This window comes from Oryctolagus cuniculus, chromosome 1 (assembly GCF_964237555.1).
Source record: "Oryctolagus cuniculus chromosome 1, mOryCun1.1, whole genome shotgun sequence".
NCBI classification, from domain to species: domain Eukaryota; kingdom Metazoa; phylum Chordata; class Mammalia; order Lagomorpha; family Leporidae; genus Oryctolagus; species Oryctolagus cuniculus.
In genome coordinates, this window is record NC_091432.1 from 72028085 (window position 1) to 72172263 (window position 144179).

The following is a 144179-nucleotide window of genomic DNA, read 5'->3' on the forward strand; positions in this document are numbered from 1 at the left end:
TATTTTACTTTTATGCACAGGGCCTGCATTTGGTTTACTTCATTCATCCTAAGTGGCCCCTTATTGGACTGTCTTCACTTCTGTTGGCAGCTTTATTTCATTCCTGTGCAATGTTCGTTTTTTAACTGCCACTCTCACTGTAACCCATAGCCAGTTCCGGTTCTGTTACCTGAATGAAAATATGTGCTTAAAAATAATTCAATGTATATGCAATTGACTGATCTTTAAAACCCTCTTTTGATGTTTAGCATTATATGGCACACATCTTAGTCTTCTGTACATTCCTTTCATTAGAACAGATGTGGATCAGAGAAGATAGAACTTAGAGAATCAATTAATATTAAAGACAAACTGAAAAATTTCAAAACCATCAGTGATAGCTTGTATAGTAACTATTCACACAGCCAGCAATCAGAACTTTACTACTGTTCCCATATTCATCCATTTATGGTGAGTCATTAATTTCTCTTGGCTGTGGGAATTAACCAACTGTACCCTTTGGAGTTGATCAAGTACTTAAAGTAAAACAGAGAAAATCTTTTCATCTCTCTGGCATGGGAAAAGTGGAATAAGTTCTGTCAATAAACCTCTCTAGACTTCACAATTTCCATGTTACTCAATTATTCATGTGTCCTCAAATCTCAAACATGTTCCATGGGATTTGATGGTACACTGTTTCGGCTCAATTGCCAAAAATATCCATGGAGAATTCATTTTGACTCAGGGATTATCATTAATTTTTCTTTGATCTGGTTTGTAGCTTGTGGATGTTTTTGACCACTTCAAACAACTGCTTTGGAAGAGTTCATGTGTGTGTTTATGTATGCCAAATTTTTGATCTTACAGGCTTCAGGGGTTCAAGCAAACAATGTTATGGGCTCTTTTCCTAGGCCCTTTTAATTAACAAGTAAATGAAATTGACTCCCCATGAAAAAATGAGAGTTCTCTAATATAGATAATCCATTCAATCTTCTGGAAGTAAACGCTAATCACATAGAATTCTAAATTTAAATATCAGGGGACATTTGGTTACTTGGGGCATTTCATATGTGATATTCTCTTTTAGGAGAAACCAAAAAATAACATGATTTGGCACACTTTTCTTCCAAAGATCTTGGTGATAAGTAGTGGAAACCTTGAAAAACTTGACATGAAAAAAATAGCACCCAATCTTCAAAAGTTAGCATCTCAGTACTTGGATATGATCTAGGGATAAAAATACCTTGGCTCTGGTTTCAAGATCCTTCAAATCAGGGACTTGTTTCCCTACTATTCTCCCATCTCCAGTGCACACTATGCTTTTCTTCATTTTCTGGACATACTATGCTAGTTCTTGCCTCCAGACTTTGTATTTATGAATTCTTTTGTTGAAACTCTCCTTTGGTCTTACCTTCTCCAATTGGTTGATCGAATTCTGCTTAAACTTATGTTTTCCCCTGGATATATTTTACTAAGACTTCCATAGTTTTCCAATTCTGGGTCAGTTTCCATTCTATATCGTATCATGTCTTGTTTTTAAATAGTCAAAACCCTTTTCACACTGTGTAAATTGCTTCTTTGTCTGTATTTGTCATTAGACTGTATATTTGTTGAAGACAAGGAAAGTACTCTATTTGCCACTGTATGGTCAGCATCTAGGTCAGCAAGCAATATGTAGAAGAAGCTGAATAGACATGTCTTGATTGATTTATGACTGCCATTAGTAGCGTGTATTGATTTCCAGAAGACTGTATCTGATATTTTAGATTTATCTACTCTTTGAATCACGTATGGAATGTCCATAAACTTCCATTTTATATATGAGAAGATAGACGTTTAAATCAGTTAAGTAATTTATCCAGAATCATGATTCTTAAGCAACAAAGCCTGTGAATTCTCTCATTTTATCACATCACTAAGGAGAGAGTGCTTCCATGCATATTTAAGCCTTGATTAAACACACACACAAAAAACTACTTTTTTGTGAGGCACAGAAAGATTCACAACTAGTTTGTTTTGAAATATTTTGAATGAGGTAACATGACAGTTAAAGAGACTAATTGCACACATATTTATTGGCCCTTCCGAAGCATTATTTTTCTTACATTTTCATTCTTGCTCTGAGATATAGTATTTTCTTTGTTAAGACTTATATTCTTGGACGAACTGCCTTGGAAGGGATAGGCAAAAAAGAGTCAGAGATAAGTTCAATAAAAACGCTTTGTGTTAACTCTTCATGAAAGCAAACAGCCACATAAAATACTCCATTATGGAGACTGCTTTTCTTTACACTTTCTTCCATCAGTTGAGTTTTTGTGATACTTGTAATATAAAAATAGAGACAAATGTCCTGTCTGATTGCTATAGTTTTGACTTTTACATATATATATATATATACATACATATATATGTATATATGGTTTCATATATATGGCTTTATTCAGCAAATTTAATTATAAAGAGGAAGATCACTGTGATGGGATTTTTTATAGTGGCAACTTGATATGCAGAGGAAACGGGTGCCATGAAGACAATGGTTAGATCATACTCAGAAGGCTTTCCCTTACAGGGAGCATAATGCACCTGGAGCTCTACTTCTGTGCTTGAGAATCTTCATGTTTATGTTTCAACATCTCCCTTAGGCTATTCCAAGGCAAAGAGAAGCATAGAGGGATAAAGCAGATCTCTATCTGGGAAACATGAATCTTATCTGATGATCTATTTTGGCTCAAGAATTCTCCCAAGGCTTTGTTGAACCTACCCTAGTCTCAGGCACTTGTAGCCAAATTTCACTCCTGCCGTAATTTGTTGAGATTGTCTCTCAGCCTGATTTCTCTATCACCCTTCTACAGATCTTTCAAATTTCCAATCACAGAGTCCTTTCCCCTAATATAGTCCCTGCATGTTTAAGTCTGTTGTGGCATCTGCTTCTTGGAGGACCAACACTAAGACATCTGGTTCATGTCATGGTGACAAGCTAGAGCTCTGGCATTATGGCTTTTGCATCAGTCTGTTGTATTGTGGTGTAGCAAGTGAAGCTGCCACCTATGATAGACAACATCCCAGGCTGCTCCAGTTCTGATCCAACTCCCTGTTAAAGGTTTGGGAAAAGCAATAGAAGATGGAACAAGTGTCTGGCTCTTGCACTCATGTGGGAGACCTGAATGAAGCTCCAGGCTACTGACATCATTCTCTCTCTCTCTCTCTCTCTCTGTCAACTCTGCCTTTCAAATAAATAAATCATTTTAAAGAAGAAATTATTCTTGTTCTTAGTTAATACACACTGAAGAACAGATGTTAAAGCATTATCGAGTAAAATTTAAGTAAATTACTCTCTGTAAAAAATGCTGAATATTCTTTGTACTATTGTTATATTTGCAAATTCTCTATAAATTTGAAATTATTTGTAGGGGCTGGCATAGTGGCTCACTTGGTTAATCCTCCGCCTGCGGCACTGGCATCCCATATGGGCGCCGGGTTCTAGTTCCGGTTGCTCCTCTTCCAGTCCAGCTCTCTGCTGTGGCCCAGAATGGCAGTGGACGATGGCCCAGGAGCTTGGACCCCTGCATCTGCATTGGAGAGCAGAAGGTAGCACCTGGCTCCTGGCTTCGGATCGGTGCAGTGCCGGCTGTAGCAGCCATTTGGGGAGTGAATCAATGGAAGGAAGACCTTTGTCTCTGTCTCTCTGTCTCACTGTCTATAACTCTACCTGTCAAATAAATTTTAAAAAGTTGAAACTATTTCTAAATATAAAATAAAATTATGATTCGACAAAATCTTGGAAATAAAAGAAATTCCAAGAGGTACATATGTGTCTCTTTTACAGCTATGAAGATGTACTTGCCTTCCAGAACTCACTAAGCATCTTCGGTATGCATGGCACCCCAAGAAGTTTTGTCCTGGATTCTCTTCTTCCTGGCTCCCTACCTAGAGATCACATTTAGTGTAGTCGATTGTACCTAATTTGAAAGTCTGAAATCTAGAATGCTCTTAAATCTGAATGCTTTTGTTTGCTCACATGAGGCTGCAAATAGAAAATTCCATACCTGACCTCATATGACAGGTTGCAGTTAAAATATTGCACTAAAATATTGTTAGCACTATTTCCAGTTGATGTATATAATGTGTAGGTGCAAAACAAATGAATTTTTGTTTAGACTTGGGTCTCATGCTGAAGATAACTTATTATTTACATGCAAATATTTCAAAATCTGGAATCTTAAGCAGTTCTAATCCCAAGCATTTTGATTAAGGGATACTCAACATATATACCCTTTAGAATGTCAACAGATTTATCAGTATGGCGAGACTTAGATCTATCTTGGGTATACAGTATTTTTCAGGAAAACTATGAGATCAGATTGCAGTCAAAAAGAGTAACTTTACAATGTTTTTCCTTGGTTCTTTCCTTCCTCTCTCTTTCCCTCATTACTATCCTTTCTCTCTTCTTTCTTTTTCTCTTTTCTCCCTCTTTTTCCTGAATAAAACTATTTCTTTATTTATTTATAAAAGTTCTTATCATTTCCCTATTGTGTGGTAAGATTCCTCCATTCTTGTCTATATGGTATCATGATTAATAATGTAGGCTTCAGAACTAAATTGTCTTCACTCAAATCCTTTATCCTTGGCAAATATAATCTTGCATAGTTTTTAAATATATTTTGCTTCAGTTTCTTTATTTGTAAGTGGTGATAAAAATAATAGCTCCTATAGCAAAGGACTATCTTGAGGGTTAAAAATAGATAGCTACTCTTTACATTTCCAGCAAATAACAATTATTTTCATTGTCAACGTTGTTATTACTAGTTACAGGAGTCAGGGCCTCCTTATCATAACCTCTGTGATCATTGCTAGAATCTGATACAATATATTCAAAATATCCAGCACTTCCTACAATGTATAAGTCCTTCAAAAATAGTATTTATTATGGTTTTAAATGAAGAGATACAGCTGGTTAGATTCTGTTGTCTAACACAATGCTCAAGTTTCTACACCTACAGTCAAAGCTTCAGGACACTATAAAAGCCATCTAACTTTCTTGTGTGAGAAATTTCACTGCAAAAGCAATTTTCAAAATGGTTAATCAGATCAGGTTTACACGTATAGTGTGGGATTCACATGTGGCCAATGTGAATTTAGGTCCAACTCTAAAATCTCCATCTGGTCTGGAAGTGGTTATTTTCTTTAATGATTTTGGTAGAGACAATGATCCCACATAAATGACTGCTCTTTGGTCAGATGAGTCAAACAATGCTCTCTCTATGGAAAGTAATACCCATTTCCTACCACTTTGCCTGTTTTTGTGTCTTTCAAGCTGAAAGCAAAATAGTTGAAATAACTGTCCCTAGACACTATCATGTTTCTTCCTGCTTCTTTGATTATTGTCTAAAAGTAAACTGGGAAAAATATAACTAAGTTCACTTCAATAATTAGTTTATTGGCCAAGGAATAAAAATTGGCTGAGGAAAATCATTAGCAATTCTGTTCTGTCATTAAAGCCTCATTATTTGGGGCTCCAGTTAACACCATTTTATAAATTAGGAGGAAGAACAGCTGGCAGATAAGTTGAAAGATGCCAACTGCATTTGATTTTCTCTACATTCTGCCTTTCTTATAATTTTAAAGATGCAAATTTAATGTTAAAGACAATAATAGCAAAAGTGGAGATGAAGCTGGAATTAGTATGTATATATTAACATCATATAATAAAATAATGATAAATTACTGGATTTCTGATCTGAATCATGTTAGCACTTATGTCATCAATTAACTGACTTTGAAAAGATTACTCAACCTTCCACACTTTCAATTTTTTATCACTTAGGTTAAAATAATATCAAATATATTAATTGTATGTAGTTATTATCATTAAATTGTGTGAATTTTTGTGAAAATATTTTGAGTAGGAAAAAACAATAGATTTTTTTCTTTCTATTTTAACAGATAGCTTTGTAAATCATTTGAATGTAGTATTTTCATTAAAGCTTTTTGGGTTTCTTTGAATACAAAGGGCAATATTATATTACTTTAAACAAATTTTCTTCAGAAATTCTAATAAGCATTTCCTTCTTAATGAGGGATTAAAGTTTAGAAAATAGCATCTATCAAGGAAACATAAAAATTACTCTTAAATAATTGAGTTGAACAAATAGAAATAATGATATTGATGATGGTGGTGACAAGATGATGATAAAGATGAAAACTGTAACAATTATGCAAATTAAGTACAAAATGTTTCTTTTAAAAAATGAGGATATTTTGCAGTAGCTGGATTTTATGAAATGTATGAGAATGAGTAAAAATGGATACATATTGTCTCTTATTTTCATGAAATAACATACAGGTATGGTCATATATGAAATGCTTTGTCCAAAGCCGAGGAGTAATTAAATGTTAAACTCCAGTTCTAATTCATTCATTCACCAGTTTAGGCAAACAATGAATAGTTGTCACATTGCCATCAGTATCTGAGCATTAGTGACTCAAAGTGATTCAAAAATGTGAGTGATTCAAGTGAGCAAGACAGTGGATTAACATGTTCATGATTTAGGAAACAGGAGTGTAAATAATTAAATCAAAAACCAGCACAGAAGTGTGAGGACAATAATAGAAGAATTTATAAGATATTATGGATGGGGTGATATCAGCAAGATGTTGGAATAGAAAGGCCTCACTCCCCCAAAGAAACACACATTTTATAATGTCTAGCCCAAATGTTTTTATGAGAATTCCAGAATCCAAGGAATCGAGTAACCAAGGAAAACAAAAATCTCTGAACTGCATTCAAATGTAAGAAGGATACTAATTCTATTTCATCTTCATCAGCTCCTCCACTAAGTCGGCTTAGCTAAGTACTGAGGTATTAAGCACAGCTCTTAACTTCTCTGAGTGTGTTTTGTGTCTGTGTGTTGGGAGGGGGGAACGGGGGTGGCAATGGAGTACTGTCCAATGTTCCAGTCTCACTCAGAGCATAAATGGAAAGAGAAAAATTTGGATGTCAGGGGACATGCTAAGAACAAAGCAAAGTGAAGGCCAGTTCGCCGGGGTCAGCACAACTTTTTGTGATTAAGAGTAGGTGTCATTTGAGGCTTCTCCCCTTGGGCGGGAGGTAAAGAAATGGAGCTTGGCTTCCATATTTCAGTTTTGAGGGATTCTTCCAAGGGAGTTGTTTCTTTCTCACCTATCATGACACACTGATAGTATGCAACACACTTTAGATGTCAAAGGGCCACTGAGAATGGGAATTGGACCATTATATCTTCCCCTACCTGAATCCCTCTCTTCAGCTTAGCATTGTACAACTGGTAGTGACCCCAGTTTGTATAGATAATAGGTTCTCCTTGGGAAGGGAAAGAAAAGACTGAAATAAACATTGAATGTTCAGAATTATGGGGATCCTTCCTGAGGGATTGATTTATTATAGACACTTGGGTGCCATCAAGACAACAAAAATGACAAAATAAAATATGTGGACATTGTTCAGCTGTACTAGAAGACCCAAGTTACAAATTACAGACAACAGAAGGGCTACGATTATACCTCCCTGAAAAAGAAATAAGCAAATACCTCTGGTTAGGAATTTATGCATACAAGTCCAGGTAGGACATAACCACAGAAACTATTTGAGGTGCTATAACACCTCTGTCTAGATTACTGGTGAAAATCTCTCCCATATAAAGTCATTCCATGAAGCCTAAGATAGATGGCTGATTCTCCAAATGCGCAGACACCAATGTAAATGGTCAAGGTTGACCTAGAAAGAGAAACCTGATCCAAATGAAGGAACACAATCAATTCATGAAATTCAGCTATAAGTAAGAAGGTACATGAAACACCTGGCAGAGAATTCTAAATAATAACCATCATAAAGACCCTCAATCAGCTACAGAAAACAATGCATGAGTAAAATATCAACAAAGAGATGGACAGAAGAAAGCAAACACAGAAATACTAAAAAGCTGAATAAAATAATGGAACTCAAAAAATCACTATGAAGGTTCAATATCAGACTTGATCAAGCAGAAGAAAAAAAAATCAATAAACTTGAATACATGTAATTAAAAATAGAAAATCAGAGAAGCAACAATAATGAATAAAGCTTGAGAGAATTATGGGACATCATCAAGCTGACCAGTGTACACATCATAGAGGTTTCAGAAGGAGAAGTTAAAAAGAAAGATTCAATGCTTACTTAAAAAAAATAATGGCCCATATCTTTCCAATGTGAGGAAATAAACAAGCATCCTGATTCAGGAATCCAAAAAGTTTCAAAGTAGGATAGACTTAAAGAATTCCATACAGAGACACAATTAACAAAGTTTTCAAAAGTTAAGATCAACTAAAAAGTTCTGAAAGCAGTAGAAAAGAAAACATGACTTGTCACATACAAGAATACTTTTCAAAACTGATTGAAGTTTTGAACAGAACCCTTGCAGGACAGAAGACACTGTTCAAATTTAAAGAGAGAGAGAGAGAGAGAGAGAGAGAGGAGTCAAGAAGTCAAGAATATTTTATTGTATTTGGAAAAAACATCCTTCACAAATAAAAGACATAAAAAAGACAATAAAATATTGATTAAATAAAGAAGATACAAATAATCAGAAAGACAACCAGTGTTCATAGACTGGAATATTTAATATTTTGGTAAATTGTCTATGGTTTCCAAAGTATTCAGGTGTAACACCATCCATATCAAAATTTCAATGTCATTTTTTACAGAGATAGTTAAAAACCTTTAATTTATGTAGAACCATAAAAGACTCCTAACAGATAAAACAGTTTTGAGAAAGAAGAATAAAACTGAAGGCATCACACTTATGGATTTCAATATGCATTACAAAGTTGCAGTAGACAACACAGTTTGATACTGGCAAACAAACAGATGGATTTGAATATAAAGCCCAAATACATTCTTGCATATACAACAGCATCAACAGGATGCTTATACTAACAGTGAGAAAAGTATAACATCTTCAAAAAAGTGGCTCTTTTAATAGTGGGCACTAAAATTAAATAGAATAAATAAAAAAGAATTGCCCATGTATTTTAGTTTTGCTGCAAATACAGTGTTGGGTGAAACTTTTATTTTAAATCTTTGTCAAACAAATTGAAAGGAACTATACTACTACTATAGTCTTAAAGATTTTGTGATGGCTTTAAAATTTCTGTAAGTGAAGTTGAAAATTATTTCATTGATTATTGTTATAGCCCTTGTTTATTTTCATGCTGGACTATGGTCTGTTTTCTTTTTATCTGTTGATCTCTTTATTTAGTAGAGCCATTAAGGCTTTGATTATAATATAAAAAATTTCATCTCAAAAACAAAGTAAAAATTTGAACAATCTCACAAAAGAAAACATGAGTGACATCTAAAAAATTAAGTTATCTGTTAAATGATTTTTTCTTCTAATAATTTGAGATTTTATGTTATTGAAGAACTTAAACTAGGAGCATTGGTTATCATTTCTAAACTATTAATGCCTTGCACTCTGCAGTTGGTACAACAATTATGTCTCCTTTTTTTCCCACTGTTCTATCAGTGAACAGGCTGTGAATGTTCTAGGTTTATATTAGTTGTTGTGCTCAAATGCTGTATTTCAGTCTGTTCTACCTTTCTCCATTTTGTATGAAACAAAGGAGTACAGAGGGAAGGAATTCAGAACAGTGAATCCTTCTGAACAATCTAGAATGAGATCATAGTTTCTTTATGATTGGGAGTCATTGTGTGGATTGCTTTCTCAGTGGGGAGGGGGTCCTTATAAAACTTAATTGTGGGCCGGCACCGCGGCTCACTAGGCTAATCCTCCACCTTGCCACGCCGGCACACTGGGTTCTAGTTCCTGTCGGGGTGCCGGATTCTTTCCCGGTTGCCCCTCTTCCAGGCCAGCTCTCTGCTGTGGCCAGGGAGTGCAGTGGAGGACGGCCCAAGTGCTTGGGCCCTGCATCCCATAGGAGACCAAGGTAAGTACCTGGCTCCTGCCATTGGATCAGTGCGGTGCGCCAGCCACAGCGCGCCAGCCGTGGCGGCCATTGGAGGGTGAACCAATGGCAAAGGAAGACCTTTCTCTCTGTCTCTCTCTTTCACTATCCACTCTGCCTGTCAAAAACAAAACAAAACAAAACAAAACAAAACAAAACTTAATTGTGCAAAGGAATGAAATGGACACTTTGGGATATGATTGTTATTTTTAAATAAATAAATAAATCTTTAAAAATAAATAATAAAAAAGAGTAAAGGACTTGAATAGAAATCTATCCAAAGAGTAAATATAAATGGCCTACAGGCATAGGAAAATATATTCACTTGACTAGTTATCAGGGAAAAGCAAATTTAAAACTCAGTGAAACATCATTATACCTGATAGAATGGCTAGTAGAATGAAAGAGTGAGAAGTGTTGACAAAGACATGGACAAAGTGAAACTCTCATGCCCTGTTGGTGGTAATGTAAAATGATGCAGACACTGTGGAAAATACTATGGAAGTTGCTCAGAAACTTAAAAATTAAGTTACTACATGACACAGAGATCCTTATTCTGAGGATTTATCCAAAAGAATTGAAATTATGACTTTGAAGAGATATTTGGATTCCCATGTCTGTTGTAGTGTTATTCACATTAGCTAAGATGTGGAAGAACCTCTGTACTGTCTATCAGTAGAAGTATGGATAAAGAAAATGTGGTATAAACACACTTATACATACAATGGAATGCTAATCAGCCTTAAAAGATAAAATCCTGCAATATGTGTCAACATTGATAAATATGGTGAACATCATTATAGGTGAAGTAATTCAATCACAAAAAGACAAAAATGGCATATTCCTCTCATTTGAAGCATATAAAGTAGACAAATTCACAGATACATGCAATGGAGAGCTTGGAGTTAGAAACGAGAAGTTGATATTCAATGAGTATAAAATTTCACTTATGCAAGATGAAAATTATCTAGAGATCTGCTGTGCAATTTTGTATAACACTTTTTAAAAAAATATATCTATTTATTTGACAGGTAGAGTTACAGGCAGTGAGAGGGAGAGGGAGAAGGACAGGTCTTCCATCCACTGGTTCACTCCATAATGGCTGCAACAGCTGGAACTGGGCAGATCTGAAGCCAGGAGCCAGGAGCTTCCTCCAGGTCTCTCACAAGGGGCCCAAGCACTGGGGTCAGATTCACTGCTTTCCCAGACCATCAGCAGAGAGCTGGATTGGAAGTGGAGCAGCTAGGACTAGAACCGGTGCCCATATGAGATGCAAGCACAATAGGCGTGGATTAATCTACTGTGCCACAGCACTGGCCCCTGTATTATACTTAATACTACTGTACTGTATACTGAAAAGTGTTAAGAGATTAGACTTGAGGCTTAATTTCCTACCACAATAAAAGAAGGAAAAAAATATACTGTTGGTCTGAAAAGAGCAACTTATTTTCCCAACTTTTTTTCAATGTGATTTTCCATAAGTGGTCTGTCAACTAAAGTGCTTCACTCTACTAAATTAGATATATGTGGGCCATAAAATTAATAATTTAATATTGTTCTTAACACTTTTGACTATTTTATATCTTCCATATTATATATATATAGATAAGTCAGCAGAGCTACAAATCTAAAGAACACTTTCAGGTATGTTGGTATTTTCCATATTCTTTCAAAACACAGTGTTCTAATGTTGGAAAAATAGGAATAAACATACTATGAATTAAACATAGTATTAATTTTTCTCTTTGTACTTTCAGTTGATAAACCTTCTCTCATTTCCTTAAGTAATGAGCTGCTTTTTTGGAAAATGTATCACTTAGAAGCATATAAAACCTAAGTCTAAGGGGATCAATGTTGCTGGAAGCAAGCCTTAAAACTAACAATAATGAAAATCACACAAATAAATGTGAACAGAGCATCAGGAATCACTATGTTTATGAGATGATCCAGCACTATATAAAATTAGCAAAAGAATTTTAAACAGAAATTAGAGTATTTTTAGAGGAAAAACCATATAATTCAAGAAAAAATAGAATTTAAGACTCTAATTAATTTACGCTCAGGGATTTAAGAATATTTTACTCATAAAATTGGAACTGGTATGACGTGGAGGGGGAAATGCAAGCAAGAAATCACTCCTAAAGTTTAAAAATGTAATTAAAAATGTGGAAATCAATAGATTATCCAAAATATAAAAGTAATATATAGTGACAGCAAAACAAATAGAAGCAAAATAAAGAAAAAATTATGAGATAGTGGAACATAATAAGAGATAATGTAAAATACTATAGAGCTTCAATCCAAGACATCTAACATGATGTCAATAGGATTCATTAAAAGTAGCAATAGCAAAAAATACAAAAAATGATCAAACAATAAGGGTTGAATAAACAGATAATTGAACCAACAGAATTGGTGAATACCTATTTATGTAAATAATTTTTTTTAAAATCTCCAACTTCATTGTATCCTTGTGCTTTTCAAAACACAGATACTAAATGCTTCCCAAGGGATGAAAGGAAATAACTATAAAAAATAAAGTAATGAAAGTTAAACTTTTATTAGACTTTAATTAGTGGTACTGCATGCTAGAATACAATAAGAGGGTATTGTCTTTAATATTTTTCAGCAAAACGACTACACCTAGTTCTTGAAACATCATTGAATATCAATGCACCCAGATGATAAATCAAAATGTTTATACATGAAAGAATTCAATTATATTTCATAATGCACTTCTTTGAAAGTTTCTTTAAGGCACACTCTTTTATCTATATAGAAATAAGAACAAGTAAGTAAAATGCAGGACCAAATAAAACGATGGATTCGGGGCCCATTGTGGTGTAGTGGGCAAGACTGCAGCAGGGGATGCCAGCATCGCATATGGGTCCCGGTTGGGTTCCCGGCTGCTTCACTTCCAGTCCAGCTCCATTCTAATACTTCTGCGGAAGCAGCAGAAGATGCCCAAGTGCTTGGGCCCCCTGCACCTACTTGGGAGACTCGAAAGCTCTTGGTTCCAGGCTTTGGTCTACTCCAGCCCTTGCTGTTGCAGCCACATGGGGAGTCAACCTGTGAATAGAAGATCACTGTCTCCCTCCTCGCCCCCGACCCTATCCAGTAACTCTGGATTCGGCATAGAATAACAATGAAGGAAAGTCCTGAGACTTCCAAGTGTAAAATAACTTATCAGTAAGTAACTTATCAACGAGTGTAAAAAGTTATCAGTCCTCACTGGAGCAAGAGTGCAAGGAGCTCTAATCATTGTAGCTCAGGGTGAAATAAGGATGGTAAATAGGAGGAGGGGTCACTTAACGAAAAAGCAAGATGAAAATAAAAGTAATGAGGAATTCTGAAAAACAACACTACTGTGATTACTGTGCAAGGCGGCCATGGTCTAAACAGGAAGGTTTATTTAAAAATATTTTAAAAAATAAAAATATTTAAGGAATACAAACTTCATGCATTTCATACATACAAATTTAGTAACATAGTGATTCTCCCCACCCTATCACCCTCCCACCCATACTCCAACCTTTCTTTCTCCCATTCAGGAATGGATTTAAACAACTGATGGGGGGAGGGAAGGAGAGAGAGAGAGAGAGAGAGAGAGAGAGAGAGAGATTGATTCTGAATAAGTTTGCATAGATGTTTTCATTTAGGTGGCACAAGTTACCTTGACATTAGATTCCTACAGAATGAACTTCCCATTTAGTCCAGTGTTGAACCATATGTATTTATTCATTATAATATAAAAGCTCTTGATTTAAGCATTACAATTTTCTCACCTTAAGTGTTCAAACTATGCTCAAAATCACAAAGAACTGATAGTAGTTGTAGGAGATAAATATTAAAAATTTTGATGGTCCAAAAAAAGTGTTAAGATGAATCTTAAAAGCAGAAGACAAAATGGTATTAAGTATTTACATAAAAAGTGATGGAATAGGATGAAGGCTTTAAATGATCATTTTTGGTTATAATAGTAAAAGCTAAGAGGTTGTAATAGTAAAGGTAAGACAATAATGTAAATATCAAGCATTGCTCTTGTCAAGGGAAGCACAACAATCAGGCTTATTGAACTGAATATTTATCTTCAAACTGGGGAGTTAATAGATGTTACCTAAACATGTTTATCTAAAGTTTATGAATTCAGTTAATAAGATAGATTATTTAGTTAGAGAAAGATCACTAGAGGAATTAAAAACAGAAACAATTAAAAAAGTCTGCCTCTTGGTACAGAATGGGTGATAAATCACTTTTTATCATAAACTCTTCTTTACCCTGTGTTATCACAACATATATTCCATTTAGTATTTTCTGAGTATGGTTGACCTTGTGCAACTGAATCTTTAAAAAAAAAGAAAATATTACTCAAGCTGGTTTTTCTCCAGCTTTATTGCAGAGAGCTGGTTTGGAAGTAGAGCAGCTGGGACTTGAACCAGAGCCTATATTAGATGCTGGCACTGCAGACGGTGGCTTTACCCTCTACGCCACAGCACCAGCCCCATGAGAAATACTGTCAATCATATTCCAGACTATGAAACTTAGAGATTGAGCAAATTTTCAGATATCACATAATAATTAAATGGCTTAGTGGGAATATTGCCTGATTTCAAAGCCCATATTTTTATTTTGCTATTCCATTAAAAAATTCTTACATCTGTGTTTTCATTACCCTCTGACCTTCATTAAACATAGCCTTCATCCTAACATTTTTGTGATTCTAGAGTTAGGAAATATTCTTCCAACTCATGCTTACTTTCCTGATACAATGAAGAGAGAATTTCATAATGAGATGAGACATGAGTGTACATTTAGCTTTAACCAGACTTTGGCATAGTTCAAATAAATCGGAATTTTATGTCTACGTGCAATCAAGTAGCAAAGCAGAAGAAATCAGTTCTTATCTAAGTGATCAACTCCCACAGTTTCTATTGTTGTTATGTCCATGTGACATTATTGACTTGGCTGATATTTCTCTTCACACATAAGAAATAATGATTGATTAAAACATAGCAAAGTGGGAATATGACTCAAATTTATACAAAAAAGAACTCATATTTATTAAATATTTTTATGTCCTTAGCACACAGACATATTACACAGGATTATGTCTATTTTACAGATTACAAATAATAAGGCTAGGCAAAGTTAAATATGTTGCCTGTGTCACACAAAGCATAGGCGGTATGACTTAGATAGCAGCTGACAAAGTTTTAGTTTCACTTATAGATTCTTCCACTAGATAGAGACAAGGGACCTACTATGCACAAGGAATTGAATGAAGGTTGAGATTAGGCTAAAGCTGGGAGAGTTAGTTGAAAGAATATGTGTGTGTGTTCTTGTCCTGAAGTGATCTTCAAAATATTAAAGAGATAGACACTTATACCAAGCAGAGTTTCCAATTTTTAATTCTGATTTTGCTCACAACAGCTGCTGTGCTGTTGTTTTGTAGTTTATGTTATTATTCAGTCTATTTTTCAACAATATGAGCATCTTCATCTTCCTTCAGCTGCCTTTCCTTAGCAATCATCAGGTTGAATGTATCACTGTCTCCATGCTTCAGCATTCAACAGGTACTTTTTGCGTTATATATTCAATCCTTAATTATACTTATTTGCCTATATTTCAGCATGTTACTATTGAATCAGCTTGTTCTTGAGGGCATTCTAAAGATCTAGACCTTTACAAAGTGTCACACCCTTGGTGAGTGCTTAATGATAGTTGATGCATACTTGGATCAACTATTTATATTATAATATTTATAATATCAGGCAGATGGCAATTCTGATTAATGTAAGAACCAGTATGATGGATTATGGGAAGAGGAATAAATTCAAAATGAGTTGGTAAAAGGATAATAGATTTTGAGCAAAACTCAAGGATAATGATAGTAGGACAGACAGAGAAATCAAGTTAGAAGTAGAAAAGTTCCATAAAATATTCTTGGTGGAAGATGGTCATGTTACACATTTACTGATATGACAAAAGCACAAGTGGCAGGGGTGCTTTCATCTTGTTCTTTGCTACCTGCCACATTCCCTTTCTTCTCTTCAAAGAACTGTATAATGATGGCTCATTTCATATCTTCTCTTACAAAGAATCCTACTTTGTTTTAGTAGGTATTTGATGTTCCCTCTCACATCACTGGGCCTTTTTAGTAGTCTACTTTTAATTTTCTTGTCTTTATTTTCTCTTTTGCAGTCCTACCTGGGAAGTATAATTTCTGCCTCTCAATCCATCCCCACCTGCTGTCATAGCCCCAAAGTGGACGTTTCCATGCGTCTCCCTCTCTTTCCTGTGTAGTTGCTTATCTACAGCTGTCTCCATTATCTTTTCCTCTGTGTGGCACTTCCAGCCTTAACTGAACAGAATGAAAAATAGTAATTTACTGTTTTCTTTACTTTCATTCTTCTTTCTGTGTCTCTGTCAGTGATAATCTTGTTCATTTCGAGAGCTCACATTTTTAGCATGTTTGATCATGGGTTCAAATATATATCATATAGGTTCTAATTCCACAGGAAATATAAATTGAATTTAGGTAATATTACACAAAATCTATTATCTATTCATTTTTGTAGCCATTATCAAAGGTGAGTATGTACCAAGAGTTCTCTGTTTTGTATACATCGTATTTAACTATAGGTATTATAATAATTAATATTTATTGAGTGTACCTTCTGTCTCTCTCTTTACATATAATCAAGATATACATAATCTCTTTACATAATCAAGATCTTAGTCTTGATTATGAAGTCACTTTTTTAGTAACAAGGAAAATTTAGGTTAAAAGTGCAGTTAACTGTCAAAAAGCCCATATACATCTTCCATAAGAGGAGATAATCTTCCTTAAAAATAAGTGAATATTAAATGTGAAAGAAAATCATAGAGCTGAATTTTTAATATCTGTTTTTTTCATTTTCTATAGCAAACATCTCAAAAGTGCTTCAGTATAATACTACAGAAGAGCATACATCATATTCATAGGATTAAAATGAATGTATTAGTTTTAGAAAACTATCATTAGACAAAAAACATAAACACCTATTTCCAGACATGGAAATACCTGTACAATATAGGAGACAGCCTATATGCAACTGCTAATTATTTCCGTGAAAGGAATAAAGCAGTGTGCACATAATTGTGAACTCATTAAGATCAGCTAGTGTGGGCAATGGCTGATAATTCTCATGAATTTAGTCAGTAGTATAAATTAGATATGAAATTTTAAACAATGACACTTTGCTCTGCTTTCAACATAACAAAACTATTTCACAAACCACAGTTGTATATGTGTGTGGGTATGTTTGTGTGGCAACAAACAAGCCCTGAAATAAACCAAAAATAATGGCACCATCTGATCAATTCTGATGCCTAACACCATAAAACCTTGGAGATTTCCCATAAACCTGCACTACCTATAAAACAGTTTTATCTCTGATTTTTGTGATACTGATCTCTGAATATATGGCTTGACCTTTATGAATATGATAATAATGTGTGAATGTTTCTGAATACCTATATGAATTGATTAGTAGGCATTGAATGAGCTTCATTTTGTGTTATTATCTTTAAGTACTTTAGTATTTTATTTGGCCATCCAGCCAAACTTTCTAAATCCCTTATATGCTTAGCACAGGTCAACTCTTTCATTCCTTTCCTAAATGCTGGGTTCTTATTAATTTTGATATTTTTGATAGATCATACGAACATACATTCTAGGTAGGACAGTGCCCATATTCTAGCTATGCTTTTGAATACATTCAAGCCCCCTTCTCTCTGGTTACAACATTTTAAGAACTCAGCTTTTTTATGAAGTTCTTCCATGTCCTTGCAGCTTAGCTCATATTTAAATATACCATCACTATAATCCCATGATGATTTCTCAATGTGAAAATTTCTCACTATGCCTTGTCATTTTTGGGGTTTTTTTGTTGTTTGTTTTTGGTTGTTTTTTTTTTTTTTTTGGTCTTGTTTGTTGCCATTGGTTGAAACAGTAAGAGCAAATTGTCGCTGGCTCTAGGTCATTAAAGTGTGATTAAACTCAGTGTATGGGGCCCTGTAAAGCACTTTGGAAGGTATGCTAAAAAGTCTTGGCATGTTTTGAAAAGACTACTCCCTTCTTTGACTCCCTGTCTTCTTGCTGAAGAACCTGATGGAATTTTGTCCTGCTTTTTTTCTGTGAGGACCTGGTCAAGTTCCTGAAGGTAAGTTACTTGAGTGCACACCCCCACACACCCTGTGACTAGTTGTCATTGGAGTTTTTTTTTTTTAATATCTATTTATTTATTTTTATGTCAGAGCTACAGAGAGAGAGGAATTCAGACAGACAGATGTTCTATCTGCTCCCTAAATGGCTGCAACAGCTGGTGCTGGACTAGGTTGATGCCAGGAGAGAGGAGCTTCTTCCAGGTCTCCCATGTGCACGTAGAGGCCCAAGTACTTGGGCCATCTTCAGCTGCTTTTTTCAGGCCATTAATAGGAGGCTGGATTGGAAATGGACAAGCCTGGTACCCTCTAAGCCACAATTCAGGCCCCTGTCATTGAAGTTTTTAATTCTTCCCATTTACCCACTCTGAGCATACCATGATTCACCCACTACACTTCAAGCTTCCTGTCCTGCCACTGAGTCCAATAGACATTTCTGACCCTGGGCTTCCACTATGGTAAAAGTTGATTTTCTCTACCTGTCTGCTTCTTCAAGGTGGGGGTAGTGATATGCCCTGTGAACTTAGTTCTCTGATGGACATTAGGAAGTGTTCAGGGTCTGGCACTGTGGTGTAGTAGGTTAAGTTGCTGCCTGCCATGTCAGCATCCCATATGCACATTGGTTTGAGTCCTAGCTGTTCCCCTTCCAATCCAGTTACCTCCTGATGTACCTGGGAAAGCAGCAGGGGAAGATGGTGCTAGTTCTTGGACCACTGCCACACACCTAGGAGATACAGGTGGAGCTCTAGGATCCCAGCTTCAGCCTGGACAAGCTCTGGATTTTGTAGTCATTTGGAGAGTGAACCAGTGGACAGAGAGAATCAATTAGGTGTTTAAATTTTAACTGAAAAGTGATCCCTGTTAGGAATTTGGAAAACATTATGCTGAGTGAAATAAGCCAATCCCAAAGGGACAAATACCACATGTTCTCCCTGATAGGTGACAACTAACTGAGCACCAAAAAGGAAACCTGTTAAAGTGAAATGAACACTATGAGAAACGGTGACTTGATCAGCCCTTGCCCTGACTGTTGATGAGCAGCTTAATATGTTATCCCTCTTAGTATTTTTTTTTGTTTGATCTACTTAATACTTTTGGTTGAATACTGTAATCAATACACAATTCTTCTTAAGTGCTGAAACTTAACTGAAAAGTGATTGCTGTTAAATATGAGTGGGAATAAGAGAGGGAAGAGATGTTGCAATTCGGGACATGCTCAAGCTGACTTACCTCAAACAGTAGAGTTAGAAACATACCAGGGGATTCCAATTCAATCCCATCAAGGTGGCATGTACCAATGCCATATCACTAGTCCCAGTGATCAATTTCTGTTCACAATTGATCATAATGATAGGACTAAGAACCAAAGGGATCACATAAACAAGACTAGTGTCTGCAAATACTAGCTGATAGAATAAAAAAGGGAGAGAATGATCCAACATGGGAAGTGAGATACATAGCAGACCCATAGAATGGCAAATGTCCTAACAGCACTCTGGCCTCAGAATCAGCCCTTAAGGCAGGCACTTGGGGGGTATACCTTCAGAAAAAGGAAGACCATTCTCTCTGTCCCTCTCTCACTAACTGCCTGTCAAAAAAATTAATTATGTTGTTTACTTCAAAATCTCTGCATTCCTGACTGTCTTCAGTTTTGAATCAGTATGTTTTTCATAATCTCTCATGATTTGTTATCTTTCTAGCTCCCCAGCCATGGCAGAAAATCATTTAACTCCTTGTTGTACTGAGTATTATTATTACAACTTCCCATCTCTAGAAAAAAAAAGATTGTCTCTCATGTGTCAAGAAATTTATATTAGCTGAACTATCTTATACCTCTAATTAGATATGAATTATTCCAAAAATAAAGACTCTTCAGGAGTTGGCTACTTCTTTTCCTTCCCTAAAACTTTTATCCTTCCTGAATTATAGAATGAGAATTGTACTAAATTTTATTTGCCTCTTATCTTGTCTTTTTCCCATGAGGAACAAGACCTTATTTCTTATTTATTATTGAATCCTTAGTTTCTAGCATATGTCAGTCACATAAAATGCATAAGATGAATATTTATAATGAGCTACAAGAAAATGCCATATGGGATTACATAAAGCATAGAACTAGGCTTTCTCTTTCTCTCTGTATTCTTAACCCGCCTGCTGAACTTACATGCTTATGCTCTTATTGTAAACTGAAGTTACTAGACTCAGCAGAAGTTGCAAACAGCCAGCCTGCAGGCTGAATATTACCATCAAAAATGTTTGTTTTCATACTTCCAAGCTAGGGAGAAAATGGAGCCAATATTTAGAAAGAAAAAGATTAACACTAAAATTTGCAAATTATTTTAAAGGTCAGGAAGCCTAGAAACACAGATCTCAAACAGATTTTGTTGTCAGTCAAATGAGGTCATACATTTCTCGATCTTTTGACTGTTATTTATAAATTCATTATTATTGAGCAAATTTTTCAACACATCCAATCCTTAATGTACTTACTTATAAAATGGATATAATACTGAGGATTATTGTTACCATCAAGTTAATTAGTAAGATAATACATACAAAGGGTTCCTGTATTATCTGGCAAATGGTAAACATTCAATTAATGAATTAGCAATTCATTATGATTTATTTTTATTGAAATTAGTAACAGGCTTCTGCAGTAAGTATAAATATATGTGTTATTCCCACAAACTGGTTTGCTGGTTCAAGTGGCTATAACTACACTGAATTTGGTTATGTAACAGAGCCTTCTTGTAGGATATTGAAGGCTTCATTCATTCCATTGGCAAAGGCTGTTTCTTCTCCGTACCAGTCTCTATGTGCCATCCAACAAAGCTCTCACATATTTCTCTCCCACTGCTTTGCCAGCTGAAACATAAAAGGGTTCATCTACTCTAAATCTCCATTCACACTGTCCTTCTCTAAGGGAAAGGAGATTCAGAGTTCAGGGCATCAACTATGTGACCTGCACGATAGGTGTAATCAGAAACACTCATGCAGAGTCCCTTTTCTAGTCCTTCCAGTAACTATAGGGTCAACAGCCCCCAGGAAACCTCGACATTAGTGAACACTGTGTATTTTACAGCCCATACAGTTGGATGTGTAAATGAATTAGGAACTTGTGCTTCATGCAACTCAGATATTTTTTAGCTCACCTTTCTTCTTTCTTTTATTTTAAGTAATGTTACTTTACACTATTGTGTGGTGACACCTGTATCCTAAACTACACTAAACCTAAGAATGAAGGGCAAGCATATTCTTCCTTAGTATTCATCACTTTCATTGTTTGGAGCAATGGTTGGGGTACTTGAGCAGATCTTTATTTTGTTATTTATTTATTTGAAAGTCAGAGTTACAGAGAGGTAGAGACAGAGAGAGGTCTTCCATCCACTGGTTCACTTCCCAGATGGATGCAACGGCCAGAGCTGTGCCTATCTGAAGCCAGGAGCCAGGAGCTTCTTCTGGGTCTCCCACACGGGTGCAATGTCCCAAGGTCTTGGGCCATCTTCTACTGCTTTCCAAGGACATAGAAGAGAGCTGGATGAGAAGAGGAGCAGCCAGCACTTGAACTGGCATCCATATGGGATGCCGACACTTCAGACCAGGGCTTTAACCCACTGTGCCACAGCGCCAGCCCTGAACAGATCTTTCTTCACATTTTCTTCACATTACAGTGGCCTTGATATTTAGAATAGTAAAGTAGACAAACCCTAAAATGATGTAGTACTTCTTAATACAATTTCAGTGTCATTCAGAACAAACTCTGAGCATCTAGGTCTCTGTACACAACAAGCTTGAACTGAATTGGTGCTTACGGAAAAGAGGGAAAAAAGATACTTTCCCTTAGATACCTTGGACAAGAGCAGCTGTCCTTGTGTGGGTGAATTGTGGGACCAAGGAGAGAACACACACATCACATCGAATTGTGGGTCACAGAATTTTCAAACACTTGTTCTCAGAAAGAGCTTTATTTTTCTAGCTTGTTCCACTTTCTATCCTGTTTTCTATCCAGAAAGCCTGGGCCCTCAGGCTATGTACATCAGGAAATCGCTAGTGTGATTTAGAACTCTAGGGTTATAAATCTATGCTAAGAAGGAATCTCATAGTCTGAGTGCTCACTTTTGTTTCTTTGCTTTGCTTTCTGGATTTCTCTCACCCAATCTTCCATCTATCTTTGTTCTCAACAAGATGTAAGGGAACTGTCTAAGGCATGTAGAGTCCAGGTTTAACTGAGATGGTGGAGTTTTTGCACTACTGTTGAATTATGGAGGTAGACTATGCTTGGGTAACTAAACAACCATAGGTAAATAGAATGCAAGGATCGGGACGAACATATAACAAAATACTTACTGCTGGACTTCAACATTCAGAGACTTGAGACCATTTGTAAAAACAGTACAGGGATAAGGGGGCAGATAAACCATCTGAGGGAAGTTGATGCCATCAGAGACTATTTTGAATATCATATAAAATATGTCCTTAGAAATTTATAAGGTATTCAATGACATCTTGAAGTTGAACTAAATAATTTTTCTCCCTTAGTCTCTATTTTAATTTTACTGCATATTACTATATTTATATGAAAACAGCAGAGTAATATCATCTTTGGAAAAGTATTTCTGCAATAGATACCTATTCTATTAATTTTTGTTGTTATGGGGCCAGTGCTATTCTATACTTGTGTGACTATTGAATCACACAATGAACACATGAGAAACCAGGCCCTTTATTTACTCAACATTAGCAGTTTCAAAAGACAAATCCTTTCAAGTAAAACAAACATTAACACATGATACATTTGCTGAAGATACGACCCATGCTGCCCAAAATTGTGGGTGCTTCGCGAGGAAAGAAGAGGGCTTATGAAGTGTGGAATTGGGGGCTTCTACTTCCTCAGGAGTGGAGGGGCATTCATTTTATTACTAAATTTTTGTTTCTTTTCTTTTGGAAATTTATTAAGAGAGAGAAGAGCTCATTAGAGCATTTCTCAATATAACATCTGATCAATTGAAATGAACTAAGGCAGAGAATATGGCAGGACGTAAGTTGATGTAGGATTAGGGTTTATGAACTTTTGGGTAATTTTAGTGACTGCAGTTAGTTATTGAGCTGATTCATTTAAGGAAGTTCTGAGATGTTTGGTTGAACCCTCCACCTCACTGTTCAAAGGAAGACACAGAACAACAGTGAGAACATTCAGGAAGTCCTGGGTAGGCAGAGGCCGAAAGTCTCTGTTGTTTCACTCTCTCTAGTGTCTGCATGTGAGGGAAATCACAGCCCAGACTCTTTGAACAGAGGAGTAGCTGATGAAGGGAGCTGGGTGAACAGACTAAATCACATGGGGGCAAGTTGGGAGGAGCATACAAGGAGAAAGGAGTGCATTCAGTCTCTGTGTTCTCCCTCTCTGTTCCTTTAATTTTCAAGGAAGAAAGGACAAGTTGCTAACCTGACACCTACGAGCCCAGTGCATTCATGGAGAGTCATACATAGTTCAAAAGGCTTGCCCACTTTGGGCTTCTCTGTAGCTTTCTCCTTTTTCCTGTGCATGTTAGGTGCCTGAGCTGATGAAATGATGCTAGACCTCTCTTCCCTCATCATGTGTTCCTCAACATGCTGGTTACAGCACTGGGTTCCAGAACCACCTGGAAGATTAAAGACTAGTAGGTCCAGTCATCTTAAGAAGAGATAGAAAGTCTTGGCTGGCGCCATGGCTCACTTGGCTAATCCTCCGCCTGTGGTGCGAGCACCTGGGGTTCTAGTCCCGGTTACAGCAGCGGGTACTAGTCCCGGTTGCTCCTCTTCCAGTCCAGCTCTCTGCTGTGGCCCAGGAGGGCAGTGGAGGATGGCCCAAGTGCTTGAGCCCTGCACCTGCATGGGAGACCTGGAGGAAGTACCCAGCTCTGGGCTTCAGACGGGCGTAGCGCCAGCTGTAGCGGCCATTAAGGGAGTGAACCAACGAAAGGAAGACATTTTTCTGTCTCTCTGTCTCTGCCTCTTTGTCTCTCTCTCTCACTATCTAACTCTACCTGGAAAGAAAAAGAGAGAGAGAGAGAGAGAGAGAGAGAGAGAGAGAGAGAGATTTAAAGTCTCACTTGCTTCTTAGATCTAAGTCAGATGTTCCAACCCGGCCTCAGCAAAGTTGTAAGTAAGGCTTTACGAAGTAACCTAACAAGCTATCACATGAAACTTTGTTTCCCATTTAGCAACTCTTGCATGGATGCCTAGCTAACTCCAAGAACTTTTTTCAGGAAGGCTAACTGGCAGTGTAGCATTACTAAGTTACAGCAAAATGTCCTCGATGGCCCCAAAGTAGCACAAATGGCTGATGTTCCTCGTGTACATATTTGTTATAGATTTAGACTTGGTTTTTCCTATTTTTAGCATAAGGTTTTTCAAACAATTGCTTTAGATATACCTCTTTTGGTAAAGATAAAAACACATATCCTGAGTCTGAACATACAGGCCAAAGCAACCTATTGTTGGAGCAGAGAATTGTCTAAAGCTCATACAACAAACAATGTGACAACAAAAACCATATTACACAATTACAAGATATATCTAATTTGTTTTAATAAGTTAACAGATAAATTACTTACTGATTAGTAAAATTGATTCTGCAATGGAGGCAAGGTATAAGATTTTATAATAAGGCAGTAGGAGTTGAATCCCTATTTCCTATTTACTAGAAGTGTGACCATGGGAAATTGAGTTGAGACCCTTGGAGCCTCACTTCTTCCATGAGGAAAAAAAAATCAACTACCTAATTGATTTAATTTGAGGGCTAAATGATTGTGTGTTATGGTATAATGTGTCAATACAAACTATAAATTTCTAGATGTATTTCCCCTTTTATTGAATTACTTTTTTTACAATATAATACGCCTTTAGCACTCAGCCTATGCTTCCCAGGTGTAGGTTTATTCTCGTTTGAGAAATGTGAGTGTGGTGATGAGCACCGCTTCCCGAAGCAGCATTTTCCTTTGCAGGCCCTTGCTCGTTATGCACAGACACAGTGATTGATTTTGTGTTTGCTTGAAAGAGTGAAGCAGGGAGGCACTTTCCCAAGTTGCCTTACCCTAGAGAAATGAATTCACAGTTGCTTTTGGTTTAACTAATTTCATCTTCCTCTGGGCTGCTCATTTTTGTTTTTCTTTATAAAAATCTCCCATATTTGTCTGTGCCTTGAAGCGATCTCTGCTGTCCAGAACACAATGATGGATTCTAACACAGCAGTGAGAGTTGGAGAGTTTCACATTTTCCTTTGGGAGATCCCATTTGTTGGTAAAACTGAAAATGAAGACATTTTGGGCATTTCCCTAAAGTGTTTCTCTATCAGCCTCATGGCTGGCTTAGTTGCCACACTGCTTGAGTGGAGATCTGTTAATACAGGGACTGGAAAACATCTGAGGGAAGTATTTAAATATAAAGGTTGCGGGAGTGACTTTTATTATTTATAGTGGAACCAGCTCACCATTTGGCACTGTGCCCAATGCCTTCTGAGTGCCGGAAATAGTAATGCCTGATTGCGTATGATAGGCCCTGTCCTCAGGTGTCACTGCCAATTAAAATAATAAATAAACACCACAGCTAAAGAGATTAGATGACAGGATAGTTATCACTCATAGTCAATTAAATGAGGGACCGGCTGAGACAAAGAAGATGAGACCTAGCGACGTATATTTCCCTTCCCTGCAGTGTCATTTTCATTGTTATTTCACCCACAGCTTCAACGGGTACAAAGGAATATTTCGTCACAGCATGGCAGTAACAACCAACTGAGGTATTCTTGTCATCACAGGCCACTGCTTCCTCTCAGTGCTTCCTAGTATGTTGCCCTCATTGCATCTATAGCAAGTTTTGGATGCAAATATTCATTAGCAGAGAGAGAGAACTTCAACTTCTTCCTATAGGAGAAGTCAATAAGTGGTAAATCAATTCAGCACATAAACAAAAGCTATGAGGATATTCCATCTCAGGCTGTGAATAGAAATGGATGTCGTCAAGAACAGGTCTTCAAAGAAGGAGGCACCTTTCTCTGAAGGGAGGAGAGAACCTCCACTTTGACTATGACTTTGTCTAAACAAGATAAGAGTCGGAGAACTCAAGGGGCTTCCATAGCCTTGGAAACTCATGACTGGAGCATAGGGAGATTACTGATGCCATAAACAGGAGTGTCAATTTGTAAAGTCAACAACAGGAGTCACGGTGCACTTACTCCTCATGTAGGATCTCTGTCCTTAATGTGCTGTACATTGAGGCTTAATGCTATAACTAGTACTCAAACAGTATATTTCACTTTGTGTTTCTATGGGGGTGCAAACGGTTGAAATCTTTACTTAATGTATACTAAACTGATCTTCTGTAAAAAAAAAAAAAAGAAATTATCAATTCCCAACTTGACTCTCACTGGGATTAAACATGACAATAGGTCCGATCTGATTTCATCATCATCTAAAAAAAATCATCTATTATTTTTCACTTTATGTTTCTGTGTGGGAGCAAACTGTTGAAATCCTTACTTAATGTATACTAAGCTGATCTTCTGTATATTAAGATAATCGAAAATGAATCTTGATGTGAATGGAAGGGGAGAGGGAGTGGGAAAGGGGAGGATTGTGGGTGGGAGGGACGTTATTGGGGGAAGCCATTGTAATCCATAAGTTGTACTTTGGAAATTTATATTCATTAAATAAAAGATAAAAAAAATGTAAATCACACACACACACAAAAAAGAAATGGATGTCGTCAATCTAAAATACCATCAGGTTCAGCATGTGGTACAGAAGTTAAGAGCCCACTTGGAATGCCCACACCTGATATTGTACTGAGTGGGCTTGAGTCCTGGCTGGATTCCTGATTCCAGATTCATGGTAATGCTCACCTGGAAGGCTAGAGCTGATGGCTGAAGTAAATGAGTCCCTGTCATTCACATGGAAGACTCAGATTGAGTTCCTGGCTCCTGGCTTTGGCATGATGCAGCATTGTCTGTCTGTGGACATTTGGGGATTGAACCAATGGATGAGAAATTTCTTTCTCTGTCGTCTCTCTCTCTACTCCCTCCCAACTACCCTTGCTCTCTCTCAAGTAATGAATCCTAAACATTAAATATATACCAACAGTAATTTTATACTCCATTAAATACCCATTGTGTGACATTTACTATAATAAGGAATAATCGATGGGATCAGCATTTTGTGGAACAGCATGTTAAGCTGCTGATTGCAAGATTGGCATCCTATATCACAGCACTCTTTAAAGACACCACTGCTCTGTTTCTGATCCAGCTCCCTACTAATGCACCTGGAAAGGCAGTGGATGATGGCTCAAGTCCAGGGAAGATTAGGATGGAGTTTTTGGCTTCTTGCTTTGGCCTGGCTCATACTCAGGCACTGTAGCTATTTGGAGAGTGAATCAGATCAGAAGTTAGAAAACCTTTCTCTGTATCTTCTCTCTCTGAGTCACCCATTCAAATAATTTTTAAAAAATCTTTAAAAAAGGAATAACCTGTACAATCTTATTTTCTTAAAATAATTCTCTGTATCAGGTGTTATGCTATTATCTTCATGAGAATTAGTTAATTTAGTTAATTTTCAAAGGTCACAAAATACTCAGTGACCATTCTCCATAAGTAAATTCAAAACAAATTTTATATCAGTTATTCACTTTATGAACCTTAATGTAGCATGCTGTAGTAAGCAGAGACATGATTGTTTATAAATTAAAAATATCAGGAGATTTCTTTGAAAGTATTACCTCTTCATGAATGTGTTTTAACACCATGACTTAAGTAGGAGACCCAGAAGATCATGAATGGAAAGGAAGTGGTTTTACACTGCATTAAATTATTTATTTACAAGCTATCTTCCTAAACACACATGCATGTTATACATGCACATGTACATGTACACATGCAGACTCAAAATTGAGTTGCTCAACCTATATTAATCTCAACATTTAAATTTTTGCCTTAAACTGTGTTCAAATGAGACATATTAAACAAGTATAAAAGAAAAAGGTGGGAAATGAGAAGGATGTATTATTTCTTTGAGGACTTTTACAGTGATAGCAGAATTATAGGTTTCTATATAATCTTATATTCATTGTAATTTTGAAGAAGGTAAAATTACCCCAGTTATAGAAAAAGGAGAACAAATATTCCAAGTAGTTACATCGATGTAAGAGATCACTTAATCATTAGGTGGTAGAACTGGGGCAAGTAACTACTTTTTCAAGGTGCTTAGTCTATGCTTTGTCTACAACATAATGTTGAGCATGTAAATTCTTTGCACCATAGGTCTTACAAATTATGGTTGGCTTACTTCCAACTCTGCTGATATAGTTGCAGATAACTCTTAGGGTTTAATGACTGTGAGTTATCTGCTGAGAAAGAGAATATGGAAAGAGAGCATTCAGGTACAGGGCATTATGATATGTTTGATTTTGCTCTGTTGAGTTCAGGCAACTGTTAGACAAGCAAAGGATTTTCATTTAAAGCTGAAAATATGAATTAAAAATGTAGGAGATAGATTTATACTGGAGGTGGAAGTGTGGAAAATGGAGAACAAAGGTGGTAGTCAAACCTTGGAAGTCAATGAGGTCACAGAAAGAGAAAATACAGGCAAAGAAGAGTGACGAGATCCACCTTATGGAATAAAAGAGAAAGAAACAACTAAAAATATTTTGAGGAAGGCCACTTAAAGAGGGGAAGATCCAAGATGTAAGTACATTAGAAAGAAGAAAAATATTCAAGATAGGAGCAACTGCAATATATTAAAATTAGTGAGGAACCAAAAAAAATGTACATTGCATGCCTCAACTAGAAGTTCTGTTATAGCAATCATTTGAAAGTTTTGAAGCTTTAGGGCTTCCTCAGAATAGTGAAGAGACTGTGGAGTTGAGAGAATGTTTAAGGATATAAATAAAGAAAATGTCAATGTACCCTTCTAAGCATTAATCAACACAAATGAAGTACAATTGATACATGAAACTAGAGTGTCTCTACTATCTTATTCTGAATTATTTTCTTCAACATATTAACCATTACCTGACATATGTATTTATTGTTTGCCTCCTCACAAGTTCACGAAAGGAGGGGATATTTAAATACTATTAAACATTAAGTGTCTAAAACAGGAGTTTATCAAATACAGCCAACATTATCTTATTGAAAAATATATAGAAATACAAGATTGCTGAGTAGGGAAAAGGCTTGTTGATTTTGACCATGGGAAGATAACAGAAGAAAAGGCGAGGAACTTCATCTTCATCTCCAGGGGGCAGCTGGAGAGAAGTTCACAATGAAAATTCTACAGAATGAAGAGAAAATGCCATAGAGCAGCTAGGGTGGAACAATCATGCAGCATCAAGTAGGAGACATGCAGTGACTCAGGCAGCTGGGGACTAGAAAAGGATGCCATCTCCTTAGAGTGAGGTAAGAGGAACCTGTGGTAGCCCATGGCACTGGTGATGTCACCTGAGGGAAAATCTCATGGTTCCCGCTGACTTTGAAGTATTAGCAGGTGACAGGGTGCCCATCTAAGCCCTAGAATGGAGAGCACATTGCTTTCTTTCTCTCTTTCACAAGGGGGCCCAGCAACAAGCAGTGAGAAAGTGCCATATTTATAAGGTGAGTACAGGCTGCTGTGGCCCACTCCTAACTGGAGAATTGTATCAGAGGGATAAATCCATGGTCCCCACTGCCTTTGAGTCTGGCTTGGATGGCTCATGAGGGCAAGTCTCCCAGTTAGGCCTGTACAGCACCCCCATCCCTCACTCTATTACAGTGCCCAGACTCAACTTGCCAAGGCAGAGCACTGACCGACTTCTATCAGGCAGACAGCCAGTTCTTGGAGTGCTGCAGCTCTCTCCATTGAAAAAGAAGGTTTGTGGGGCTGAGAGTGGATACCCTGTACCCTGTAACTGAGGGAACCCTGTGCACTGTGACTGTGGGAATCCTGTGACTGTCTAAGAGAGTGTGGGGGTGTGGCTGGGTCTTTGCCCAATCAGTGGGTTGGTCTGGCTTCAGAGGCTGACTTCCCGGGGTGGGTCATCACAGAGGGTTGTGTGCTCACATTTGAGAAGCACATAGATCTTACGTGTAATTCATGAATCTGTGTGGACATTGTGAATTGACCCTGGACAGTTGGTTCGCCTTGGCAGAGAGGGGATGAGGCTGTGGTCATGTGAGCTGACATGATCATAAGCTCACCTATGCTGACAGTTAAGGAGTTCTTTTTTTGACAGGCAGAGTGGACAGTGAGAGAGACAGAGAAAGGTCTTCCTTTTTCTGTTGGTTCACCCTCCAATGGCCGCTGTAGCTGGCACGCTGCGGCCGGTGCACTGCACTGATCCGAAGCCAGGAGCCAGGTGCTTCTCCTGGTCTCCAAGGACTTGGGCCATCCTCCACTGAATTCCTGGGCCACAGCAGAGAGCTGGACTGGAAGAGGGACAACTGGGACAGAATCTGGCGCCCCGACCGGGACTAGAACCCAGGGTGCCAGTGCCACAGGTGGAGGATTAGCCTATTGAGCCACAGCGCCAGCTGACAGTTAAGGAGTTCTAAAACATCCAAATTGGGTGTTACTCTGGACCCTTGCCCCACCCTCGAGCACTGCCCAGAAACCCTGGTTCTACCTGGCACATGCCTCTGAATATCTGGAAAGAGCAGACTTCAACACAATCAAGGCAATATATGACAAACCCACAGCCAGCAATCATATTAAATGGGGAAAAGCTGAAGCATTTCCACTAAGATCCAGAACCAGTAAAGAATGCCTACTCTAACCATTACTATTCAATATATTCTGGAAGTTTTATCCAGTCATTAGATAAGAATAAATAAAAGGAATATAAATGATAAATTTGACTTTTTCAGTCAAATTACCCTGATGCAGAGGATATGATCCCATACACAGAGGAACTAAAAGACTCCACTAAGAGATTATTGGAACTGATAAAAGAGCTTTGCAAAGTAGCATGATATAAAATCCACACATGAAATCAATAGCTTTTGTATATACAAACAACGTAATGACTAAGAAAGAACGTGTAAGATCACTCCCATTCAGAAAACTATAAAAAAATTGAATATCTTGGGATAAATGTAATCAAGGATGTAGAAGATTTCAACAGTAAAAATTATGAAGCATTAAATAAAGAAAACTCTTTGTGGATTGGAAGAATCAATATCATTAAAATTTTCTATACTACTCCAAGCAATTTGGAGAATCAATGTGATCTCAAGAAGATACTGAAGACATTCTTCTCAGATTTGGACAAATGACCCTAAACTTCATATGAAATCAAAATCACAGGGCCCTTGAAATGCTAAAGCAATTCTAAACAATAAAAATAAAGTTGGAGGCATCACAATTACATATTTCAAGACATATTACTGGTAAGGTATAACCAAAACATCTTGGTACTGGCACAAGAATACACATGTTGAACAATGGACAGACGAGTGATCCCAGATTTTAATCTACATATGTACAATCAACTAAATTTTACAAACATGCTAAAATCATTCCCTGGAGAAGTGACAATCTGTTAAAAAAACAATCTTTGGAAAACAGGATCTTTGCATGCAGAGGTATGAAACAAGAACTCTTCCTTACACCATATGCTAAAATCAACACACAATGGATCAAGGATCTAAATATAAGATTGAAACCACTAATTTAGTCAATTAAAACATAGATAAAATACTATATGACATTAGGATAGGCAAAGACTTCTTAGATAGGACTCGAGAAGCAAAGACAATATAGGCAAATTAGATTAAAATGAGATAACAACATGCTAAGAAGATTCTGCATAGGAAAGGAAACACTCAACAAAGTAAAAAGGCAACTGACAGAATGGAGGAAATATTTGAAAGTTATACATCTGATAAAGGGTGAATATCCTAGATCTAAAAGGAGCTCAAGAAATTCAACAACAACAAAAGAAGAAGTCCAGTTAAGGTATGAGCTAAGGGTATGAACAGGCATTTTTCAAAAGATGACATACTAATGGCCAACAGACAAATGAAAAGATGTTCAGGATCACTAGCCTAGGGAAATGCAAGTAAAACCTTAATGATGTTTCACCTTACCCCAATTAGAATGGCTAGCATGAAAAAATAAAAAAAAAATAAATGCTGGCAAGGATGTGGGGAAAAAAGGTACCCTAATACACTGTTGCTGGGAATGTAAACTAGGACAAATGTAAACTATGGAAGGCATTAAAGACATTCTTCAGAAACCTGAAGCCATTCTACTCCTGGAAATTTGCTGAAAAGGAAATGAAACCAGCATATGAAAGAGTTTTCTGTACCCCTAATGTTTATGGCAGCTTACTTCATGATACTTAAGATATAAAATCAACAATGTCCATCAACTGATGACTGAATAAAGAAAATGTGGTATACATACATGATGGAATACTACTCAGCCACACACACAAAATCTATCTTTTATAGCAAAATGGATGCAATTGAAGATCATTATGCCAAGTGAAATAAACCAGTCTCTTCCCTGATTTATGGTACAAAAAATGTAATGTATATCAGCCACATTGGCATTTTGTAATTTGATTATTGTTTATAACTGCTATCTATAATCTTTAGGAATAGTGGTTTTCCTAATTACTTCTTGTTGAATTCTTTATTTAGTGGATGGTTAATATTGTCATTATAAACTAAATTAAAAATATGACATTATGAAAATAAAGAAAAGGAGGAAGAGGGAAATTGGGAGTAAGTGTGGATGTATAGGGTAGTAAGTATCATTATGCTCTTAAAATTGTATATGTAAAATACATGAAATTTGTTCCATTTATGCAAATTTTTAAAAAGTAAAAATAAAATAGAAAAAAATAGAAAGAAAACATCTATACATCTTTATATTGCCTTAAAAATATTGGCAGAGTTTAATCAAGATAAAAAGATCATATTGACTATAAATATAAAATGTTATTATCTGGCCCTTTCCAGAAAAATATTTGCCAATCTCTCGTCGAGAACAACACTTGCACATGGTGAGTGTTTAATAAATTATATAAATAAATGAATGAATTGATAAACTAAAAGAATAGTTCTCATTTTTTAGCATTTTGATAAAACTAAGCTTTCTGGGTGATAAGAATGGAGTAGTAATATTTTTAAATAATAGAAGTGGTCATTAAATGAGATACTGATTGTTAGCAAATAGTTAATTTGGTAACCAGAAATATGCATTCCCTTCCCTGAGCCCCCTCAAAATGCTCTTTCTGTGAAGGTGATTTCATTGCTTGCTCATGGGCTCACTACATGTTCAGAGCTGCCTCTAACCACTCTACCAGGAGTAACTCTGGTCATCTATGTGAAGACAAAGGATTAATAGTATTTCACCCAAGTGAGATGAACTTTTGTCTCCCTAAGTCATAGATATAGACTGTACAGTCATGACAAAAGGAACAGGGCATAAGGGAAGTCATGAGCCCTCAACTTCCAAGTCACTTCTTTCCTTTAAAGTCATTATGTCATTATTACCATCATTTCAATTGTGGCAATAGGAGCACTAGATAATCAACAGAGACAGCCAGGACTGATAAACACACTGAGAATAATTTTAAAGGGCACAGACCTTCACCTCTGTAATCATTTCAGAAGAGTCTTTCATTATTCATGGCTTTCTCTGAAATGTAGTATATCATTCAATGCAGCTGTCGAGAGCATTCAACCTCTTAACTTTTTTTTTTTGCATTTTTGCTAGGTTATTTTTTTTGTATAGTTATTGAGAATCCAATGAGGAAGATTATTTTTAAAGCCACTTAGCTTTTAAAAAAGTACTGACATGAAAGCTATTGTAAGCTTTTATTCTTAAAAAAAAAATCTGCTACCAAAGAAGATTTTTAATTTTGTTTTTTAAGGGTCTTATACATTAAAATTGAATTCTTAGGAATTGCTTGTTACTAAGTTGGAGAAAGGAACAAAAGAAAATACTAATTTTCAAAAAGATTTTAACAGTCTAGAAAAGAAAATAAGAACAGGGAATGTTAAAAATAATTTCAGGAAATGATTTTAGTAATGATTCTAGGAAATAAACATGTCTAGCTTCTCATCTTTTAGAGCTCAAATGTCCATAATTATCTGACATAATCACAAATCACTTCATAAACAAGTTCCCATTATCCTCCAAAAGTAGTTAAGTGAATACATGGTAAATTTGATTATATTTCTCAGGAATATGTATTAGGTAATAATATTTTTAAAGTTTGGCTTTTGTTCAGTTGACAAAAAACCTGTTTTAATCAACAGTAAATGAGATGTCCAGGTCAGTTTTGTGGAATAGCAGGTAAAGCCACTGCTTGTAATGCCCGCATCCCATATGGACACTTGTTGGAGACTCAGCTGCTCCACTTCTGATCCAGCTTCCTACTAATGCGCCTAGAAAAGCAGCAGAGGATGGCCCAAGTGCTAGGATACCTGCCCCCTCGTGGGAGATCTGGAGCTCATGGCCATCTGGGGAGTGAACCAACCAAAGAAGATCCCTCCCTCCCTCTCTCTCTTTTCTGTTTCTTCCTCTATCTGTGTAACTCCATCTTTCAAATAATTAAGTAAAAATCTTAAAAAATAAAGAATACATAAGATGTGAAATAAGCATGTTTCACCAGTAAGTTTTAAAAATGATGCATCTTACCCTTTTGTGTCTCAAAATACATAGCTTTCTGTGTTGGTGCTATGGCATAGTAGGTAAAGCCACTGCCTACTGTGCTGGCATCCTATCTGGGCGCCAGTTCAAGTTCCTGCTGCTCTACTTTTGATCCAGTTCTCTGCTTTGGCCAGGGAAAGAGTGGAAAATGGCCCAAGACCTTGGGTCCCTGCACATATTGGGGAGACCCAAAACAAGCTCCAGGCTCCTCGATCCAGCCTGGCCAAGCCCCGGCCAATTTGGCCATTTGGGGAATGAACCAGCTGATGAAAGACCTCAGTCTCACTCTGTCTCTCCACCTCTTTCTGTAACTCTGCCTTTCAGGAAAAAAAAATTAGTCAAATTTTTGGGGAAATGCAAACACATCTAAACAGCAAGCAGCAAACTTTAGAAAAACTTTATAAATCTAGTAAACAGATATTTAATTCTTCATATACAAAGAACTCTAAGAAATTTGTTGAAAACCCTAAGAGCAACGTTATAATTTTATGTATAGAATCCAGGATGGTAATTGTCAAAAGGGAAAAATCAAAAGGCAAATAAAGATATAAAAGAAGTCAACCTCTCAAGAGGAAGAATCAGTTGTATGCTCAGTTCTGCATATTTCAGAATGTTGTCCATGGTGTGGTGGTTCTCACAGAGTTCTGACAGACCTCCAATTAGTATAACCTAATGAGACCTCCAACTACTATAACCATTTTACAGAGTAGGCTGGCAATATGTACTCAGATCTTTTTAAAAATGGCCACAGTCTTGGGCCTGCTAATTCCTCTAAGGGAATTAACTAGAAATGCTGCACAATCGTTATGCATAACATTGTTCATGCATACCTTAATTTTAATACCAAAACAGAAAAGAAAAAAAAAATCTGTGTGCCACAAGAGAGGAATTAATTTAAAAAAGAAAATATTTACTCCGAGAAAATGCTCATAGTGTTATATGAAAAACCACAATTTGTGTTCTGATCTGTATTTGCTATTGGTTGTGTAGCCAGTCGCTGTGTTTTAGGTATGGTCTGTGTCCTAGGTATTCACTTGCATGCAATATGGCCCTTAATATGGTGCTGTTGAGGTGGTAGAAACTTTAAGAGGTGGTGCCTAGTAGAATGGAATTAGTTTATGTTACTTCTAACCTCATAAATGGATTAATGCTATTGTAAGAGTAGGCTGTTATGAATTTAGTTGACCCCACACAGTTGACCCCTAATGCATATGGCTTTTCCCTTTCTGTTCTATGCCATGTTTTGATACAACCAGGGGGCCCTTGCAAGGACTCTGCTGCCAGGCTCTTGAATTTGCATAACTGTGAGCTAAACAAACCTCTTTCCTTTAAGTATTCAGCCTCAGATATTTTATTAGTGATACAAAAGGACTATGGTCCAAGTTTATGAATGAGCTGAATTCCTTGAGTCTCAATCTGGAAAAAAAAATATTTTTTCCCAAAGCTATGTTCAATCAGCTATGCCAATTCTTCCTTGCATAACACCTGGACAACATTTTTGCCTATCATATAACTGCTCAATCATCCTTATTTTCAGGATTTAGGAATCCAGATAACAATTGCAGAACTGAGTAAAATATTATATTGGCTTATGGTCATCTGAAAACCATTCAAAAGATTGTCTTCTCTTTTTCTTTATGATAAAACTTTAGCTGTTCTGTGTGTATCTTGGAATGTGTGAGAGGTGGACAGGATAGAATTTCTGCAATATTTCTTGTAATCTCTCAGCAGGGTTAGAGCTGAGATATCAAGCCCTTCTCAGATTATCTGGAATGTTTTCACATATCATCCATTTCTGTTCTTTAGAACATGCAGGCACTTAGCATATATATTAGCACTTAACTTTGGGACATTTCATAACTATCTGAGAAAAAATTGCCTTCTAACAGTCTTCTAATTTTGAAATGGCAAATTAATTTTGTTCAGTTCTTGACATTATGTCTTATGAGATTTCTATGCTCAGCCATACATAGTCCTGTATTTATACTATTTAAAGCAAAATAAGAAGCATGCAGTAATTCTATTCTGTAGGCAGTGTGTATTATTCACATCACCTGAAGTATGTGATAACCTACTTTAGGGCAATAATCATTTGTACTTTTTATACAACTCATGAGTACTAAATAAAATCACTGTTTACAGAAAGGTCAAAAGAAGTAAATAACATTAATCAATATTGATCACACAGAGGGAAGAAAGAAATCCCACATGGAATGCAATTTTATTTAACTGAATAATTATGAAATAACTAATGTTCTACTCCCACTGCTGCTTCTGCCAACACCATTGTGTTACAGCTTTTCAAGGTGGGATAAATGCTAAGCTAAATGTGATATGTGAGGCTTTATAGTTTTATTCAGTTACAACTATGAATATAGGAAATGGTCACTTCATACTGAAGCATATGCAAGTGGTAAATCTTTTTTATTTTTAAAATTTCATGTATAAAAGTGTACATATTTTAAGATCTTGTGACATTTCAATACATGTTTGCAGTGTGTAATTTTAAATCAGAGTAAGCATACTGATCTCCCTAAACATTTAATATTTTGTATGATGATAACAGTCAAAATCCTTTGAGACTGGTGTTTTTGCTACAGTGGGTTAAGCCACTGCTTGTGATACTACCATTCCATATCTGAGTGCTGCCTGCTCTGCTCCAGACCCAGCTTCTTGATAATGTGTCTGGGAAAGCAGCAAAGATCTAGGTAGAGTTTCTTGCTCCTGTCTTTAATTTGTACCATCTTTGCATGTTGCTGCCATTTGGGGAATGAAGCAGCAGATGGAAGATCTGTACTACCCACCACTCCACACATTTGGTTCTTCTTCTACCTTTCTCACTACCACTCTCTCTCCTCTCTCTCTCTCTCTCTTTTCTTTTTCCCTCTCTCTGTTTGTTTTACCTTTTGTATATTTTAACCCTTCCAGTATTTTTTAGAGTAATTACAGTGCTTTTCATTGTTTATAGTCACCCTACTATGTATTACAGCACCAGAACATCTTACTTCTAACTTACTGTTAACCAACTTTTCTACCTTCAAATCTTCACAAAATCCAACATTTTTATATGCCAAATAAGAGTGACATCATACAGAACTTGTCTATCTGCTTTGTTTCTTTCATTTCACATAATGGATCTTCACATCCATTCATGTCATTGCATACGATGAGATTCTATCCTCTGTTATGGCTCAGTAGTACTCCATTGTGAATATGGACCACATTGTCTTTATACATTCATCAGCTGATGGACATCTAGGTAATTCTCATGTCATGGCTATTGAGAAAAGTGCTACAGATGCTGTTTCCACAAACTGACTTCATATCCCTTAGGTAAATACCCACTAATGGGATTGTTGGATTTTATAGTAGTTCTATTTTTAATTTTTTGAGGAGCTGCCATACTGTTTTCCACAGTGACTGTACTAATTTACATTTCTACAACAGTATGTAAGGGTTTCCTTTTTTCCATATCCTCACCATCACAGAAAATGGTATGTTTTTATAAAGATCATTCAATTAGAAATTTGACAAAGTAGAATGAAAACTGCTTGACATAACTAGATCATGCACTTTCCACTGCCCAAGACTCAAAAAAAATTATTAGCAGAACAATGGAATGTGCTATTATCATTGTATTCTTAATAAGATTTAAAAAAAGGCACCATTCTGGGTAGATGTAAGGTCCATAAAGGAAATGCCTATATTTTCTGCTAAATTGTGCTATGAACCTAAAACTGTTTTTAAAAAGATATATAAAGTTTATTTGAAAAAATAAACTCAATAAAGAAAGCCCTGGATGATTAATATACATTATATTAGTTGTATTTGAAATTTTTGGATAAAGAAGATGAGTAATATAAATAGGGCTAAATAATACATATACAAAAGTGGACATGGGGTAGCATTACATGTTTCCATGCAGAAATTACTTTGTTGGTTTTTAAAGGGTGATTTAATTATTACAGCGTGCTAAGTGTGCCTTTTATTGAGATTAACAAGGTAGTGTGCTGTAGCCACATGCTGAATCCCTGGCTGCCTGGGAACTAACAAGAACCAGTTGCTTCATTCAATTTCTTTCTTCCTCCAAAATGCAATTAACAGACTGTGATTAGTTGAACAAATTCCAAATCGTATTCAAATGAAAGCAATTTACTCAGAGTCTGGGTCCAACAGGTGATCATTTTCAAACCTCCTGGAAGAATTGCATGGTTTCATCTAATTGTTCTCAGTAAGAAATGGATTTAAATGTTCAGTTCCAATAGTCCCCACCATGCGCAGCCCATATGGTGGTTCAGTGCTAGCCTTTCAGCTTCACTAACCCAAAGGGCAACCTGGGTAATTACATCTTGCTTCCAAAATATTTTTATGATGGACTAAAATATTTCAATTGAGCAGAAAATAATAGCTGAAACTTCCTAACAATTAGGCAAAGAAAGTTGTAGGGCTGCATATTCATGTGCACAAATTTTAAAAAATTGTTTGCACCCAAATAAACTTATTTTTTAACTTCATTTTCTAAAAGCTTTTTAAATTACTTTCATGTAGATGGGGGATTATTTGAAAAGGAAAGGGTTGTAGTTCAGCAGGAAGTGCAGGGAGTAAAGCACTGTACTAATAAAAAAGGTAATTTTGTGCTAGAAATGATACAGTGAAAAATACTTCACTTAGTTTTTATTGTGGGGGATAAAGGCATGTGCATTATATTCTTCATCATTCCATGGAAGAAACTAAAACTAGGAAATATTAATAAAATTCCTCTATATCATGTGTGGTTTGAGCAATCAAACTGAGGCATAAATATGTATATATACATATATATAAGACATAATATATGTTGTATATTTTATATATTTACACACATATAATACTAAAGGTATTTTACTTTTCTTTCAACCAGGTTGCTTTTGTTTATATTTAAATCAAAGCACCATAGAAATTTGGCTGAGGGACTGGCATTGTGGCATAGACAGGTAGGCTGATACCTGAAATGCTAGCATCCCCTGTGGGCACCAGTTCAAGTCCCAGCTGCTGTACTTCTGATCCAGCTCCCTGCTCATGTGCCTGGGAAGACAATGGAAAGTGTCCCAAGTGGCTGGGTCTCTGCACCCACGTGGGGGACCCAGAAGAAATACCTGGCTTCTGGCTTAGGCCTGGCCCATTCCTGGATGTTGTGGCTATTCGGGCCATTTGAACCAATGGTTGGAAAATCTCTCTCCCTCTCCTTCTCCCTCTTCCTCTCCCTCTTTCTCTCTAACTCTGCCTTTCAAATAAATAAAATGAATATTTTAAAAAGAAATTTAGCTGAAACATTTTGTCTTCAGTTCACTAAAGAAGAAAGTCTAATTTTAACACACACACACACAGAGGACTCTCCTGGTCCCCCATCCAAACACACACAGACAAAATGGGCCTTTGAAAAGTTCATAGAGAATTCATGTTACCTAATAATTCAATTTTCCATGAACTTCAAAATATTCATTTACTTATTTACTTATGCAATTGAGATACATGGTGGGAGTAGTGGTGGGAAGAGAGAAGAGAGAAAGAAAAAGAGCTCCCAATCATTGGTTCACTTCCCAAATGCTGGCAACAGCCTCAGCGAGGCCTAACTGAAGCCAGGGTCAGGAACTCAATCCAGTTCTCCCATGCAGGTGGCAGAGACCCAGTTACTTAAGCAATTAATACTGCCTCCAAGGGTTTGCATAAGCAGAAAGTTTGAGTCAGGAACCAGGAATAAAAACAAGGTACTCACATGTGGGATGAAGTTTGCTTTACCATGCAGTAAAAGTTCACCCCTTGCCATGAACTTTCTAAAGCACACGTACATACACACATATACACATATACACATGTACCCATACACACATGTATGTAAACTTTAGGAAAACACATCAAAATCATAAGATATAGTAGTTGCTGTGACACATCATATTCTATTGTAAATTCAGAGTTAAAGACTTTGCTGAAGGATAGATCTGGATCTTACACTTTAGGAATTCACTGTTTATACTCATGTGGATGGGGGCTTGACAATGGGGCACAGTGGAATGTAATCTACATATAAAAACTTACCCACTGACACCACTTAGGTACCATCTAAGAACACTCATTTATGACAGTTTTTTTTTTTAGATTTCAATAGGTATTTTAGGTATTTTAAGAAGATTCCCTTGGCATGCAATGTCTGTGGTGGTAAAGGGTTAGTTCTTAAGCTTCAAAGGACTAAAACAACATTTAACAACAGCATTAGGAATCAAAGAAACAAAATTGTGGATAACTTGGGTGGGATCCTATTGTTTGTTTCCTTGCTGTTTATAATGCCATATCACTATGTTTTGCTGTCTACATCCATACTGTACACTGAGGTTCTGAAAAGGTCAGGTTCTCCTCTTGCACTTGTCAAAGTCTAGCATAAAGTAGCTGCTTGATACATATTTACTGCTGTAATCAACTCACTGAAGGAAATTCATACTCACAACCACCTTATTAACTCTCCCTCCAGTCTTATTCTTCCACATCAATGTACTCTTAAAAGAACTCTTTATTTATTTATTTATTTATTTTTACAGGCAGAGTGGACAGTGAGAGAGAGAGACAGAGAGAAAGGTCTTCCTTTGCCGTTGGTTCACCCTCCAATGGCCACCGCGGCTGGTGCGCTGCGGCTGGCACACTGCACTGATCCGATGGCAGGAGCCAGGTACTTCTCCTGGTCTCCCATGGGGTACAGGGCCCAAGCACTTGGGCCATCCTCCACTGCCTTCCCAGGCCACAGCAGAGAGCTGGCCTGGAAGAGGGGCAACCAGGACAGAATCCGGCGCCCCGACTGGGACTAGAACCCGGTGTGCCGGCGGCCTATTGAGCCGCGGCGCCGGCCTATTAATGTACTCTTTATTTTTATCCTTCATCAACATGTTTGCAGAATGGAACATGTCTTTGTTTCTTATTGAAAAATATCCACTAACAATACCGCAATAATGAGTGTTGACTTGTTCTCCCCTTCTAAAAAATCAGTGTCTTTAAGATATGACCTTATTTAGCAATAGGGTCATTGCATATGAAAGCGTCAAGAAGTTGTCCTGGAGTAAGACAGGCCCTCACAAAACAAAATTACTAGCTTCTTAATAAAAAGGGGAGATGTGAACACAGAGTCACATACGTGGAGAATGCTATCTGAATACAGGAGTTGCCACAAACCAAGGAATCATCAAAAGAAAGGGCAAAGTCCTCCACCAGCATTTTCTTTGCAAAGCATGGCTCTACCTGTACTTTGATTTTTTTGATTCAAGAGTCTCCAGAATCAATTCAGTTCTTATTGTTTACCTTTGTGGTGTTTGTTGCAGTGTTTTCAAACTAATACCATAAGTCATGGAAACTGTACATTATCCTACTTCTTTTGCTCAAGCAAACAGCTTAAATTTCATAATTGATACCTTCTTTCTCAAGTCCTTTGTTAGCAGCACCAGAAGTTGTCTTTTCTTTTTCCCTTCTGCAAAACCAAGATCTTGCCCTTTTATACCATAATGTCACTTTTTATCCAATTATTCTTCTGCAGACCAATTCAAAAATACCCTCAATTCTACTAGAACAGAAAGGTATCTTGCAATTGCATTCATTTTTTTCTTTCTGCATTTTAAACAATTATGCTATATATATATATTTTCATAATTTGTGGATAAATAAAATGAGTCCCCCAAATATTAGATAGTGTAAGAACATACAGCCAGTGAATAGGACAATAAAGTGTTATAATTCAGGTGGATGCTTTCATAGACAAAAGCATGAACATTTATTTGGTTACATCCACACATATAGATAGCCTGAGTGAGATGAATTGCCAGTTGAGTTTAAAACTTGCTCAGATTTAAAAGAAAAACTAACTGAATTGAAGATCAATTTGACTGATGGTTCTATCTAATCTCGTCGAATGAACTGAAATGGTAGTGCATGCAGAGAGTCTATGACTTACTCTTCTGGATTAAATCCCTTGAGTACTTCCCTGTAGAATCAGACCCAGGAGCCCTCTTTATAGAAGATTTTGGGTCTAATGCATGTCCAACATACAGCGATTCTCCTGGGACATTCATGACAGATACTTGATTGTCTGATTATTTACATGGAAACCACAGGATAGTCATTTCTGTCTTCCAACACACACCCCCTCACAAAAAGTTGAATGTGGTACTCTTCACAGATCAAACTTGTCTTCTCCCTTTTTCTCCACTCTTACTCTTTGTCATGTCTCATGTTTTGTAATTCATTCAGACATATCTGATAAAGGCCCATCAAAACTGCAGAAAGTCATCCTTTGTCTTTCCAGTTCCCCTCACTCATTAGTGACATATACAGATAATTATTTATTTTTCACTTTTTTAATTCTTCATATTTTACTGTGCACAAAGAGATGAGAGACAAAGGCTCATCAAAGCCATCATTAGGCTACATTAGTCTGTCTGAACTGCCTTTGTCTTCTATTAGATTTTAAAATGGTCCCAGTCCTTATGCAGCTAGTTGGAATCTTGTATTACATTTGCTACTTTTCATCTGTTACTGAAATAGCAGTACTACGTAGCGTTTTTTTTTTTTTTTTTTTTTTTTTGTCTTACATTTCCAGTGATGGGATCTCTGAGCAATCTGCTAGAGGCTTGTATTTAAAAGGAAAGATTTTTTTAATTAAAATATTAACTGCTGCCTGCATCTGTGTTTATCATCTGTGAAACATTCATTTTTAATGCTTGTCCTCTTATAGCTTGAAAGGATTATTATGAAATGATTATTTCTGATGCCAGGCTATCAACAGGAGTATGTTGAGATAAACAATGTGTTTACAGTAGGAACTACAGTGATGTCTTTTGTTTTGGAAGATGTTGGCATTTATATTATTATTCTGGTCAGGAATGAGCCTGTCTTTCTAAGGCTATTGGAAAATTGCAGTAATTTTCTCAGTGATTGCACACAGAATTGGCCCTCTCCTCAATGTCAGCACCAGCTGAGGTAAGTCCTTCTTGTTTTGTGGTGATCCTAGCTGTGTTAGTCACTCATTGTTCCACTCATTCACTCATTTATATAGCAATCACTAACAATGCAGCTTTAAATGATGTCTAAGGAACATTCCTTACAACATCCTGCCTAATGAACTATAAAATATCTATGAATTTGAAGGGTTAAAAAAAAAGTCCAGAATAATATGGGCAACTAATATTGTCAGACAAAACTGGGAGGGGTGTTCACTAATTTCTAGGCTTGAGAGATTCTGCATGAGAAACATGATGGTGACTTACTAAAGCCTTGCCCTCCTGGAAGAGAAGGTAAACAGGAAGATATTCATCTCTTCCATTCTACTGATGCCTAGAGAAGATGTCCTCGGCTCCAGAGCAAATACGTAAAAACTGTAACTGTTGGAGAGATTATCTCAGAAAAGAAATAATAGATAAAAAGCGAGGAGAATGAAAATGGGCAGAGTTGAGGTAGAGAGTATGAAGGAAAATGCCTGTACTCCACTGCAGGGTAAGAGATATTTTTCTCATCTCTAACTCCTCAATGGACCCAGGTTAGAAAAATACTTGAGGCCTGCGCCGCAGCTCACTAGGCTAATCCTCCACCTAGCGGCGCCGGCACACTGGGTTCTAGTCCCGGTCGGGGCGCTGGATTCTTTCCCTGTTGCCCCTCTTCCAGGCCAGCTCTCTGCTGTGGCCTGGGAAGTCAGTGGAGGATGGCACAAGTGCTTGGGCCCTGCACCCCCATGGGAGACCAGGATAAGCACGTGGCTCCTGCCATCGGATCAGCGTGGCTGGCCACAGCGCGCCAGCCGTGGCGGCCATTGGAGGGTGAACCAACAGCAAAGGAAGACCTTTCTCTCTGTCTCTCTCACTATCCACTCTGCCTGTCAAAAAAAAAAAAAAAAAAAAGAAAAGAAAAATACTTGAGTGATACAAATGCATTCTGGAAAAAGGAGTCACTTATTGTAGTCTATTTACCTGCTGATCTCCAGTAACTCAGCACTAAGAGTGAGAGACAATCCTGTCTCAGAATGATTGTTGCATGAGAGCAGGGCATGTTAAACCCAGGAGATTGTGCTAGCTGCGCATATCAAGTGATACCTCGGTGCAGAAGGCTGTTTTGGCCAGCCTCAAAACGTACAAAATGAACAGAGCCAAATATGATATTATACCATGCCCTGTTATCAAATGGCAAATCAAAATAGAAAGCTTAATAGCCTATAATTCTCACTTTATACATTTTTGTGACTGTATCACATATTTCTGATTATTGCTTTATTCTAGAAATCTATTCTGCTTTATTTTGAAAAGTGTTACTATTTATTGGTAATAATTATCAATCCTAATTCTGCCATGTGTGGTCTATAATCTTTGAATATCTAAAAAAAATAACATATGGGGTGTTAAGACTTTTGAATAGTTTCTTTCCCTTAATATATTGTGTTTCCAAATATATCTCATGTAGTTTTAGGTTTTTCCATTTGTCAAATGAAGAAGTCTTAATCAAAATGGTAATAATGTACAGAGAAAAGGAGGGAATGATGATGTTGTGAATTTTCCATGAACCCAATTTCAAAAAGTTTAATGCTCTCATTGTAAGTTAAATTTTGAGGACTGTTTTATCAGAGATCCATGTGCTACTGTACATTGACTAATTAAGACTTTTAACAAATTGCTTAAGGATCTAAGGTAAGATATTAGAGCTAGTTTAAGAGGCAAGCATTAAATAATTGTTCAATTTCCACATAACAAAACATTCAGTATTCTTCTACAGTTTAATCTATTATCTAGAGACCTTGTGACAGAATCTTCTTGGTGTGAGAGTAGGAACTTGCCACAGAACGACCTACATTTGCGTTCAGACTTTTTAATTGCTATCTCTGTGATCTTGAGCAACTTGCATAACTTCTCTGAGCTTCAATAGTATAATCAGAATAAACAGATTGTTTTCATCCTCAAAAAATGGCCTACATAAATCTCATCAATTGCTCAATAATATTTATCCTGTCCCACCCTACCTGGCACACACACAACCTACTTAGAATTTTGTGTTAAAGGCTCTTGGAGACAAGCTAATAATGATCTTAAAAATATTGTACACATGGCTTTTTTTGTTTTGTTTTAGGGGCTGCAGGAGTAGTCTCATGGATGAGCAATCATCATAAAATTAACAAGTTTGCTTTATAAGACCTTCAGAAAAGAATTATTCTATTGATATTAAATAAGCAGCATCATTACATCCATACATTTGATTTTTTTAATCCATAAATTTACTTGGCTTCTTGCCAGATTCCATTTCTTAAACTTGCAATGTGATGTTTCCATACCAATAAGTTTTAGCCAAGGAAGTGCAAACCCCTCACCAGCCTGGTCTATGAAAGTGTCTTCCCCATAACTACTCCCACCCCACTGCTCCTGTCCATTTCTATTGCTTGAGATACAAAGCCCTGTTAAAATCTTTGAGAATCACATATAGAAAGTAGAAGAGGTCCAAGATGCCAGGCATCTAGATCATTAAATACTACATGGAGAACTGTGCACAACCAAGAATACCAACAACCTGAGGAATAAATGGTGTTTATGTTAAACCTCAATCACCATAATTATGTAGCACAGTGTTCAGCACATAGAAAGCTGTAATTGTTTTCCTTTTCACTGACCGACACATACCCATTCAATAATACATGGTCTAAACTGTACCAACCAACAATCTTATAACTGCTAGACTATAATTGTAGCTTTCTAGTTTGTTCAGCTGTTAACACATGCACCTTGCCCAACTGTCCTTGTAAATTTTGAGTAAGTTAAAGATACATAGCCTTAGGGGGCGGTGCTGTCACAGAGTAGGTTAAGCCCCGCCTATGGTGCCAACATCCCATATGGATGCTAGTTCATGTCCCTGCTGCTCCTCTTCCAGTCTAGTCTCTGCTATGGCCTCAGAAAAGTAGAAGATGGCCCTAGGGCTTCTTCCTCTGCATCTACATGGGAGACGTGGAAGAAGTTTCTGGCTCTTGATTGGCTCAGCTCTGGCCATTTGGAGAATGAATCAGCAGATGGAAGGTCTTTCTGTCTCTCCCTCTGTAACTCTACCTCTCAAATAGATAAATAAATCTTAAAAAAAGATAACTTTACATCTACTACTTTGTTCTACACGCCTAGTACATATTTCTTGAATTAAAGAAGAAAACATCATGGAGGCCATATCAGAACCAGGGAAGAAAGTATGGTTAAGCCAGGGGAGGCAGGGCTATGGAAAGCATACTGGTTAAAATCTCAGAAGCTCAAGTTTTATTGTTAAAGCCCTGAGTCACCCCCTTACTAGCTGAGGTTACTGGACCTCACTGAATTTAATTTCCTGACATGTAAACCTAGGACAGTGATAGCATTCATAGGATTAGCCACTGTTATTGTGTTAGCATTATTTTATTGTCATTATGAAGGGAATTTGTGGCTGTATGACACCAACAGAAAATGCACATACATTCTTCCAAATTTCTTGGAGTGATAAGAATCAATCTTCATTTCCTCCAAGAGAATATAATCTGCTTTAAAAACATAAAGTTTCCAAGTCAAATAGGGCTTTACTAAGGAATTATTCACTCATAGCCCAAAACAGCTTTTGTTAATGTCACAGTGACTTTTTTTTTGCATCTAGAAAACATCTTTGCTCTTGAAATTTATAACTAATCCAACTCATATCTGAAACTTAAAAGAACAACAACTGAAGTGAAACAAAGCAAGTAAAATAAATGAAAGGCAGTTTTTCACTGAATCAGAATTGCAGAAGAATAAAATAGGTGTGTGTGACATAATCACTGCTTGCTGCTGAATTAACATTGGCAATGCTAGCATAATTTGACACCTAAATAAAGATACTGAAATTGGAAGAAAAAGGTGACGTTTCAAAAGAGTGAACTATTTGATTAGGTAGTGTAACAGTTGTTTAAATACCAATGTTACAAATCATTTAGAAAGCATTTAACACAAAAAACAGTAGGAGATTGAAAAAATAAAGTGCTTAAAGACAAACTAGGTTGTTTTCAAAGACATAAATCCTAAAGGATAATGGAGAAGACAATTCTGTGTATATTATCTTTGCTTATTATTCTTTCAATGCTTTATTTAAAAACAGCAAAAATAAGAACAATAAAGCTACTCAGGCTCAAGCTCCTATATTCAGAATTTCCACCCAATGTGCATCCTTCTGCCCATCTTCCTTTCTACAAATTAGAAAAGCTCTTCAGAATAAAAGCAATAATACATGGCTGATTAGAAGACAGTCTATCTCACAGAAATGTATAGAAGGTAATTGCATTTCAGGATTGCTGAATACCAGAGGTACAAGGGACCTTACAGTTAAACACAGATGGTTTCAAACCTCAACTCTTTCACAAAAAAATCATGAATTACTTAATCTTATTGAACTTTAGTTTCCCCATGCATAAAAGTAGATAGTTATATATCAAATTTGGTCTACATAATTATTCACCAGCATTTTTTCTTTTTCACCCCAACTGCTCATAAATATTCTTCACCCAAGGTCATATAGCAATTTAGTAGTAGAGACAAGATTAAAACCTCAATGTGTCAAAGCTAGACCAATCCCATTTTCTCTTCACCAAGTTGCCTCTTTGCGCTACTGGATCCCAAAATGTTTATGATTTTTTTCTAATATACTATGTTAAACATTGACAGAGAGTCCCTAATATATCCTACTCTCTTTTGAATTCATTTATTAACAAGTAATTATAAAACATCTGCTCTGTGTCAAGTACTTTCCTAATTAATGGCTATAAATGATAGACTGGTAATCAGAGGTTATCTGACCTTGAGTAGCCTATGGCTTGTCCAGGAGAAGGAGCGGGAGGGAAAATGACAGAAAATAAACAGATAAGCAAGAAACATATCAGATTCTGATAAGTGCTAGTGAGAGAATTGAAATAGGGTGTTTTGATAGAAAGTGGCCAGGTGGCTATGTTGACTTGGGTTATCAAGGAGCCTCTTTGGAGAGATAATATTTAATCTGTGCATGGGAATAAATGAAGAGTCCAGCCATGCAGAAAGAACTTGAGTTGAATCAACACAGCAGGGCTAAGCTCAGATGTGGAGGGAGGTCAATGCAGTTGAAGCAGAGTGGATAGAAGTATGGATTTGGATATAATCAGGTGGCAAGACACCACATGTCATAACAGGGGGGTGTGTAAGCAAAGGTTAAGTAGTTTTGATTTCATTCAACATGGGCAAGATTTTATAGGAATATTTTAGGTGGGATAATTGTCAAAATCAGATTTGGGGGGGCCAGCGCTGTGGCTCACTTGGTTAATCCTCTTCCTGTGGCGCCAGCATCCCATAAAGGGCACTGGGTTCTAGTCCCAGTTGCTCCTCTTCCAGTCCAGTTCTCTGCTGTGGCCTGGGAGGGCAGGGGAGGGTGGCCCAAGTGCTTGGGCTCCTGCATCCGCTTGGGAGACCAGGAAGAAGCACCTGGCTCTTGGCTTCAGATTGGCGTAGCTCCAGCCGTAGCAGCCATTTGGAGGGTGAACCGATGGAAGGAAGACCTTTCTCTCTGTCTCTCTCTCTCTCACTGTCTATCTGTCAAATAAAAAAAGAAAGATTCGGGAACACTTAAGAAATGAAGAAAAAGTCTGAAGCAGAAGTTGCAGGCAGGGAGAGGGAGAAGAGACAGATACACAGATATACACACAGACACAAACATGGTGTCCAGCGATGTCTTACTTGGCTATAACTTCTTCTAGAGTCACACTTGAAGCCAGTTTTAAATACTGTCTTAAAAGAACAACAACAAAGCAAAAATGACATTGAATTCAAGCCAGCACAAAAGTCCAATTCTAAAACAAGAACAAAATTCAGGTAGAAAAGTGAGAAGGTATTTGGTGAAATGCAAAGCAAAGCAGCCTTAAAGAACCTTTCAACATTTCTCTTCCTCCAAAGCTATTTGTCCTCCAAATTTACCTCCCTCTCCCTCTTCCTTCTGCATCTCAACACATCTCTAGTTGCCCTTTCACCTTTGCTCACAGCACTGAAGAACTGTCCTCTTCCTCAGGGACTCGAATCCCCTTTTTGTGAAGATCAGCTTGGCCCTAATCCAGATCCCTCATTTTAGCTCATGAACAAAAGCTTCTTCCATCAGAACTTTGACATCAGTAAGAACAGAAAAATGGAACAGGTGGAACTTGGGAAGTGAAAATTGACTAGTAATTAATTTTTTTTGACAGGCAGAGTGGACAGTCAGAGAAGGACAGAGAGAAAAGTCTTTCTTTTCCGTTGGTTCACCCACCAATGGCCACCGTGGCCAGCGCACTGCAGCTGGCGCACCACGCTGATACGAAGCCAGGAGCCAGGCACCTCTCCTGGTCTCCCATGGGGTGCAGGGCCCAAGCACTTGGGCCATCCTCCACTGCACTCCTGGGCCACAGCAGAGAGCTGGACTGGAAGAGGAGCAACCGGGACAGAATCCAGCGCCCCAACGGGGACTAGAACCTGGAGTGCCGCAGGCGGAGGATTAGCCTATTGAGCCACAGCGCAGGCCAGTAATTAATGTTTTTTAAAAAGTGGAGGCAGTGTCTCACACACATCAACCCAATGAATCATTATAATAGGCAGCACTCTAAGATCCCTGCCCTTTAATTAATCCTCCACTGAATGTGAATAGGACCTGTGATTATGGTACAATGCCATTCTCTTTCTGTTTTGTTTTTTTTTTTTTTTTTTTTTTTTTTTTTTTTTTTTTTAAGATAGATTTTATTATTTATTTGAGAGGTAGAGCTACATTCAGAAAGAGGGAGAGAGGGGGAGAAGGAGAGATGGAGAGAAGTTCTTCCATCTGCTGGTTCACTCCCCAAATGGCTGCAATGGGCAGAGCTGAGCTGACTGGAAGCCAGGAGCTCTTCTGGGTCTCCTGTGCAGGTGCAGGGAACCAAGCACTTGGGCCATCTTCCACTGCTTCCCCAGGCAATAGGCACAGAGCTGGATGGGACAATGACTAGCTGGGACCTATATGGGGTACTAATGCTTCAGTCGGAGGTTAGCCCACTATGCTATATTGCCAGCTTCTACAATGCAACTCTAATGAAGAGGTTACATTTATGGTGAAGGTAAGAAGATTTTTGGCTTCAACTTGATCAAACGAGATTGTTCTCTGTAGACCTGGCCTAATCAGGTGAATCCTGTGTAAGAGTTTAGTCCTGGCTCAGAGAGAGAAATTTGAAACTGATGATATTCCTGTTGACCTTAAAGAAGTGAGAAGGGAGTCCATGGGAGTGGTGTGTGGCCAGGATCTAGCTGCATGACTCAGGCTGACAGCAAGCAAGAGAATGGGTTCCTCAGTCTAACAACTCGAAGTCTGCTGGCACCCATATGATCTTAGAAAGAGTACCTTGAGTTTTAGAAATGAATGTGAGACCTTGGGCAGCTCATTTCTACCTGAGCTCCCGATACATGGAGAATGAGAGACAATCCATTTATGTTAAGTAGCTTTGCAGTTATCTGTTGTAAAACAATGGAAAACTACTTCAAACTGTGGATAACATTCCTGAATATATTTCATTAGTATTATTCTACATGGGCAAGACACTGTTTTTTCTTTTTCTGTTGCCTCCCTTCTCCCACCTCCAGCAGAATTATGATTTTTTTAAACTCTGTTAGTATTTTTAAAAATTAATGTTGTTGCTGCAACATGTTGGTTTGGTGGCCTATTACAATCATTTTTATTTTTATTTTATTTTTTTGACAGGCAGAATGGACAGTGAGAGAGAGAGAGAGAGAGAGACAGAGAGAAAGGTCTTCTTTTGCCGTTGGTTCAACCTCCAATGGCCACCGCGCGCTGCGGCTGGCGCACCGCGCTGATCTGATGGCAGGAGCCAGGTACTTATCCTGGTCTCCCATGGGGTGCAGGGCCCAAGTACTCGGGCCATCCTCCACTGCACTCCCTGGCCACAGCAGAGAGCTGGCCTGGAAGAGGGGCAACCGGGACAGAATCCGGCGCCCCGACCAGGACTAGAACCCAGTGTGATGGCATCGCAAAGTGGAGGATTAGCCTAGTGAGCTGCAACACCGGCCCACAATCATTTTCTGACTAACTTTCCCAAGTGTTTTAACCCCTTTTGACTGATATAGTAAAAGACCACCACGTACTCAGAGTGTTCTAAGCAGTCACATTTTATTTCTCACAATTCTGGAGGCTGGTAAGTCCAAAATCAAGATGCCAGCAGACTTAATCTCTGCTGAAGTCCTGCTTCCTGGTTTCCAAATAGCCACAGTTTCACTTTGTCTTCACATGGTAGAAGGCACCAGGGATTTCTCTGGAGTCTAGTTTACAAGGGCTCTAATCCCATTGGGCTCTGCTCTTAAGATCTCATCACCTTTCAAAGGCCTCATCTCCTACACCATCACCTTGGTGGAGGTGGGGAGGCTTAGGGGTTCAGTATATGCATTTTGATGGAACATAAACATTCTGGCCATAGTACTAAGTGCAATAAAACAGTCACTCATCTTCCAAGGCTATCACCACTCAATGCATATTTTTCTTCCTTCATATAACCCTTTTTGGTGTCCTGCTTATTCTAAGTATAGGTCACAGGACACTTCCATCATGCAGATTCATTCAACTCAAAATGTCTCAAATTATTCTGAATTCCTTTAACGTTCCATTGTAATCCTTATTTTGCTTTTACTCTTGTTTTACAGTTATCTGATTATTGTTTCCTACTCTTTATCATACTGTAAGACCTAAGATATCAATGTCCCTGTTTTTTCTTTATACACTAGCACCAAGCACATTTTTCTAAAAATACCATATTTGAAAAAATGTATTGTCATAAAAGTTTTTATCTTCAAAGATAATATTCATAGCACTTTGACAGTCATCCATAGACATACATGTATGCAGAGTAGCAAAAAGTCTGACTTATCTAATGCACACATTCCCAGTTTTGTGTAAATGAAGCATCCTCTTCCTTCTCGCTTCACCTCTTGTTTTGGAAACAACTTTTCTTCTTTGGTCTAAATAGACTAAATAGTGGCATTTGTTTCACTTTTTGCTTCTTCTTCATTTATCATGACCAAGAAGCATAGTACTAAAAAACAATACAAAAAATACCCACATACAAGAAGGCTATGATGAGCCTCTGGATAAAGTATGTGTGTTAGATCACCTTCCTCCAGAAGCAAGAGTGTTAGTGGGGTTGCCATAAGCTTGGGGTCAATTAATCAACTTTGCAAAGTGATTAGTGTCTTTAAACATAAAGACACAAAAAATAAAGTTATGTGTCAACCTGTTGACAAAACTATGATCAGATGTTCACAGGAATCTCACCTCCATTTCCCTTAAGAACATTGCCACAGTATTTGCTAATTCAGTGTCTGATAACTTTCAGAACATAATTACTACACATAATTACAAGAATCACTTGTGCTTAGCACATTCCTCCCTATCTTCTAATAACCCCAAATGTGTCCATTTTTGTCGTATGTTTGCTTAATCTCTCTTTCCATTCATCTACTTGTATCCAATAATATTTATTGATCTATTTATCTCTGCCATTCAGCTTTGGGGCTGAAGTAACAAAGGCAAACAAGAGAGATAATATCCTAGTTCTTTGGAGCCCCATGGTCTGATGGGAAGTAGTGAGAATGGTCAGTGTGCAGATAGGAGGCCAGAAAAGAAACAGTGAACTTCAAGTAGGACATCAGGGTAGAGGAACAATAAATAAAAAACATTCTGGTGAAACATAATGGCAGAAATAAGGGCAGGATAAAAGTCATGAACATTGATAGAACTAGGTATTGGGATGGGATAGAAAAATGTCTAGTACTAGTATAGCTGGATAGTGGCAGTTTAGAAAGAGAGAGGCATGGGATAAAGTCAGAGGCATTGAAAGAACCTAGCTTGCTTTCATAATATTCTGCTTCTCTGCATAGGAAATGCTCATTAAAGTGATTGTCAAAAAATAATCAAAATAACAATACATGGTGGCTAAATGGATGAAATGAATATTACAGAAATAATTCAAGAGGCATATTTTTAAGGATTTATTTATTCGTTTGGAAGGCAGATATTCCTCCGAGTCTCCCACGCGAGTGCAGGGATCCAAGGTGTTGGGCCATATTCTACTGCTTTCCCAGGCCATAGCAGAGAGCTGGATTGGATGTGGAGCAGCCAGATTTTAACTGGTGTCCATATGGAATACTGGCACTACAGATGGCAGCTTTACCAACTATACCACAGCACCAGACCCAAGAGAAATAATTTTCAAACATACTTGTTCAAAATCAGGAATGGCTGCTTACTAAGTTGTATTTTTTATGCCATTAGTTACATTAGATGTTCAAATGTTAAGCTTAAAACTCTTCCGAGGTTAAAAATCAAAACAAAACAAATAAGCAATTCAACAATCTGACAAAACATTTATAAATATTTTCATGTAGTACAATAACTCAATTTAATAGTGTATTGCCAATACTCATTAATTTTACATCAGTGAGTTAAATTATTTCACTATCAATATAGCTGTTCAAAGCGCATAATCCTCTAGTGATTTATGAAATGTTAATATATATGGGCAGGATCAGCAAGCCATGAAACAATCACTTTCATTTAAAATTCCAGAACTGAAGAGTTTTGATTCCTGCTACTCCTACAGCAATGATCACAATAGGCTAAGCATTTCTCTTGAATCATCATGAAACAAGCTTCTGTTCTTCCTGTGATTTTCAATGTCAATAATGGAGCTTTACATTCTTAATTTTTAAAAATTATGTTTTTTATCAATGTGCTCATGATTTTCAGGCTGATTATTGGCAGTTATAAATTAGTCTTATTTGTAAATGCATGAGATTTTAATTATTTTCACTCATGCTTTGGTTAAGTCCTTGTATATCACGAGACCTTATTGCTAACAGGTGTAGTGACCACAGCAGTGGAATTAATTACTGTTCATGGAATTAAATTGCCATTACAATTTCTATCACTGGTACTTTATCTGCCATGAACTAAATGTTTACATCTGAGAATATTGAAATGCATATCCTATTTAAAAGGATACATAGATATCCATACTCATACGAGAAAAGGAAGGGAAGAAGGAAAGGAGGGGGCAAAGTTGTTTCCCTCCAAGGCTAATAGTATTTGATGAGTATTTCTGAGTCCCCAGGGATATTTAGTTCTTATCTAGGATTTAAGTAAAAATGAATATACGAAAGGAAGAACATATGATTCAATGAAGTTTTGAATATATTCACTATCATATTAATTTATATGGCAGAGTATGATTGCAGAGATATGAGACCACTAAGATTTGTGTATGTTGTGAGTTCTACAGTACAGTAATTTTGTAAGGAACTAATAGATATTGCTTGAAAAAAAGAAGAGAGAATTATTTAAGGGACCCAAGGGCCACCCAAAGAAATCCTGAGATGGAGAGGAAAATTGTCTTTTACAAGATTCTGACAATATGAAACTAAATAATAAAAAGCAGTGAGATTTCACTTATAGGACAAATATTTAAGAAGAATATTTAGAATTCCATGAGGGGGGCTGGCGCCGCAGCTCAACAGGCTAATCCTCCGCCTGCGGCACCGGCACACCGGTACCAGTCCCCGTTCGGGTGCCGGATTCTGTCCTCGTTGCCTTTCTTACAGGCCAGCTCTCTGCTATTGCCCAGGAGTGCAGTGGAGGATGGCCCAAGTCCTTGGGCCCTGTACCTGCATAGGAGACCAGGAGAGGCACCTGGCTCCTGGCTTCAGATCAGCGTGGTGCGCTGTCCTCAGCGCGCTGGCCACGGCGGCCATTGGGGGGTGAACCAACGGAAAAGGGAGACCTTTCTCTCTCTCTCTCTCTCTCTCTCTCTGTCACTGTCCACTCTGCCTGTCAAAAAAAAAAAAAAAAAGATTAAAAAAAAAAAAACAGGTCTCTAATAATTATATAAAAGCCTAGCCACTGGGTCAATAAGAAAAAAAAAAAAGAATTGCATGAAGGGGAAGGGATTTCAAGAAAATTAGTGAACCAAGTTAAAATAAATATAAATTGACACTGACCAATGTATTTTTATGATAATGTATTTTATACTGCAATTTAAGAAATAATAGAGACATTAAACATTTGGAAGTCAATTCCACACTTTGAAAAATAAAATGAAAAAGAATGAAGATGATAAATGATTAGGGAAGGATGTACACTATTAAGGATCATTAAATATAAAATGTATATAATTCTGCTTTTATATACATATATATTATTTCATGTTAATAATATTACAAAGATAAGGACAAACATGTTTACAGTGGTATTTCTAGATGGATAGATGGATTATTCATGATTTTATTTTACATTTGCTTTAATTTTCATGATTTAAAATTTTTAAATGACCAAATGTTGTTGCATCATATGCAAAATATCAATATTTTAGTGACTATTTTTTACTTTAATTTCCCTTCCTTTTCATCTCCTCAAGTGCTGTTTATTTTGCTATAATGTGGCTGGAATAGAGGGGTGTCCTTTTTTCAAGTTAGAAAAAAGTTCCTTAGGTTATTTCAGCAGGAGAGGAAATTCATAAGAACTTCTGCAAATTCAACCTTCAAAGTCGGCTGTTAACTACTTGTGGAAGGGTTCACTTAGGCATGCAATTACCCATTGCAGGTCTAATTGCCCATTTGCATGCACAATTTAGAAAGGCACAGTTGAAATTTAGTCCCAGGCTTTCCAACACTAATTTTCTCCCTTGAAATTGACATTTCAAAGAACATCAGGTGGCTGAAATCCTGGATTTGTTATTTATTTCAACAGGAAGGGTACTTTTCTCCTTTCCAAGTTGAAGGTTTGGTTTAAAAATTAAATTAGAAGATGAAAGGGAAAAGACAAGAATACAAAGAGATATACCTCCCCTCCACTTATTGAGAATAAAACCTTATTTCCCTTGAAATGAGTTACAGTGAAATCAGTTATCCAATTAGCAAGGCTGATTCCACTTTTTTCTGGAGGGAAAATGTATTTAGCCTTGCAGATTTTTGTCTCCTTGTATAAACATATTCATCCTTCTGTGTAAAAGCAGTACCCTTGCTTGGACCATTTTGAGAATTAGAATTTATAATACATAAAAACAAATTTATTTAGTGTGCCCTCAATATTAGTTCTGTGTTCCCTTCTTACTTTCTGCTTTACTGTCCTTCACCTCTAAAAGTAATAATACCATAGTGTTGAAAACAATGCTTTCCAAGAGCTATACTAAGAGGAAAGAAAAAAAAGTGAAGTCTCTACTAATTGGCAGGTAATGTGAAAATTAGCAATTAATCTTGCCTCTATCAGAGAACATTAAAAACAAAACAAATAAAACAGGACTCCAGGAGCACATTGTAGGACCCCAGGAGAATATTGTACATTTTGCATTGCAAAGAAAGTATCTGGCTTATCCCTGAATCATGGAAGGTTGTGGGGTTTTCAGGTCAGGCAACTTTAGCGGTAAAGTCAAGTAGAGTTTGTGCTTTATGGTGGTTGGCTTGTACTCCAGGCAAAGCAAGTAGCTTCCTGAGGAGCAACTCTTGATATATATGAGAGCCAGAGTAGGTGATCTTGGGACTTGTTCAAGATGGCCAATTGGAAGAGTGATTAAACCTCAACAGAGAGCACCTAGCATTCTACTGTATTCTTTCTCCTCAACCTACAGCCTTATAGGCTTACTAACATAATTTCTGACTGGTGGAAAACATCTAAACTCTAAATCAAGTAGAGTTTTTTTTTTCACCATATGAAAAATAATCTGTACCCCTATGTTCATTTCATCTCAATTCACAATAGTTAAGATAGGGAATCAACCCAGATGTTCATCAAATGTTGACTGGGACAAATATCATATGTTCTCCCTGATTGGCGACAACTAACTGAGCACCAAAGGGGAAACTTGTTGAAGTGAAATGGACACTATGAGAAACAGTGACTTGATCAGCTCTTGTCCTGACAGTTGATGTGCAATGTAATACTTTATCCATTATAGTATTTTTTTTTTGTTCTAGTACCATTGGTTGAACTCTGTAATTAACACACAATTATTCTTAGGTGTTTAAATTTTAACTGAAAAGTGATCCCTGTTAGGAATTTGGAAAACATTATGCTGAGTGAAATAAGCCAATCCCAAAGGGACAAATACCACTTGTTCTCCTTGATAGGTGACAACTAACTGAGCACCAAAAAAGAAACCTGTTAAAGTGAAATGAACACTATGAGAAACGGTGACTTGATCAGCCCTCACCCTGACTGTTGATGAGCAGCTTAATATGTTATCCCTCTTAGTATTTTTTTTGTTTGATCTACTTAATACTTTTGGTTGAATACTGTAATCAATACACAATTCTTCTTAAGTGCTGAAACTTAACTGAAAAGTGATTGCTATTAAATATGAGTGGGAATAAGAGCGGGAAGAGATGTTGCAATTCGGGACATGCTCAAGCTGACTTACCTCAAACAGTAGAGTTAGAAACATACCAGGGGATTCCAATTCAATCCCATCAAGGTGGCATGTACCAATGCCATCTCACTAGTCCCAGTGATCAATTTCTGTTCACAATTGATCATAATGATAGGACTAAGAACCAAAGGGATCACATAAACAAGAATAGTGTCTGCAAATACTAGCTGATAGAATAAAAAAGGGAGAGAATGATCCAACATGGGAAGTGAGATACACAGCAGACCCATAGAATGGCAAATGTCCTAACAGCACTCTGGCCTCATAATCAGCCCTTAAGGCATGCGGATCCGGCTGAAATGCCCATGAGAGTATTTCAGGCATGGAAAGCCAAGACACTCTGGGGAAAAAAAAAAAAAAAAAAAAAACACCTAAATGAAAGATCTCCGTGAGTGAGATCCCAGTGGAAAGAATGGGTCATCAAAGAAGGAGGTACCTTTCTCTGAAGGGAGGAGAGAACTTCCACTTTGACCATGGCCTTGTCTAAAAATGATCAGAGTCAGTGAACTCAGGGGGCTTCCATAGCCTTGGCAGCTCATGACAAGAGCCTAGGGTGATTACTGATGCCATAAACAAGAGTGTCAATTTGTTAAGTCAACAACAGGAGTCACGGTGCACTTACTCCTCATGTAGGATCTTTGTCCTTAGTGTGCTGTACATTGAGATTTAATGCTATAACTAGTACTCAAACAATATTTTTCACTTTATGTTTCTGTGTGGGAGCAAACTGTTGAAATCTTTACTTAATGTATGCTAAACTGATCTTCTGTATATAAAGAGAATCGAAAATGAATCTTGATGTGAATGGAAGGGGAGAGGGAGTAGATAAGGGGAGGGTTGTGGGTTGGAGGGACGTTATGGGGGGGAAGCCATTGTAATCAATATTCTGTACTTTGGAAATTTATATTCATTAAATAAAAGTTAAAAAAAAGAAATTATGGTATACATATTCACTATGGAATACTACTCAGCTGTAAAAAAAAATGAAATCCTGTCTTTTGCAACAAAATGGATGCAACTGAAACCAATATACTTAGTGAAATAATTCAATACAAAAAGATAGATCTCATATATTTTTCATGATCTGGGTTAAATTAATAGAGTACCTAAAATGTAATGTATTGAAGTGAAATGTATAATTCTGAGAATCAGGACTGTTTATAGACCTGTTTATAGACTGTTTATAGACCTCTCTTCTGTTGAGGAACAATGTTTTTGTTTTTTTTTTTTTTTTTCTTCATACAATTTGTTGAACCCTTTACTTGGTGTAGTATTAATCTTATAATCATTAAGTAAACTGAAAATAGACCTTCATAAAAATTAAGCGTGTGAATAGGAGAGGGAGAAGGAAGAAGGGTTGTTGCATGGGTGGCAGGGAGGGTAGAGTGGGACGTAGCAGTATGTTCCTAAATTTGTATATATGAAATACTTGAAGCATGTATAACTTAAATAAAATTCTAAAAAGAATATCCCATAAAAATAATTTTTATTTTCACATGAGCTTACATATGCCTGTGAGATATTTATCAGCCTTGTCATACTTGTCACATCATAAACAATCAATAAATGAGAAGAAAAAAAGAAAGACAGGGAGGCAGAAAGTAAACCATTTATTTATTTTTACAAGCACAGGACATATGTTTATATCGTTTTGTATGTTCACATGAGAAATAGCAGGGCATATTTCAGGAATGAGGGAAACAATGCTCCTGCTTTCCTTAGAGATGACTATCTCTCATGTTGCTTTTTTATTTCCCCTATCCTTGTACACTTCCAGAATCCTTGATATAGTGCATACTATAATGCATTTTTATTCATTTACTTTCTTTTAAAAAAGTACCTATAGTTTGCAATTAGTGAAGGAAATAAGATAAAATTTAAAAAGAGGCATCCTGCTATCCTCCATACCTCCAATATATGTTTTTGTTTTTAAGCTAAACACTTGCATACCTCACCTTATCTAAATAGCTTTTGTCAACACACTTCTTATATGGAACGTCTGCTGAAGTTATTGAGTATCTCCCTATATAACTCTGATATTTGATATAGGTTGTGATGGTAGAAGAAACATTGATAAATAAGTTCCTAGGTTGCATAATGCTGAATACAATATCTGTTTAGTTTGAAGTAATTGAAAAATAAATGGCTATCCCATGGCAGATAGCTTAGATTAACAGGGATATTTGATATGCAGCAGTGATATTCGATTTTGATGCAAATCATATTATTTCTGCATGAGTTGTCCCTGCCCCATTTCAAATAAAAAGTGAAGATGTTCTCTTGTTCCTGTCTTCATGAAGATTGAAGATGTGTTACCAGAAATTTAGGAGTGGAAAGAGGTATGCTCTTGGCCAGTTTTGGTTGGAATGGGCAGGACAGGACACACCTCACTACAATATCATCTAAATGGATTTTTTTTTTTAATAGAGCAGCAGTGCTTCTTTAATCAAAGATGACCATGTCCCTTGTCTTCAATCCTTCCTTGTTGTCCTAAAATCAATCTCCATTTCCTATTCCTTCTCCTGTACTTGGTTTTAGATTACTGAAAGTTCTGTGAGCCTAGACCTAGTCATTATCCTTCCCTGTGTTGACTTTGGTTCTAGGTTATCTCTCTCCATGACTATCAATGCCATCTTAAAATATTACCTCATTATAAACACAAACACACACAAGGAAGTCTTCAAAAAGTTCATGCAAAATGCATATTGTTAAATACCATGCACAAATTCCCCATTGTTCTTTTAATACCAAAAAAACAGCATTCCTAAAATTATGGAATACAGCCTAGGCAGCACTAAGAGGGAATTTTATAGTAATTAATGTGCTTACACCAGAAGAACAAAAAGACGTCAAATTAACAACATCATTGTACTTCAAGGAATAAGAAAAACAAGAACAAATCAAATTCAAAATTGGTAAAAATAATAATAATATTCAAAGCACAAATAAATGGCACACAGACTAAAAAATACAAAATATCAATGAATAGAACTACTTCCTTGAAAAGATAAAAACAACATATTATGAAGACAGAAATACAGAGGATTCAAATACCTAAAATTAGAGAGGAAAATGAGGACAGCATGACTTAACACCACAAAAATACAAAAGATTGTTACAGATTATTAAGAATAATTAATGGCACAGATTTCTATGGAAAATTATATGGAAACAAATTAGACAACCCAGAAGAAATGGACAAATTTGGACATGTATACTTTACCAAGATTGAATCATGAAAAAAACCAGAATATGTAAATAGATCAATAATGAGTAGTGAGATTGAATCAGTAACGACAAAATCTCCCATGAAAGATAGCTTCAATGTTGAATCTAGCAAAATTTTAATGAATTAACACTAATTTTATTTTTTTTCAAAAAATAGAGTATAAGGGGAGTTTTCCAAATTAATCCTGTGAGGTCAGTGTTACCTTAATACCAAAACCAGACATGGGCACAAAAAACAAGAAAACTAATGGTCAATATTAATATTATTGATGAACATAGATACAAAAAATCCTCAACAAAATACTAGCAAATCAAAGCCAATAGCTCATTAAAAGATCATTCACCATGATCAAGTATGATTCATTCCAGAATGCAAGAATGAGTCAACATACACAAATCAATAAATATATAATATCACATTAACAAAATGAAAGGCAAAAGGCCTTTGATCATCTTAGCAGAGGCACAAAAGGCATTTTATAAAATTCAACATCTCTTTATGACAAAAACTCTAATCATTCTAGGCATAGAAGGAACATTCCTCAACATAATACATTCCATATATAGCAAGTGAAAAGACAACATCATATTGAACAAGGAAAGGATTATCTTTACAAGGTATTCTCTATAAAACCTAGAAAAAGATAAGGATCCCTAATTTTACCAATTTTATTGGATACAGCACTGGAAGTCATAACAAGAACAATTAGGAAGGAGAAAGAAATGAAGGGCATCTAAATTGGAAAGGAGAAAGTAAAATTGTTACTGTTTACAGATGACTTAATCTTATAACTAAGAAACCCTCAAAGCTAAACAAAAAGATATAAGACTAATAAACAAATTCAGCAAAGTTTCAGGATACAAAGTAAAATGTACAAAAATTCAGAATTGTTCTTATACTCCAATAATGAATCAACAGAAAAAAATCAAGAAAGAAGTCCATGTCCAATAGCTATAAAAAATACCTGTAACCTGAGAGGTGAAAGATCTTTACAATGAAAACTAAATTATTGATGATAGACATTAAGAGGATACAAAGAAATGGAAAGACATTCCATGTTCATGGAGGGAAAGAATCAATATTTTTAAAATGTGTACACTACCCAATGTGATTTATAGATTCAACGCAATCTCTAACAAAATCCCAATGCCATTTTACATGAAGAAGGAAAAAAAGTACTAATATTTGTATAGATCCACAAAATCCCTAAAAAGCCAAATCAATAATGAATAAAATTAACTAAGTAGGAAGCATTATACTACCTGACATCAAAGTATGTGGCAAAACTACAGAAATTAATAAAGCACAGTATAGGCATTAATCCAAACATGTAAAAAAATGCAACAGGCTAGGAAACCTAGAAGTGAACCCACATATCTACAGCCAACTTATCTTTAACAAAAGTGCTATGAACATACACTGGGATGGAGAGAGTCTAATAAGTGATGATGAAAATATTAGATATTCACATGCAGAGCAATTAAACTAGATCTCAATTTTTCATCATATATGAAAACCAAGCGAAATAGAATAAAGACAGAAATGTGGGACCTGAAACTTTGAAACTATTAGAAGAAAATACTTCAAGCATTTGAATGGGTAAAGATTTTCTTGATCAGATCTCCAAAGCACAGTAATAAAAGCAAAAATAGACAAATAGGATTGCCTCAGATGAAATAGTCTTGCATAACAAGGAAATAATCAATAGAGTCCAGAGCCAACCTGCAGAACCCTATAGAACTGAGAAAATATTGACAAGCTATACATTTAACAAAGAGTTAATATACAGAATATTTAAGGAAGTCAAACAACTCAATGTCAAAACAAACAAATAAAGAAGCAGTGGATCTAAACATACGTATCTTGCAAGAAGGCAAGCAAATGTACAACACAGTTACGAAAAAAAATGTTTAACAGAGCTAACCATTTGAGAAATACAAATCAAAACCATTATGCTTAGTGAAATGACCCAGACCCAAAAAGACACACATCACATATAATTTTCCTCTGATTTGTGGTAACCAAAATATAGAATAAAAAGAGGTCATGTATATGAATGGAAAAAAATAAAATTTAGCCTTTTTAAAATTTATTTTTCATTTATGTTTTATCAATTACTTCTTTATGCCAATTTTCAAAACCTAGAATGTGAGTGTTAAATATCATTCTTTTATTCTTCATTGATGAGATAAAAAACTCATACACAAAACCCACAATAGGATACCATGGAAATCTAGTAAGGTTTGCCAAAAAGAGAAAAGATAACAAGTGTTAGTGAGAATGTATAGAAAAGTGAATACGTGCACACAGTTGGTGTGAATATAAATTAGTACATTATGGAAAGCACTTTGGAGATTCCTCAAAGAACTGAAAAGAGAACTGCCATATGATCCAGCAATCCCACTTCTGGGGATATATTCAAGTGAATTGATATCCATATTTTGAAGAGGGAGCTGCATTCCCTGGTTTTGTTTTGTTTTTCTTTTTTTTCACATTAGCTAAGTAAATGGAAACAATCTAAGTGTCCATTCACAGCTGAGAAATGGATAAAAGAAATGCAGTACATAAACACAATGAAATAATACTTTGCCATTAAAAAAGATGAAATGATGTCATCTGGAAGAATATCTATGGACCTTCTGGTCATAAGTGAAATAAGTCAAGAATATCACATGATTTCACTCATTCAAAAGTCAAAGATAGATGATTTTACAGAAGTTTAAAATACAGAGTTGAGGGAGATAAACTGATGGACACTAAATTCTAGTTATACAGGTGTAATAAGTTCAAAGTATTCAAAGGATTCTACTGCAGGGGCCGGCGCCATGGCTCACATGGTTAATCCTCTGCCTGCATCACTGGCATCCCATATGGGCGCCGGGTTCTAGTCCCGGTTGCTCCTCTTCCAGTCCAGCTCTCTGCTGTGGCCCGGGAGGACAGTGGAGGATGGCCCAAGTGCTTGGGCCCCTGCACCCCCATGGGAGACCAGGAGAAAGCACCTGGTTCCTGGCTTCTGATTGGCACAGTGCGCTTGCTGTAGCAGCCATTTGGAGGGTGAACCAACGGAAGGAAGACCTTTCTCTATGTCTCTCTCTCTCACACTGTCTAACTCTATCTGTCAGATAAAAAAAAAATCAGGGCCAGCGCCGCGGCTCACTAGGCTAATCCTCTGCCTTGCGGCGCCGGCACACCAGGTTCTAGACCTGGTCGGGGCGCCGGATTCTGTCCCGGTTGCCCCTCTTCCAGGCCAGCTCTCTGCTGTGCCCCGAGAGTGCAGTGGAGGATTCCTTGGGTCCTGCACCCTATGGGAGACCAGGAGGAGCACCTGGCTCCTGCCTTCAGATCAGTGCAGTGCGCTGGCTACAGCGCGCTGGCCGCGGCGGCCATTGAAGGGTGAACCAACTGCAAAAGGAAGACCTTTCTCTCTGTCTCTCTCTCTCACTGTCCAATCTGCCCGTCAAAAAAAAAAAAAAAAAAAAAAAAAAATCAAAGGATTCTACTGCATAATAGGGTAACCACAGATGTTATGTACTTGATTTTTATTTTAAAAAACTCAAAATGGAATTTTGATGCTATAAAGAACTGTTAAGCGTTAGAAAGCATAAATATATTTATCCTTTTAAAAATGTTAATATAAACAGATTTCCCATATTTTAAACATTCAATCCTAAGAAGGCCACAATTCCCTGCTCCTCTCAGTTCCCTCCTTCCCTTCTTTGTTTTTGTCCCTTTACTTTTTGCAATAGCATACTTGAAACTTGCTTTATAATCACAGACTTAATGCATGACTCACCAAACTGTTCAACAAGTAAGTTATAGAAAAACCACTGTTCCACAGAAGTGTAGATAAGGCTCATAGCAATAATCAAGTCATAAAATGTCAGTTTCATTCTTAAACTTTTTTGTGATCTATATTTACTACTACATATCAGAAAAAATATATATTTTTCTTCTGTGGAGTGGCTAATTTCACAAAGCATAATGGTTTCCAGTTGCATCCATTTTGTTGTGATAGACAAGATTTCATTTTCAATGGTTGATAGTATTCCATCATGTATATATACCTTGATTTATTTATCAAGTCATCAGTTAATGGATATCTGGGTTGGTTCCATATCTTAGCTATTGTGAAGTGAGCTGAAATAGCCATGGGGTACAGATAGCTTTTCATATTCTGATTTCGTTTCCTTTGGGTAAATTCTCAGGAGTGGAAGGGCTGGGTCATATGGTAGATCAATTTTCAGATTTCTGAGGAATCTCCATACTGTGCTCGATAATGGTTCTACTAATTTACATTCATACCAATGGAGTATTAATGCATATTTTCCCCACATTCTTGCAAGCATTTATTATTTAGATATTTGGATAATAACCATTCTAATTGAGATGAGGTGAAACCTCATTGTGCTTTGTATTTGCATTCCCCTAATGAGTAGAGCTCTTGAGCATTTTTTCATGTGTCTGTTGGCCATTTGTATTTCATCCTTTGAAAAATGCCTGTTTAGGGACCAGAACTGATGTGTAGAGGGTTAAGCTGCTGCCTGCAGTGCCAGCATCCCATATGGGTGCCAGTTTGAGTCCCAGTTGATCCATTTCCAATCCAGCTACCTGCTAATATTCCAGAGAAAGCAGTGGAAGACTGCCCAAGTACTTCAGACCCTGTCACCCATGTGGGAGATCTGGAGGAAGCTCCTGGCTCCTGGTTTAGGCATAGCCCAGCTGACGCCATTGTGCCCATTTGTGGCATGAACCAGCAGATAGAAGATTCTCTCTCTCTCTCTCCCTCTCTGTCTCTCTCCCTCTCTCCCTTCTTTGCCTCCTCTTTCTCCTTCCCCTTCTCCTCCCCCCCCCTCCTCCACTTCCCCCTCCTTCTTTTTCTTTTCTCTTTCTTTGTATGTCTGCCCTTCAAATAAATAAATAAATCTTATGAAAAAAAGTTCCAGGGCCAGTGCTATGGCACAGCAGGTTAAAGCTCCAGTCTGCAGTGCCAGCATCCCATATGGGAACTGGTTCTGCTGCACTTCCTATCCAGCTCTCTGCTATGGCCTGGGAAAGCAGTGAAGGATGAGCCAAGTCCTTGGACCCCTGCACCCGAATAGGAGGCCCAGAAGAAGATTCTGTCTACTGGCTTTAGATTGGCATAGCTTGGGCCATTGCGGCCATCTGGGGAGTGAACAGCAGATGGAAGACCTCTCTCTTTTCTCTATGCCTCTGCTTCTCCGTAACTCTGCCTTTCAAACAAAATAAATAAATCTTTGAAGAAAGTTTGTGTTCACATCCTTAGCCCATTTCTTAACTGGATTTCTTGTTTTGTTATTGTTGAGTTTCCTGGGCTCCTTATATATCTTAGATATTAATCCTTTATTAGGTGTATATATATATATATATATAATGTGCAAATATCGTCTCTCATTCTGTCAGTTGCCTCTTACTTTGTTCAGTATTTTCTTTGCTTTATAGAAGTATCTTAGCTTGATGAAATCCAATTTGTCTATTTAAATAGCTTGGGAAAAATTTAACCTAGGTTGTGAAAGATCTCTACAGTGAATGCTACAAAACATTAAGGAATGAACTATGAACTAAAGAAGAAACAAAAAATGGGAAAATCTTCCATATGCATGGATTGAAAGAAATAATATCCTCAAAAATGACCACACTACCCAAACCAATTTACAGATTCATTGTGACCCCAATCTAAATACCAAAGACATTCATCTCAGATCTAGATAAAATGATCCTAAAATTCATGTGGAAACACAAGAGACTCTGAATAGCTAAAGCAATGTTAAACAACAAAAAAGCCAGAGGTTTAAGAATACTAGATATTAAGACATACTACAGTGTAGTTATAATCAAAAAAAGCTTCATACTGCCACAAAATGTTCATGTAGACCAATGCAACAGACATAAAACCCCAGAGATTAACCCATACATCTACAAACAAGTAATCATTGATAAATGAGCTAGAATCCCTGGAGAAAGGACAGTTCTTTTCAATAAATTGTGCTGTAAAAATTGGATCTCCACATGCAGACATATGCAACAAGACCCTTACCTTACACATTATACAAAAATCAACTAACAAAGAAACAAGGATCTGAAATCTACAACCTGATACCATCAAAATACTAGTGATAAACTTTAGGGAAACTCGGTATGACGTTGGTATAGGCAAAGATGTCATGTAGAAGAATCCAGAAGCATAGGCAATAAAAGCTATGAAGCTTCTGCACGGCAATGTAACCATTCAGCAAAGTTAAGAGGCATTATGTTAGTCTTGATTGGATATTACACAATGCAAATGTTTAATAAAAATTCACATAGTACAAATTTCATGTGTGTTAAACTTTTTAAATAAAAATTTAAAAAAATTACATTTTCCACAAACTTTTATACACAGATATATCCAGTTCTAATCCCATAAATCAACTATAATCCTACTTCAATCCTGAATTTATATATTCAACTGACTGACTTCTTAATATCTCCTTTTGCATACCTAATAGCCATTTACAATTTACCATATAGGGGCCCTCATAGTGGTAAAAGAGGCAAAGCCAATGCCTGCAAGGCTGGCATCTCATATGGGTACTGGTTTGAGTCCCAGTTGCTGTACTTCCATAGCTCTACTATGGCCTGGGAAAGCAGTGGAAAATGGCCCAAGTCCTTGGGCCCCTGCACCTCCATGGGAGACCCAGAGGAAGCTCCTGGTCCTGGCTTCAGATTGGTGCAGTTCAGGCCACTGCAGCCATTTGGGGAGTGAATCAGCAGATGGAAGACCTCTCTCTGCTTCTGCCTTTCTATAGCTCTACCTTTCAAATAAATCAATAAATCTTTTTTTAAAAAAGAGAAATAATGTGAATATTGTCATCCCACACTGGCCATACTCACTGGACAGCTAGTGAGCTGAGATGAACTGCAGTAGAAACTCTACATGACCACCCAGCACATATGCAGAGATTATTATGAGTCAGAAACATTTATCTAGGTATTTAATATATATGCATGCACCTCAAAAAAGTTGATGGAAAGATTTTTAAAAGGCTTTTTTGGTTCTTGTAAAAACTTGACATCACTTCACAGTTTTATTCATAATACATATTTCCCATACTTCCATGAACTTTTTGACAACCCCCTCATCCACGGATTTCAAAATTATTGGCACCAAAATAAAATTATCTCAGTTTAATTTCCCAAATTTTTGAAGTATAATCAACTCTTCAACCATTCTATCAGGTAGATATAATTTTATAGATGAGGCACAGATATGTCAGTATGTTACCCAGGGCCAAGTACTTTGTACTTAGTAGATATGGGCTTTGGACCAAGATATCTGGCTTCAGAGTCTGAATTCCTAACCATCACACTCTGGTGGTGACAGGAAATATCTTTATTATCCAAGCAACTTAGAAATGCTTCCTGGCAATATTAACTGAGTGGGTAGATAGTTAGTCATTGTTTGAAGTAGGTAGGCAGCAGAGATGTAAAGAAGCAAAGGGTAAGTGGAACACTGCATAGGAAGATGCATAACAGACCTGGCATTGTGGCCCTGCGGGTTAAGCTGCCACCTGCAATAGCAACATCCCTTCTGAGTATGGGTTTATGTCTTGGATACTCCACTTCTGATCCACTTATCTGCTAATGCATCTGGGAAAGCAGCAGAAGATGGCCCAAGTTCTTGGGTCCCTGCCACCCATGTGGGAGACTCAAATGGAGTTCTGGGCTCCTGGCTTCAACCTGGCATAAACATCACAGATGTTAGGGGAGTTAACCAGTGGATGGTAGATCTTTCTCCCTCTCTGTCTCTCCCTCCATCTGTAACTTTGCTTTCCAAATAAATAAATAAATAAATCTTACCAAAAAAAGATTCAATGAAGAAGTCTAAATATATATGTATATATAATATAATAAATATACAAATGATCAGATAATCATATTTCTGAAATATAGAACCAGAACTATGTCATTTTTGCTGAATAGACCAGAACAACTGGCACTAGAACTCGGCACGCATATGGGATGCCGGCGCTGCAGGTGGAGGATTAACCAAGCGATCCAGAGTGCCAGCCCCTGTAGATGTTCTAATATACCACTTTGAATATTACTTTTGAAAAGTAAACATTGAGTTATAAATGTTTTAAAAATGTGTGTTTTAAAAGCAGTCATTACAATAAGGAAAAATAATCCTTCCATATTTGAAACCACTTAGGTGTAATGGTAGAAATTCACATAATAAAAATTGCTATTTGCTAGTATGAAGTACTGCCTTAGATCCCTTTCAAACAAATTAATGATCCCATGAACTCCAGAGATATCTGCATGAAGACACATGGGGATTTGGGTTGAAACTGGTGACTTTCAAACATGTCCTTTACCCACAGTAAAAATATATTTTACATCTGAACTTATTACACATTTCCACGCTCTTAAAGCCAAAGTTTCTGGAAATAGTGTAGTTTCGTATGACATACAATACACTCTGTTCTATTTCATCCTAATTTTATTTTCTAAAACATGCTGGTCAAGACCCACTAAACCCATGCTGGTCAAGACCCACTAAACCTATTCTGCAACCCAGCAACATGACATAACTCACAGCTTGAAACTCACTGCATGAGACAATGTCTCTATTATGTCACAAGGACAGAATCGGAATGACATGGGCCTGAATTGGACTGTACAAAAACCAAGCTTAAAAGAGTTGTACTTGCTGGCCACAGCGTGCCAGCCGTGGCAGCCATTTAGGGGGGGGGGTGAACCAACGGAGGGAAGACCTTTCTCTCTGTCTCTCTCTCTCTCTCTCACTAACTCCGCCTGTCAAAAAAAAAAAAAAAAGGGTAGTACTGTATTCCTCAGATGAACTCTAAAACTGCAAAGGAAATATTTCAAGAACCATACTTATTTTTCATTCATAATAGTTAAAATACGCAAAATTTATTCGAAGATTACTTCTTTCTAAAACTGACTGCCATAGCTGTTCCTCCCTAAATGGTCCTCAGCTTTTGGATCCTATTTCTTCTTTAAAACTCTTATGCACTTGCTTTAAAAAAATCACTTAATTTTAAAACAGTAGGAATGCACAAAATTTTCAATGCACAAAAGTTTTAATGATTCTACCTGTAATACTGTCCCCTTTTTTCCTAATGTATCTTCAGTCAAAAGTGAAAATTTCCATTCCTTTCATCTGTGTGGCCAATCAGAAAAAATAAGGAAAAAAAATTGTTGGTGAAGCTATTAGACTAACAATTTAGGTGCCAGTTAAGTTCCTGCATGCCACATCAAGGTACCTCGAGTTAATACCTTTCTTGACATGATTGTTGTTTATAGCGCTTGTCTATATCCTTGAAGAACAGTGGGCTTTCTACTTACCACTTGTTGACATTACAAAAGTTAAAAGAAAACTAAGAAAGGTAGGATGAGGGAAAGTGAGAGTGAAAAATGGAGGGTGTGAATTATCATTATGTTCTGAATCTGCATACATGAAATACATCGAATCTGTACTGTTTATATAAATAAAAAATAAAACAACAATATCTGGCTCAAGCTCTTGACTCCAGCTCCCTGTTAATGCAGAGTTTGGAAAGCAGCATTGATGGCTTAAGTTACTGGGTCCCTACCATCCTTGCAGGAGACCTAGATTAATTTCTCAGCTCCCAGCTTCTGCCCAGCTCAGCCATGGCCATTGTGGGTGCTGTGGGGAGTAAGCAGCAAATGGAAGTTCTACCTCTGTCTGTAACCCCCAGTCAGTCTATCTCTGTCAAATAAATTGTTAAAATAACTGTTTACAGTGTGACACATCATTTGAAACACTATTTAAGGACATGTTGTCCTGTGTTATAGAGTCATAATTTCACATATATATGTATATACTTTTAAGTGAATTTTTGTCGTATACAGGTGTGATTCCAAGTTGAGTTTTTCACAGCAAACATACTTGCTTTGAGTTTCATCCACACATTCTCTATTTTGCAATAAGTATAGTTTTATTTCACCAGGTGAACATTGCAAAACATATCTGATCATTTGTCAGTCCATGGTTATTTAAGTTTTCCATTGTTTTCAAGATTACTACAATGCTGAAATGATTCTCTTACCCAAAATATTTTTGGTAGATTCATAAAAATGAAAGTTAGCATGTCAGTTGTTAACTGAGGCACTACATACTTGATCAAACCATCTGAGGGCACCCTTTTCCCAAATTCTTATCAAATTGATAGTATCAACATTTAAAACTTTCTGTAAATTTGTGGGAAAATATGCCTGCATCATCATTATTTAACTTTATATTTTTCTAGATTTTTCAATGTGTTTAAATATCTATTCATCTCATCTGAATTTCATTTTCTTCTTTACTGAATTGTTTGATTGTATATGTTGCTACTTTTCTGTTTGGTTGCTTTTATCTTAAAGATTTATTCCTAGAAAAAAACTTGTAATAAAATTCTGTGTCTGTTCCATATAATCCATTTCCACTCAGCATTATTGTCTTTTGTGTCTGGTGCTTAGTTACATAAGATATTTAATTTTTGATATTTAATTTTTCTTATTAATAAACATTCAGTAAAATGTGCTGTTATTTTGCTTATGACAATTATTTTGGCATGCAAAAACTGATTTCCATGACTTAGAAAATGGTCACCCATAAAGGTGGCATGTACCAATGCCATCTCACTAGTCAAAGTGATCAGTTTCAGTTCACAATTGATCATAATGAAAGGATTAAGAGTCAAAGGAATCACACAAACAAGACTAATGTCTGGTAATACTAACTGAAAGAATTAAAAAGGAGAGAATGATCCAACATGGGAAGCAGGATACACAGCAGACTCATAGAATGGCAGATGTCCTAAATAGCACTCTGGCCTCAGAATCAGCCCTTAAGGCATTGAGATGTGGCTGAAGAGCCCGTGAGAGTATTTTAGGCATGGAAAGCCAAGACACTCTGGCAAAAAATAAAAATAAAAATAAAAAAAAAAATAAAAATAAAAATAAAAAACACCTAAATGAAAGTTCTCTGTGAGTGAGATCCCAGTGGAAAGAACAGGCCATCAAAGAAAAAGGTACCTTTCTCTGAAGGGAGGAGAGAATTTGACTATGACCTTGTCTAAATAAGATCAGAGTCGGCAAACTCAAAAGACTTCCATAGCCTTGGCAACCCATGACAAGAGCCTAGGGTGATTACTGACACCATAAACAAGAGTGTCAATTGTTAAGTCAACAACAGGAGTCACTGTGCACTTACTCTCCATGTAGGAGGGTTGCTGGTGGGAGGGAAGTTATGGGGGGGAAAAAGCCACTGTAATCCCAAAACTGTACTTTGGAAATTTATATTTATTAAATAAAAGTTAAAAAATTAAAAAATAAAAAATAAAGATTTATATATTTATTTGAGATGCAAAGTTAGAGAGAGACAGGTCTTCTACCTGCTGGTTCACTCTCCAAGTGGCTATAACAGCCAGAGCTGAGCCAATCTAAACCCAGGAGTCAAGAGCTTCTTCTGGGTCTCTCACGTGGGTACAAGTGTCTAAGCTCTTCTGTCGTCTCCCACTGCTTTCCCAAGCCATAAGCAGGGAGCTGGATTGGAAGTGGAGCAGCCAGGACACAAACTGGCCCCAATATGGGATGCCTACACTGCAGGTTGAGGCTTAGCCTACCATGCCACTGCACTGGCACCAGCATATTAATTTTTAATATAACATTTTTTTCTTTTCTATATTTGTTTTCTTTTTGGTTTCTGAAGTTGAATTTTAGCTTACTTATTTGTAGTTGTTTTGAGGCCTAAAAATTTATAAATTTTAAAGGAGTAATTGCAGTTTCAACTCATAATTTTATGATCCACATTCTCATTTCTGACAACTTCTTAACAGTTTTAGATATTTTTACTTCATTTTTGAAATATCTATTTGTAGAACCACTGGATATTTGAATCCATATAGGAAATTAGATATTTCTAAATAATTACTTAACTAGTAAGAGCAGTAGAAGGAAATTATTTTTCTTTTAGATTTGGAGACTATCTATAGCATTGGGAAAGGCAACAACTTTGGAATGAAAGATGGAAGAAAAGAGTAACCGAGTTTTCCTCCATTGCAGTCAAAAGCCCACTGAAGAAAGAGCACATGTGCCCTTAGATTTTTGAAAAATGATGTCTTAAGAAGCTGAAGGAGCTCATTTGTTAAGGGATTTCTCCTCCACAAGGCAGCACAAGTGACGTTGCTCTCGGCCTGGCCCAGCCCTGGAGGTTGTAGGCATTTGGATAGTGAACCAGTAGACAGAAGATATTTCTCTTTCCTTCTCTCTTTCTGTGTTTCAAATAAACAAGAAGATAATTTCTAATTATAAAGGAAGGAGGGGCTGGCACTCTGGCGCAGCAGGTAAAGCCGCCACTTTCTGTGTTGGCATCCCATATGGGTGCTGATTTAAGTCTTGGCTACTCTGATATAGCTCTCTGCTATGGCCTTGGGAAGCAGTAGACAATGGCCCAAGTCCTTTGGCCCCTGCACCCACATGGAAGACCTGCAAGAACTCCTGGCTCCTGGCTTTGGATTGGCTAAGCTCCAGCCTTATGGCCATTTGGGGAGTGAACCAGTGGATGGAAGACATTTCTCTTTCCCTCTCTGCCTTTGCCTCTCTCTAACTCTCTGCCTTTCAAATAAATCAATAAATCTTAAAAAAAAAAAAAAAAGACACTAGGACGGGAAGGGAGAGGAAGGCCACCCTCTTTCCTTCTGTGTTGAAAACAGTGTGGCTCCAACATGCTCAGGATTTTAGGAAGGGCTCTGGTATATGCATTATTTTTAAATATTTTATTTGTTATTTTTAAAATGCTTTATTTATACAAAGGGTACAATTTCCATGTATTTCCTATATACAGTTTTAAAAGCCTAACAATACTTCCCACCCTGCCCTTTATCCCTCCCTCACAGGCTCCTGCTCTCCCTCTTCCTTCATTTCTTATTTTTAATTTTTATAATGACATACTTTCAATTTACTTTACAATCACAAGCTCTATCCTCTACCAAATAAAGAATTCAATGAGAAGTAAGAAAAAAAACCAATATTACTCAGGAGTATAGACAAGCACTATAATAGTCAAATCTCAAAATGTCAATTGGGCTAACATACATTCCATGTTTTTGTACTCTGTATATTAGTTACCACGAATCAGGGAAACCATATGATACACATTAATTATTTGTCTAATAGATTTTTATTCACCTTCTTTATGCTAAGCATGATGCTAGAACTGGTAGGCAATGAGGGACCATGTTGACTTTATCATCACCTGAATACCCATTGTGGACACCTGCCCAATCTCACAGCACATTGATAGCCAAGGGCAGTGGAAAGCTAGCATGGCAAGATAGAAAGCACTCCCTTTCACTCTGCAGGGTCTCAGAAGTAGAACGTGACCAAAAACAAGGACAGAAGGAAACATGAGAGAGTTGTACATGCTTATTTCAAAATATTTGTAGAAAAGAATCGAAAGATAAATTCAGTGCAAAACAAAATTTGAAATGCATACATTGGATTTTGGTAATACATATTTCCATGAATTTTTTGAAAATCCATTGCATGCATGGATTTACAAATACATTTTCCAAAATAAATATATTCTAATTCAATTTTCTAAAAAATATTATTAAAGTGTTTTCATGTATGAGGACACATGAAACTTCTTAACAGAACATCCACACTCAGGTGAAATTTTAGTACAATTTGAAAAGATTCCATATTCACAGTTTGGAGTAAGGTCTAGAATTATGTAAGCAATTTAGATATATTTGTCCTTGATTTAATTTTGGAGGTGATTGAAGCCATTGCTATGTATTTGCTCTTTACTGACACTAGACAACAGTTGGGGAAAGACGATGGCTATCTTCATTACTGTTAATTTCCTAACCAACCTACATAACAGAAGTGTCTATCACATCTCACTTTTGCAAGAGTAAAACAACTCCATGTTAATTACCATCACTCCTACTCCAGAGGAGGAAGCTGTGGCAGAAGGAAATTAAATTGCTAACTTTACATAACTTCCATGCAGTAGAGTGCTCTCTAGGAAACAGCATGTCCTATAGCAACGTCTGGTGAGCCAATGTGGTGTAAAGCACAGCTTCATTATTTGTTCAGTTCAACGACTTAAATCAGAATTGGGTGAGTGACAATCACTGAGTAAGAAGAACTTGTAGTCAGTACACATTTTAGTGTAGCCTACAATCAGACCTTAAAAAATTCACTTGTCACCAAAATGGTTTGTAGAGCTACGCAAACAAACCATAATATGTAATTGTTTGAAGTGAAGCCTTGCAGTGGGCACAAATATATATATGGAAGAAGCATTAGTTATATTTAAAGTGTTCATTAGGTTTACTCATTTTTTTATTCAAATGTAAGCTTCAAGCACCTCCACATTATCAAATACTGTTCTAGAGAGTATGAGAAAACAAACATGGGCTTTTTTTTTTTTTTTTTTTTTGACAGGGGCAGAGTGGACAGTGAGAGAGAGAGAGACAGAGAGAAAGGTCTTCCTTTGCCGTTGGTTCGCCCTCCAATGGCCGCCATGGCCAGCGCGCTGTGGCCAGCACAAAGCCAGGAGCCAGGTGCTTCTCCTGGTCTCCCATGTGGGTGCAGGACCCAAGGACTTGGGCCATCCTCCACTGCATTCCTGAGCCACAGCAGAGAGCTGGCCTGGAAGAGGGACAACCGGGACAGAATCCGGTGCTCCGAACAGGACTAGAACCCGGTGTGCTGGCGCCGCAGGTGGAGGATTAGCCTATTGAGCTGTGGCACTGGCCAACATGGGCTCTTTTCTAAAAGGAATTTACAACTTCAGAAAGTAAATGAGATTCACACTCCAGATAGAAAGGCTCATCTGTGACATGAAATATATAATATCACAAAGTAGAAAGACTGGATGTCTGCCCCAACACAGAGAAGGTGTGGAGATTCCTACCCTCATATTTCCTCTCTGGTCAAAATTTTCTCATCATGAAATGAATAGACTGGTTTATGGGACTGTACTTACATTCAGTATTTCTTAAGTACCAAAAGCTTATAAATTATTTAGAAGTAAACAAAGTTTGCTGGATCAGGAAAAATTTTGCAGAGGAGCAATTGAGATTAAACTTGATTATGAAAGAATTATTTGAGAATAATAACAAAGGGGAAATATTTTTTGAAAAATGTGTTAAGTGCCAGAAAAATATTTTATGAAGTCACATTGATGGTTTAGCCACAACACAGTCCTTGCTCTTCAGTGTATGTGGAAAATAACTTGGAAAAGGAACCAAGAGGTTGGAAGGTCTCAGAAAAATTTTTGAGATGAGAAATTAAATTTAATTCTTCACGTGATCCACACTTTTCAATTCTCCAAAATTTGTTTTACTATTATTTGAAAATTATCTTTAGATAAACATGCAGTCTTTTCTATTTTATAACAAACTTAGCTATGCAATTTGTCCACATTTCGACACCTTTCTTCACATTGTATAAAATTGATATATCCAGCGCAGGAGTTTCCTATTTATGTTTAAATAATACTATGATCAATTTCTATCTTGAACATAATTTTGCAAATATGAATTGATTGATGACACTGAATTTTTCTCAAAAAGAAGAAAAAAAAGTCAGTCATCTTGATATCAAGAAAGTTGGTTGACTGAATTGTTACACATTCATGCAGATGTTGATAGTAAACGAAATAGTAAACAGTGTCCTAATATATTTAGATACTTTCTTTAGACACACAGATCTTGAAATTCCCCTAGTTCTATCTCTGGATTAAATGAAAATCACTACTAATAGTGCCACCTTGTGTCTAAATTTAAAATCCAGAGGGTATGTTTATATATTAGATAATCTTCAAGTTAAAAAGAAACATTAAATGATTAATCAATTCCAAACTTCTTGTATCAAAATAAAGGATTTGGAAGTCTAGAGTGCCAAGTACTCATTTAAAGAGCGTCAGTGTAGCTGGGACTAAACCAGAGCTCCATCACTTTTTAGCTTGGTCCTTTTTAAATATCACATTCTTTTTTTTTTTTTTTTTATTTTTTGACAGGCAGAGTGGACAGTGAGAGAGAGAGACAGAGAGAAAGGTCTTCCTTTGCCGTTGGTTCACCACCCCCAGTGGCCACTGCGGCCGGCGTGCTGAGGCCGGTGCACCGCGCTGATCCGAAGGCAGGATCCAGGTGCTTCTCCTGGTCTCCCATGGGGTGCAGGGCCCATGCACTTGGACCATCCTCCACTGCACTCCCTGGCCACAGCAGAGAGCTGGCCTGGAAGAGGGGCAACCGGGACAGAATCCGGCACCCCAACCAGGACTAGAACCCGGTGTGCCTGTGCCGCAAGGCAGAGGATTAGCCTAGTGAGCTGCGGCGCTGGCCTAAATATCTCATTCTTTAGAGAACTCATTTTTGATTACACAAGTAAAATAATCAATTTAAGATTTATTAACTCCAGATGTGGATGTAATATCAATTTAACTTATTAGCACAGTTGGATTCAGTTTTAATACTTAAATACCATAAAATCATAGTAGTTAATTGATGTATATAGTAATAGCAATGATTCAGGCTCCTATTATTAATGGATGTCAGGGACAATTAATTCAAAGAATTTCATCTTTTTAATTATTTTATAAAATGCATCAATTTAAGAAAAGTCACCAAAAGTATCTTATTCCACATAATTCAATTTTAAATTACATGAATTCACATGGATTTTCAAAAGTAATTTTTGAAAGAAGGCTGAAAGTAAATTGCAAAATAGTGCAGTGATGGACAGTGCAAAGCAGATTTGATAGACTTGCCCTCCACACATTAGAAAACTGCTGTATCATGTACTTTCTTGGTTTGGTTATAAATACAGAACTCCTTCACCAAGGTTTATATCATACTTTAGAGTGAACAAAGATGTGAATATCACAGCACTGAGTGACTGTAATTACATGTAAAGGAAGAGCACACAATCTCCATTCTGAGAAGCCCACAAGCCATCTTCAGTAACCTGTCAAAATTAAGGATGATTTACTAACAGCCCATCAAACATGCACATAACTATTATTTTCCTGGTGATGGGAAATGCCAAACATTTGAGATGATGGGAAACAGAAAAGAAGCAAAAACATTACTATTTCTTGGTCACTTGTTGTAAGCCAGGAAAATCACAAACACTCTGACCGAGTGATTAAACTGAGAAAGAGTTCAGAGATTTTTATCCACAGTCCCTGCATGTACTCCCTCATGTATGGTTGCTTCCAGGTTATAAGTTGCCTTTCTCCATTGTCTGCCCTTTCAGTGCTATGACGTTCAATGCCTAATGCAGACACACACACACTCGGCCTAAAATTGGACGTCAGTGAGACAAAAATGTAGTCCTCACTGATAACCAGTAAAGCACATAATGCAACTTAGTGTCTTTCTTCCTAGAACTAGCCTCTGTTTATCAGGTGAGAATTGTATGAGTTTTGAAAGATACAGTTCCGGAAGGCTGCAAAATTTCCCATAGTGACTTTTAAGACTGTACTGCAGAACACTAGCAACCGTAGCTGACAGTGTTTCAGATGAAATATAAATATGATCTGCAAATGTGACATCGTCTGGAGTAAAGAATAAAATAAGGGCTGTGTCAAGAACCAAAGAGATTACTTTAATGTTATCTCAGCACAGGTAACTAACTCCTGGCATTTATGAAATATTGAGATGGATTTATCTACTGACCTGAAAGGGAAATGAGGAAGCTATGTACTGAAAGGAATTAAAATATTTGTCCCAGATTAGAGATTGATAAGTTAACATCCTTAAGCATCAGGCCTCAAATTAATATTTTAAAATTTGCAAAGACTTGTATCCAGAAATATAAAGTGGATAAGGAACAAAGAAGCCTCGCGGCGCCCATCTCCGCCACTCCGGATTCGGGGATCTGAACCCGACTCCCTTTCGATCGGCTGAGGGCAACGGAGGCCATCGCCTGTCCCTTCGGAACGGCGCTCGCCCATCTCTCAGGACCGATTGGATTTCCCAATAACATGTATAAGGGGTAATCACATGTGCATTTGTCCCAATCCCTTTCTTTTTAATGGAAAACTACCCATGCATGCACACACACAACTATGCTTGGTTATACAAATTACAACATGAGTAGGAATTTCAGTATATATGGGAGCTGTGCTTTATTTTTAACAAACTCATGTACCTTAGCAGTACCAGCGAATATTATGTCTCAGAGAGATGATAAAAAATTTTCTTGTTAAAGTAGACTAGGAATCACCAGGAGAAAGAGAGAGAGAAATGCTTGGAAGGACCAAAGTGGTAAAAGGATTTTTTTGAGTGGTTTTGAAAGAAGTTATGGAATATTTTCTTCTTTTAGTTTATCTTACTTAATTTCTTCCTAAAATATTTATTATTTTCATAATAAGATTTATATCTTAAAGCAAATAAGAAAAGAAATAGGAAATCTGATATTCTGGAATGGAATTCTGTGAAGAATGATGGTTTTCTTGGTATGAGTAAGGAAATATTGCTATAATATTGGAAATGCCAAAAGAGGCAGGTAACTATGAAAATCTTGTGTTGTATACAATATTCTTTCCTTCATATTCAGGTGTGACACCTAGTAAAGAATTTAAATAAGCAAATATAGCTATTAACTGAAATGTTAACCAGAACAAAAAGATTCTAAAACTTTCATATATTGTTGGTGGTCGTTCATTATATTATTTGGGAAAAGTAATTAATCCTTATTTGCTTTAAGCTGTACTATTTTTGGAATGGTTTGATAGAATAAGCTCTGCAATATCAAATGTGACAAAGTGTGAATAGATGTATTTACATAAATATACGTTTCTCAGTCATTTCTATCACAGTGTTTAACGTTATCCTAACATTAACTATATGCTCTACAACATGGCAATAGTTAAGAAAATTACTCAATATGTTCTTCATAGAATATAACAAATATATTAAGATATTAGCCATCAGTTCTGTGTTGCTTCACAAAAATAGTTGTGGTATAAAGTTATGGAAATCAGAGTATATGAAGAGTATAATCTCTGATTTAAACTTTTTGACATACGCATCAACTAAAGTTCAAGGACCAGAATATAATATTGCCTGACCAAGATGGTGATATGTGCATGTTTCATTTTCTGTCCTTGATCTTCTTCCTGAATTTTTCTATACTATTGAAATTTTTTAAAAATATGCAGTAATTATTTGGTAAGTTATACAGTTTAGGAAGGAATACATGTATGTGTGTGAGTTAATAAATTTACTTGGGGTTTATTGGAATTTAGGTAAGTAAAATAATTTGGATGACTTCTATCAAGCAACTATTAATATATTTAAAGCAGTAGGGACCTTTAAGGAAACACGGACAATAGGATTTACTAGGTATAGTTTCACAGAAAGGTTCTGTTTAGCTTTTGGTTTTTCTTTTTCTTTTCTTTTCTTTTTTTTTTTTTTTTTTTTTTTGAGATTTACTTTATTGAAAGATAGAGGAACACAAAGAGAGATGTCTTCAGTCTACTGGTTCACTGCATAAATTGTCACAATATACCTGTCTGGGCCAGACTGAAGCCAGGGGCCTGAATGTCCATTTAGGTCTTTTATGTGCGTGGTAGGGGCACAAGTTCTTGGGCCACATTCTGGTGCTTTCCGGTGTGCATTAGCACAAAGCTGCGTTGGAAACGCAGCAGCCAGGATTTGAAAAAGCCCTTCAGTATGTGATGCCAGCCTCATGGACAGCAGCTTAAACCGCTGCAACAGGACAGCTTCCTTCATTTACTTTTCACTTTTGAGGAGTGGTACATTGTTTGCTGATGCTGGACTATGTGTTTAGAGGATGGCAACTGTGTGAGTGTCACTGATGCTCAGTAAATGTGCTGGGAGGATAAAAAAGCAGTTTGTGGGCTAAAGAATTTGCAATTTACACTTGTGTGTGATGCACAACATTGATGAATTTTATCTGGAGGTGTAATGTGATCAAATTTGCATTTTAAAAGATTTTTCTCACTTAAAGGCCTGAATCTGTCCCAATTAGCCTCAAAGACATGATTCCCTCACTCGCTTTCTCCATTTCCTGAAGTTCATCTTCCAGGAGAGAACCCTCTGGCACAATGCATCTAGGGCTGCAGCTACCTCTGCCCTGTGCCATCCTTCCTGGATCATGACTGCAGAGGCAGGGCTGGAACTTGAAGGAGCACAGACAGGAAGAGGACTGAGGATGCCAGTGTGATAAAGCTGGTGAAACACAATGATAGTGTGTGGCTTAGAATGACAGGGGAGACTTGAGAAGCATTTGAGAGGCAAATTGTCAGTCAATTCGTACAGTTTGCTTCAAATAAATGGAAACATGATTCATACATACATTAAATGTCCCTAAGGAAATTTTATACTTCTTGTGTATAAAACATATTTTTTAATCTGTTGGTATACACCTCTTTGGTTAGAGTGTGAGTGTGAGAGATTTTGTTTTGTCTGTACTGATATACAGATTATACTGCTAAAATAACTGAAAATAGGCTTAAATAGTATCAACTCCCTGGTATCTTGTTAAGTGCTTGTCTAAGATGATAAAATATTAAAAAAATGAAAGATGCATTATATTCCTTTATTGGAAACAGCAGGAAATTATCTACTTGTCAAAACATACCTTAAATTTTATAATATGAAGTTAATTCTTTAAGATCTTTACATCTTAGATTAGGGAAGAAATGCCAATGTATGAGGCTTTAAGAATTTCTATTTATAATATTATGATTTTTAAAATGGTACCCAGAGGTCCTCACGCTCTTAAATTCTTCATAAAATGAGTGAATCTGTTTATATTACCCTCCTGCTGCTAAATTGAGAATTAGGTAGTGTAAATGCTTTGTTAAGTTAGTTGGTAGGGGTGGGCACTGTTGCATAATGGGTTCAGCAAACATATGGGATGCTCACATCCTATTTTGGAAGCTTGAGATCAAGTCCCACCTCCGCTTCTTTTTTTTAAGATTTTATTTATTTATTTATTTATTTGAGAGGTAGAGTTACAGATAGAGAGGGGCAGAGACAGAGAGAAAGGTCTTCTGCATGCTGGTTCACTCCCCAAATGGCTGCAGCAGCGTGAGCTGAGCCAACCCAAAACCAGGAGCCAGGAACTTCTGTGTCTACCATAGTGGGTGCTGGTGCCCAAGTACTTGGGCCATCTTCCACTGCTTTCCCAGGACGTGAGCAGCAAGCTGGATGGGAAGTGGAGGAGCAGGGGCATTAACAGGCATCCATATGGGATGGAGGCACAGCAGGCAGAGGCTTAGCCTGTTACACTAGAGCGCAGGACGCACCTCCCCAACCTCTACTTCTCTTCCAGTTCCCTGCTAATGTACCTGGGAAGCAGCAGATAATCCCCCAAGAATTTGGGCTCCCACCTGGTCAAGATCCAGCTGTTGTGAAAGTATAATAAAGTGATATCAGATATTTTTTCCCCAGCATGTGCCATTCCTAAAAGAGTCTGCTCCCTGTTTCTAGAACAATGATCACATATTAAGAAAATGCTTCTTTCTTTTCCTTATTGTAAATTTTTTTAAGAAAATGCAAATAGAAAACTTTGTCCAAACATTTATATTTTGTTATTCTTATACATTTAAGTGAATATTACTTACTACAGTTTGAATTGAGACCCCTCCTTTACTATATATTAAGATTTATTTCAGGCTTAGGCATATGACAATGAGACTTACTCGTTAATGTAAGAGTTATGTATTATTTAACATGTTGAGATTTTCAAAAATTAACTGAGAGTCTGTGTGACTGAGATTTGAGAGATGAAGATAAATAACCAACTGTGCCAAGACTTCCAATAGTTTGTTAATAATGAAGCCCAGCTGATTAAGTCAGGGTGAATGCATTCAGGCCTCTGCCCCGTCAGCTCACCCTCTACCGGGCAAGCTCTCCCTCCAGTGGTTCTCATGGTTGCATCCTCAACTCCTTAGCTCTACACATAATGTCACCTGACGAAAAATAATGTCCCTGGTTACTCTCATTCAGATGCACTGTATCATCATGTTATGATTTTTTTGAGCCAATAGCTCTAGTCACCTTCTAATATATCTTATCTGGCTGATCTATTCTTACATGCAAACTTTTATGTATTGTCTGTCTTCCTTCATGAGAATGTAAACTCCATAAAAGGCTTTGGCATTCTTTTGTTCAGTGAAATATCCCAGTGCTTGGCACTAGGAAGATACCCTATAAATAACTGCTAAACAAATTCATTCAATGAAATGGAGGATGTGGGATCTTACCAAATTAAGTTAATGTTTTAGGTCTACCATCAGTCCACAGGTAAATATTGGCAAAATGTCTAGTGGTTGGTGGGAACATCCCAGACAGAGGAAACCTGTCAGAAGGGCAGTTTTGAGGGCTGGCACTTGGAGGAGATTTGGAATAAGAAGGCTAACGGGGGATGCATGGCAACTGTGTATTTGTCCCAGCCTGATAAATGAAATCTGAGCACTGGGGATGTAAAAGAACAAAAAGCAGACCTAGTGCACTAGGAACTTAAAATGTTCACTCACGAGTATACACAGGCTTGCTTTATCTCCATCTATCTACCTACCTACCTATCTACCTACCTGTATGTTCATCTGTGCACTTAGAAATAAAGGCACAGGAAATGGAGTGTGTTCCAGGAACCACCCTCCAGAAGAAAGAAGGGAAGGTGTGAAAGTGGAAAATGCCCAGAAGACATCTAGAAAAAAAAAAAAAGTAACACCTAACTGGATCTTGTGAGAAAGCCATGAAAGTATTCCAGAAATAAATGCAATGGGAAACTTTATAGGAGTCTGAAGTCCTATGTGAGAAATCAATGATAACACATTAGAAATTTAGGTATAAACCTAAATGAAAGATCTCCGCGAGTGAGATCCCACTGAAAAGAACGGGTCATCAAAGAAGGAGGTACCTTTCTCTGAAGGGAGGAGAGAACTTCCACTTTGACCATGGCCTTGTCTAAATATGATCAGAGTCGGTGAACTCAGGGGGCTTCCATAGCCTTGGCAGCTCATGACAAGAGCCTAGGTTGATTACTGATGCCATAAACAAGAGTGTCAATTTGTTAAGTCAACAACAGGAGTCACTGTGCACTTACTCCTCATGTAGGATCTTTGTCCTTAGTGTGCTGTACATTGAGATTTAATGCTATAACTAGTACTCAAACAGTATTTTTCACTTTATGTTTCTGTGTGGGAGCAAACTGTTGAAATCTTTACTTAATGTATGCTAAACTGATCTTCTGTATATAAAGAGAAACAAAAATGAATCTTGATGTGAATGGAAGGGGAGAGGGAGTGGGAAAGGGGAGGGTTGCGGGTGGGAGGGACGTTATGGGGGGGAAGCCATTGTAATCCATAAGCTGTACTTTGGAAATTTATATTCATTAAATAAAAGTTAAAAAAAAAGAAATTTAGGTATAAAATGGAAGCATCACTGCATTTGAACTCACTGGATCATGAGGCAGAGTGCATGCACTATGGTATATATAACCAGCTGTAGAAAAAACAAATGCAGTAAGACAGCATAGTTTATAATATTTAGAAGCTATTTATCATTGTTTACAAATATGTAAGTTGCTTATAAAATTTGAATTATTTATGTCTCAGGTATATCAAGGTTAAAGCAAATATTTTCATTTTTCTGGATATTTGAGCAACTACTATAGAACATGTTCTAAATTAGGTACCAGGATCATGAAGGAAAGAAAACAGACCTCTGTCCTTGGCAAGTTTTGGATCTCATGAGAGTTGGAGATAATGCACAAATAATTATTCCAGTGTGCCACAGTGTATAATAGAGACAAATGGAACTCTTAGCTACACAGATGATGATGAATATATTTTAAATACACAAATATAGACCAATGATTTTAGTTTATACACCAGTGGGGGAAAGCAACTTTTATACAGAGAACTGACTTGGAAATAAATGATTAAAATTAATTCATGAAATAAGCTCATCCATTAATACTTGAGTCATAATCCCTAAACTCATAATACCCACTTATTTATTTACAAACATGCTTTCCATACAATACCAGTAGCATAGTTCCAGAAAATTTCTAATTGTATGCTACAATTACATGGCATTTATCTCAATATGTCCAAAAATAGCAAACACTGATGTTAGGTAGAAGAACTTTGTAAAACTGACAATCTTAAACTGAAAAAAGTGCTGCCTGTTTAGCTACAAATAATGCCAGAAAAACAATGATGACCAAGTGAGAGGTTAGGACTACTCTTCTTAGAATTTCAAAAGAACTAAGGATTCTTCTGTTACTACAACTAATGAAAAGGTGGTTTGTAAGAGAAGTTTCTTTCTAATCTGTAGTAATTCCCAGCATCAGTTAAAATGCCTGGACTTTGGCCTCTTCCACCTCCCACTGACACAAGATCTGATCCTGTACTCAAGACTCATTTCCTTCTCCTTCTGACAGCTGAATCCTTCTGATGTAACAATTCAGATATGCTTGATATCTACCTTTCTATGAAAGTACCAGAGAAAAACAAAGCAAAGTCACAGAAAAATCCAAGGAGAACTGCAGGAATATATATCATGAGCTAATAAGTACTGTAGTTTCTGACTATTAAACCATAGTGCATGGTGGTCTAGGCCACTTAATCTTGAGATGTTTGACAGGTAGTATAAAGAGGCTGGGTGCTGGCTCCTCTGAACTTGGCCAAGCTTTGTGCTTCCATCCTAATAGCACATTTCCTAGTTTCCTCTAGGATCCTTATTCCGAAGCCCTACATACACTTTCCTATATCCTTGTGATCATTCAGTTTCTTACCACCAATTATTTCCTTTGCAGTGACCTCGAAAACCTCACTACAATGTCTGACTACCCCTGATCCAATTAAAAAAAAAAAGTTGCTGACACCTAAGAATTGATATATTAACCAACTCCCAGTAAGATATTTTTATCCTCAGGCAAGTTCAATAAACAGGGCTTTACTCCCTGAGCAGATCTCCTTGCAAGTTAACCAGAAATCCCTATTAAATTTACCATTTGAGTCCCACCTTGAGTGATGCCTCCCATAAACATCTCTATTTGGAGAGTCCTCATCTGCATATATCTAAATGATTGTATGGCTTATAGAGGTTGGAAGGGCAGGAAACAACAGTTGAATTTGTCCACACAGCAATTCTCTCTGAAGGAATCATCTCCTCTCTACCTGAAGAAAATGGCTCTGTTGGCATTATGTTTTCAAGAATGTTATTGAATTTCTTGATAGAAGCATTTGTTGGAAACATCTAAAGTACATTTTAAGAATGGGTTTAATAAGAAAAACATAAATAGGCAATTTTCCCTTCCACATGATTTTTCCACTTGGGATATTTGGCTCAGGGGAAGAATTCAAGCACTGAAATACATATGAAAAATGAAGCTTCTCCGACTATGGGCCTCATCACCTTGAGATGTGCATAAAGAAAAGTCATAACATCCAGATTTTGATCACTAGTGTGTCCACTAGTGGGCCTAATGAATAAAACAGTTTCTCATCAGTGGTAGGATTTGACAAATATTTGCTGAAGAGATGACATGAGAAATAATGAGTGGATAGCAAGGGTCCCTCGGGAAAAACTTCTGTAAGGTCTGTGACAAGCTCTTCCATCTCTTCGATTAGCAAGAGGAAAAACAAATGAGTTGCTGTAATAACAGCTGCTGAATCTAACCAATGGGTACATAGGTGTTAATTTCAATATCACTGCAACTTTTTAGAGATTTGAAATGTTATAAAGAGTTGATGGATACATTAAGACAACATAATCTCACCCATTTCTGTTGAAACCATTCTATATTCTTCTATAGGTAGCCTTTATTAATGTTGTTGCTATATAATGAGTAGATAGCAAGATAGAACTCCTATCTGCTTGATCACTCCCGAAATAACTGCAGCAGATGGGGCTGTACCATTTGAAGACAGGAACTCTATTCAGGTCTCCCATATGGTAGTAGGGATCCATGTACTTGAGTCATCACCTGCTGCCTCCTAGGTGCATATTAGAGAGGCAGCTTGATTCAGGAATGGAACCAGGACTGAACTCAGATACACTGACAACTGTAGGCATCCTAACTGCTTTCTTAACTATTTTGCTAAACAATCATCTCAATAGACCACCATTTACCAGTTTCTTGTGTATTTAATTAAAAAAATATTTAGGTGTAAGGAAATAATAGTATTTGTCCCTGCTTCTAACCCTTTCTTATTTAAAAGATATCATACCCACTATGGTTTACAAGGCTGCCACCTCCGAATGAAAGGCTGATTTTAATAGCCATTGTAGCAACTTAAGACCATAACCAAAAGGCAAGGTCAGTGCCCCATCCCTCTTGGATCTTCTACCTTCCATCTGATCCTCACCAGAAGTCTGCACCTAGATCTTGGACTGCCCAGCCTCCAGAACTATGAAACAATGAACTACTGAGTTCATCATAAACTGCATGGTCTGCGGTGCTTTGTTAAAGAAGCACAAAACACCCATAGTATATGTTCCCCTTTTCTCATACCTTCTCACTCTTCCTATGCCCCTCTTTCTCATCCCCTCACTCTTGGTTTAACAATGAATCACATAAATACTTTTGAGATCATTTTAAGAAGAGCTTTCTGGTTCTTTTTTGTGGAAATATTTCATAATTATAGTATTATTTATTTAGTCATTGGTAAAAAATGCTGCAATTAATAACTTGAACATATGTTATTTCATGCTTGTGTAAGTGTATCACCAAGATAAATTCACAGCATTGGGATTACATGTTAAAGGGTGAACATATTTGAATTTTTAATAAATATTTTCGATTGTTCTCCAGAGTGCTGTACTATTTGGCACTCCAACCGGCCATATTTCAAACTGTTACTTTTCCCACAATTTCATCAATAGGTCATCTTGTACAGCTGTGGATTTAATAAATTGATAGCTAAATGTCATCTCAGTGTGATTTTAACTGTGATTTATCAGTTAATGGAGTTGAGCAGCATTTCATATGATGCCATGACATATATATTTTTTCTGTTCACATCTTTTAAATATTCCCATTGTTTTATCAATTTATATAATTTTTCATATAAAAGGGAAATTATTACTTAATCTATGCTCTGAATAATCTTTCTCAATTTTTATTAGATTTTAGCTATAGTGTCCTTACTTTATCATTAATTAGCCTTTTATTTCATAAATTCTTGATTTTCAGAAACAGATGTTTCTTCCTATTATGTTACAACTGGCTTTTCCTCCTTTCTAATATTACTAAGGTTTAGTCTTTATATTTAAATGTTCATTCATGTGTAGCTTTTCTCATTCACATTATGAATTTTTTAGAATTATTCTAGTTTTGTGGAATATACATGTATATATGAATATGAATAAATTGATTTGAAGGGGGATTCCCATTCAATTTATGAACCTTAGAATAATTATTATACTTAATATTGTGTATGATGTGATATACCTTTTCATTTGTTATTCCCATTTTTCAAGTTCTTGATCAGACATCTAAAAAATCTAGAATTGAGTTAGAACTAAAATCATTTCTTCATTCCGCGATCTCTTCAGTGTCTTGTAACATGTTTTCTGTCATTTTAATTATCATGTTATGCAAAACTATTCCTTTCAACGGCCATCTCTAACAGAGAGGACACTCAATGAGGAAAGGTTCATGGATTTCCTGTGAGGGGCTTGCTACCAGTGAATGACAACAAAACAACCAACCAACCAACCAAAAAAATACTATGAGGTATGTTTTCTTATCATTCGTACCTAAGAGTTTTCTACTGTGATATTCAGAGAGGATAAGTGATTTGGGTAATCATAATTGCCACTGAATTATTCGGTGGAGCCCAAGTCTCAGCGTAGGTCTTGTGATTTTAAAGACGGCATTCTTCCATAACATATGCATTTAATGGGAACGTAAAATGCTTATGCTATGATTTTAAAGTTTAGAATTTCTTCTTCCAGGTAAATTAGAATTGTCACAACTAATTTTGTGTCAATGTGAATTCTAAATTAAGACATACCTATGTGATGGAATTTCAGTTTTATGGCACTAAGGGAGAAGTGATGCTTACTCATCAGATTTTCTTACTGAAGCCCAATCAGATCATCAGCATAAGTATCATTATCAACATAAAAGCAAAGCATTATATATCAGAAACTGAATCAGGATTTTAACATACTATTTCATACAAATTATTAAAATAGGCTTGAGAGGGTATTATTATACTGTTTTTACAAAAGAGGAAATTGAGACTTAGTGATTTTAAACAACTTCACCACAATTTTAAGGTCAGGGCAGAGACAGGTGTGAAATCCAGATCTGCTTGATTTCATACTGAAGTTATTGTGCTGAGCCGTTTTTCGTGAAGGTGATCACATACTCTACCCACATCTAACACTAGTTTTGCATCCATGGCTATTTCATTGTGTTTTTTTTATTTTTTATCAGACTAAGATAGTTTCATTAAACTAACTTAGGAAGATAAAGAAAAACAGGATCCTCTCATGTTGATAAAACAATTATTGCCATTATTTATTTTAACCATTTGGCCTTTGGAGTATTTAGCATTTTTTTTCTCTGTAAGAATACATCTACATTTCCTGTAGCTGAAAAGTATACTTAGTAATTCATGAGTTATTTAGGAAACTGGCTACAAATTTGTAGATATTTACACAGTTCTCATAAATTATAGTCAAAACTATAATTTCTTCAATGGGAATTCTGCTAAAAGCTTACATTTACACAGAATATGTAAGTGCCAAATGTCGATATACATTTTTAAAACCAACATATTGGGGCTATTTCCTCATATAATTTAAATTCATATTCATACCAAAAGTAATAAAGTTTGTTTGCTTTCATCAAGGGGAAAAAAGAACTGTTTACGTGCAATTATAGGAAAGCACATGGAAATAACTGTAAACCTACCAAATGCAACGGCAGCAAAACAGTCTAGCAAGCATAAATAAAATACCTGAATAATATATGTAATATGAATATAAGTTGTAGAAATGGAATATTTGATGTACTTCACAGAATATATTTTGGAATAAAATTAAAAACAAAAGCAAAAGAACTATGAAGAATATTTTTTAGTTAGTAACCAATATCATGAAGTTGATAATTAGATGCTATTAGGAAAAATTGTAAATACTTAAACCTGAAATTTAAAAAAAATTGACGTCTAAAACTATATGCATACAAATCACATCAACTGACACTGAATAATGTTCCATTGTGGAGATATGCCACATTTTCATTATCCATTCATCTGATAGTGGACATCTTAGTTGACTCCTTATTTTGTCTATTGTGACCAATGATGTGATAATCTTGGTAGAGCAGGTATCTCTATGATACAAATAGTTCAGATCTTTTGAGTGTGTACCCAGTAGTTGGATTGCTGAATCATATGGCAATTCTATTTCTAGTTTTTAATGAAATGTCCATGTCTACACTTCACAGTGGCCTCACTAATTTACAGCCCCACAAGCAACATTCCTACCAACAGCATATGAATTCTCCTTTCTCCAGATTTTTGCCAAAATTTGTCATTCTCTGTCTTTCTGATAATAGCCATTCTGACAGGAGTACAGTGATATCTCATTGTGGTCTTGATTTGCACTTTCCTGATGACTAGTGATATTAAGCATTTTTTTCATACAACCAAGAAGTCAATATCTACACCTGTGTCTTGAAGTGTTTCCCTTATGTGTCCTTCTAGCAATTTCAAACTTTCAGGTCTTACTTTTATGTCTTAAATCTATCTTGAGTAGATTATCATATATGCATAGAGGTAGGTATCTAATATCATATTACTGTACATGTACATTCAGTTTTGCCAGTGCCATTTAATTAAAAGAGTATCCTTTCTCCAATGCATGCTTTTGCTTGCTTTGTCAAACATCTTTTGGCTGTATGCATTTGGATTAATTTCTGGGGTCTCTATCTTGTTTCATTGGTCTATGTTCAGGGTTTACGAGTACTATGCTGTTTTAATTACTATAGCTTTGTAGAATGCTTTGAAGTTAGGTAAAGTGATGTCTCCAGCTTGAATTATTTTCTTCAGGATCTCTTTGGGTATTCTGGATCTTTTTTTTCCTAAGTCTGTAAAGAAAACCTTTGGCATTTTGAAAGGTACTACACTGAATGGGTACATTGGTTTAGGTAATATAGACATTTTAATTATGCTAATTATTCTAATTGATAAATAAGTAATATGATTCTAATTTTTGTGCCCTTAATGACTTCTTTTGTCAATGGGTGTCAGGAATTCAAGTACTTAGGCCATCACCTTGTGCCTTCCCAGGCATATTAGCAGGAAGTTGAATTGGAAGAACAGAGTAGCCAGGACTCTAACTGTCTGATATTGGAAGCCACCTTAGTAGGAGGCAAAACAACATGGGGCCCCAGTTTAGTTCATTATTTAGGGGGAGAGTGTACTTGGAATTATGGGAATGAAGAGAAGCAGAGTTAATTACTGGCATTATAGAACAGGAAAAGTAAAGATGTCATCAACACAGATCCTTGAGTGGCATTTTCAGGGATGATTTCATACAAAAATGCAGTGTGAAGAGCAGTGGCAGAAAAGCAGATCAGAAAAAAATAAGCAGCACAAAGGTGAAAAATGGCCCATAGGGTAACCAATCCATCTGCAGGTGGCTGCAGGCTACACAAACACCCCTCACCCCTTGTGAATATTAGTACCATTGTCATTACCATGGCTCAGCACTAGCAGGCCTCCCAGATGCTGACTTAATATCAACCGTGACTTTACTGTAAGTATATATATGCAAACTGAATTAACATCTCATTGCCATTAATTTAGCAGGATGTTACAACCCAAAACATATACTATGTATCAGGAAACCTGAACCTAATTATTATCTTATAACCACACAGGAACTATTTATATGTTATATTGTCATTGGTTCTATTTCATTGAAAATTATGGATGACTAATTGACAAAAAAAAAAAACAAAACTATACATGGGTGAAATGGTCATTTTTCCATTCAGTTATTCTTTATAACTGTTGTATATATTTCTTCTAAAATAGGGTGTTTTGTTTTTACTTGTTAAACTTCTTATTTGGTGAAGTTTAAACCTTTTTTACTGCAATGTAAAGTTAAACTATGTTCTCTTAAAAAAAAACAAAAAAAGAAAAGTAGAAGGAAAGAGGGTAGGAGGGAGGGAGGCAGGGAATATCATATTCTTAGACACATATAAATCATACTGAATCTGTTAAAAATTAATTATAATTAAAATAACAAGTGAAAAACCTCTGTTTTAATTTAAAAATAATCCTTAGAGATGTATTATCCATAATACTTTAATGTTTATCACTGGTTCTATTTCATAAAATAATGTTGTATTTTAGTCTGTACAGATAGAATCTATTCAGTTTGACTCACATTTTTAACTGTTAAATGGTATTTTTCTATTAAAATTCATAAAGTCAAGGAAAACTTCAATTGAATACAAGTTAAATGCCTTACCTCCCACCTGTCATCTGCACAAAGCATGTAATTTCCCTAAAATTATGCAAAAATTAGCTAATTAAGATTTAATTTGCTAATCCTCACTCAGTTAAACTGATGACATATGCAAATTGCCTGCTGAGCCCTTTAAAAATTTTGAAGCAAATGATAAACAAAATTTCTTTTGAGTTCAAAAAATGTACAGAATCTCTTGATTGACACAACATAGTGGCTGATAGTTGGATAAATATTCACTGTAATTTTATTAGAAGCAAAAATTTGCATATTCATAAAAACCAATGAAATATACTCATAAGGTTGTTAATCACAGTGTCCCATGGCCTATACAAACATTAGACAAGAGCAAATTAGTACTTTGTTTCTAAGTGAATAATAATTTCAACTCTTATTTATCAATTATCAAAACGTCCATACATTTTATAACATAGGCTTACTGCTTTTTTGCATAAAAAATTCTATTCCATGAGCCACAAAAGACTATCTATTATGCTTTTTAAGGAATTCTTTATAATTATTTAACTTTTTTTAAAAAGAAATGGTTAGTAAATATCTATACAATGACTTAAGTCAATATAGTTTGTGAATGTTTCATACACATGAATTACTCTAGATGTTTTATTGAATTATTCAGTGTTAAGGCAACTGTGCTGGTGTTAAGGAAATACCAAATATACACTTCGTTTGAATGTATGTGTGTATATGAGTCTGTGAGGGAGAATAAGGCTTCCCATGTATAAATAAATATGAATATACTCATGATAGATTTTTCAAATAAAAACACAGAAGGAATAAAGGGAATCACATGAAGTACACTCTAATTTTCTAGAATAGATTTTTTCTGTTGAGAAACAGTAGTCCTGCTCATATCAGAGTAAAGCATTATTTTAAGTAGTCAAATATATTTTGAGGATTGTAAAAGTGATATGAAAAGTTTCTTAAACGAGTGATATACAACCAGCATTTTGTTAGGTCTTTTATAATGCTTTTTAGTAACAGCTGTGGATTTCAGGTTTTCAGAATAATAAGGTAATACATTTGAGTTGTTTTAAGTAACTGTGGGTGGAAACTTGTTATAGTGGCAATAAGAAACTTTTATGGTTATCATCATTACTGCTACCATTATTAGAAAACAGAGTTATTTTTAGCTGGACTGGGTAAGTGCTATACTTATCTTAGGGGATAGAAGAATGTCTAGTTCCGACTATTGTCCAAATAAAGGACAGTGATGTTGATCTTGTATTTGTTAAATCCAGAAGTTCACTAGAAATTGCCAGAATCAGTTTCTTTACTGATGACTTCTGGCACAGCTTGTTAAAGTGTCCAACAAGAGGTGGGGGAACATGCTTACATTTCCTACCTTCAGTTCTCCAGAAGCCAACACTCAGAGCACAAATTTCTGGTGATTTAGTGGAAAAGATTTGCATGTATGGATAAGCCTGGGTGTCCACCAGTGATATCTGCCTCCAATATAGGTTTATTGCTGTAAATATCCTTTGATTTTGAATAAAATCCATATGGGTTTATTATTGGTAAAATTTTGTAAGTTCTTTCAAAATTGCCAATTTTCATCTATAATAATATACTACAAATGTTCCAACGTTCTATATTACATTCAAGGAATTGCACCAGTTATACCATGAGCTATTATTACAGCTATTCTTAGATATTTAAAAAACATTCAACATCCTATTACTTGCACTTGGATATCATACTTCACAATTTTAGTTTTTAAAAGTTCTCATCTGTAAAAGATTAATCTGTATGGTAAACATTGTGTTGAGCAGGTCTCAAGGAAGCTGAATTAATACTATAAATAGGTTCATGTGTGCATGCACACACACATACACACACATACATCCCATCTCACAAAAATGATTTTTAACGTGATTTGTTTCATTGGTTTGTATTTCATAAGCGTACTTTCTTTTAAATACTCATTAGAATTCTTCAGAGGACCCTCAGAACAATTGCAATGTGGCAGATTACCAAACATGCAATGAGCCTACTTGCTATGAAGAGCATTTCATGTTACGGCAGCAGAGGATAATCAACCAGAAATTAATCCTTTTCATGTTGTGACCCATATAACTGTGAAGTAAAATGTGATCTTGACACTGGGAATTAGAGTCGCTTGCAATCAGGCAAGAGTAATGCTATTCAAGTGACACCATTTTGTTAGGTTTCAATTATTTCACACAATAGGGGGCTTTATGATGACAGGAGCATGAGTGAAACCAATATCAGGGGGTTATCAAAACAGAGTTTCTCCAAGGAATCAATCAACTTCTCCCCCTTTGCTCATCATTCAGTTTGGATGTCTCTCTCTCTCTCAAGAACTAAGTAATGTAGCAACTTGTGGAGGATTAGGACCCATTTAAAATCTTGTGCTCTTTCATTTCTCTATGCTTCTTCCTGTGACACAGGATCCCCTTCTCATGCAATAGTGATCAAGTTGTAAAGAATTCCTCAAGGGTTAATGATAAGAGAAAAGGAGTTGAGTGCATGACAGGAAGTTGATGATTATGAGCCCACCTGGACCATTGATTCACAAAATGTTTGCCCCAAATTTTATTAATTAATTCATTTATTCATTTAATAAAGTCTTGCTAGTTTTCTGAATTAATGAGATAGTAATAGCAAACAACAAAACAATCAATATCTCCCATTAATTTAAAAAATCTGCAAACATTAAATGATCAATACTTTCGGTTTTACTAGATGTTAAATAGACTATTCCAATTATAGTAACTCATTCATTTATTCATTCACATGACTAACATTTAACTGTGTGTTTGCTGTAGTTCATGTATAGAGTTGGATAATGCTAATGCAGCATTAATAATTTTGCCATTTATAAAGCTTTCATATATGCTGACTTGCAAAACCAGAATACAGTAGGTTTTAGAATTCTATCCAAAATATAGAATTATTTTTCACTGTGCTCACATTCCAAATTAAAATTATTTTTAAAGTATATAATGTGTTTATATTGATGTACATGAAAGCATCATTTATAGCAGAGACAAATGTAAGCATAACAATTAAAGAGCTAATTAAACTCTGATACAAGCTGTAATGGAATATGATGGAGCTATCAGGAATCTCATTTTACAAAAGTATAAGAGTAAGAGAAAATCTGAAGATTAATTTTTCAATTTAGAAGCAGCATATCAGACTCAATATGCATTATGAATACAATTTTGATGGAAAATATGCACCTAGAAAAAGAGGTATGCAAAAAACATAATTCTAGGGTATCAGGATTTTGAAAAGCAATTTATCAATATGTATAAAAATATTTAAAGGCGTTTGTATCATTATTCCAGTAGTTTTATTCTATTGGGGTATTTTTTGTAATTTTGAGAAATAAGAAAGTCTAAATGTAGCAGAGTAATGGGTAAAGATTATGTAGATATTCAAAATGAATCATTTCAATGACATGAGAAATACTAATAGCAAAATGGTAAGTGAAACCATTGGAAATGTTTTCAACTGTGTGAATAAAATATCTGTGTGTCTGTGGTAGGGCCTTGAAGCTATTACCAAAGATGTAAACATAGCTCTTAGAATCTTCAGACTCAGAATGAATATCATTTTAGTGTCTAGAACAGTGAACTCTCCTCTGAATCAAGACTCAGGACAATTTTTTCAATTACACCAGTTTTGATGGTAGCAGGAAGATTGTTTCATATCTTAACCACAGACATACAAAAGCTAAATAAGATACTTGGCAGACTAAGTAGGTTGAAAACTTGCATAGATTAGGGTTTAGGCTACATGAGTTTTGAGAACTGTAAAACAATACCTTATTCATCTTAAAGTTCCTGGCACAGATTATAAATAGTGTTCAGTGTAGCTCGGTGAAGGCTGTGACATGAATTCAATCAGAGTTCCACCAAAACCTCTGCTCATCAAGCAACTTCTTACTGAGAAGGCTGTTCATCAATCAAGATTGTATAATTAAGATCTCAGTGAGTAAAAATCAATATTTTTGAAAGAAATGCAAACTAATACACTAAATATCTAAAGCCAAAGAAAGAATGAGTTATACTTTGCAAGATTTTAATGTTTAAGGAAGTTAGGTCTGCTGGAGAAATATTTTCTAAAGCCAAATTATCATATATAATTGAGCAATTAACATGTGATTTTAGTAGGAATCTTACTAAATTTATGTATAATATTGGAATATTTTAGAGAAGTTGAGGTTTCTCATATTTGTGAATTTTACTTACTAGATTTTAAGTATTTCAGAAGGTTCCTTGTTAGGTTGAAAATTAAAGTACTGGGAGCCTGCATTTTGTCACAGCCACGTAAAAGGCCTCCTGTGATGCTGGCATCCCTTATGAGCTCTGGTTCAAGTCCCCACTGTTTCGAGTAGGATCCATCTCCCTTCTGATACTCTGGAAAAGCAGCAGAGGATTGCCCAAGGACCTGGGACTCTGCCCCAACACGGGAGACCATGAGGAAGCTTCTGGCTCCTGGCTTTGACCAGGCCCAGCCCTGGCTATTGTGGCTGGAGTGAACCAGCAGATGGAAGATCTCTCTCTCTCTCTCTCTCTCTCTCTCTCTCGGCTTTTCCCTTTCTCTGGAAATCTGCCTTTCAAATAAAACTAAATCTTAAAAAAATAACAAAAGAAATTTAAAATATTTAAACATGAAAACAAAGCATATTAAATTTATAAATGCAGTGTTAAATAATCGAAAGAGGTTGAAAAACTTTGAGACTGTTATTAAAGACAATCTAATATGCCAAATAATGTGTTACATGTTGATATAGATTTCTAATTGTAATATGAATAACATTAATTTTTAAAATAGAATTCTGAAATATCTTCTAAGATCTCAAAATTTCTGTTGTAGAGGTGAAGCAGCTTATATTTATAACATAATATGGGTACATAACATAATCTGACAGAAAATGCACTAAAATTTTTACAAGATTAGACCTGACTTCATGAGATTATATATATTTTGTATTTTCTGTTTTCCACAGTCAATATTTTTCATTTTATATGTGAAAAATCATCAATATTCACCTTCTATGAAATACATTTTGATTTGCCTTTTCCACATAACAGCAGGCAAAGCATCTAACCTCTAAAACATTTGAAAACTATACAGCAGTAAAAAACAATGAAATCCGGTCATTTGCAACAAAATGGAGGAATCTGGAAAACATCATGCTAAGTGAAATAAGCCAGTCCCAAAGGGACAAATATCATATGTTCTCCCTGATTGGTGACAACTAACCGAGCACCAAAAAGGAAACCTGTTGAAGTGAAATGGACACTATGAGAAACAGTGACTTGATCTTGCCCTGACTGTTGATGTACAATTTAATACTTTATCCCTTTTAGTATTTTTTCTTCTACTTAATACTATTGGTTGAATTCTGTAATTAACACACAATTATTCTTAGGTGTTTAAAATTAACTGAAAAGTGATCTCTGTTAAATTTAAGAGTGGGAATAAGAGAGGGAGGAGATGTACAATTTGGGACATGCTCAAGCTGACTTGCCCCAAATGGTTGAGTTAGAAACGTGCCAGGGGATTCCAATTCAATCCCATCAAGATGGCATGTACCAATGCCATCTCACTAGTCCAAGTGATCAATTTCAGTTCACAATTGATCATACTGATAGGTCTAGGAGTTAAAGGGATCAAATAAACAAGACTAGTGTCTGCTGATACTAACTGATATATTTCTAAGGATTTCTAAAGGATTTCTAAGTGATTCTTCAAAGAAACCTAGTGGGAGAAAACATATTTCTCATGTTTTATGAAATGAATTTAGACAAAGATAGTTATGCATGTAAGAAAATAAACAAAGGAGTAAGTTTCATGAGTTAAGCTGCAGCTAGGGGAATCCTTATCCCATAACAGCCTGCTGGTTCAAGTTTCTGGTAAAATGCTTCAAACACAATACCCTAATAAAGCAGCAGATGATGGCTCAAATACTTGCATTCCTGCCACCCACATGAGAGACATGGCTGGACTGCCTAGCTTCAGGCTTCAGCCCATCCCAGCCCAGGCTCTTGCAGCCATTTGAGAAGTAAACCAGTGGATGGAAGATCTCCATCTCTCTGTCACTTGGCCTTTCAAATGAACAAATGTTTTAATTTTTTTTTAAGAAAATAATTAAAAGTGAGAACGAATATGTAGCAAAAAATAAGCAGATAAGAAAATAATGTTCAATTGTTGTGGAGGAAAATAAAGATGATTCCATTTTTCAAAACACCGTAATCCAGACACCGAGGTAAACACTTGAAATGCTGCACTGACTATAGCACATATCCTTGTGTGAGGAGTGCCACAATAAAGGCAAATACATATTGATTGCCAGGAGGGTTGGCTCATGGTTCAGAGGGATTTTGGAGAAATCGTTTCATGGTTTGAAAAATGAGCACAGGCCCCACATGCAGAAAAGAGGAGAAAGTGATTTCAGGCAAAGGGAGCAACACTTTAAAGGTGGGGAAGAGCTGGAAATGATTGCTATCATTTCCACAATATTGCAAATTGAGCCAAGTTCTGTCATTAAGGATTCTGCGACATTGGTGGTGGGGGAAGGAAACTCCAAGGACCATAGAGACGTAGAATTAAATTGTACATCTCCATTTCATGGCTAGGGTTTTTCTCTGTTATTCACCAATGTGTGAATTCATCTACACAATGAATTGTGGATTACAAATCAGTATATTTGTCGCCAGTGTTTTGACATAACAAGTTAAGCCACTGGCTGCAGTGCCAGCATTTCATGTGGGTGCTGGTTCAAGTCCCAGCTAATCCACTTCCTATCCAGGTCCCTGCTAATGTACCCATGAAAGCAGGGGTGGATGACCCGATTACTTTTGCCTCTATCCATGTGGGAGACAAGATGAAGTTCCTGGGTCCTGGCTTTAGCCTGGCACAACCATGGCCATTGCGATCATCTGGGGAGTAAATCAGCAGATGAAAGCTCTCTGTTCACTTCTCACTTTATAATGTTGTTTTTTGAAAAAATAAATGAATCTTAATTTTTTTTTAAAAAAAGATTGGTATATTAAAGCTGAGATAGTATAGAGCCTAGTTTGGTTTTCAAGAAAATATTTTTTCAATTCCAGTGTTACTATCTGAAGGAAAAATAATGCTTTAAATAAAATAACAATTACAAATAGTAATTGATGGAAATTGAATTTGTGTTCCTTTGCAGGGGTCGTTTTGAGGCCAGTGTTTGAGGTTTATAGGGACCCCAGAAAGACGTTTTTTTACTTTCTTTTCCTGGTTGTTGTTGGCAAACTTGCTGGACTGTGGTTTAAGTATTGTTCTCACAAGCTGCCGGCTCCTTCTAATCTTTTACCATCCAAATCCCCAGGACTGAGTTTTCCCACACTATCCTTTTAATATAAAGTCAGTGTATTTGGAAGAGCTTCAGAGGCTCTCCTCCTTATGGTCTACTTTCCCCCTGGGCAAAACCTAATTAGAAGTTGGGTTGGGAATGGTAGTTTCCCTCAAAGTGACATAGCTCCCTTATGAGAAGAGTGCTAGACAGTGGCAATAGCCTCTGATCTTCCAGGGGTGGGACTGTTGCCCTTTGAGTCAGTTGATAAGGGGACAGGAAAACCAAAGAATGCTTGGCTTTCCACAAGGTGTCACAGAAACAGCAAATATTTTATATAAAAAGATAATGATCATATATTCACAGATAACAAATTGTCACATTATCCTGCTCCTGCTCCTTGGTTCAATTTAAGATAGTTTGCTTGTTTTTCTATTGGTGTTTTTCTTAGCTGCTTACAGTACAGGTAGAATGTGTGTAAAAGATAATAGAATTCACTGGAAGTCAATTAGTAAAATAACAGCATTGTTCCTGACAGGTGTATAATTGTCCTGACACTAGAAATTGTTCATAATTTCATCATAAAAATACCCAAACTTAACCTTTGTAAAGAAGTCAACCAAGATTTGCTGTTTTAAGTTCTATTGCCAATAGCACCAATTTCATTTTCTTTTGCATAATGAAATAATTATTTGTTCATATACAGATACTTACATTTCCCTCAGGACTACCAACAGAAGGGAAAGGAGAGCAATTTATTTGAATAAAATTGCAAGAAAGTGTTTCAGGAACATGAAGTAGTGTCAAATAATAATTTCATCTCAAAGAAAATTGCAGTTTTGGGAAGGATTAAGAAGGGAAACTCTTTAGGGACTAAGGACATTAACATTCAGTTTTCAGAGAGCAAAATTTTCAGGTGATTTGTGTGTCTGTGTGTGTGTCTATATGTATGTGTATATTTTTCCTCAAGTTTACTGGGCACAATCAACACATTATACAACTCATCTAGTTAAACTATACAATTCAATGCTTTTGTATATGTATTCAAAGTATTGTACACTATCTAATTTTAGAAAAATTTCCCACTAAACATAAAGCTATGGCCATAAATAGTCACACCTAACTCCTTTATTCATATCAACTTTAAGCAGCTATGAACCTACTTCTCTGTAGATTATTAACTTTCATAAGTGCAAAATTGTTTTTAAATATGGTCAATATTTGTAAAGGTTGTCCTTTTTCAAGATTGCTTTGAGATTTTGATCTCTTATGCTTTCTAATAAATTTTAGGATAATTTTGCCAATTCTAAAAAAACAGCTATAATTCTTTTAAGGATTGTATTGAATCTGGAATATGCCTCCTTAACAAAATTATATCTCCTAATCAATGAACATGGAATTTTTTTCACTTATTTCAATATGCATATGTTCTATACTTAATGGTGTTACACATTCTCTGAAATTATCCATTGTTCTTCAATCTTTATAGCTCTTTTCCTTAAATTCCATCTCTATCAATTTCATTTATACTTTCATACCAGTAAAAATCCATTGATCGCTTCAAATTGTTTTTCTTATTATTGCAATTTTCAACTCAAGATTTACCGTGGTATTTATATATACTCTACTGATGAGACATTTTTATCCTAGCTTCCTTTAATTCTTTTAACATGGTTTCATTAAGTCATTTGAAAATATTTATAATGGTATCGTTGAGGTTCTTTCTACTAAGTTTAGCATCTCAGAACTCACTCTAGCAGTCAGTTTCTGTTTCCACTTTGCCTGCATTTTCTTCTATATTTGGGTTACTTTACCCAGTTTCTTTGCATTCCTCATAATGTTCTTGTTGAAACTGGACATTTTAGTTACTATATTGTAGTAACTCCAAGTTCAGATGCAGCCTGGTTGTTGCTCCTTGTCTGTATATCTGCTTAGTGGCTTGACTGGACAATAGTGGCATGTCACTCCCCCTCTTCATGGAGGAACGACACAGGACCCTGCGCTGTTCTTCCGTCTGCTCGGCCCTTCCCGGGTTTGCTGCTGGTTCTTCCCTGGTTGGCTACCGACCCTTCCACCTCCATGGAAGGGCGGTTCCCCCTGCCACTTTCCCCACTTCCGCGGGGGAGCGGCACACCGCCGGCCGGCTCTCTCGGGGGCTGCTCAGGTGTTATTTGGATAGATGTTCCTGGTGCATGTTGTCTCTCTCCTCCTTTATAGTCCTCTTCCACCAATCCCAACTCTGCTACCCACACGCCGAGTATGCTGCTCTCCTCCAATCAGGAGCAGGATCAGCTCCTGCAGGTCATCACTCAAGTTGGTGAGAGGCAGCTGCATAGAAGTTGTTACTCCCTTCTCAGCGCCATATTGTGGGAGAGCAGATGCATAGAATAAGTCTTAATTCCAGTAACAGTCTAGTCCGAGTTGCTCCCCAGGTGGCAAAGTCCAGTATTGTGAGGCCTGACAACCACACTTCTGAGGGAGAATCCTTGAGAGTGCATCTAGTCACTCTGGCATGACAGTGGATTACAAGGATCACTTTGTCACTTTTCATGACCTCTCCTGTAGATGTCTACTGCTTTTGTTAATGATCTCCAGCTCTTAGGCTTCCATATTTCTTATATTATTCCCCACATTGTCACAGGGCATAAATTGTTCCAGAGTTTTAGTCAATTTAATTTGTGTTCCTTTGCAGGAGTAGTTTTGAGGCCAGTGTTTGAGGCTTAGTAGGACCCCAGAAAGACTGTATTTACTTTCTTTTCCTGGTTGTTGTTGGCAAACTTGCTGGACTGTGGTTTAAGTGTTGCTCTCACATAGCCACCAACTGCTTTTAATCTTTGACCATCTAAACTTCCAGGACTGAATTTTCTCACACTATGATTTCAATAAATCAGTTCATTTGAAAAAAGCTTCAGAGGCCCTCCTACTTATGAGCTACTTTCCCCTGGACAAAGCCTAATTAGAAGCTGGGTTGGGAATGTTAGTTTCCCTCGAAGTGACATAGCCCCCTTATGAGAAGAATGCTAGACAGTGGCAGTAACCCCTCACCTTCCTGGCATGGGACAGATGGGAAGAGGACAACAAAACCAAAGAATGCCTTTTCACAACTGGAGTAGGTCTCCCACTTGATGACTGGAGTTTTGAGTAGTAAGGATGATCCAGTGTTCTTAGCTGCATCTATCCAGAATAGAAACTGTGCAACGGAGCTAAGTGAATGAGAAATGCAAGTAGCACACTTTTCTTGGGGTGAAACCACAGTAACAAAGTGGGAGCTGGAAGAAGCAGCTCCACCTTCTTGGCCACACCTGCTTGAGGTGAAGATCCTATAACAGAATGATGGAGTGCATTGATAATCCAGCTGGTCATGCCACGGATTCTTACTATTCACAGTGAGACGAGTAGATTTTCTAAAATTAATGTGTTTTCATTGGTAGTACACTTTTAAATTCCAGTTACTCTTGATAATTATTTTTAGAATAATGCACAGCAATTAAAACTGTGATTTTCCTTGAAAGAGGATTTGCCATGCTCTTTGCTTACCATCCTGGATGTCCCACCTCTCTTAAATGATTTAAGGGAATCAGCTAATATGCACTTCCTGGAGCATTTGTGGAAGAAATGAAGTGATCCTTATAAATACTTAACTTTCATATTTGGGAGACAGAAATAATATTTATTCACTATATTTTACCACATTCTGTAATAAATAACTGATAGCCGATGTTATATTTATTCCTTAGATCAACTTCTGCTTCACCATACAACAGTCCTCTTGGTCAGGCACTGAATGTTGGCAAAATAATTCAGGGCATTTGACATAGTCACTGTTTAAATTCTGTGCAGGGCAATGGAGCTACAAAAGCTTTTTTTTGTTTGTTTTTAAAATTTCTTTGAATGTTACAAAGGATTGTGCTTTTTTGCTTTAGTAGTCATTAAAAATGTAACTTAGTATTCCAAGTGCTGTTGTTCAGTCAGAGTATAGCCTGAAATTTCTTCTCAACCTAGGTATCCAGATATTATCTTCTCATAGATATCCCTCTATTGTTTAAAGAGTCTAGCAAATCTAATCCTCCAGGGAAATGGCCAAAGCGGGTATTGTTTATGCAAGACTGTAACTTAGATTTTAGAACCCTGTCTATACACATGTGTTGAACTGTGTATTAAGACATGACACCATTTTTATAATTGTGTCATAAATGAAAGTGACAGGGTTTAAACACCAGCCTAGAAGCAAATTAATCTTGGTTTGCATCTTGCTTGCAATTGTGTCCAGCTTTCTGAACCTATAGTCTTCGATTTCCTGATGTTACTTGCCTTTCCATACTCAGCCTCACCACTCTCCTCCCTGGTACATAAGTTCCCGTTACAGGTGAACAATTAAAGTCCTATTAACCAATATATTGTTTCATATATTAATTTCCTTATACACTTCTTTGAACTTCCATAATTAATTGCCATCCTTCTTTCCTAGAACACGAGCATATCCTTCTACACTCAAATTAAACATTCACTTCCCTCTAATCTAGAAGAAGATAACTGCTTTCATTATCTCACCAAAACATCTTTCATAGACATCTTATTACAAATAATGATTTAAGAGTCTATTCCCTTGCAATCTAAGAATTTCATTGGAAAAAAGCTTTTTTCTTCACCTAACTCAACATCTGCCACATCAAGTAATGAACAAATGCCTGCTGCACTGGATAGAATGGAATCAAGAGTTATCAAAACACAGTCAGAAGCAAAGGTCAAGTAAAGTTTTTTGTCTTCATAATGATTACATATGAACACTCTGCTTTAGGGAACACAGGCCTTGGTTGGTATGTCTGAGTGATTGTGTCTTTCCAGGTCATTGAATCACAATGAAGTCCTTAGCAAATACACTTATTGTTCCTAAATCAAATACTCTGGTTATGAACCTGAGTTTAATCTGACCCTCTACGGTAAAAAGGTGTTGCTGTCTGTGCTACCGATCTAGCTTCATCAGCTTGTTCTACTTCTTATTTTATGTTTCAGGAACACCAAATTCTCTCTCAGACATCCCTTAAATGTGCTATGCTTTGTCAGGGACATGTTCTATTTCTCCTTTAAGCTTATTCACCTGGAAAATATGTAATGTATTCTTTGAAGCTCGGTTTAATGTACATCATGTACAAAGTAATTCCTAACCACATAACTAGGCTATGGATTTCTTTTGTTTTTAATGAATTGTGTAGTAACGGTACAATTTTATTATAGCTGATTATGCATTTAAGTAAGTTTTTAGCAGAAATATAGAATAGTTAAAATAGTTATTTTAGTTTTAAATTCTCAGAGCTTCAACTTTTTATTTATTTTCATTTCTTGGAAGGGAGGGGGAGAGATAGAGAGAGAGACAGAGAGAGACAGAGAGAGAGAATCTTTTCTTGGTAGGGAGGAGGAGAGATAGAGATAGAGAGACAGAGAGAGAGAGACAGAGAGAGAGACAGAGAGAGAATCTTACATCTGTAGGTTCACTCCCCAAATTCCTGTAGTAGTCAGAGCTGGGCCAAGCCAAAGCCACGATCCCCAAACTAAATTGCAGTCTCTCATACAAGTGGTAGAGACCCAAGTACTTGATTCATCATTTTATATAAGCAGGAACTTGTATCCAAATTGGAGTAACCTAAACTCTAACCGGCCACTCCAACATAAAATGTGTTTCCCAAGAGTTGACTTAAGTAATGAGTAAAGCATTCACCTGAAATCTTAGAGCATATTACTGTCCTGGACAATCTTTGGAAGCTTAAAAACATTGTCAATTAATTATAAATCCATCACCAGCAAGATTTTCTTCTTGCTCTCCCTACAAAATAGGTTTTAAACTAACCATAAGATTATTTAATTCTGTCATATGAAAATGAACTCTATGGTAGTATATAAATAGTTGATAAATCTGGATATACCTATTTGAAAGTCAAGCAAAAACATTAAGAAGGAAATTCCTAATTTAAAGAAGAGTTGGGGCTGGCACTGTGGCATAGAGTAAAGGTGCTTCCTGCAATGCCAGCATTCCATATGGGCACCGGTTAGCTTCCTGGCTGCTCCACTTCAGATCCAGCTCTTTGTTGTGTCCTGGGAGAGCAGTAGAAGGTGGTCCAAGTCTTTGGGCCCCTGCACCCACATGAGAGACCTGGGGGAAGCTCCTGGCTCCTGGCTTTGGGTCTGAACAGCTCCAGCTGTTGCAGCTAATTGGGGGGTGAACCAGTGGATGGAAGACTTCTCTCTCTCTCTCTCTCTGCCTCTCCTTCTCTCTGTGTAATCTGACTTTCAAATAAATACGTAAATCTTCTAAAAAAAAAGAATTAAGATTGTCTTTGAAGTGTGGAATGCCTATGGAGAAAGTGTTGAAAGTATTTTCAATTGGCCAGTGCTTCAAACATTGAAAATAATATATATATATACATATATATGTAAATATACCATAAAATCCTATTATTAAAGGATGATTTTTGAGCTCATTAGCCATGCCAAAACTAACCACTATACATAGCACCAGCATTATCACAAGTCAGTCAATTTAAAGTTGATTTATGGGATTGGGTTGGGGTAAGGATGAGGGTGGGTTATTATCTGAGAATAAATTAAATGGGAATTTTTAACAGTTATTACAAAATGGAAATAAAATTTATTTGAAAAGTTAGGACTGATATTATTTAATATGGTAATTGAAGAGTCCAGCCTCCAGCATATATAAAGAATTCTTACAATTCTGCAATAAAATGACAGAAATCAAATTATAAATAGGCAAAGGTCTTGAATAGACAGTTCTCCAAGTAATACATACAAAAAAAAAAAAACTAGCACATGAAACAACACTCAATGTCACAATTCTTTATGGAAATGCAAGCCAAAATCATAGTATTTCATTAGACACTCATTAGGATGGCTATGGTTTTACAAAGATATTAGATAGTAAGAAGGGCTTGTGGTAGTAGACAGTGCATGAAATATGTTACACTTGATATATACTCAGATAATGCTAACCAGAAAGCCATGCACTATATGGATGAATGACTGCCCTGCTCAATAAAAAGTTCACACATTTTTAAATGCTTTTAAAATCTTATTTTACAAGTGGAAATAGAGCATGGAGTTCAAAGTCTTGATAGGCTTGAAAGCAATTGTTGCATCTACCCTTTATAGGTTCCATGGATTGGGAGAAGTTGGATAACCCTACTGACCTGTTTCGCCCTCTTAGAGGACATAGTAGGGTGCTGTTCCGTATTCTACTGAACTGTCTGTCAAAGTGACTGACACTATCATTGACAAAAACGAAGTTAATTTTTATTCTATCATCATTTTATTGTTACGGCATATTTAATGGAGCATTAAGAGCTGAGTGTCAGCTCAGACAAAAGTGAGACTCAAACTAGGTAACCTTGGAATACAATCAATGAGCTTAACTTCAGTCCCATTCCACTTGGCATCCATGGCTCAGTCATCTAGGAAGGAGACCAAAGGATTTCCATTTTGGTAAACTGGCCTTAACAACATAGACATTTGGATGTGCACCCACAGAATTGAAAAGACCTCTATACTAAAATTACCACAACAGGTAGGTAGAATTTTAATATCTTTTTATAACTGTGGCATTTTTCAAAAGATGAAATATAAATGGCCAATAGACACATGAAAAAATGCTCAGAATCACTAGCTATCAGGGAAATGCAAATAAAAACCACAGCGAAGTATCACCTCACCCAGATAAGAATGGATATCATCCAAAAATAAAAAAAAAAAAAATGTGAATGAGGGTGTGGAGAAAAAGGTACCTTAATTCATAGTTGGTTGGAATGCAAACTGGCACAACTATTATAGAAAACTATATGGAGATTTCTCAGAAAATTAAAAATAGATTTACCATGTGACTCATCTATCCCTTTCCTGGAAATTAATCCAAAGGAAATGAAATCAGCATATAGAAGAGTTACCTGTACTCCCAGGTTTATATAGCTCAGTTCACTATAGCTAAGTTATCAAATCAACCTAGATGTCTATCAACTGATGTCTAGATAAAGAAAATATATTCTATACACACAATGGAATATTACTCAGCCATAAAAAGAATGAAATTGTGATAATTGCAACAAAATGAATGCAACTGAGATCATACTCAATGAAAATGAGCCAGACCCCCCAAAAAGTCACATTTCATCTTATTTGTGGTATTTGATATATAGTACAAAAACTGTGTGAATGTCATATCATATACCATATAAATATTGCTTCACTGAATCATATAAATGACAATATACTCTTCTTTCCCATATTAAATAAAATGGGTAACCAGTTTCCTTTTGATTTGATGGAAGTGTTTTTGTGATGGTTGCACAATGTTGTTAATATACTAAATATCAGAATTATATACTTTACGAGGTTTAGAATGGCAGGGCCAGCCATATATCATGGCCTAGTGCGTAAAGCTGAGCTTTCAATGCCCACATCCCATACGGGGTGGATCTCTCTCTCTCTCTTCACCCTCAAATACATAAAATGAAAAAAACAAAAAACAAAAAACAAAAAAACAAAAAACAAAAAAACAAAAAACAAAAACAAAAACAGGAATCTCTTACTGATTTACTTTCAAATGGCAGATCCACTTGGGCCCTCCTTTAGTCACCTTTGGCTTTTAATTAAATTGCACAACTGTAAGCATTTGGGCCTAAAATGACAAGGACAGTAGGGAAAAGAAAAAACTTATAAACCAAAATATATCTATGTTTCAGTCCCAGGTTTTTAACTTCAAAATTATACACATATAAGACCCATACAACATGTTGAATTTCAGCATTTTTATCTTTAAATGAGGGATAATGCTACCTTTTTGTATAATAAAGAAGGCTGGATGAAATTGAGTATTGAAAAAATCTAACTCAGTATCCAGAGCACGTGTATATTCACAATATTATAAATATCAGTTCCCTTTGCACTGATTAAAAACATAAAGAGCTTGAACCTCAAGGAAACTTTTAAGCATACAACCTCCAACTCAGTTTGAACGATGACTCAAACACTCTATAAAAGGAAAGCATTAAGATGTATAAGAGCAAGTTTTTTTTTTAATGAAATGTCAATTGATGACTAAATTATAAGACAGACAAGTACTAAGGGGATAAGAAAGATTGTATCTGAAACTAATTGGACAAAGGCATTTTGAGGTAGAATAGTTCTCTTCAACTTTCTTCTCACAAGTAAAAGGAGTTGAGTTATGGGTCACTGAGTAGCGTTTTCAAGGTCACTGGGGAGTAAGTGTTGGAACCAGGACTGGAGCCCAAGGTGGCTGATGTTGTCACCAGTAGTGCTCTTTCCACTGCAGCTCTGATTATTTCTAGGCTTCTATTTTCTTACCCATAGAGCAAACAGGTTGACATTTAAGTACAAAGACATGAAACTCTGAATGAGTCCTGAGCTATGTGGTAGCCACTCCTTGGGGTAAAGCACGCATGTTGGACAATGCAGTGGTTTGGAATTTGAAAGCCACATTGAGACCCTGGCTTTTACTGTCTCTTTAGCCTTAGAAGTTACTAAACATTTTTTAAAGTAGCAATAATCTTATCTGAAAAAAACATAAATAAAACAAAAATGTAAAACATACTAGTCAATGCATTCATTCTGTAATGTATGTAATACTGCCCCAAGCACATATTCTGCATTGAAAGGTGATAGTTATGATTTCTTTCATCTACATATTATGATATTTTTATTGATCTTTATATACTTTAATTTGAAGTAGGAAGGAACCACAGATTTAGTGGTCTAGAAAAATGCTAGGTGACACTGTTGCCTCAGGCCAATAAAGGTAAGTTCTGGACCCCCTTGGAGGCGATTTATACTTAACTTTGATTCTCCTCTGATCCAGAGAGCCATTAAGTGTAGTTGTGGCACTGACATAGAAATGCCTGAACATAGTGGGAGGATGGCCATTCTCAGTTCCAGTCTTCCTATGGAATATACACAGGAAGGCAGGGACTGGTAGCTGAAAAGCATCCATTGAAACCTCTTCACCTCACCATCATCAAAAGTCCTTGACACAGACACCCAGGAGCACTAAAAACAAATTTAAAAAGTTGCCCATGCCTGTCTAAAGTAACTAAGCACGAGGAACTCCAAGGATTTTAGTGAGACACTGAATTGTTTTTCAAGAGCTAAATTTGTATTTGTCTTAAATTTTATTGCATTTCCATTTGACCACAGCCTTACAGATGTGGGTTCATGCTCCATGTAGTTCAGCCAGCAAATTCAAAGAAGACTCCTGGGATAGGCATCTTTTAACACTCAACTGCTGTTTTTTTTTCACACATTTTTCTTTGGCCTCTCAAAGAATCATTTTCTTTTTCACTTGAAAAGGCTTTTGTTAAGTGGCCTGGAAGTGAGATTGCTGTGCATCCATCTTGGCAAAATTAATCCAGGAGTAAAAATGCCAAAAGGGAACCAGTTGTTTATATTCTGAACACTTTCTTCCGCAGTCTGAATGAAAAAGCAAAGTACCTCCTGCAAGCCTCCCTGTCATTCCTTCAAGGGTTATCACTGCCTCCTTCTTCTAATCAGGGCCCTCATCAAAGCAGAAGGGAGCCAAGTCCTTAACGAGCAAGAAACTGAATCTTATAAAGAAAAACACGGACAACTGATCTCATCAGTCACTAGAGAAACATCAACTGATTCTTTAACAATTACTTGGGAAAATCAGTGATGTGGCAAAAATTAAAAAATCATGAAGTGTTTGAAATGCACACACTTACAAATCTAGCATGAGGATAAAAGCATCGGCCCTGGTGTCAAGTAATTGGGCCTCAAAGGTTACCTCTCTCCTTCACATGTTTGAAGCTTTGGGCAACTCGGACTCTGAGCTCCCACTTCTTCATTTAGATTTGGGAATACTAATAACAGGATATGTATAAGGCACATAGAAAATGTGAGAATAATGTTTGTCATGAAAGGGAACAAACAGAACAACAAGATGGCACATGGAACAGAATTTATGCTTGATGGTGTGGGGCTGTAACAAATTTGGAACTTAATCTAAGCCCCATCTGTGTGCCTCTCTGTCCTCTCCTTGGGTTATATCTTCCAGCATTGCTCTTGTGCGGTGCCCGAAGCATTACTTTCTTGGTCTCTCAGTGGCCTGTGGAGTCTTTGAGGGCAATGATCATGACTGATAGGGCTTTACTCAGCTTTCTGTTCATGAAATCTGCATAGGATCTGACGCTGAGCAGCCAGTTAACAAAAAACTCGCTTAACAGATGCATTAATCATTTTATGAATGGATATAATTTGTCTTGTTAAAATAATGGAGTGTTTGGACTATAAGAGACTTGTGGAATCATCTAATTGATGTTAATTTTACATATGGGACAACTGCAACCCTGGGAGTTTGTTTGATTGGTCACACAGTAACATGGAGTTGGTCTGGTATCCTGAACACGATGCTAATTCTGTGCACCACAACACCTTATTTCCAGGTGTTTCATTTTTATTTAGTAATCAGAAAACAAGGAATCAGGATGGGTGGTTCTTATAAGAAGTTGATATGACTGATTTTTTCCTTTTACCTTTTTATAGTAACTCTTTATAAGTCAACTGTGATGGTTGCAGATAACTTCCTCTAGCTGAAATATGTTCTGAGAATATTTACATTCATTTTAGTGGAGCATTTTGTGACATTTTCTGAAAGGCACATGGAACAGAGATCCAACAAAATGCTGATTGAAGTCAAAGTGTTTTCTAATGTATCCCATAAACACATACACAAAGTACAGATTTACATTTAAGACTTGGATTTATTTTGAAAACAAACTAGAATTCATTGGTTGTTGAAAAATAATTTCATAGTGGATCTCAAAATACATATGTAATTGTAATCATATGAGCTTCCATTTCCACAGTACCAAATGTAATCATTGATGAAGATTTCACCTATCTAGGATTTGTGATCAGTATGACTGAGCAAAGCTTATGCTTACTTTTAAATTACTTAGTAAAGAGCTGTGAAACAAGTTCCCAAATAGATAATATCAGATCAGCGATTACATTTCGTAAGATAATTTTTTTGTTCATTTTACAACACTATTCATTTTTGGAGTAGAGTTCTTTATTGCTGAATCCAGGCTATTTAGTACCTTGGGACAATGTAATGAGCTTAGTTGAAGAGTAGCTTACTCTGCTGTAAAATGGGAATAATAGAAGGTACTTAAAAAGTTGTGGAGAAACAGAATTATAATGTATTTATTTTGGTAAAGGAAGTTAGAAATTCCTGTGTAAAAGGGGTCTTCAAAAAGTTAATGAAAGTATATGTACTATGGCAAATCTATTTTTTAATTTTTACACCGAAATACACATTTTTAAAATTTTGTTTTCCATGAACTTTTTGACATCCCCTCTTACTAGTAACTTTGTATTTGTGTTTTGTGAATACAATATTTGTAAATTTGTATTCCATTTCATGCCCTACAGAATGGCTATGAAATGGAAAAATGTGTCTTCATTGTCAATAAAAAGATAATCAGTGACAGCATGGTCTAAATGTCCATGAGTAAGGCCCTATGATGTGCTTGAACCAAAAAATGGTGATGAAAGTAGCACATGTCAGTTCTAGAAGAAGCTTAAATTAGGAGCTCATGGTTTTCAGTGTTGTTTCTTTCCTCTACCACCACCAAACCACTTTTGTCTAAGATAAAGAATGACTTGCCAGGGTGGATCTCAGAGACAAAAAATAGAACTGGGCTGAATATGACACCCAATGAGTATATAATGCAATCAATAAATACATTTTGAATTATTAAATTATTCAGGCTCTGGGATTAGTCATTATAAAGCATCACTTAGCCTGAGTGGTTGACACAGCTTTATAGAATTTAGACCTATTTATGCTACTCCCTCTTAGAAACACTTTACCATCATCTCTGGTGCAAAGTCCAAAACGAAAAGCGAGACATTCAGACATTCTCAAGCCCTGGTTCTTGTCAGCCTTCGGGTATCCTCATTGCCTGTTCCTCCACATATTTCACCCAGGCATCTGGCAACTCCAGACTGCTTCTAGCTCTCAGAAATTTCACGCTGCCCTATAATTCCATGTGTGTGGCTTCCTTTCTGTAACACGAAATTATTTCCATTTCCCCCTACATAAGTCGGCTCAAATCACTTTTTCTTCAGGAAGTTGACAGGAACCCCCTGATCCCAATAAGGAAACAGAGTCCATCACCTCTGTAGTTCTTCTGCGTTTTCTTCTATAAATGCATTTAGCACAGGACACAACATGAGTCATGTTTTAACATCTTGAGTTCAGGTTTCAGGTCACATGACTCTGCTGGACCTGCAAGTGACTGGAACATGGCAGACAGTTGACACATGTTGAAATACATTTTCATCATTTATTTTAAGGTAAGAAGAAAAAGAAAACCCAAACAATATTTTGGAAATAAAGGGATCCAATTTTATGGCAGTGGTAAGATCACAGTAATTTTTTTTTATTTTTATTTTTTAATTTTGGACAGGCAGAGTGGACAGTGAGAGAGAGACAGAGAAAGGTCTTCCTTTGCTGTTGGTTCACCCTCCAATGGCTGCCGCGGCCGGCACACCGCGCTGATCCAAAGCCAGGAGCAGGTGCTTCTCCTGGTCTCCCATGCGGGTGCAGGGCCCAAGGACTTGGGCCATCCTCCACTGCACTCCCTGGCCACAGCAGAGAGCTGGCCTGGAAGAGGGGCAACCGGGACAGAATCTGGCACCCCGACCGGGACTAGAACCTGGTGTGCCAGCGCCGCAAGGCGGAGGATTAGCCTTTTGAGCCACGGCGTCGGCCAGATCCCAGTAATTTTTAAGTCTCAATTTCTCTCTCAGGAGTACTATTTGTTTAATATCAGAGATTTGAAATCATCAAGTGGGGCATTAATAGCAGAAGTTATTAATCATTTTCAATGATTTATAAACATGTATCATTAGCTCTCCCTATATCACATTAAACAAGTATTAATAGGGGTTTTATTGATAGAAATCTTTTAAATGAGTCATCTCATTTGAAAATGAAATTAATGTGTCAGAATGTCATCAAAATGTCTCAACCTTTTCTTCTCCATCTGTTTTATTTCAGTGACATACTCCACCCTTACAATACCTCCTATACCCTGTACTTGGAAGAGGAACTCTCTAAAGCTATATCAGCCACATATTTCTAGGAAAAGACAAGAACTCTTTGATTCACAGGCTTATTGGAACCCTGCAAACAAATGTCAATTTTCAAATTCAACTGAGGATTCACCTTGAAATAAGACCACCACCAGTATGTGTCCTAAGACCTTTGTGAGAAAGTTTGGCATTTCCATGCTCACATGGGACATGAAAAACAAATAAACAGACAAAAATACTGAGGCCCTCCTGATGCTCAACATGACAAACAAGGTGCCAGACACCAGAGATTAAAAGAAGGACACTGGGCTTCAACCTCTGCCCTTGGATACTTGCAGTACAGTGGGGAGAGTGTCTCACTAACTGGAAAAAAAATTGCTTTCCCCAGCACTGTACCAAACTATGAGATTATGCAAGAAAATTCTGAAGGAGGAGCTGTAGCACATGGCCATGTCAGAGGGCACAGCATGTGCACAGCCATGGGAGATAGAAAATGTGTAACGAGTTTGGAATAGTGGTTGACATCATCTTGGAACTGTCTGAATCCTGCCCATGTAACCTCTGTAACAAACAGCAGCATCCTAATGGATGGATTGTAAGCCTAGTCAGGATGTGTGGACTTGAGAAAAATATACTGTGCATCTGGAAGGAAAGGGAAATAAAGAACAAATCACCCTACAATTCTATGGGATCAGGGCTCATTTTTTCCAAGTTTGTTTCCACTGTAACCAAAATTATTTGCTCCACAGATGTGTTTCATACATAGAGATGTACACTTACACACATACACAGACTGCTACATTATCAACTAAAGAATGGTTCATTAAAGAGCAGTACTTACTACCACACAAAGAGATATCACGCAACCATATAAATGCATTTAATGACATGGAAATATCTGCAATATGATCTTCTAAACATACAGAAATAAAAAAGCAAACAATGTGATTATAGCACATGATAAACAAGTAGAAACAACTTATTTTATGAATTAGAATATACTAAAACTGACAGGTTTTTCTGTTATCTCTTAGTGAATTGTTTTTTATCTATTTCTTCATAGTTGTCTATATTCATCCATTTTTCTAGAAGGAGCACGTAGGTTTATAATCACATAGAAAATACATATAACTAAAAATAAACCTAGAAAACGCCAATGTGGGAATCATAGCTTGTCCTTGGTAAAACTATTTTTGCTTACAGTAGGCAGGACATTCGACTCACCAGATTTAAGCAGTCTCATTGGAAATAATTGAATCTTATTATCAAGGGTGCTCGATGAAACGCTCATGATTTACCATGATCAACCGTTCAAATGTGTTTCTACTTCAAGAATTGCCTTAATACCCTACATAATGCAGGACTTGGTTGACCTTTTATACAGGATTAAAGCACCGTATAATTAACTTTTTTATATACAGAGTTAAAACTTAATGAAAACGTGAGGTGAAATGCCAAGACTTAATTTGCAGACTGCGTTTCTATTTCATATGGTGAGCTACTATGGCTTAGCTTACTGCTTGTGTGTTCTCTCTTCCCCTCTTCCTCTCATCCTACCTCCCTCAGGCACTTTCATTCTTACCAGATCAACATTTTCTATGCGCTTCTACATTGCCCACTCAGAATAAAGCTCCAGAGCTGTGGGGCCAAAGGAGAAAGGGTGAGATTTAAGCTCTCAGGTACAGCAAGTCCTGGTGACTTACTCTGAACTTAAACAAATCTAAACTCAAACCTTGGCAATACACTTACTTGCTGCATAATTTTAGGTAAATTCCTGAATCTCTACACTTAAGGAAACTACAGTTTCCTTATGCTTTAAGGGGGAATAAAGGTTCCTCATGGAGTTATCTGGAACCTTGTTTAAGACAGGACATACAAGTGGTTTAAGATCCCTCCATTAGAATGCTCCTATCTGTTACATAGGTAGGATTCAGACAGTGGCAAAATGGCATCACCCATTGTTCCAAACATGTTACACATTTTCTATCCTCCATGGCTGTGCCCATGCTGTGTCCTCTGACATGGCTGTATGATACAGCTCCTCCTTCAGAATTCACCTGCATATCACCATCACTTATTTTTCTCTCTTCTACTCCTCTCCCTTTCACTCCCCTGATCACTGGCGGGAGAACTAGCACAGCTTACCCTGTCCCCCTATACCTTAATTCCCTTCAGTGCTGATGAAACAATGGAGGAATGCTGTCCTCCAAAGTTCACTGCAAATCCATATATACAAACATATATATTTAAATATTTATTTATTTATTTGGAAGGCAGAGTTAGAGAGAAAGACAGACAGATTTTCTATTCACTGGTTCAGTCTCCAAATGACTGCAGTGGTTGAAGCTGGGCTGATCTGAAGCCAGGAGCCAAGAGCTTCTTCCAGCTCTCCTGTGTGGATACAGTGGCCTAAGCACTTGGGCTATCTTCTGAAGCTTTCCCAGGTGCATTGGCAAGGAGCTGGATGGGAAATGGAATAGGCAGGTCCCAAACCAGGGCCCATATGGAATACTGGGCCTCATGCTGCAGCCTCACCTGCTATACCACAGTGCAGACCCCTGCCTGATATATTTTTAAAGTCACAGTAAATATTTGTTGTTGATACATTAATGGTTCTTCATGTGTGGTCCATGATCATGTCTATCTCTAGAGCACACCATTCTCCCTGCCCCAAATGGTGGAGTTAGAATCGTGCCAGGGGATTCCAATACAATCCCATCAAGGTGGCATGTACCAATGCCATCTCACTAGTCCAAGTGATCAATTTCAGTTCACAATTGATCACACTGATAGGTCTCCCTCGCCATCCCTCTCCCTACCTCACAAATGCTCAGTGCAAGTCATGTAGAAACATTTGTTTTTTTTTTTTTCTTGTACATTCTACTATTTCTTGCAGTCAAAACTATTGTTTTCTTCCAAAATCTGATTTTCTCATCTTTCACAATAGAATTTTCACTTGATACATGGCCTCCAAGAGTGAACAGAAAATATCCCAGCCTCCTTTGCAGTAAGCAACCCCCGGATTTTAGGGAATGGGCTCAAGAGATAGCATCCTTGGGCAACTTCCTAGGGTTGTCTTTAAGAAAGAACTAGGAAACAGTCCCTTTCCCCTGTTTCCTTCTTTCTCTTTAAGCTGATGCTTATCCACAGATCATAACTTGGACCAAGACAATTAGACCACACTCAAAAACAGCAGAAAAATAAGTTAGAAAAAGTCTCGAGGGCTGTGCCAGCCTTCTAACTTTCTGAAAGACAGAAGAAAATGTGTTGGTAGTTTAAAGTATTATTATTAGTGTTTTCCTGCAACTTACAGCCATACCTAATCCTACCTGATAGAGTGCCAAGCTCATTAGACATGACAACACTTCTGCCTCTAATGCTATTTCCTGAACTTATTTTTCATAGGAGACTTTCACCATTTCCATGAAGAAGCAGCCCAATTATTGCCACCTCCAGGATTCCTTCCTGGATGCCAAAGGCATGCTAAGCTTGGTAGTTACAATAGCTTAATTGTGGTGAGGATCACCATGTATTTCAATGACGTCCGTTGTTCCAGGTGGGCATGCAATAAATATCTGGATGAATGCATAAGTGGATGAATGAATTTGTGGCAAAAATACCCCCAATAAATAATAAAGGCATTCCCATGAATTTCTCTATTACTATTCAGCCAAGGTCCTCACATCACTCAATATATTTTTCTTTCTTATCCACCCGTTTCCTCACACAGCAATAGAAGACTTGCTCTAACACTGAGTAACAATTGCCTCCAGAGTTCCTTAGTCACATCAGAATGCCCTCCTCCAAAGTTCACTGCAAATTCCTATTGATTTTTCTAACCAGAAATCTCAGCTTCACCGATGTGACTGTAAAGACAAGCAGGAAGAACAGTGTGAAATCCATCCCCTACCTAAATCTTCATTACCTTCTGCTATTCTTGTTCCAAGATGATTCAATTACATACTATGTTCTCAACTCTAATTTTTTTTTCACCTTACGGCTACTTATGAAAAATTAAACTAGTTACATGAGAGAGATTATATTGCTATCTTTCCACACTGCAGAAAAAAATGAATCATCGGGAACTAGAATAGACCAATACAAGTTATTTTGATTTAAACTTTAGATTAGTTCATTGGTGGGCTTTATATGCTACTATATTGCTACTACAAATTTTCCTAAAATATCAATACAAAAATGTAATTAGATCTTTTTTCAAGGTCTTATTTCCTCCACTCTACAGAATATAAGTTGCTTTCTAAAGACTCTCTTTATATTACCAAATAATCCATATTGCTTAAATTTTTGTGTGTGGTAAATAGTCCTTGCTACATTATCACAACTGAGACATGTTTAAATCCAAATACAATTGGCTTCAATTATGGTGATTTCAGCCTATTGAAAAAGGATTTTAATGTAAAATGTAAACTTTCAATGCATCAGAGGATTTTAGAATTTGAACTCTGCTTTCTCAGTTAGCTCTTTAAGAGGTATGGGAATAGCGGAAGAAAATCTAGGTATGTCATGATTATAACATAATTCAAACTGAAATATTTGTAGCAATGATTCATAGAGCTCCCAATCAATTTGAACAAACTTTTCATAGATGAGGGCCCAATATATTTATATTATGCATGTGTATATTGATGATGTGCTAAAGTAATGATGTTCAACTTATGTATTTTGAGCACCTACTAGATGTCAGTCATTTCTAGGTAGTAGTGGAGCCTACTGAAATGAACATCAAGCAATTTAATCAGATACAGCATAGTATGTCAGCCTTTAAGGGAAAAAGCAGAGTTCAATGAGTTTCATGGTAGGGACAGCCAATTCAGACTTTATTGAAGACCTGGTGCCTGTGTTGAAATTAAAGACAGGTAGTTGAGTCATACAAAGCAGTAACGAGAAAAAGTGTCCCAGAAATATGGAGAATTGAGGGTGGATTGGTAAGGGCCATCTGAGTTACCTCCCAAGGTTTCCACTTAGAAATTTCACATCTGGATCATTTTGGCCCCTGGGCCTCCTGCCAACTGAAGAGCAAGTATCTTTTTCAGACAGACTCAGAGAGGGAATATGAATGATAGGAAGGCACAAAAACTCTAGGATCAGGCAATCATAGTTTGAAAACAAGCTCTAATATTTAACCATTGATTCTTTTGCTCTTCATTGGATTCATCTACTGAATATTCACCATGTTCTAGGAATTTTTTAAAACACTTGGGATGGGCCAGCAGCGGCTCACTAAGCTAATTCTCCACCTGAGGTGCCGGCACCCCGGGTTCTAGTCCTGGTTGGGGCGCCGGATTCTGTCCTGGTTGCTCCTCTTCCAGTCCAACTCTCAGCTGTGGCCCGGGAAGGCAGTGGAGGATGGCCCAGGTCCTTGGGCCCTATACCCACATAGGAGACCAGGAGGAAGCACCTGGCTCTTGGCTTCAGGTCAACGCAGCGCACCGGCCATGGCGGCCATTTTGGGGGTGAACGAATGGAAGGAAGATCTTTCTGTCTCTCTCTCTCTCACTAACTCTGCCTGTGAAAAAAAAATTAAAAATAAAAAATAAATAAAAAATAAAAAATAAAAAACACTTGGGACATAATAGTGAATAAAATTAATCAAACCCCTGCCCTTGCAGAGCTCATAGGCTAGCAGGGGGTTATAAGCAACATAAAGCAACACACTCAGTACAATAAGAACATTATTGGCACTTTAGAGCAGGATATAAAAATGGGATGAATGAGAGGAAGGGGCAATTGGTTGTACAATTTTAAGGAGAGTGGTTAGGGTAGGTTTCATGAAGGAGGTGATATCTGAGCAAGGAGGTGTTGGGATTACTTAGCGAAGATTGTGTGATGACACTGTGTCTAGCTGTAGGACCTTGAGCAAATGTACATATATCTGTTTCTATTTCCTTACCTGTTAAATGAGAACAACAAGAATAATGAAGTCGTAGTGATATGGTATAAATAGTAATATAGCTAGTTAGGCTGAGATAAGCTGGAATTCTTGCCAGTGTTAGGAAACTGGCACAGTTGTAGCCAGGTGGCCGCATGGCCCAGCTACCTGAGCCAGGCTCCACCCCCATCCTAATGGGATTCGCTGCTCCTGCTTCCCTGCCTGCCCTCAGGCAAAGTTTTAAAAGGGCCTGTTCCTGAACATGTGCTCTCTTGGCTCTGCTCCCTGCTCTCTGGGTCCTTCTCTCCTGGGCTCTCTCCTCTCTCGTGGTTCTTGGTTCTTCTCTCTTGGCTCTGCTCTCCTCTCTCCTCTTCTCTGCTCTATCTTCTTTCCTTGGTAGCTCCTCTCCTCTCTGTTGCTCTCTTATATTCTCTTTCTCTCTTCTTCCTTCGCCGCCCCTTCACTCCGGTCTGTAGGGTGTTCCCCAATAAACCCTTTCCCTTACTCTGGTGTCCGGTGTGCTTTGCGACGGCTAACATTAATATATAACAGCCAGCCTTGCAACATAATATTATTTCTTTACTTGTCAATCTAAAAAATCCATCTTTTCAGGATGACCATGTCTCATCAGGAAACAGGAAGGAGGAGATTCAATCACAACCACATAAATAGTAAACTCCAAGTGGAGGTGCCATAAAAATCCAATAGGGGTTCACACGTGCCAGGACAATACTCATTTTGTTTTTTAAAAATAACAGCACCCTTGCCTATTAACAATGCTGAAAACAGGAGCAGCCCGCTTTGCCCTTGACTATTTGAGGAGGAGTGGTTATCCAGGCTTTCTCTCTTTCCCTTTGTAGGCAACACTCTGACCAACAAAATCCCTGTATTTCTCCATGTGATGTGGCTCACGTTGATGCATGAATGTATTATTCACCCACTCACCTTTAAATGAATCCTTTTCTCGCTTCTTTACCCATATATGCCTCCGCAAGTATGGGGCAAGAACCTGGATTGAAAATTAGGGTACCAGGCCCATGTCAATAACCATGTTAATTGTTATAATTAAATGAGCTAATTTACAGGACTATTCATAGAACAGTGTCTGGCACAGAGTAAGCATCTGAGTACTTGCTTTTATTACTGTCATTGTTATTACTATTTTTCAACTGGATCCCTGATGTTCAGAAAATTTACATGCAGTCATTCCTACTTCATCTATTTGTCTCACTCTTACTGAGGAAATCAACAATAAGCCTTGTTACTTAATGCCCAAAGTATGTTCTAAATCTCGTTCCAGCTTTTCCATTGCCACTATCGAAACCTAAATTGACCCAGATTACTCACAAGCCTCCCAAGTTGTCTCCTTTCTTGTTCTAGTAGTTTTTTTCTCTACACATTGTTATTCTTTTAAACATAAATCAAAAAGTCCTGTTACTTTCTTGCTTAAAAGCTCCAGCAGCTTTGCATTGATGATACAATTCAAACTTGTTCAGTCAATTTGCAAAGCCCTAAATGGTCTAATCCCCACTCTGATCAGTCACACTAACCCTTCCCCTGCTATGAAGAAGCTGAGCTTGTTTTCCCTTTAAGGCATTTTATTGCTCTTCCTTCAACCTATAGTGGTTCCATGCCTACTTTTGCATAATGGCTCACTGTTGCTATGTTGGTGTCAGTGCCCCATTCATCTCTTCAGCTAGACTTTTAGTGATTCCTCAATCTAGATTTGACTTCCATCTTTCTGCATTAGTCTACATTTTTTTCTTTTCATGGAGCCCTTTGTATATTTGTTTAGTATCTATCTCTCCACTGCTAGAGTGTAAGGGCATTCTTTTTTGTCTTGATGGTCTCTTTACCCTGGATATGGTACTGTTAATAGTCCTATTGAATGAATGGATGCAAATATGAATGGGAATGTCATGCACACTGATGTTAGTGATGCCTGCCTGGAAAAGGAGGGCACCTTAATATACCTATGATTTAGCTTCACAGTCTCCTCAGACTTCTTCGGGTTGTGTTACTCTATAAACTGCTGAGGACCCATTTTATAATGAATATATATATATATATATATATATATATATTTCTAAAAATATATGTATTTCCTAAGTGCATTCTGTTGACTACATCTCACCATCTTTGCTTTGCTTGGAATATATTTGTCCATCTTGTTATCTGGAAAATCCCAAGCATTATTTAAGAGTCCAATTAAATTTCACCTGCTTTAGAGTTAGTTATATGAAGCACTATAATTTGTGCCACCACTGAAATTTCTCAAAACTCAATTTTGGAGATAGTTATTCTATGCCACAATCACTCATCTATAGACATTTCATTTCCTTCTCTTCCAACCTGAGAGTTGTTTGAGAGAGGATGAAATATATTAGTAATACACAATGTTTTATGCATAGTAGGTGCTCAATGCTAGATGACTGATTTAATGAAGAGACAGGCTCTCTTATTCATCTCATGTATTGTAATAGCGTCATTTCAAATGAATCTAGATCCAGCATCTGAAGTTTGAACAGGTGTAACCTTCTTGAAACAGATGACTCTGTATCTTTGTATTTGCAGTTTATTGGCCCTTGATAGAACTTTGACACAGAGGTAGGCATGATAATATATAGTTATAAAAATTGAACTTGTGTTTCATCTTAGAATGAAGTACTGTAGTCTCAATAATTTAATCATTATATGAACTGAATTGCTTCAGGGAAATTATAATTTATCCTAAAGTGAAAATTCAATATTATAGAATAAAATATAGTTTCACAATTGTCTATATTTGACATACATAAAGACATATAAATCTCCATCCTAACCATTTAAAGGGATCATAAAGATATGCAGTTCAAACCTAGATTACAAAATTTATAACAAAACTAGTTCGTAATATAATCTTTAAAAATTTAAGAATATTTAGGGGAAAAGATGAAATTAATTTTGCACAAAACAAAGCATAAATTATGCCAATAATTATCAATTTTAGTCATATTGTAAGCATGTTTATTTAACAAGATCAAGTTTCACAAAAAGAATTTAAGGTTATTTATAATAGTCATGACAATAAAAAGAAAATCAATCTATATATAGATAGGAAAATTATATTTTTTTAAAAAGGAAGACTCACTTATAGTCACTTTGGGATTATCAATAAAGGTTAGTGATGAAATTAAAAATTTGCTAAGTTCCTTGTAGGCAATAACAAAAATAGAAATACAGTAATATCAATATGTCTATCAGAATAGAAGGTGTTTGCTTTCAAGAAAAGGTTTTCCTAGGAATGTAAAGGAAGACTGGGACCTACATATTATATAAAATAGATCTTGTGACCTAATAAAATTTTTCTTGAAATCTATTAATAAATATCCTAATAAACTAATAGTGATAATAATAACAGCAGCCAGGATTAAGATTCTAGAATACTGATGATTCCACCTGTACATTAGGAGTTTTATGGACAATGTATTTTTCCCTATAGTCTATCAGATCACCATTTTATAAATGAGGAAAGTGTTTAAATGCACACAATTACATTTTCCTAGATTAGTGCATTTCCCACCATAATGTCTCCATAGTAAATGAAGGCATAGGTTATAAGTCAATTTATATGATTAAAGCAAAACTCACCAAATGCAATATCATTTTTGGCTAAGCTAATTGATTAAAACATGAATTTGGCTGATTCAAGTTGATACCTAAATAAAACAGATACTCCATAGAAGTAATTAAATATTCATTTCAGCATGCTTATTTCTTGCCTTTTTGAAGACAATCCATGCCTTCATTCTGACAAAGTCATGGAATACCAAGACAGTTTCAAATTCAGTAGTCCTGCTCAATATGCTAGGAGTTTATAGCTCATTTAAACTTTTATGAAAGGCTGATACTCTGCTATGGTTTTTCATTAAACAGAGTAAGTCCTTACCATATTTTAGATACAATACTAGATATGTAAATGCATGCTTTGATCATAAAAATCCAAGTACAAGAACACTTATTATGAGAACTGAAAATCCTACCTAATAATTTGTGTATCTTAGTTTCTGGTGTGAGCAATGGGCAGTTTAACCATATGGGAAATATTCAATACTTTTTTTGAAAATTATAATCTTTTGTACATAGTGAGCATAAACAAATATATTAATGAATTTATAATATGTGAGCCCAAATTTCCAGCACTCATGTTTTCCTCAAATTACTAATTATTATGATTGCCAAATCAGAACCAACAACTTTCATATACATTGGGACAAGACAACAAAAACAATTGTTCTTTTGGGGAAGATAGCACAGTGAAATTTAATTCAACAATTAATATGCCCACTAAAAATACAAGAATATTTAAGGCCATGCATAATTTTCTGGTTTTCTTCTTTGGAAGACTCAATGGCTTTCTACAACTGCAAATCAAATTTTTTCACTCATAAAAGAAATCTTAAATTGTATGAAAATTGTACTTCAGATATCAACTACCCTAGAATATTGCAACTGGCGAAAATTGCTTTGGAGTTTTCATCTTTAAGTGTGCAAAGGAAATTCCACACTAGAATCAGTACAGAAATGTGCTTCTAAGCAGCATTGTAGAACTTAGAGAGATCTCAGAACAGGTAAGCAAGCTTGCCAAATGCTATTACCCAGAAAGAAAGTGCATGATTATTGATGTTTTACTTCAGTTGACTAACCACCAAAAGTGAGAATCATGGGATCTAAATTACAGAGTCATTCCTCCCCTGTTCTTCTCTTATGCTTACTGATATGTGGCTTTGGAATTTAAGTCTAATTGTCCTCAGCTGGAAGTAAATAGCAAATACTTTCAAGCAGACAGTGACAGTTGGGATTATAAATGCCCAAAGCTTGCACTACCCAATGCTGCTACCCATACTAACTCCACCCTGACTGTTATGGGTGCTTTCTTCATAGAACTGGTAGGCTTGTTACGTTCTTGAAATGGATTATGTTTAATTCATCTATCCAAAATGGACTAGGTAGCTCTGAGTTACCACTATATATAAATCATCAAAAATGTTATTTCATAGTAGGGAATTATTTTACACTGTCAAAGAGAGAGAATATTCTAAGTAAATTGAAATTGACCTTTATTGGTTTCTCTCTTCCAAGAAGAGGAAATTGTTTTCCCGGGTTGATATAGGATCATGAAGGCACTGTTATTACTCCTCTGGATGTTTTGTTTAGTAGTCAGGATAGGAATAAAATTAACACTTATGAGTTCCTCTATAGAAGCTAGGTACTATACTTGTGTCTATGTGAATAGCACTTAACTTCATTTCTGTAATAACCCTGAGAGGTAGGTATCATAATTCTTGTTCTCTAAAACAAAATATTAGTAGCATATCATGTTTATTATGTGCTTCATATGTGCCAGTCAGTCCTTTTTCTCAAGTGCTTGCTTCTTCATATATAGAATTATATCTAATCCTTTTAATAATCTGATCTGTTGAGTTTGTGGAAAAAACAGAGAAATGTCTGTGAAGAAAATATAAGTCAATGCATTAAACTGAGTATTTTGAATTTGCTAGTAAAAAATTATACACTTTTTAACAATTAAATGTCTATAAAACAAACCAGAAGTTTTCACTCTTAATTTTAAAACTAAAATATTTTAGAAATGATCTATAAAACATAGGACAATGAGTTTTAATTCAACATCAGAAACCAACTCAATTGCATTAAAGCCTGTGTAGAAAGTACCTATATAAAACACTAGAAATTGGTTAACTGAGAGAAAAGCACATTTCACAGAGAGCAAAAATAGAAGTATGATACACTTTTGTGGTTTGGCATAGTCCATGCAAAAGAACCCTCTAACATGTATCTCAGTAGACAATGAGTTTCCCAGAGCAGATGTGAAAAATCAATGAGCTTGAAATTTAAAAGAAAGGAAAAGAAAAGAAAAAGTGCCAAGGGCTTTCCTGATTCTAGAGACATAGATTCCAGCATTTCTACTTTCATAGCAATTCTGCTCTTTGAAGTTTTGTATACCCTCAAGAGTGTGCTCGAGCCACCACAAAGGGAAAACAAGCAACTTCCTGAATAATACATATCTCACGGTGGTGGAGGGGCCGGTGGTATCTGCTACTGGTTAAGTTTGCTCTCAGGATGCCCACATCCCATATAGTGGGACTTGGTTCAAGTCCCAGCTGCCTTGATTCTGATCCAGCTTCTTGCTAATGTGCACCCTGGGAGCCAGCAGATGACAACTCAAGTACTTGGGTCCCCGACATCCAGGAGACGATCTGGACTGGGTTCAAAGCTCCTGGTTTCAGCCTTGCCCTGCCAAAATGAAATTTTGGGGAAGAAACCAGCAGATGAAAGACTTCTGTCTGTAGCTCTCTGCCTTTCAAATAAAATCAAAGTAAATCAATTTTAAAAAGATGATATAACTCTGAAGTCAGAGTTCTTTCTGTCAGATCTTGGGGTCATGAAAAGAGCAACACGAATAAGAGCAGTGTATTTGTCCATAGGACAAGGCGTTTCCGTCTCTGTCTCTCACTCTCTGCACACTCTCTTACACACACACATCCCGAAGACCTCTGTCCCCTAGAGAGATGCAGATGCTATCAATGTACCAAACAATTTGACTTCTGAGTCAGCAACAACACTGCTGCCACTTTAGACTTCAAATTATGATAGATTCATCAAAACAGTTTTCTGTACCCTAACCAATAGCCTGCTTTATCCTTGTTAACAGAGTCTTGATTTTGCTTTTATCCTGGTATGGATAGGAATATCTTAAATGGGTTGATGGGCTAAGGTGATCCTCCCCAGTTCCACATAGTAAATTCGGGTTAGTAGAAACCCTTAATATTAACTTGATTTTCCTTATCAAGTGATTTTGTTACTGCTGGCAACGTGATACTAATCTGGCCAATGCATTTTTAAACATTTTTAAAGGAAATCTAATGGGGGATTTCTTAGAATTTCTTCTTATTTTCTTAAAAGATAAACAGGAACCAATGCTGTGGCGTAGCAGGTAAGGCCACCGCCTGCAGTGTTGGCATCTCATTTGGATGCCAGTTTGAGTCCCGGCTGCTCCACTTCCAATGGCCTGGGAGAGCAGTGGAGGATGGCCCAAGTCCTTGGGCCCCTGCACCCACGTGGGAGCATGGGAGGAAGCTCCTGCCTGGCTCCTGGCTTCTGATCGGCACAGCTTTGGCCTTTGTTGCCATTTGGGGAGTGAACCAGTAGATGGAAGACCTCTCTCTCTCTGCCTCTGCTTCTCTGTAACTCTGCCTTTCAAATAAATAAATAAATATTTTTATAAAAGATAAACAAAGATTTTTATCATCTGCCTCTGTTCAGTTCCACGTGGTTGTGATGCTGCAAAAAGCTACTTTGTTATGATGACGTGAGTCACAATGAAAAGGCACTAACAAAAGCTGTCTTTGTATAGAAAAGACAGAGGGAGAACCTGTCCAATGAACAATCCTTACAATAGATATACCACCAACCCCTTTTACATTAGCTAATAATTTTGAATTGTTTAAGTTATTTTAATTCAAGTTACATGTTACCTGAAGTTATTTGTAAGTAATCAATAAGTGTCCTGTCACCATCCTCATCCTCTTCCCCCCATTACATGTATGATGCAGTATGCAATTTATATCGTTATCTTCTCTTTTCACAGGAGTAAACTGAATAACCAATGCACAAGGTCATTGTTAAAATTTCTACCAGGAGATGGCAGAACTAATAGAACTAATATTCTGAGATTTCTCTACCTCCAAGGCAAGATCTCTCAACTATATCATGTTTCAATGTACAGTGAAAGGGATATTGAGCATATGAGGACACTATCGATAAAAGAAGACCTTGGAATTCATGAAATGCAAATAAATGTTTATATCCCTTGAAACAAAAAGGTGAAGTCATTAAAAGAAATCCCAGTAACCTCCAAATACTTGGGACTTACTGGGAATGTCAAGTTCTTGAAAATAGTTATGGTGTAGTAAAGGATATTTGAGCACCTGATTATCTTCTGTTCTAGTGGAGAGGAGCACTGTACATCCCTGTCTTCCTCTTCCATCTAGAGAACAATGTGTTCAAAATGGAAGGAGCCTAAAACAAAACAATTTGTTTGCAGTTTTAGGCCAGGGTTGTAAGAGAAATGTATTATAATTGGGAGAAGAATTGTGTGTCAGGGCAGTATTACAGAATTTATACTCTAAAATAAGTAAGACAAGCATCATCATCTGTCATTAAAGAGCATTTCCATTGATAGTGTCTTACCTGATTTCCACATCAAGCTAGTTCTCAAAATTTCACTCCAATAACACCAAGTGTATAGGTGTCACAAAATTCTATTCTTTTTTATTTATGTAAAGGGAACAGATTTCATGTATGCAATATATACAGTTTTAAGAGCATAATGGTACTTCACACCCTACTGTCCCTCCTTCTTCACTCCTACCCTCCCTTCTCCTTCTGTTATTCTTTTCTTTAATTTTACATAATTTCAATTTACTTTATAATCACAAGCTTAATCCTCCCCTAAATAAATAATTCAACATACAGTAAGTAGAGAAACCACTGTTCTTCAAGAGTATAGACAAGGGCTATAAACAGTTATCGAATCTCAAAATGTCAATTTTGGTCATATACATTACTTATTTGTACTCTGTATAATAGTTACCACAAATAATGGAAAACATATGATATTTGCCTTTTGGGGACTGGTTTATTTCACTAATCATAATATATACATGATGGGGTATTATTCAATTGTAAAAAAGAATGAAATATTGTCTTTTGCAATAAAATGGATACAACTGGAGGACTTTATTCTAATATGGTACACAGATAACAAGGAAGAAATGAGTAAAATTAATGGATGAGAACTGCATTTTTTTCTAATTATTAATTGATATTTTACAAAAATAAAATTGAAGTTTATATGTTGGCCTCCTATGATCTTGCTAATTTTACTCATTATTTTGATTTGATTTGTTTATTACTATGATATTAAGAGCATATTATCTGAAAATGAACAATATTTTGTCTTTAGAAATTTTTAAATCTTGTTATACAATATTTATTTATTTTTTGAAAGGCAGAGAAACAGACAGCAAAGGAGACACAGAGACCTCTTTAATCTTCTGATTCATGCCACAGATTCCTGCAACGGGCAGGGCTGGACCAGGACAAATAAAACACCCAGAAACTCCACCCAACTTTCTTATATGGGAAGCAGAGAGCCAAGTATTTGTGTATCATCTACTGCCTTCCCAAGCATGTTAGTAGGAAACTGGATCTGGAAGTACAGGAGGTGGGACTCAAAGTGACACATGATATGAGACACAGTTGCATGAAGCAGCGTCTTCACCTACTGAGTCATAACACGTACCCCCATACTTGTCTTTTATTTTTGAACTTCACTAGTTAGAATATCTTGGACAAAGTCAAACATGTGGGTCATTCTCTTGTTTTTGATGTTAAGAGAAGGCAATTTACTTTAATTTTTTTTATTTATTTGACAGGTAGAGATATAAATAGTGAGAGAGAGAGAGAGAGAGAGAGAAAGGTCTTCCTTCCGTTGGTTCACCCCCCAAATGGCTGCTACAGCTGGCGCTGTGCCAAACTGAAGCCAGGAGCCAGGTGCTTCTTCCTGCCCTCCCATGCAGGTGCAGGGGCCCAAGCTCTTGGGCCATCCTCCACTGCCTTCCCGGGCCACAACAGAGAGCTGGACTGGAAGAGGAACAACTGGGACTAGAACCTGGTGTCCATATGGGATGCTGGTGCCACAGGCAGAGGATTAACCAAGTGAGCCACAGTGCCGGTCCCGCAATTTACTTTTTAGATGTAGACTTTTCAAGGATGCCTTTGTCATACTGAGATAATTTTTGTTATAAGAAATAGAAACTGAATATTGTCAAATGATTCTTCTGCACATATTAAATTGATTGCATTTTTTCTATTTATTATGTTAATTTAATTTTACATTGACTGATTATCAAATATTAAGCAACTCTTGGATTCATGATTTAAATTCTATGTGGATATGATAAACTGTTATATATATTTTTAAGGTTTTTCAATTCAATTTTCTATTATTTTGACAGGAATTTTTATGGCTATATTCATGAGGGATTTTGTCCAAAGTTCTGTTTTCACACTCTGCCTTTATCTAGTCTTGATATCAAGATAATGATAGTTTCATAAAATTAGATGACAAGTAGTCCTTCCTTTTCTGTTTTTTGCAACAGTCTGTCATTTGTTATTCCTTCATGTTTCTTATTTTAAATGAAAATTATGTTTAAATGTATCTCTTTCATTTGTTTGTAATGGAGAGAGGTATACAGAGAAAGGCAGGCAGAAGGACATACAGAGATTTCATATATGCTAGTTCATTTCCCATGTCTATAACAGACAGAACCAGACAGAGGCAAGGAGTCTGGAACCTGTTCCAAGTCTCACAGAAGGGTGGCAGGACCCAATTACTAAAGCTATCACTTGGTACCACCTACAGTATGTGTCAGCAAGAAGCTGGGGTTTGGAGTAGAGCTGAAACTGGAGCCCAGGCACTCTATTATGGGATGTGCATGTCTTAACAAACTTGAGTGTCTTTTTTTTTTTAATTTTTTTTGCCAAGCAGAGAGAGTTATAGACAGTGAAAGAGAGATAGAGAGAAAGGTCTTCCTTCCCTTGGTTCACTGCCCTATGGCCACTACAGCCTGTGCTACACCGATCCAAAGCCAGGAGCTGGGTACCTGGGTACTTCCTCCCTGTCTCCCATGTGGGTGCAGGGACCCTAGGACCTAGCCACCCTCCACTGCCTTCCCGGGCCACAGCAGAGAGCTGGACTGGAAGAGGAGCAACCAGGACTAGTACTGGTCGCCACCACCTCCCTTCCTAATTGTATGCAGGACTCCATCAATATTATCATCTGAGTCTATAGTTTTTTGTTTTGCTTTTTTTTTTTTTTTTTTTTTTTTTGACAGGCAGAGTGGACAGTGAGAGAGTGTGAGAGAGAGAGAGACAGAGAGAAAGGTCTTCCTTCTTTTGCTGTTGGTTCACCCTTCAATGGCCGCCGTGGCCGGCGTGCTGCAGCCAGCGCACTGCGCTGATCCGATGGCAGGAGCCAGGTGCTTCTCCTGGTCTCCCATGGGGTGCAGGGCCCAAGCACTTGGGCCATCCTCCACTGCACTCCCTGGCCACAGCAGAGAGCTGGCCTGGAAGAGGGGCAACAGGGACAGAATCCAGTGCCCTGACCGGGACTAGAACCCGGTGTGCCAGTGCCGCAAGGAGGAGGATTAGCCTAGTGAGCCGCGGCACTGGCCCCTATAGTTTTTATTAAAACACACTTAGTTAAGAATTTATTCATGAATTCCATTTCTTCAATGAATTTTTACTATTTCTATATTATTTCTTCTTAAGTCTATTTGTATTTATAAGGATTTTTTCCTTTTATTCTATGTGGGTGAACTTATTTAGCTTGAAGTTATTAAGAACATATTTTTAAAATCTCTTTGGTGCCTTTGTGATTTGTGGTGATATCCTTCCTTTCCTAATATTGGCAATGTGTGTCTTTTCTTTCTTTTGTCTAGATTAGTCTAGCTAGAGGATTAAAAATTTTACCTTTTTCAAAGTATCAACTTTTGGTTTCTGTAATTTTCAACATTGTTTTTATTACATTTAATTTTCAGTCTTAGAGTCATTACTTGCTTTTTATTTTCTTTATTTTTCTTTTGTATGATATACTAGGATTACTTTTAATTTTCATATAAACAATGGTATATACTTCCCTCCAAGTAGCATTTTAACTGTTTTATCAGTTTGGGATTCTTTAATTTTCATTTAGTTATTTAAAATTCTGTTTTTGTGTGTGTATGTGATTTCTTCTTTGACTCAGGCATTGCTTAGATAGATTGTTTAATTTTTAAATATATTAAATTGTGTATATATATATATTTTTTTAATTTCAATTGCCAAAATTTAGCTGGAATAAGAGCCCATAATCTATGTCATTTCAATATGTTTAAATATGTAATCCTTTGTTTTCTGACCTAGCCAGTGATTGATTTTGACAGATGTTCTCCATGTTCTTTTCAACAAGCACATCCTGCTGTTGTTGAGTAATATGTTCAAAAAATGGTGGTTAAGTTGACTTACATGATGGGATCCTGTCAATCTTCTCCAAACTTACTTCATTTTGTCTACTCACTTTTTTCAATTGCAGAAAGAGAGTATTGAAATTTCCAACCAAAATTCTGGACTTATGTATGTTGCTTATCAGTTCTGTCAGTTGTCACTCCATGAATTTTAAATTTTGATTTTAGGGATATTCATATTTAGAATTGTTACAGCTTTTTAATAAATTGTCTTTATTACTACCGTTAAAAGCCCACTTTCTGTCCCTGGCAATATTTTCTTCTAACTATCATCTTTTCTGATAATAGTACAGATAGTGTATCAACTCCAGATTTCTTACAGTTAGTGATCATGTACCATGTGTTTTTCCATTCACTAACTTTTACATTAACAGTGTCACTATAATTAAAGAGGACTTTTTTGGGGCAATAACTGTGTGACTTGGTTTTGCTTTTTATTCCAGTCTGATAATTGCTGCCTTTTAAATAGAGTGTTTGAATCATTTACACAGAAAGTAATTATTTATATGGCTAAATTTAAATCAGCCTTTTTACTACTAATTCCTATAACCCCATCTGTTCTTTATTCCATTTCTTTCATATTTCCCTATCTTCCTTTTTAACAGATTTATTTTCCCTTTAAAATTTCATTTTCAATTTCATTCACATTTTTTCATACTTCCTCTTTGAGTTTCAATATTGTTTATATTTCTGGTATATTCCTGCTGAACAGTGGTTTTTCTAACTTTTATTTGTTGAGCTCTTTATATAGTGGATCATTAAGTCCTTCACTAAAAGAAAAGTAACAATATGCTATCACAAAATTTTAAAAAAGAAAGAAGGAAGGGAAAGAAAAGGGAGGAAGGGAGTTATTGTATTCTTGGAAGTGAACTACTTTCAGTCCGTTCTGTTTACATTAAAGATGTAAATAAAAAATAACATTTCAGGATTTATTTGTTAGAACTCCTTGTTATTATCTTAAATAGCTATTCAACATTTTATAATATATATCTAAATTTCATAGACTATTTTTAATGACACTTCATATGTAACGTAGGGCCTTTATTACTTTACTTCCTTTGCCTATTTCCATCTTACTGCTAATATATTTTTACTGATTAAAATATATACTTCTGGTATACCTGTTCCCTTTGTGCCTAGATTCTATTTGAGACCATTATCCTCTGGCTGAAACTTTAACATTCCCTATACTGTGGGTGATTAGTTCTTTCACCTTTTCTTTTTCTAAACTCTATGTTTAATTTTTTCTCTTCTTTTTTTTTTAAAGACTCATTTATATGAAAGGCAGAATTACAGAGAGAGAGAGAGAGAGAGAGAGAGAAAGAGAGATATTTTTCATCCACTGGTTCACTCCCCAAACAGCTGCAATGGCTGGGGCTGAGCCAGGCCAAAGCCACGAGCCAGGAGTTTCTTCCAGGTCTCCAAAGTAAGTGCAGTGTCCAAGGGTCATCTTCAGCTGTTTTCCCAGGCGCATTTGCAGGAAGCTGGACTGAAAGAGGAGCAGCAGGTTACACGAACTGGCACCCACACTGGATGCTGGCTCTGCAGATGGTGGCTTAACCTGCTGTGCAATAGCGCTGTCCCCATTCTTTTAACTTTAAAAAGATATTTCTCTAGATATGAAATTATAGATCAATTTTTCCAGCATGTTAAAGATGTTCCTTTGCACAGTTTTAGGTAATATGTCTAAGTAATATTATTTGTTTCCGTGTTCATAATGTGTCATTTGTATTCTTCTTGCTAGTTTTATATTCTCCTTATCCCTGAGTTTCAGAAACATTATTTTCTACCTTGATCTTGTAATTTTTATTATTGTCCTGATTGTGGCTCCTTGAGCTCTATGTACTCATGTGTTTATAGTTTCCATCAAATTTAGAAAATATGTCAAGTTTATTTCTATACATATCCACTTAGACCCATCTCCAAGATTATTTTTCTGGATACCAATGTTAGGTTGCTTGATGTTGCACCATAGGCCACTGAAGCTCTGCTTATTTCTTCAGTCTTTTTTTAATGCTTAAATTTGGATATATTCCATTGCTATTACTTTGATCTTTTTTATTGTCAAATTCAATATTAATCCCAACAGTGCCTTTTACATTTGAGATAATCTTATTTCTAGAACTATAAATTCCTTTTGATTCTAATTTAAATCTTTCATTTAATTCTTTCCCAATTACATACATGCTTGCCTTAAATTCTTAAACATAATTATAGTCACTACTTTAACCTTTTTATGCAATAATGATTATCATTGTCTCTTCTGAAGCATTTGTATTAGATACATTTCTTTGTATCAGGAGTCATATTTTCCTACATCTTTTTTTTTTTTTTTTTTTTTTTTTTTTTTTTTTTTTTTTTGACAGGCAGAGTGGACAGTGAGAGAGAGAGACAGAGAGAGAAAGGTCTTCCTTTCCTTTGCCGTTGGTTCACCCTCCAATGGCCGCCGCTGCAGCCGGCGCACCGCGCTGATCCTGGCAGGAGCCAGGAGCCAGGTGCTTTTCCTGGTCTCCCATGGGGTGCAGGGCCCAAGCACCTGGGCCATCCTCCACTGCACTCCCTGGCCATAGCAGAGAGCTGGCCTGGAAGAGGGGCAACCGGGACAGAATCCGGCGCCCCAACCGGGACTAGAACCCGGTGTGCCGGCGCCGCAAGGTGGAGGATTAGCCTATTGAGCCACGGCGCCGGCTCTCCTACATCTTTTTATGACTAGTAATTTGTAATGAATGTTGGATATTTTGACATGCATAATTTTGTTATCTTTCTTTAAAAAATTCTTCATTTTTTTTCTGACATGAGTTAACCAACTGAGGATCAACTTAATATATTTTTAGGTTTGTTATGACATTTAGAGGAGCCTAAAGTTTGTGGCTAGTTTAGCACCAGAATGAAGATAGGGTCCTCTTTAATTTCTCTTGAGGTCTCCAGAAATTTTTTTAAACATTTATTTAATTATTTATTTGAAAGGCAGAGTTACACAGAGAGGCAGAGGCAAAGAGAGAGTGGGAGAGAAAGAGAACTGTTCCATCCACTGGTTCACTCACCAAATGGCCACAATGGATGGAGCTGCACCCATGCAAAGTTAGGAGCCAGGAGCCTCCTCCAGTTTTCCCATGTGGGTGCAGGGGCCCAAGGACTTGGTGGGCTATCTTCTACTGCTTTCTCAGGCCATAGCAGAGAGCTGGATTGGAAGTGGAGCATCAGGGACATGCCCATATGGGATGCTGGCACTGCAGGTGGCAGCTCAGAAATTCAACAGAGACCTTCTCTGTGCCTTGTCAGAACTTGAACGCCCCCAGGCCCAGAGGCCTCCAAGCCCAGACAATTAACAATTCCACTTTCTTCTTTATAGTGCTGAAGGAATTTCTGCCTAGTCATGGTGCAGTACTCAGCCAGAATCAAGGGTGCTCTAAGTAGAACTCTGTTGTTCTTTCTTTGGACAATTCTCTTCTGTTTGTTTATTCTGTCCTTCAAATTGCTGTTGCCTTAACTTCTCTACCTTCCATTCCTTCTCGTTTTAACTTTGGGATTTGCTTGGAATTTTTTTTTCCTTGCATTTTAGGGCAGAAAAACTCCCAGACAGAAAAGCCAAGGAAATTATACAGCTCACATTTTCTGCTTTTTTTCCTTGGGAATTGTAGTGTTCTACCTGTTGATTGTGTCTGAAAATAGTTTTAAAATGGCCTAGTATTTTATTTCTTAATTGGAGAATAAGTCTTGTCCTACACACTCCATAATTACTTAAACTGAAATCTGAAGAAATTAATTTTTTATATATTTTTAAACTTTTAATTTCAGAGTAGTTTTAAATTTCCAAAACCAACATCGCAAAGCAGTACGGAGAGTTCTTATATACCCCACACCCAATTTCCCCTATTATTTTTTTTTAACTTTTATTTAATGAATATAAATTTCCAAAGTACAGCTTATGGATTACAATGGCTTCCCCCCCATACCGTCCCTCCCCTCCACAACCCTCCCCTTTCCCACTCCCTCTCCCCTTCCATTCACATCAAGATTCATTTTCGATTATCTTAATATACAGAAGATCAGCTTAGTATACATTAAGTAAGGATTTCAACAGTTTGCTCCCACACAGAAACATAAAGTGAAAAATAATAGATGATTTTTTTTAATGATGATGAAATTAGATCAGACCTATTGTCATGTTTAATCCCAGTGAGAGTCAAGTTGGGAATTGATAATTTCTTTTTTTTTTTTTTTTTTTACAGAGGATCAGTTTAGTATGCATTAAGTAAAGATTTCTACAGTTTGCACCCACATAGAAACACAAAGTGAAATATATTGTTTGAGTACTCGTTATAGCATTAAATCTCAATGCACAGCACATTAAGGACAGAGATCCCACATGAGGAGTAAGTGCACAGTGACTCCTGTTGTTGACTTTACCAATTGACACTCCTGTCTATGGCATCAGTAATCTCCCTATGCTCCAGTCATGAGTTTCCAAGGCTATGGAAGCCCTCTGAATTCTCCGATTCTTATCTTGTTTAGACAAGGTCATAGTCAAAGTGGAGGTTCTCTCCTCCCTTCAGAGAAAGGTACCTCCTTCTTTGAAGACCTGTTCTTTCCACTGGGATCTCACTCACAGAGATCTTTTGCCAGAGTGTCTTGGCTTTCCATGCCTGAAATATTCTCATGGGCTTTTCAGCCAGATCGGAATGCCTTTAGGGCTGATTCTGAGGCCAGAGTGCTATTTAGGACATCTTCCATTCTATGAGTCTGCTGAGTATCTCACTTCCCATGTTGGATCACTCTCCCCTTTATTTATTCTATCGGTTAGTGTTAGCAGGTACTAGACTTGTTTATGTGCTCCCTTTGACTCTTAGTCCTTTCATTATGATCAATTGTGAACTGAAATTGATCACTTGGAATAGTGAGATGGCATTGGTACATGCCACCTTCATGGGACAATTTCCCCTATTATTAACAATTTACATGAGTATGTTCTATTTGTCATAATTAACCACATCTAGCTTCCTCTATCATTAACATCTTATATTAGTATATGTTCACAATCTACAAATCACACCTAGTTCCCCCTGCTATATTATCTCACATGAGTATATTTGTCACAAGTAATGTGTCATATCCAGGTTCCCCTATTTTTTTTTAATCCAAACTCCTCCAGTCTTCCCAATGGTCCCAGTCTCTAATAATCTGCATTCTGTGTTGTAATTTCTTTTTCTATAGCTCCTACATATGAATAAGTATGGAAACTTCTTTAAAAAATAGAAATAGAGCTGCCTTATGACCAGCAATCCCACTTTAGGGTGTATATCCAAAAGATGCAAAAATTATTTTATCAAAGAGAAAGCTGTTCCACAATGCTTACTGTAACATTGGTCGAAACAGCCAAGATATGGCACTAAGCAAGGTGTCCATTATCAGAATACAGAAAGTATTGTATATTCACACATTGGAATACTATGCAGCTATACAGAAGAATAAAATCTTGTCATCATGTTAAATTAAGTCACAAACAGAAAGAAGTTAACTTGCTAGTGATGACTTAGGTGATTTCCCCCTGCCATCTCTGTGGTAGACCTGGACTGAGTTTACAGCTCCTTGCTTTGGCCCCTTGGCTGTAAGAGAGCACTTGGGAAGTGAATCTGCAGATGAAAGTACTCGCTCTCTCTGTCTTTCAATAAATACATTAAAAATTTTCCCTGTTCAATTTCCATTGAGATATCACATATTCTTTATAAATATAAATGATTTGTGATTTAAACAACTTATATTTTCAGCTCAACTTAGCTTAAATAATTAGACCACTTGCCAAAGGGCAATTATCAGGAATTAAATTCTAGGAGTGACAGAACTAGACTGGGTGTCTCTAACATAGGCAACAAGAATAGCAGGGAAACAGGAATGAGACAAGTGAAAATCCATTAAATGAACTGAGAATCAAATGCTAGGCAGAATCAATAAAAACCAACAAACAGAAATCCAGTGTCAGATGCTTATTTTCAGATCTGGATTTGGAAGGGCATCTGAGTGGGAGCAAGTAGGGGTAGTGGCTGCTGAGAATAACCTTTGGGCAGCCTTTGTTTCAACGGGCATACACTTTAGGCTGTGTGTGACAGACTGTGTATGTGTATGTGTGTGTGTGTGTGTGTACCTGCATGGATAGCAGTTTATTTTGACCTAAAGTGCCAGAAGCAAGGTTTGTATTAGACATGAAACAGATACAAGTACATGCTTTGTTATTAATGCATTAATGAGTATTTAAATGGATGTAACCCAAAGGAGCAAAATCACACATCTTTTACAAGGTACAGCATAGTACAAGGTGTTTCCACATTGGAGTTATATGTATCTGATACAGCACATGGACAAAATTCACTATAAATGGGGAGTTCACTCATGCAAACATCTAAAACACACTTTTTTATTAAACCAAGGTGGGAGTGGGGGTTGGACTCTGCTCCCTGCTGTGTTTCTGATTTGTTCCTAAGCTCATTAGATGCTCTGCACCTCCTCCAGGGGACGAATCTCATCTTCAGACAATGTTAAACTCATTCTCTTGAGCAGAGGTGAAAAAGCTATTTCCCCACTGGAGTTTTCAAAGGAAAACATTTCCTGCAGGAAATCAAACAATTCCAAGACTTGACAAGGTAGCTAAGTATATTCAGTTTAGCAAGTAGCTGCCAATAGAAAACCCCTGTATGACTCCTTACACAGCCTCAGCCCCCTCCTGGGAATGGCAAAGCCATTAGTTTTAAAAGGAAGGGCAACAACTTAGCAAATCATCTTGCTGCAAACTCCTGTGCTGTCAAAACAGGAATGGACAAACTCAGATGGTGGTGATTAGAGTTCCAACCTATCTTAATTTTGGTATTAACACATATGAATATGTATATTTTGCCTGTTTCTGAAACCAAAATATATGGTAACATAAGATTAATTCCTGGATGTAGCTGATTCTATTTGTTGTTATTGCTTTTTATTAGAATATTCTCATTTAACAATTATTATTTGAATACCAAAGGGCTATCACACACTTTGCTAGGTATTAACTGTACTATGATGACATATCGTCATAGCTCCTGCAATTTTGGTTTTGCATCCTGGTGCTGATGGCAGCTAATAGATCTGTGAATAAACATATCACTATGATCAGAGGTTTGAAGGAAAGGAGCAGGGGGATGAATATCTAATTCCTAAGGAAGATCAGAGTCTTTCTGAGGATGGGACAGCTTCACTTTGCTATACATGCTGAGAAGTCACTACTTTGAAGAGCAGCATGGCCATTTTTCCAAGGGAGAGAGGACAGTCTCCCAGACCAGGTGTTGAAAGAGTCAGTGTGTAGCAGATGAGCACAGAAAGGGGAGCCTAGCCCAGGAAGAGTCTGGACAATGTCCAGGGCCAGACAATGTTAGACCAACCAGCCAGGGGTAAGTTGCTGAGATAAGACACACAAGAGAGGAAGCAGCAAGTAAGTGGTGGTAGACACATCGCACGCTTCTGCTTGCAAGTGCAAAGCTCTTTCTTGACAACATCTATAACTTTTTCTTTGACCTAACCTGCCTTTCCATTCCCTCTTTAGAACTGTGCTTTTTTAAAGAGAAAGAGGGACAAAGAGAGAGAGACTTTACTTCTTATATAATCCTGGCCTATGAAGTGAAAACACCTCCTTTTCCAGAAACGATAACTGAAAACGGGAATGCTGAAACACAAGTAGGTAAAGGTATCTTCCAAATAAGCACAATTGTGAGGAAGTAAAAAGAACCTCTACACAGTTTCTCTCAAAGAATTTCTCTCTCTGATGCATTTCTTTTTTTTTTAAAGATTTATTTATTTATTTTTTATTTGAAGGTCAGAGTTACACAGAGAGAAGAGAGGCAGATAGAGAAAGAGGTCTTCCATCCACTGGTTCACTCCCCAGATGGCCACAACGGCCAGAGCTGCACCAATCTGATGCCAGGAGCCAGGAGCTTCTTCCAGGTCTCCCACATGGGTGCAGGGGCCCAAGCACTTGGGCCTCTCCCACTGCTTTCCCAGGCCACAGCAGAGAGCAGGATTGGAAGTGGAGCAGCCTGGCCTTGAACAGGCACCCATATGGGATGTTGCCCCTTCAGGTCAGGGTGTTAACCCACTGCGCCACAGCGCTGGCCCGTCTCTGATGCATTTCTTATTCCACCCTTTTTTTCCCAGGTCTGAGCTCACCAAGGATCTATAGATTATGTTAAATTTTCTCCCTGCTCAGGGATTCTCACACCTGACAAATCGTTAGAACTTCTTGGGTAGCTGAAAAGTACAAATCCCAGACCCATTTGCATGTATGCACATGTAGAGAAACAGATCATTCCTAGTCTTGCCTAAAAATGCTAACTCCTGGGTTAGCAGGGTGCCCAGTAATCAGCATTTCACTTCCCACACCGCTGATTCCGACGTGTGCTCAGGGAAGACTCACTGTCCCAACTGGTCTGTGTGCCTCTCATCTCTTCCACTCTGACCACAGACCAGCTGAACACCTGATAACCTACACCTGACCACATTTCTCCTCTATTCAAAAACCTTATTTTATGCCATCCAAAATCAATTCAAAACACTTGAAATGTCATTTTGAAAAGCTGTACAGAGGCTTCTTCATTATTATCAACATAGTAAAAGATGGTAATCATTAAGTAGAAGAAGAAATCTAACAGATATGTAATTTACTTAAATTTGTTGTTGGAGGGGGCAGCATTGTGGCACAGGAGGGTAAGTCTCTGCTTGCAATGTTGGCATTCCATATCAAAGCACTGGATCCAATACCAGCTGCTCCACTTCCAATCTAGCTCCTTGTTAATGCATCTGAGTAAGCAACAGAGAAGGTCCAAGTACTTGGGCCCCTGCAACCACATGGAAGACACAGATGAAGCTTTTAGTTACTGGATGCAGCCTGGTCCAGTGCAGGCAATTGCAGCCTTTGGGCCATGAACAGGCAGAGGAGATGTCTCTCTCTCTCTCCCTACCGCTGCCCCAGCCCCTCTAGAAATGGTTACTTTATATACTTTATTATGTAATTTTTAAATCCATCATCATTATTTAAAATACAAAAAATATAGACACCAATAGAGTCGAGAGTGGAAGTCTACCCTATGATATTGCCATGCCATCCCACTCTAAGAAGAGTTTTTTGCATCTTTCCATGTTTAAAAATGTGTAAGCAAATATGTAAAAAACAAATATATGGCTTTGATTTTCTGAACTAAATTTTTCTTTGAAAGTGTATGCTAAGTTGATCTGCTGTATATAAAGATAATTAAAATGAATCTCAATGAAGAATGGGATGGGAGAAGGAGTAGGAGATGGGATGGTTTGCAGGTGGGAGGGTGGTTATGAGGGGAATAACTGCTATAATCCAAAAGTTGTACTTTAGAATTTATATTTATTAAAGTTAGAAAAATAAATGCATATATATATAGTTATTTTGTTATTTGATTTATCCAGTTAATAATGTATGTGTTTAGATATTAAATATTCAGGTGACACATATCAGTCTTTATAACTCAACATATTTCATAACATGGGGCATTAAAAGTTATTTTACTAGTCCCTTAATGATGGATTCAAAGCTTATTTCTAATTACTTAGTATTTGCAATAATATTGTAGCAAGAATCTTCTTTCACATCTATTTTATTTGCATGAAAATACTTTACATGTCTATATTTCTTCCCTATCTGTAGTTATGTCCTCTTTGTATTGCTGATTTATTTACTTAATTTTTTTCTCATTCTTTTTTTCTCCCAGACTAACCAAAAATCTTTAGTTTATAATTAATTTCAAAATATGAAATTATCTCATTAATAAATTCTAGGTCTATTTTCTTTGTGTTCCAATATTTTGATGTTTGCTCTTCAGTGCTTATATATTATTTGTTCTTTTTAATTTCTTCTTTTAAAGATTTAGCTATTTATTTAAAAGGCAGAGATACAGAGAGAAGGAGAGAGAGAGAGACATTGAGAGATCTTCCAACTGTTGGGTCCGTCCATAAATCGCTGCAATGGAGAGGACTGGGCCACGCTGAATCCAAGAGCCAGCTTTCTCCACGTCTCCCATGCGGGTACAGGGTCCCAAACACTTGGGCCATCTTCTGCTGCTTTCATAGGCAGCTGTATAAGAAATGAAGCAGTGGAGACTTGAATTGGTGTCCATATGGGATGCCAATACTTCAGGCAAAGGCTTAACCTTCTATGCCATAGCACTGTTTCCTATTTTCTAATCATTTAAGTCTGCATGTTTTTATTTATTTCCAAAAGAATCTGAAGTCAGCTGATGATGTCTTCTTATTTCTTTTTTTTAAAGAATTTATTTATTTATTTGAGAGAGAGAGTTACAGAGAGTGAGAGGGAGAGGCAGAGAGAAAGGTCTTCTGTCCATTGGTTCACTCCCCAAATGGCCACAATGACCAGAGTTACACCGATCTGAAGCCAGGAGCCAGGTGCTTCTTCCCAGTCTCCCACGCAGGTGCAGGGGCCCAAGGATTTGGGCCATCTCCTACTGCTTTCCCAGGCCATAGCAGAGAGCTGGATGGGAAGAGGAGCAGCCGGAACTAACGCCAGTGCCCATAAGGGATGGCAGCACTGCTGGCAGAGCATTAACCTACTGCGCCACGGCGCTGGCCGCTTCTTATTTCTAAATAGTTGCTAATTTTAGTTTTAACATTCTTTTAAATTTTGTTTTGAATCTAATTATTGTGAAGGTCCTAGAAAGAAGAAGTAAAGTTGACAAGTATTTGTTTTTCTGGGATTTTGTTGTTGGGTCAGTTTATATTTTTTCCAGCTTTAATGTATAATTAACAAGTGAAAACGTATTTTCAAGGTATAAATATTATGATATGATACACATAGTGAAATGATTATCATAAGAAGATTTTTTTAGTTACAAATTAATTAACACACCCATCATCATACTTAGTTATAATTTGTGGTGCATTTGTGTGTGGGTGTGGATGTGCATATGTGATGCAATACTTTAAGGTCTAATTTCTTAGCAAATTTCAAGTATATAACATACCATAGGGCAGGCGCCGCAGCTCACTAGGCTAATCCTCCACCTACTGGTGCCGGCACACCAGGTTCTAGTCCTGGTCGGGGCACCGGATTCTGTCCCAGTTGCCCCTCTTCCAGGCCAGCTCTCTGCTGTGGCCAGAGAGTGCAGTGGAGGATGGCCCAAGTGCTTGGGCCCTGCACCCCATGGGAGACCAGGAAAAGCACCTGGCTCCTGCCATCAGATCAGTGCGGTATGCTGGCTGCTGCGCGCCAGCTGCGGCGGCCATTGGAGGGTGAACCAACGGTAAAAAAAGGAAGACCTTTCTCTCTCTCTCTCTCTCTCACTGTCCACTCTGCCTGTCAAAAAAAATTAAAAAATAAAATAACATAACATGACAGTCTCCTCCATGTTGTATATTACATATCTAGAAAATTCTTCTTTTTGTAAACTAAATGCTTGTTGCCTTCGGCCAATATCCCCTATATCCCACATTAGTTCCTTAGAACCTCCATTCTAGTCTCTGCTTCAATCAAAGGTTTATAGCTTTTGTACATTTTTTTTTAACTAGTTTTAAACTCTGGAATGATGCAGCAAAACTTTTAAATTGTTCTAACAGTGTGTTGTCTTGGCAAGACCATAGG

General features: G+C 36.9%; 1 long non-coding RNA gene across 5 annotated transcripts; it reads left to right on the forward strand.

Annotated features, from left to right (window-relative positions):
• The first annotated feature begins 9721 nt into the window (after window positions 1-9721).
• Window positions 9722-118510, forward strand: LOC127483689 (uncharacterized). 5 transcript variants are annotated; one of them, XR_011384736.1, is made up of 5 exons: window positions 9722-9939; window positions 89202-89305; window positions 113682-113776; window positions 114483-114671; window positions 117923-118510. It is a non-coding gene; the product is annotated as an uncharacterized lncRNA (long non-coding RNA). The 5 variants fall into 5 exon arrangements; XR_011384735.1 differs by lacking the exon at window positions 117923-118510 and adding an exon at window positions 15467-15530 and having other exon boundaries at window positions 114483-115500; XR_007910186.2 differs by lacking the exon at window positions 117923-118510 and having other exon boundaries at window positions 114483-115495.
• The last annotated feature ends 25669 nt before the right edge of the window (window positions 118511-144179 follow it).